We start from the raw sequence: 144,179 nt of genomic DNA, 5'->3' as shown, positions 1-144,179 counted from the left end.
TTACGAAGGTAGACTTCCACTAGAAACAAAACATGTTATGCATGATATTGACAAAAAGTATGCCTTGCAACATACGGACCCGTCACAGAGTTGTTTTAAACTGTCCTGAAATGCAGAGTGTGGCATTCTTACAAGAATACATATTTAACTTCCAATTTCGAATGCATGTGACCGTGTATTTATACATCCAAGACAACCAAACGGACGCTCGTCTTTAGAATGGATTTTAAATAGACAAACACAGAAAAAATGAATTCACATATAGAGCGAAAAGCGAGGAATATTTCTATATGATCAACACTTGACAATATGTTGTTAATTTTTTCTATAGATAACAATTATATAATTGTATGGAGCTAGGATATTTCGGATTACATGTCATAGTTTTATTTTACTTTTGATCCTTTTCATTTATAAACATAAGAAGATGTGGTATGAGTGTCAATGAGACAACTATAGGTCAAAGTACGGCCTTCAACACGGAGCCATAGCTCACACCGAACAGCAAGCTATAAAGGGCACGCATAATGACTAAATTAATGTAATATAAAAAAGAAGATGTGGTATGATTGCCAATGAGACAACTGTCCACAAGAGACCAAAATGACACAGACATTAACAACTATAGGTCACCGTACGGCCTTCAACAATGAGCAAAGCCAATACCGCATAGTCAGCTATAAAAGGCCCCGATAAGACAATGTAAAACAATTCAAACGAGAAAGCTAACGGCCTTATTTATATAAAAAATGAACGAAAAACAAATATGTAACACATAAACAAACGACAACCACTGAATTACAGGCTCCTGACTTGGGACAGACACATACATAAATAATAAACATGTTAAATCCATTTAAACAGGAAACCCAACGATCTAATCTATATAAAAAAGAGAAACACTTATGAACCACATCAACAAACGATAACCACTGGACATCAGGTTCCTGACTTGGGGCAGGTGCATGCAAACAAATGCAGCGGGTTTAAACGTTTTAATATATGTGCCAACCTTCACCCAACTTGAAACAATAGTTATCACCGAGGGTTTCACCAGCCCAGTAGTCAGCACTTCTGCGTTGACATGAATTATCATTGATATGGTCATAATTATAAATTAAATGTTAACAAAACTTTGACTTTTTGAAATATTAAGGCTTTTCTGCCTCAGGAATATATTAACCGTAGCTGTATTTTGCAAAACTTTGAGGAATGTGTGGTCCTCAATGCTCTTCAACTTCGTACTTTATTTTGCCTTTTTAACCCCTTTTTTATTCGAGTGTCACTGATTGAGTCTTTTGAAGATGAAACAGTAGAGGGTCGACGACAAAAGTTAGTCCCTTGAAATCTAAGGAGCAAAACAATTTTAAGTGCAAAACAATTTTGAGTACCAACAACTACCAGTAGGGTCATATTGGATTGTAACAATATTATTAAAAGAACATCTTTTTTGAAATAGTGATTGAGAATACGACGATTTAATAACAGGGCTATCTGAAAACGTGTTGGCGGGTAAAAATTTAACCTCAAAGTACTGGACATTACGGCCATTTAAATAGAACATTCACGTTAAATAGACCGTCAAATCCCTTATAATATAAAGGTTGAAAAACAAGATTAAGTGGCCACAACTACTACCTGCGAGGTCAGAAAATAAGGCTGTAACAATATTATTCTTAAAAAATTAATGCCTGGCTTGAGAATTTGAGGCCATAAAACACATATAAACCATAAATGGCAAGTTTGTACTATGCATGGTCAACAATTTGTCTAAAAGATAGAATGAGTAGAATTGCTGAATACTTCAAGTTGATTTGTCTCTTAGTTTCTTGGCATATTTAAAGGAATGAGTCATATATTTGACATATTTTAAGGAATGAGTCATATATTTGACATATTTTAAGAGATGAGCTAGCTATATTTTTGATATATTATTAGGAATGAGTTATATATTTTGTATATTTAAGGAATGAGTTCTATCTTTGGCATATTTTAAGGAACGAATTCTATCTTTGGTATATTTTAAGTATTGAGGTCTATCGTTGGCGCATTTAAAGAAACGAGTTCTATCTTTGGCATATTTTAAGGAACGAGTTCTATATTTGGAACATTTTAAGAATTAGTTCCTTTTGTTGGTCAACCGGAATGTCCAAATCAATAACTGTAAAGTTCATCGAACCTTGTGATGTCTAGTGAAAAATGTCGACTTTATTCCCAGTCTTTCTTTTCTTTTAGATTTCAAAAATTCAGCAAGTAATAATAGTACCAAATGGTGTTACTAACAGTTGGTGAAAGCTAACAATGGGTAAATTAGAGAAAGGATTAGTGTCATGTTTAAACATCTCGATTCTTGTTGGATCCAAACAAAATATATGTCAAACTCAATTATCGGATATCTTAGGTTTTATTTGATCCTAACAAAATAAGTCAAACTCAATTATCGGAAATCTTTGTGATAATTAATAATCTGCGAAAACACAACTATAAACTGTTATTTTTGATAATTGTTTGTAAAGGGACAAACTATGAATTTAATTGTTTGTAAAGGGACAAACTATGAATTTTATAATCAATAGATCTATATGATAATAAGATTAAAACAATATTCAATTAATTTACTAGGACATATTTTATGCACTTTCAAAGATGTACAATTTTCTTACAATCGAATTAAATACTGAAATCTCAGTCGTCAAGAGTCAAATGACAAGAATATTCATTTTTAGTTCGCCAAGTCAGGATATTCATTTTCAAAATTCCACCTTTCCCTAAAAATAAAATTGTCGTCCCAGCAATGAAAAACTAAGAATTCATATACTAGTATTCATTTTAATCTGTTCTACGCAGAGTTTTTTCCGCGGCTTTTTCTTCACTCTTTTGTACACAGTTATTTTCTGCATTTTGCAGATTCCTATAGTAACTTTTTTCAAGTTCTACTATATTTGTTGTATGGAATGATTCACGGTAAGGTGAACATGTCTAGCGGGCAGATGTCATCTGACCTTGACCTCATTTTCATGGTTCAGTGGTCAAAGTTAAGTTTTTAAGTTTTGGTCTTTTTATCTAATATTATATGACAGAGGTCAACTATATTTGGTGTATGGAAATATATTATGATCTAAATGTCAGTCCCGCAGGTTTTATTTGACCATGACCTCAATTGCACGGTTCATTGCACAGTGTTAAGTTGTTGTGTTTTGGTCTATTTTTCTTAAACTATAAGTAGTAGGTCAACTATATTTTTTGTATGGAAGCTTTGTTAGCTGTACATGTCTGCCTGGCATGGTTCATCTGACCTTGACCTCATTTTCATGGTTCATTGGTCTTTGTTTAGCTATTTCGGTCAAAGTACGGCCTTCAACACGAAGCCATAGCTCACACCGGACAGCAAGCTATAAAGGGCACGCATAATGACTACTGTAATATAAAAAAGAAGATGTGGTATAATTGCCAATGAGACAACTGTCCACAAGAGACCAAAATGACACAGACATTAACAACTATAGGTCACCGCACGGCCTTCAACAATGAGCAAAGCCCATACCGCATAGTCAGCTATAAAAGGCCCCGATAAGACAATGTAAAACAATTCAAACGAGAAAACTAACGGCCTTATTTTTATAAAAAAAAAATGAACGAAAAACAAATATGTAACACATAAACAAACGACAACCACTGAATTACAGGCTCCTGACTTGGGACAGGCACATACATAAATAATGTGGCGGGGTTAAACATGTTAAATCCATTTAAACAGGAAAACCTGTACACAGTTATTTTCTGCATTTTGCAGATTCCTATAGTAACCTTTTTTCAAGTTTATTTGGATATATAAGACGACATCCCTGTTTACGCAGCTTTCGTACAACTATAAGATAGATGAAACTTGCCTTGTATTAGACCGACACACGAAGCCGGGGTTTTAATTATATAAAGTTCTAGTTCAATCTGACCTTGAACCGTCCGTCTCTTCGACCTCGGATGCTTGAACATAATAATGGGTTATTGTCATTTCCTGGAATTGGGTTTGTTGTACTGCTGGTGAACTGTAAGTTCCCGAAGGTTTCATAAACTTAATATTCGGTGCTTCGGTACTACATGAGTGTTATTAGACTTGTCTTTAATTTATTTGATATACTAGTACAAAATGTATTCAGATATTATTATGAAGCTAATGTTCCCCCTCATAAAGACAAAGATAGCTACTCGAATGTTAAGGTCCGTTTTGGACAAATGTAAAGCTATTCACGTTTCTAGGTCTTATAATAATGCATCCTTGGCTTTCAAATGTTTGGGTTTGAGCGTTCCTGATGAAGATATATTAAGAACAGCAGTTCAGACGCACGCAATTAATGAAGGGTTGAGTTTCTTGAAGCAGTAAATACTAATTTCAAAGGCTTAGGTTTCACCGGCCAGGATTCGAACCCATAATCTTCCACGCTCGAGACTAACATGTTACCAGAAAATCAGAGTTTCTATAAAACTGAGAGGGTGAAATTGGGAAGTAAAATTTGTCTAAATGAGTGCCACGTTATAAGCGCACCACAGAACCCTAGCAACAACTTGGGTGGGATGTAATTATTTGTCATGTTGCAAAACATAATTTCTAACGTTATCCAACATAACTTCATTTTCTAGTGGCGGTCTCAATTTCCCGTCCAACAGCGAAGACCATACATATTGTATAAACCTATTTTTTCCCTCATTACCAATGCGTGAAATATTTGCCACTGGACATTAATCAAACTATAATCATTCAATCAATCTATAGTTCAGTTCTCATTTTGTAACTACTGAATAATGTTAGGTATTTTTCAAACAAACTAAATTATGATCCATTTCAAAATATTATTACTTTGAATATCCCGTTTCATATAAATACAATTATAACGTAAAGCCAGGAGAACCAGGTTTTTAGTGTAACTATATGTGTGCAGCAACCGATATGTTCTCTCTGAATGTGATAAATGATAACTCAACGGTGACCTATAGTTGTTTAACATTTCTGTGTCATTTGGTCTCTTGTAGAGAGACTGAGTTGTCTCATTGGCAATCATACAGCATCTTCTATTTTATATATCTACATAGACGACTATATCTAATAATAAAATTATTGATAGTTTTTAATAATTTATCATTTATGAAATTCAGTTTGACGCAATGTACCAGAATTTATGGTATTCTGCAGTGTTTAAACAGATATCATTTGATCATGCTCTCCATTGAAAGCACTTTTTAGAATTACATTATACAAATCTTTGTAAGAAATGAATACCTACTAAATTTCTTTAAAAATGCATCTAAATTTGGAAAAAGTAAATAACATCTATACGTTATATGTATACCCAATACCACGTGTTATTAAATGGCAAATAAATATTGTTTTGATCAATTAGCAGGAATTCTGAAATCGATTTTTCCACCTGTAATTAGTCAACCATACCACATATGTGTACCGGGTATCTTTTACATTATCTGACTAGTAGTTATATTCGGTCATGTGTAGCAATAGATTTTATGAAGGAATGATCATAACAAATGTTATATAAGGTAATGTTTTATTTGTTGTATTACTTTTGTTTGTTTATTTTTTTCAAAGTTTGCTGTGAATTCCGATAAAATGTGGGTACACAAACAGGTATCAATTTGTAGGTAGGCAATATGATTATAGTTGTGCTTCGTAACAGAAATCTTCCCACAAGTATTCGTCCCTGTTCAGTATAACAGTGCAATTGTTTTTAAATGTTTAAATGAATTGAAAGCTTTTGGGGCGAATGCCACAGCAGTCTTTGTCAGATTATTTGTATTCTAGTATCACTGTGTTGTCATGTTGTTCTTTCTAAATTAAAGACGAACTACCATACATGTACAGGTATCATGATCAAGAAGCGTTATGGAACTTTGGGGTTCTTACTGCACATTGAGATCAGATATTTTCTGGAAAACTACATTAGTAGTAAGGTTAGATGGAGCCTGTAATTCAGTGGTTTTTGTTTGTTGCTTTGTTAAATATTTGTTTTTCTTGATTTGTTTGTACATAAATAAGGACGTTACTTTTACATTTGTCATTTCGGGACCTTTTATCGCTGACTATGTGGTATGGGCTTTGCTCATTGTTGAAGGCCGTACGGTGACCTATAGTTGTTAATTTCTTCTGTATCATTTAGTTTTTTGTGCGAGTTGTCTCACAAGCAATCATACCACATCTTCTTTTTTATACAGTAGATCAAGATAACATTAAGTTAACTAATCGTAACATTATACACACATCATCTCACATGATGGTGCATGATGAAAATTGTTGATTTTCCTACCCGTGAATGAAATTCCAAGAAATGCTAGAAAAGCCTGATCCTTATAAAGTATTAAATAATGAATCCTTTGTAAGATTACATGTAACATTTGTTCTATCACCATACATGATTTACTTTATTAACTGTTTGCGAGCAAGTAAAATGACGTTTCTGAATAGTTACGACGATACAAAAATTCAAATTATCTAGTTAAAAAAAGACCATCGAATTCGGTAAAATTAAACTTTACATTCAGTTTGCTTAAACGATTTAGTCATAGGAAGTTGTCTCCGGGGTATATTACATGGTTCTACAAAATATTTTACGTAGACCGATATTATCTAAAAATAAAACTTTCTGCACCATAAAGCAATCATCCTTGAGTCACGATATAATTGACATTCAACTGAGTGTGGTGGTTGCTCCTTAATTTAAATTAAAATATAATGGAAGTCAATGTAAGTAATACCCCTTTCCATCACACACTGTAACGATACAACATTGATTATTTTTTTTTAGCTACAAAGTTTATCACATGAAAGTTAGTACTTGACAAATAAAAAAAGACTACAAAAATCAATATAGAATTAAATATATGTGAATTCGGCAGTACGATTGATCAAGGAAATTTAAAGACGGAAATATATAATTTAGGTTTTTTACGTTCGCACATCCTTTGAATTTCCCACCGTTTCAACTTCTCTTGTAAGCTCACCTGGCTATTGCTGTCATTTGGTGTCCGTCGTCGTCGTCAACTTTATCAGAGATCTTCTCTTTTGAAACTATTGTACTAGTTTCAACCAAGCTTGGCAAATGGTTCTTAGGTTATAAAGTTTAAAGTTTATGTGTTTTTTTTTTTTTAATTCTGGTAAGTCAACACAATTAGCCAGTCCACCATGGCTTAAAATTAAATGAATAAAATGTATTTCATCTTGAAATCCATACCAATAATAGATAATCTGAAAGGGACGAACATAATCAAAATGTCGAGAATGACCTACCCCCTCTTTTGACTAAACTTTCTTGTTGCAGTATTATTTGGGTTTTTTTTTTTGCGAGAAAGGGTCGGGTGGGGGTAAAAAACCAGTTTAGCGTTACAGGCTCCTTGGAGCGACTTGGATATCCTTCTCGTTCGAATACCTTTATAGAACTGATCGACCCTCCTATCCAATGCATTTTGTTATGTTTTTAATAACAAGTCAAATCCACAATTGTAATTTAAAGTGATTTCCGAATTTCCTGTCTATTTTCATGATTTGTATTAAATTATCAGAGTTAACACCAAATAGTATTACAATTATTTAAATTATTTCCGCTAATTTAATCCATCTGCTCCATTCTCTAAGTATTTTTTTCTACAAATGCGCACATTTTTTTTATTTTTCAGAAAGTTTAATGGTACATTATATTATCCTGTAGATATCTGTTTTTAGTCGTTTTTATTGGACTATGTAGGGATACCTTGACCGTTTGTACACCCCAAAATATCAATTTTAAAAGAGGTGACACAGCTAATGATTCTATTTAAGTTGATAAATGCTGGGTCATTTGAAAAGAAACAGGTAGTTCGCAGCAGGCAACCGAAGTAACAATAATGTCCTGGTCACATTTTACTTTTATTTTTCAGATTCTATGGCCGAATTGTCCGATTCATCAATTATAGCACTTAGTTCTGTATTGGGAATTTTCGGATTACTTATAACTTGTGGAGTAGCGGTATATTGTCGCAAGTATGTATAGCGTGTGTATTGTCTGTTCAGAAGAATTGATTTATTGAAACATTGAAAATTGTTAAAGTTTCAACACCTTTCTTGTCTCACGTGTTCATTTTCATTGTATTGAAGTAGGTTATATTTGACTCTATTATATTTAAAATCAATAATTCTTAATATTACCAAATTCTTTTTATTTGAAAATAGAAATTTATTGATTTTTTTTTATATGAGATCTGTGAACACAGGTACAATTCAGCATCAAGCTTTTTACCGCAAGTGCTGTTTGCAGTGTTGCATTGTTGGAATTTATTAAAACATCATAACCATAAACTTAATTTGGAAAACGGTGTGCAAATATTTTCTATATATAATTAGTTACATAATGCTCTGATATTTCAGTTAAAATGGGGAACAATTCAAGCAGTAATGGAGAAACTACAAATCGGTAGATTAACTATAATGAATATTTACATGTAGCAATCCTTAGCTAACCTATGCATGTTTGTAATGATATATATATATATATATATATATCTTCTTGTATATTTGTACTAACAGCCACCACTCTATTGCTTTTCCCTTGCCAACTGCATTGCTAACATATAAAGCTTTTCTTAGAAACAAGTATTACTTAACGTCTTCTATATAGTTACATGTAAACATACACTACAAATAATACATAGTTGGTTATGTATACTAAAAATATTACAGTGCTGTCTTGGTAATTGTTTCAAGCACATCATATATCTCTGCATTGTTAAACAATTCTTTAATTTTACATGTCATATCTACGTCTTGCTTTAATTTTTTCGTGTATATATATATATTTATATATTTTTGGTATTATACTTTTTAGTTTATGCTTATATATTTATCTAATACATGTATATTTCCTTTTTGCATAGTGACATAGGATTTTTTTTTCTGTTTTCTTTGAAAATTTAATGATTTCAGTATAAACCACCTTGGTTAACTTCGAGTTCACTAACTTCGAGTTCACTCGCTGTCTTAGTGAGCATATAATACAGACCAATATAAACACGTTTAAACTTAAAGCAAAGTCCTATTGTAACATATTTAGTTCATTAGCAACGCATCTGTTCTTTTTGCGAATTTAACATAATAAAATAGTGAAGTTAAAAAAAACGAAATCCTAATCATTATAATAATAGACAATATACCAAACAAAACAAACTTTATATTTGTTCCATTGACAGGAAGTATGTTTACAGTAAAAGAACATACGTGAACGGGACAAAGTCACCAAGGGCAGTACCATCGGCCTACATTGCTCCTCCAGAGAAACATTACGTCACAAACGGCTACCCAAGTAGTCCAGACAAAGCTAACCTAAACATACCTCAACCAGAAATAGGAATAGAAAGTTCGACACAGCCAGAACAACGAAAAGAAAACGAAATAAAACCAGAACCTGTACATGTGCCTGTAACAGTACAGACTGTACCAAAACCAAATAGCTATGTTAAAAATGCCAAAAATAAGAAAGGCTTTGGTGATCATGTAGTTCAAAGGGAAGCGAGTTACAAGTTACATGATCCTGAATTACTTGTTCAACGTAATAACAGTTACAAAATATTAGATGAAAGTCGTCATACGGGAAGAGCACGAAGTTACATTCAATATGAAGGAGCAAGGCCTGAATATGTCGTTCGGCAAAGAGGATATAAGATGCACGAACCGAGATATCAAGCCAGGCGAGTGGCCCATACATATGGTACATGGAGGCATCAACCAGAAATAGTCAATGCCCGGCCTATTATGGAACTGAACGGTGGACGACCAGTAGCAGAAACGTTAACTACACGAGCAAGACCAGTAAGAATTGTTCAGTCGGTGCCTCCAATGCCAATTCGAACGGTTAGACCTCAAACTGTTGGACGGCCTGTTATCGTACGTCGAACAATCGAAACAGAGAGGCCTTACAATACACCAGTTCATGGATATATTCCTCGACATCGCCTCGGACAATATCGACCAAAAGTTATAGACAGCTACGTAGCACCTAGTAGGATAGGAGAACATGTGTATCCTTTATCAGAACCAGGAGGTTATAGGGACGTAATGATAGAACCCGTGTACCAAACTAGTAAGTATAAATATTTGTGTCTCATTAGTCTTTAGAAAAGATTGTTGTCCTTAGAAAATATTGTTGTCCTTAGAAAAGATTGTGATTGTTGTCCTTAGAAAAGATTGTTGTCCTAAGATTGTTGTCCTTAGAAAAGATTGTTGTCCTTAGAAATGATTGTTGTCCTTAGAAAAGATTGTTGTCCTTAGAAAAGATTGTTGTCCTTAGAAAAGATTGTTGTCCTCAGAAAATATTGTTGTCCTTAGAAAATATTGTTGTCCTTAGAAAACATCGTTGTCCTTAGAAAAGATTGTTGTCCTTAGAAATGATTGTTGTCCTTGCAAAATATTGTTGTCCTTAGAAAAGATTGTTGTCCTCAGAAAAGATTGTTGTCCTTAGAAAACATTGTTGTCCTTAGAAAATATTGTTGTCCTTAGAAAAGATTGTTGTCCTTAGAAAAGATTGTTGTCCTAAGATTGTTGTCCTTAGAAAAGATTGTTGTCCTTAGAAAAGATTGTTGTCCTTAGAAAAGATTGTTGTCCTCAGAAAATATTGTCCTTAGAAAATATTGTTGTCCTTAGAAAACATCGTTGTCCTTAGAAAAGATTGTTGTCCTTAGAAATGATTGTTGTCCTTGCAAAATATTGTTGTCCTTAGAAAATATTGTTGTCCTTAGAAAAGATTATTGTCCTTAGAAAATATTGTTGTCCTTAGGTCCTTAAAAAAGATTGTTGTCTTGTCCTTAGAAAAGATTGTTGTCCTTAGAAAAGATTGTTGTCCTTTGAAAACATTGTTGTCCTTAGAAAAGATTGTTGTCCTTAGAAAATATTGTTGTCTTGTCCTTAGAAAATATTGTTGTCCTTAGGTCCTTAGAAAAGATTGTTGTCTTGTCCTTAGAAAAGATTGTTGTCCTTAGAAAAGATTGTTGTCCTTTGAAAACATTGTTGTCCTTAGAAAAGATTGTTATTTTTAGAAAAGATTGTTGTCCATAGAAAATATTTTTGTCCTTAGAAATGTCCTAAGAAAAGATTGTTGTCCTTAGAAAATATTGTTGTCCTTAGAAAAGATTGTTGTCCTTTGAAAACATTGTTGTCCTAAGAAAAGATTGTTGTCCTTAGAAAATATTCTTGTCCTTAGAAAAGATTGTTGTCCTTAGAAAAGATTGGTGTCCTTCGAAAATAGAAAAGATTGTTGTCCTTAGAAAATAGAAAAGATTGTTGTCCTTAGAAAATAGAAAAGATTGTTGTCCTTAGAAAAGATTGTTGTCCTTAGAAAAGATTGTTGTCTTTAGAATAGATTGTTGTCCTTAGAAAAGATTGTTGTCCTTAGAAAATATTGTTGTCCTTAGAAAACATTGTTGTCCTTAGAAAATATTGTTGTCCTTAGAAAAGATTGTTAAGATTGTTGTCCTTGGAAAAGATTGTTGTCCTTAGAAAAGATTATTGTCCTTAGAAAATATTGCTGTCCTTAGAAAATATTGTTGTCCTTAGAAAATATTGTTGTCATAAGAAAAGATTGATAAGATTGTTGTCCTTAGAAAAGATTGTTGTCTTTAGAAAAGATTGATGTCCTTAGAAAATAGTGATGTCCTTAGAAAAGATTGTTGTCCCTAGAAAAGATTGTTGTCTTTAGAAAAGATTGTTGTCTTTAGAAAAGATTGTTGTCCTTAGAAAATATTGTTGTCCTTAGAAAAGATTATTGTCCTTAGAAATTATTGTTGTCCTTAGAAAAGATTGTTGTCTTTAGAAAAGATTGTCTTTTTTGTAAAAAAAAACATTGATGGTAACACACTAAATGATCAAATGAAGCACAAACAGACCCACTAAATGATCAAATGAAGCACACACAGACCCACTAAATGATCAAATGAAGCACACACAGACCCACTAAATGATCAAATGAAGCACAAACAGACCCACTAAATGATCAAATGAAGCACACACAGACCCACTAAATGATCAAATGAAGCACACACAGACCCACTAAATGATCAAATGAAGCACACACAGACCCACTAAATGATCAAATGAAGCACACACAGACCCACTATTGTTGAGTTTGTAATTATGAGCACACATAGAGAGCACAGGAACTTGTCTCAGAAAATAATGTCCCATATGACTTGGAAGAGAAATTCGAGCCAAGTGCCTGTGATAGAGAGCAAACAAAAACCCTATCATGAATCAAAAGATTGTTGTCCTTAGAAAACATTGTTGTCCTTAGAAAATATTGTTGTCCTTAGAAAAGATTGTTGTCCTTAGAAAAGATTGTTGTCCTAAGATTGTTGTCCTTAGAAAAGATTGTTGTCCTTAGAAAAGATTGTTGTCCTTAGAAAAGATTGTTGTCCTCAGAAAATATTGTCCTTAGAAAATATTGTTGTCCTTAGAAAACATCGTTGTCCTTAGAAAAGATTGTTGTCCTTAGAAATGATTGTTGTCCTTGCAAAATATTGTTGTCCTTAGAAAATATTGTTGTCCTTAGAAAAGATTATTGTCCTTAGAAAATATTGTTGTCCTTAGGTCCTTAAAAAAGATTGTTGTCTTGTCCTTAGAAAAGATTGTTGTCCTTAGAAAAGATTGTTGTCCTTTGAAAACATTGTTGTCCTTAGAAAAGATTGTTGTCCTTAGAAAATATTGTTGTCTTGTCCTTAGAAAATATTGTTGTCCTTAGGTCCTTAGAAAAGATTGTTGTCTTGTCCTTAGAAAAGATTGTTGTCCTTAGAAAAGATTGTTGTCCTTTGAAAACATTGTTGTCCTTAGAAAAGATTGTTATTTTTAGAAAAGATTGTTGTCCATAGAAAATATTTTTGTCCTTAGAAATGTCCTAAGAAAAGATTGTTGTCCTTAGAAAATATTGTTGTCCTTAGAAAAGATTGTTGTCCTTTGAAAACATTGTTGTCCTAAGAAAAGATTGTTGTCCTTAGAAAATATTCTTGTCCTTAGAAAAGATTGTTGTCCTTAGAAAAGATTGGTGTCCTTCGAAAATAGAAAAGATTGTTGTCCTTAGAAAATAGAAAAGATTGTTGTCCTTAGAAAATAGAAAAGATTGTTGTCCTTAGAAAAGATTGTTGTCCTTAGAAAAGATTGTTGTCTTTAGAATAGATTGTTGTCCTTAGAAAAGATTGTTGTCCTTAGAAAATATTGTTGTCCTTAGAAAACATTGTTGTCCTTAGAAAATATTGTTGTCCTTAGAAAAGATTGTTAAGATTGTTGTCCTTGGAAAAGATTGTTGTCCTTAGAAAAGATTATTGTCCTTAGAAAATATTGCTGTCCTTAGAAAATATTGTTGTCCTTAGAAAATATTGTTGTCATAAGAAAAGATTGATAAGATTGTTGTCCTTAGAAAAGATTGTTGTCTTTAGAAAAGATTGATGTCCTTAGAAAATAGTGATGTCCTTAGAAAAGATTGTTGTCCCTAGAAAAGATTGTTGTCTTTAGAAAAGATTGTTGTCTTTAGAAAAGATTGTTGTCCTTAGAAAATATTGTTGTCCTTAGAAAAGATTATTGTCCTTAGAAATTATTGTTGTCCTTAGAAAAGATTGTTGTCTTTAGAAAAGATTGTCTTTTTTGTAAAAAAAAACATTGATGGTAACACACTAAATGATCAAATGAAGCACAAACAGACCCACTAAATGATCAAATGAAGCACACACAGACCCACTAAATGATCAAATGAAGCACACACAGACCCACTAAATGATCAAATGAAGCACAAACAGACCCACTAAATGATCAAATGAAGCACACACAGACCCACTAAATGATCAAATGAAGCACACACAGACCCACTAAATGATCAAATGAAGCACACACAGACCCACTAAATGATCAAATGAAGCACACACAGACCCACTATTGTTGAGTTTGTAATTATGAGCACACATAGAGAGCACAGGAACTTGTCTCAGAAAATAATGTCCCATATGACTTGGAAGAGAAATTCGAGCCAAGTGCCTGTGATAGAGAGCAAACAAAAACCCTATCATGAATCAAAATTAGCAACTTACAAATGAGCCCAAAAGTCAAGTATATAATGAAAGAAAAAGGAGCTTGTCCTTTCAAAAATTAGTCAACTTTTTAAATGAGCAATTGGAAGGCTAATTTATTTTTGGATTTTTATAATTTAATAAAAATAGAAGTGTTATTTGATAATCTAATAAAACTGGAAGTGTTTGTGTCGTTGGACCTCTGTCTAATTGTCGTTTGCCCAACACATTTATTCATTCATAGGTCGCTATACCTCTTCATTTTAAAACAAGTGACATATTTCATTTCAGTTAAAAAGATTCCTCCACCTCCATACCCAGGAAAAGTGTAAGTATTTTTAACATCAGGTAATACTAATAACTTTAATCTACGTTCAAACTTTCACTATTCAAATAATGAGATGTGGTATGATTACCAATGAGACATCTATCCACCCAAGTTCAAATGTAAGCATTTATAGGAACCGTACGGGTCCAACAATGAGAAAATCCTATACCATATATTCGGCTATCGAAGGTCCGACATGAAAAATAAGAAACAATTTAATTGAGAAAACTACGACATGATTTATGACAAAATATGACCAACATGAAATAATAACCACTAAACTACTGCATGGCTCCCGACTTGGGTCCCGTTGTCTATTATTCATTATATATCGTCAAAGAAACTGCTTTGTTCATTTGTTCTTGTAAACTTTTACATTTTCTATGAGCATAGCCCTTCCACCTTACAAATCGATGTTCCGTACTGATTTTCGAGATATCCGATTCTGATTTTTAACTTTGGTATACATTTTATAAAAATTTAAGGATTCACAATCTTACAGGAAATGCTGAAGATATTGATTGTCCTATTCTGCTTGTATTCAATGTTCAAATATTTTAGACTTTTGGTTGCTACTAAAGTGTTTGTTGGTTGTATCAAAAACATTCCAGTTAGTTGCATACCTTTTTCTTCTGCGTTTCTGTACGAGAAGATAAACATTAACAGAAAAATCAAAAACAGATTTTGTGAACACAATCAGACACCGTGATTTATCATTTGGAAAAAAATAGTTCCGTTCCAGGGCTAATTTTAAAAACCATGTATGTGCAAACCATATTATTTAGTTAGATTACTTGAAGGAAATTATCCCAATACACAAACATGCTGTCAACTATCAGAGTAAACATCACGTGGTTTTCTTATATTTGAAAATTACGTTTATGTCTTATGAAATATTTACTAAATCCTCCACTGATGTCAATTAAAAAAAAATTAGTCAAGATGAATATCTAATTTTATTTAACAGGTATGAAAGGGAAAGGGTTCCAGTTGAAAAGGTATTGTATTAATTTATATACGGGTTTTAAGATCTATGATTTGAATGCTATATTTATATTTAAAATACAGTTGCTATTTATTGAAACTCACAGTACTTGCTCGTCAGTACCTTCATATTCAATATAAGACGTTATTGGTTAAAATCCAATGTACTTTATCATCAGGTTGGATTTTTTTATATTAAAAAAGTTTTAAGTACTCAAACAACATTAGTGATTACAAATTGATTCAAAAAATGTAGGCGGGACAAATATTTCATTTTTTTAATTTTCACTGATGGGTTTAAAAGTACACACTAATTTTTTTTATTTAAAGAAAACAGGTACTTTCCGGCAACAAGACATCATTGAAAGAAGGTACAACAGCACCTATAGCTTTACATTTAAAATTGGGTTATATTTATAGCATATGGCCCGTCACATTATTTTTTATTTAAAACCATTTAAACATACAAATGCACAATCATCGTTCAGTTTAAAGTTTTAATGCTCAATGATTCTAATGTTTATAATTCTTGAGAGGTCCAGTTATATATGAAAATCTTTTTTGTTCAAAATTTCGATAAGAAAATAGGCATTATATCAAAATAGTGACTATATGCATGTACAGAATAAAAGCGGTTTTAAGTTGTTTCCTTTTTTAAAGGTTAAATAAAAAAATTGTGACGTGTAACTGGCTATTTCGATGACTTTTTGAAATGTAGTTTTGCCATGACAAGCATTTGTTGGATATCCAAATAACTTTTACTTAATTGAAAAATCTTTCCTTAGCCAATAGGTGACTTTAATGTGAGATTTACCACAATTTCACCTAACAATTTATTTTAGATGCTGATATTTTTCTTTGTCTCTTTAGCATTCTAGATAGTGATTAGAATTGACATATTGCGAGAAAATAGATAAACACATATATGGCTTCAGTTGGAAGTTGTCAAACTTAATTGATATATGTCTTTTCAGATTGCAGTAGAGAAAATTGCAAAAAGACAATCTGGAAGTGTACAGAACTTTATTTTAAAACCGCACGTCCCTCAAACTGATGACGAAAAACTAAAAGGCATACCTTCGACACAATATTTCGATGACGGAAAGACAATCATGATTATCGATTATTTGATGGACCCTTTCACCACTAAAGTTAACAAAATACCACAGTCAACACCACGTGATCTACATCACAATGGTGATATAATGAATGGACATACATCTGGTGGGGATCTGAATGGATCTGATGGGGACCTGAATGTACATAACTCTGATGGGGACCTGAACGGACATAACTCTGACAAGGATCTAAATGGACATTACTCTGAGGAAGAAAGTGAAGATCTCAACGATTCCCATAATAGACAGAGATCTGCTGAATTTGGAGATGTTCTTTTCCTTCCATGATCGATATTCAAGATTAAAAGTCTCATAAGTATTTGCATATAAGATGTTAACAAAAAATATTAGCATATAAGATGTTTACATAAGCTTAAATAATTATCATAGCAGTATGATATTATCAAAGTAAAAATACATTAGTTCGCACCAAGATGTGTGTTTAATAATACCAATATACTTATAGCAGATGTAAAAAAAATAATTGTATTGACAAAGTAACAAATGAAACACTCCAGATATACTGGTTCGTCTGGTCTTGAGGTTCCACTGGGCAGGCAAGAATTTGAAAAAGACCCATATTCAATGAACAAGCGTTTCCTTATTTTTCGTTTACAAAAATGTTCATATCGTTTACAAAAATTATATCGTTTACACAAATGTTCATATTTCTGTTCATTCAGTTTTGTGTATCAAAATGTTCACAACGAAATTAAAAACTATAACCCTGACTAGTCCTATCATTATCTGAGTTGCTGCTTCGTGCAAACCTATGTATTCTGTATGACTTTATAAAATTGCAAGCTTAATTTCTAACCATGTACTTTTAAATGATTTTGACTTAGTTTAGGAATTTAAAACAAAGTGCTGAAAAAAGATTTAACTCTTTTGGCCGTTATAACTATATACATGTTTTGGTCATGTTCAGTTGATTATATATAACAGGGTAAATCGTGCTTGAATTCTTTCAGTGAAAGAAGTTTATCAAATGTAAAATATCATCACATCAGTCAATCAATCTAACATTAAATGTAAGAACCCCGGCGACATAATGAAAGCCTTGGTTTCATTTATCATTTTTGACTCTTGTATTATATTTTCGTCAATATATATATAGATCATATTCTATTGTTTTAACTAACACTATATATTCAAAGTGTCTGATTATAATAGATGATAAAATATTATATAATATGTACTGTAATAAAGATCACATCAACTGTATGATTTCATAATTTTTCCTTTAAAATGCATCAATTATTTCAACACATTTAACCAAAGGATTGACATTTTTAGACTGAATCTGTTTTACATTATATAAATGATTACATGTTCATAATAATTCAGTATGTGTCAGGTCTTGCGACTCAAGTCAGTCTGATAGGCTGAGGGACGTCACGTTTTACTCAATACTTAATCCAGCGACTCATTCAGTAACTGGTGTTGTATAATACAGAAAGTAATACAGAAAGTATAACCAATGTTTGTATTATGCCTCTCGACTCCGTGAGTGAAAGTATGATAACTTCGAGGAAAATTCAAAACTAAAAGTCCCTAATCAAATGACAAAATCAAATGCTCAAACGCATTAAAGGAATGGACAACTACAGTCATATTCCTGGCTTGGTACATGCAATTTCTAAACATGTTGAAAATGGTAAATTAAACCTTATTTCATAGCTAGCTAAACCTCTCACTTGCGTGACAGCTGCACACAATTTCATTATATGACAACAATGTGTGAACAAAACAAACATACGTACTAGGTAAAAATGTCAAAAATAGGGGTACAGTAGTCACTTGGAAAGATTGTTACCAAAGTTCGGTCTTATGCACCACGACTCGATGTCAGGGGCATGCAATGTAACGGGTCTTTTTTTTTGTCCAGTGATTCCGTTAGTGACAGGTGCAGAAAGTGTTACCAATGTTTGTTGTTATGCCCCTCGTTACTGCCAATGAATGGGACAGAAAATGTAATCCATGTTCGTTAATATGCCCTCAAATTTCGAAAGGGACGGGGGTAGAAGTTAACAAAGATTGACATTATGCACCGCGCTACAGACGGTGACAGGGACGGAAAGTGCTACCTATGTTCGTTATTATACCTAGCCCACTCAGTCAGTGACAGGGGCATGAAATGTTGCCCATGTTCTTTTATTGTCCAGTGATTTGGTCAGTGACAGTGGCAGAAAGTGTTTCCAATGATTGTTTTGTCTCGTCGTCTGATACAAATCAGAATTAAGAAACTGAATGGGTCTATCAATGCCCATGCTACGTCAATCTATATGTTCTTTAAAGACCCTAGTGTTGCAAAACACTTATCCTACCTTCATGAAAAATGGGTCTATCAATGCCCATGCTACGTCAATCTATATATTCTTTAAAGACCCTAGTGTTGCAAAACACTTATCCTACCTTCATGAAAGATATGTTGTTGTCCCCGCAGATAAAGCCCCAAACAACATCGTTTCTGTGTGTAAAACTCATTACACTAACTGCTTCATAAACGAATTAGGTATTGACAATTCACTTGGAAACCCAACATATACCATAACGACACTTACCAAAGAGGAAATCCTGGATAATCATAGGTCTGTTCTATGTTCCTTTGGAATTTCAACCAAAGATGATGAACTGGATCTTCCATTACTGTATTGGATACCTAAACTGCATAAGTGTCCTTACAAACAACGGTATATTGCTTGGTCTTCCAAGTGCTCCACGAAACCTCTTTCTAAATTATTAACATCTATTTTGTCAGCAATCAAAGACGGGCTTCAAAGTTAATGAAACTGCCTATTCTAGAGGTGGCTTGAATCAGATGTGGATACTTAAAAATTCCAAAGATCTTTTAGAGTACATACAATCTAACTCTCTTCCATCTTGTAATAGTATTAAAACATTTGACTTTTCTACACTTTATACAAGTATTCCACATTCCAAACTAAAAGACAAACTGAAAGAGTTGGTATTGCTTTGTTTCATAAAAAAGAAGTATCTTGTCTTAGGAAGGGATAAATCCTACTTTGTAAAGGATCACTCTTATTCAAACAAAAAATTAACTGAAACTGACATTATCAAGATGCTTGATTTCTTTATTGACAACATATTTGTTACGTTCGAAGGACGTGTTTTTCAACAGACCATCGGCATTCCAATGGGAACGAATTGAGCCCCTCTTCTTGCCGGCTTGTTTCTTTATTATCATGAGACTGACTTCATACAGGAACTTTTTAGGAAGAAAGATCAGAAGTTAGCAATATCCTTTAACTATACTTTCCGCTATATAGATGATGTTCTTTCACTAAATAATTCAAACTTTGACTATGTCGAACGTATCTATCCCATTGAACTAGAGATCAAGGATACAACAGATACAGTTAAGTCGGCCTCATATCTTGACTTACATCTAGAAATTGACAATGAGGGTCGATTGAAAACAAAACTTTACGACAAAAGAGATGATTTCAGCTTTCCAATCGTGAACTTTCCATTTCTAAGTAGCAACATTCCAGCAGCACCTGCATACGGTGTATATATCTCCCAATTGGTACGACATTCCCGTGATTGCATTTCCTATCAGGATTTTCTTGATAGACGGTTGCTATTAAATCAAGAGTTCCAAATGGTGAAGTTGAAATCATCTCTTCGTAAATTTTACGGACGCCATCACGAGTTGATTGAACGTTATGGAATAACCGTTTCACAAATGATATCGGATATGTTCCTTACGTCGTAACTACAATCCCCTTCCCTTTCATAAATGTGACCTACCGAATTAGTCTATTTACCGGATTTGTTATCTCATAAGCAACACGACGGGTGCCACATGTGGGCAAGATCTGCTTACCCTTCCGGAGCACCTGAGATCACCCCTAGTTTTGGTGGGGTTCGTGTTGTTTGATCTTTAGTTTTCTATGTTGTGTCGTGTGAACTATTGTTTGTCTGTTTGTCCTTTTCGTTTTTAGCCATGGCGTTGTCAGTTTATTTTCGATTTATGAGTTTGACTGTCCCTCTGGTATCTTTCGTCCCTCTTTAAAAGAAAACGAAACATAGGATGCTAATCCGTTGAAGTCAACTTTTTATACTAGTATACACCTTTATATCCCAGAAGATACAAAGAAGACCTGGTGCTTCACATCCTCTGTACTGATGCCTTTTATTACGAAAATTCCGTCTGTCATATGAATCATATGTCCGTTGTACTCATATAAAACTTGTTCGGAAGTCATCTATCAAATAATCACCTAGTTTATATGGATCGTTTTAAACTACGGGTGCACTTTATGCCATTTTACTATCCTATTTATTTGGGATTTACCACATTGTTAAATTCTAACTATTGTTCATTTATATGTTTACTCGTAAAATGTCTAGAAAGGGAAATAAAATCACTGAAATGTATCATGTTAAAGCAATATAACAACAATTAACCGATCATTTGAATTTCATACCAGCGTTGAATGTATCATTAACTGTCACTTCGATAGGGCATGAAAACTGAAAACATTGTCGTAATACTTTTTTTTAATTTTATACAAAACAAAAAAATATACGTGGAATACTACTAATGACAGAAAAATGTTGTTTGACATATCTCCTTTTGTTTATATTGAAAACAAACAGGCATATCAAATCATTTTATTTGCTAAACAATATCACGGGACCATATTGGTGCATGTTAGAATGTCCTGTTGCATTCACCTTCACTCTTAATTGACTAGGATTGTCAGTTTTCCTACCGAGCGTTGGTGATTCTATCCGGGCACTTCGGCTTCTTCCACCACTGACAGCCACCAAATATCACAATATAGTTTAAAGTGGCTTTACTCACCAATCAATCAATCTTTGGATGATACTTCAAGGTACAACATGCTTTCATCAGGAGATGTTGTTTCCTTTATCGTTGATATATTCTTTTTTTGTTAACCGAAAATCCCTTCGAGTGCCTTTCACATTGCACGAAGTTGTCAATTTCATTAACACCTGTTAGCATATTTTGATTCATCCAGTTAGCTAAAAAGGTTATGATCCTTAAAATCATCCAATGATCTTTTGAGATCACCAGCAACCACACGTTGATTCATTTTTTTACACAATGGGTTCGGAAAGGGATACATTTCCATAGAATTAGAGAAACAGCATTACATAGCATAACGTGTATTAATGATGATTCCTCTTCATCTACCATACCTCTGTTGTTTTGTTCTAAGCCATGACTTCGGCTATTCATTGGTGGGGATATTTATCCCACAGTGACATTCTTTCTTAACTGTTTTTTTTTTGTGGAACGATTGCAATAATTCTACTTTTTTTGTTATCTGAAGATGATGTGTTCTAAAAACTTGCATGGTACGGATGTTAAAAAATCATGGCAGTGGCTCACTGGCTTGCTTCTGACTCCTTTTGAATGATCAAGCGATGTTAACCATTTACCAGTCTTTTAGAATTGTTTCAAGCTTTTAACTTACAATGTTTCATAGGCGGATCCAGTCGGTGAGAGGTTCCTGGGCCAAAATTTGGTTGATTATATAGGGAATCGCTGAAGCATGACTGGAGCCCCCCTTAAGTCAGTAAACAGCCCCCCCCCCTATAAAAAGTTCTGGATCCGCCACTGTGTTTGATCAACTACACATTCAAAGTTATGGAGCAATTTCATTGGTGTTTTCCTTCGATATCTTGAATGATACTTGATATCGGACATTTGCTTTTTTAATGTCACGTGTGGTTAACGATTTTTAGTAGTTTCCCAACATTTTCTTCACTTATTTTGATGCTGTTTATGGCTGTTGCAATTGAGTTCTTGTGATCTTGTATAGTGTCTATATCATTTCGACCATTTCTTTCTATCTTGACCTTTGTAAACATTTTTTTTATAAATACCATCGTGCATATGACAATGTAAGGGGCAATTATTGTGTGAACAAGACAGATAATTTCATAATGAGACTGAAATTAAAATCTACTGAATAGGTTAAATGAATTGAATTAACATCGAATAATTGTACGTGTCCACAATAATTTTTACAACTGATAAAATCCAAATGTGAATATTTCTTTAAAAGGAAAAAAATCAACAGTTTTTGATACAATTCAGTATTACTTGAAGTTATGGGACATGTATATTATCTGTTGGCATTCATAAACGAAGAACAGTTCTCAACTTTTCTGCAACTTTTTTTTCGAAACGAACAGAACTGAAGGATGTCGTTTATAAAGTTTCAAAAATTCTATTGCGATTTTTAAACTTGGTTTGTACAGAATATAATAAATCTTTCTTATTGACATTCTGTCACTGATCTTTTTGAACCCAACATTACCTTACAAAAGACGATAATTGATGTTATCACAATAAGGATCTTTTGCAAATGGTGTTAAAATCTTAGTTTTACACTTGGGTGGTTTGTCATCCGTTTGCGTGTTGTTCACTCCGTCTGAATAAAAATATGAGGTTGAGGTTTTTAGATTTTAGTTGGATAAGTCCAAACTGTAATTTTATATACCATAAACAAAAAGAAACAATGAATACGCAAACATGTAAAGTAATTGTTTTCATAATCTGAGAGGTAAAAAGAAATAATTTGAAGTAAGCCCTTTACTCTAGAATCATGGATAGAATAATTTAAGCTCTTATATATATCCTGTGAATTAGAAACAAAATGTTGTAGTGATTTATCTGTCAATTATCAATATAAACACAGGAAGATATGTGAAAACAACATTTTACTGTCAGTCGAAGTATTGCCAGATTATAACATCTAAAGTTTACCTTAGGTGGATTTATCTATTATTCTCACGTCTTTTTAAATTATTAAGCTCTGCCTCTGTTTTTTTTATACATCCTTGGCTATCAAGTATTCGGCTTTGAGCGTTCTTGAAGTAAATTAGGAAAACGCTTGGGACGCATTCAATTCATTGTGTTTTTATTTTTTAGCTCACCTGGCCTAAAAGGCCATGTGAGCTTTTCTCATCACTTGGCGTCCGTCGTCGTCGTCGTCGTCGTCTGTCGTCGTTAACAATTTTTCAAACATCTTCTCCTCTGAAACTACTGAATGGATTTGAATGAAACTTAACATGATTGTTCCTTAGTATATCCTGCACAAAATGTGCGCTTCGATTTTTGATCCGTCAAAAAACATGGCCGCCGTTACTTAAAATAGAACATAGGGGTCAAATGCAGTTTTTGGCTTATATCTCAAAAACGAAAGCATTTAGAGCAAATCTGACATGGAGTAAAAATGTTCATTAGGTCAAGATCTATCAGCCCTGAAATTTTCAGATGAATCAAACAAACCATTGTTGGGTTGCTGCCACTTAATTGGTAATTTTAAGGAAATTTTGCAGTTTTTGGTCATTATCTTGAATATTATTATAGATAAAGATAAACTGTAAACAGCAAAAAAGATCAGCAAAGTAAAATCTACAAATAAGGTAATATGACCAAAATTGTCAATTGACCCCTTAAGGGGTTTTTGTTCTTTAATGACAATTTTTCACAATTTGTTCATCATATTTGCTAACTTTAAAAAATCTTCTCCTCTGAAACTACTGAATGGATTTGGTTAAAACTTAGCATGATTGTTCCTTAGATTATCCTGCACAAAGTGTGTGCTTTGATTTTTGATCCGTCAAAAAACATGGCCACCGTTACTTAAAATAGAACATAGGGGTCAAATGCAGTTTTTGGCTTATATCTCAAAAACGAAAGCATTTAGAGCAAATCTGACATGGAGTAAAAATGTTCATTAGGTCAAGATCTATCAGCCCTGAAATTTTCAGATGAATCAAACAAACCATTGTTGGGTTGCTGCCACTTAATTGGTAATTTTAAGGAAATTTTGCAGTTTTTGGTCATTATCTTGAATATTATTATAGATAAAGATAAACTGTAAACAGCAAAAAAGATCAGCAAAGTAAAATCTACAAATAAGGTAATATGACCAAAATTGTCAATTGACCCCTTAAGGGGTTTTTGTTCTTTAATGACAATTTTTCACAATTTGTTCATCATATTTGCTAACTTTAAAAAATCTTCTCCTCTGAAACTACTGAATGGATTTGGTTAAAACTTAGCATGATTGTTCCTTAGATCATCCTGCACAAAGTGTGTGCTTTGATTTTTGATCCGTCAAAAAACATGGCCACCGTTACTTAAAATAGAACATAGGGGTCAAATGCAGTTTTTGGCTTATATCTCAAAAACGAAAGCATTTAGAGCAAATCTGACATGGAGTAAAAAAGTTCATTAGGTCAAGATCTATCAGCCCTGAAATTTTCAGATGAATCAAACAAACCATTGTTGGGTTGCTGCCACTTAATTGGTAATTTTAAGGAAATTTTGCAGTTTTTGGTCATTATCTTGAATATTATTATAGATAAAGATAAACTGTAAACAGCAAAAAAGATCAGCAAAGTAAAATCTACAAATAAGGTAATATGACCAAAATTGTCAATTGACCCCTTAAGGGGTTTTTGTTCTTTAATGACAATTTTTCACAATTTGTTCATCATATTTGCTAACTTTAAAAAATCTTCTCCTCTGAAACTACTGAATGGATTTGGTTAAAACTTAGCATGATTGTTCCTTAGATTATCCTGCACAAAGTGTGTGCTTTGATTTTTGATCCGTCAAAAAACATGGCCACCGTTACTTAAAATAGAACATAGGGGTCAAATGCAGTTTTTGGCTTATATCTCAAAAACGAAAGCATTTAGAGCAAATCTGACATGGAGTAAAAATGTTCATTAGGTCAAGATCTATCAGCCCTGAAATTTTCAGATGAATCAAACAAACCATTGTTGGGTTGCTGCCACTTAATTGGTAATTTTAAGGAAATTTTGCAGTTTTTGGTCATTATCTTGAATATTATTATAGATAAAGATAAACTGTAAACAGCAAAAAAGATCAGCAAAGTAAAATCTACAAATAAGGTAATATGACCAAAATTGTCAATTGACCCCTTAAGGGGTTTTTGTTCTTTAATGACAATTTTTCACAATTTGTTCATCATATTTGCTAACTTTAAAAAATCTTCTCCTCTGAAACTACTGAATGGATTTGGTTAAAACTTAGCATGATTGTTCCTTAGATTATCCTGCACAAAGTGTGTGCTTTGATTTTTGATCCGTCAAAAAACATGGCCACCGTTACTTAAAATAGAACATAGGGGTCAAATGCAGTTTTTGGCTTATATCTCAAAAACGAAAGCATTTAGAGCAAATCTGACATGGAGTAAAAAAGTTCATTAGGTCAAGATCTATCAGCCCTGAAATTTTCAGATGAATCAAACAAACCATTGTTGGGTTGCTGCCACTTAATTGGTAATTTTAAGGAAATTTTGCAGTTTTTGGTCATTATCTTGAATATTATTATAGATAAAGATAAACTGTAAACAGCAAAAAAGATCAGCAAAGTAATATACAAATAAGTTAATATGACCAAAATTGTCAATTGACCCCTTAAGGGGTTATTGTCCTTTAATGACAATTTTTCACAATTTGTTCATCATATTTGCTAACTTTAAAAAATCTTCTACCCTGAAACTACTGAATGGATTTAGTTAAAACTTAGCATGGTTGTTCCTTAGATTATCCTGCACAAAGTGTGTGCTTTGATTTTTGATCCGTCAAAAAACATGGCCGCCGTTACTTAAAATAGAACATAGGGGTCAAATGCAGTTTTTGGCTTATATCTCAAAAACGAAAGCATTAAGAGCAAATCTGACATGGAGTAAAACTGTTCATTAGGTCAATATCTATCAGCCCTGAAATTTTCAGATGAATCAAACATCCAATTGTTGGGTTGCTGCCACTTAATTGGTAATTTTAAGGAAATTTTGCAGTTTTTGGTCATTATCTTGAATATTATTATAGATAAAGATAAACTGTAAACAGCAAATATGATCAGCAAAGTAAGATCTACAAATAAGTCAATTTGACCAAAATTGTCAATTGACCTCTTTAGGAGTTATTGCCCTTTAAAGACTTTTTTCACAATTTGTTCATCATGTTGACTTTAAAAAATCTTCTCTTATGAAACTGCTGTATCAATTTCAGCCAAACTTAGGCTAAATGAGTTTCAGAGTTTCAGAGTATCTAGTATAAATTTTATATTTCATTTCCTTGTATGTCAAGAAACATAGCTCCTATGGCTAAAATAGAACATAGGAGAAAATGATTTTTTTTGCTTTTGAAGAAAATAGGACGATTCAAAGAACATTTAAATAAATTGAAAAGCCAAAATAATCATTGATGAGAGATTAAACCAAAAAAATTCAGGTGAGCGATTCAGGCTCTTGAGAGCCTCTTGTTTGTTTTTATTAACATGCTCTAGTCTATCCTCAACCAAACTAAGATATCATACTATGATACTGTAGACCAATTACTACGGAGCCCCGCTAGGGACATGCAAAGGAAAAAAAAAACATATATTGTGCGCACAACTTAAATATATATATATTTCAGTGGATTTGACTTACTCTACACTTTTGACATTATCAAAATGCTTGATTTCTTGACTGACAACATATTTGTTACGTTTGGAGGACGTGTTTATCAACAAACTGTCGGAATTCCAATGAGAACCAATTGTGCCCCTCTTTTTGACGACGTGTTTCTTTATTATTATGAGGCTGACTTCATACAGGAACTTCTTAGGAAGAAAGATAAGAAGTTTTCAATGTCCTTTAACTTTACGTTCCGCTATATAGATGATGTTCTCTCACTAAATAATACAAAATTTGGTGAAAACAAAACTTTTCTACAAAAGAGATGATTTCAGCTTCCAATTGTAAACTTTTCATTTCTATGTAGCAACATTCCAGCAGCGCCTGCATACCAAGTATATGTCTCCCAATTGATACGATATTCCCGTGCTTGTATTTCTTATCATGATTTCCTTGATAGTGGATTGCTGCTCACAACTTGAAGCTTTCAAACCAAGAGTTTCAAATGGTGAAGTTGAAATCATCCCTTCGTAAATTTTACGGACGCCATCACGAGTTGGTTGACCGTTATGGAATAACCGTTTCACAGATGATATCGGATATGTCCCTTCTGTCGTAACTTCAATACCCTTCCCTTTTCATGAATGTGACCTACCGACTAAGACTATTAGTTTTCTATGTTGTGTCTTATGCACTATTGCTTGTCTGTTTGTCTTTTTATTTTTAGCCATAACGTTGTCAGTTTTTTTTTTTTCGATCTATGAGTTTGACTGTCCCTCTGGTATCTTTCGTCCCTCATTACAATGTTGTCTTTAAAGAAACCACATAATTCATTTAAGTTGATGACACTAAAACCTCATCATAAACTATAACCAAAACATTTACCAGAAACAGAGACAGACGGATGGACGGACGTAAAGTCTTTTAGATATAATGACCATTTCTATCGGCAACGGAGCATAATAAAATAAAAGTCGTGAACTGAGTAATATGTCAGTTTTGTGTCGATCAACATAAACAAAATCTTGAGATTTTCAGACATAAAGTATAATGTATAAGTGCAAATAGTAGTTTTATATTTGTTACAAGAAAATAGATAAAACCACAAAGTCTGCATAAGTTCGTTAGTGTCCTTGTTCTATTGCCAAGTCTGTTTCAAACCGTTCCAATAAACTGTGATATAAAGTGGAGGCTTCCAACGCATCTGTTGGAGTCGATAAAAATACAGTGATGAAGTTTTGCTAGAGTATTTCGATGTAATATAGCCCCATTTCAAAAGGAAACCTTCTGCATTTCTCCATTCTGACACTTTAAAAAGGAGACATTGAAGCCCCGTACCTTGTGTAAGGTCAAAGAATTTAACGCATACTATATTATTTTGTGCGCACAATATATTTAATTTGTGCGCACAATATATTTAATTTGTGCGCACAATATATTTAATTTGTGCGCACAATATGTTTAAAATTTGCGCATAATTTATTTAAGTTATGCGCACAATAAATTTAAGTTGTGCGCAAAATATATTTAAGTTGAGCGCACAATATATTTTTTGTGCACACAATATATATTTTTATTGCATGTCCTTAGCGGGGCTCCGTAAATTACAACTCATACTGGGTCAATGAAAGAAATACCCAATGCATTTAGGCGTAGACATAAAAAATGCTCACAAACACTTAGTAACGATAGACTTTGTTATTGGGAAGGGGGAAAATAGAGATCAATGGAATGTTTAGGTCTGTGCAGCAACAAAAGAGGGGATACATATACCAGAGGGACAGTCACTCGTCATGATAAAATTGCTTCTTATCCATCTTACTTCTTTTGTTAGTACACATTCTCAGCGTATTTCATTTACAATTACCTATTGATTTTTTGTCATAGCATGAACATAGACATATGACATAGGGTTACATGTATGATCACAGATAACAATTACCAAACTGTTCTAAATTGGTCAAAATCTACCAAAATTTGAAATAATTGCACGAGAAAGTGCGTTTCATTCTAATAAAATTTAGGCATCACTCTGATTAATAATTCTATAAATGCTAACCACCCATCTACCCCTCTGGTGAAATTTTCTATTCATCCTTTGTTATCTAGTCATTTCTATGTTGTGATGTCGTAATGTTGTTTCAAAAAAGGGAGAAGGTTTGGTACCATTAAAATGTATAATCCCTCTGCAAATGAATACACCTGTCCTAAGTCAGAAATCTGATGTACATTTTTTGTCGTTTGTTTATGTAGTTCATACGTGTTTCTCGTTTTTATATAGATAAGATCGTTGGTTTTCCCGTTTGAATGGTTTTGCACTAGAAATTTTTGGGGCCCTTTAGCTTGCTGTTCGATGTGAGCCAAGGCTCCGTGTTGAAGGCCTTACCTTGACCTATAATGGTTTACTTTTATAAAGTGTTACTTGGCTGGAGAGTTGTCTCATTGGCACTCACACCACATCTTCCTATATCTATTTACCTTTCTGTTCTAATTCTTATTTCACCCATATGCCATTCATCTACCTCTTTGATCAAAATTTCTGTTTTTACTAATGCCATTCATTTGCCTTTGTGATCAAAATTTCTATTCCCCTAATGCCATTCATCTACATCTGTTATCAAAATTTCTATTTACTGTTAAGCCATTCATCTACCTCTGTGATAAAAATTTCTATTCATCATTATGCCATTCGTCTATCTCTGTGATCAAAATGTATATTAACCTTATGCCATTTATTTGCCTCTGTGATCAAAATTTCTATTTACTGTTAGGCCATTCATCTACCTCTGTGATCGAAATTTCTATTCACTGTTAGGACATTCATTTACCTCTGTTATCAAAATTTATATTTACTGTTAGGCCATTCATCTACCTCTTGTTATCAAAATTTCTATTCACTGTTAGGACATTCATTTACCTCTGTTATCAAAACTTATATTTACTGTTAGGCCATTCATCTACCTCTGTGATCAAAATGTCTATTCACTGTTAGGCCATTCATCTACCTCTGTGATCAAAATTTCTATTCATCATTATGCCATTCGTCTATCTCTGTGATCAAAATTTATTTTAACCTTATGCCATTCATTTGCCTCTGTGATCAAAATTTCTATTCACTGATGCCACTGCAGGTGGACGTTTAGTCCCCGAGGGTATCACCAGCCCAGTAGTCAACACTTCGGTGTTGACATGAATATCAATAATGTGGTCATTGGTATGAATTTCCTGTTTACAAAACTTTGAATTTTTCGAAAAACTAAGGATTTTCTTATCCCAGGCATAGATTACCTTAGCCGTATTTGACACAACTTTTTGGAATTTTGAATCCTCAATGCTCTTAAACTTTATACTTGTTTGGCTTTATAAATATTTTCATATGAGCGTCACTGGTGGGTCTTATGTAGACGAAACGAGCGTCTGGCGTACTGAATTATAATCCTGGTACCTTTGATTACTATTTACACCACTGGTTCGATGCACTATTTACACCACTGGTTCGATGCCACTGCTGGTGGACGTTTCGTCCCCGATGGTATAACCAGCCCAGTAGTCAACACTTCGGTGTTGACATGAATATCAACAATGTGGCCATTTGTATGAATTTCCTGATTACAAAACTTTGAATTTTTCGAAGAACTAAGGATTTTCTTATTCCAGGCATAGATTACCTTAGCCGTATTTGGCACAACTTTTTGGAATTTTGGATCCTCAATGCTCTTGAACTTTACTTGTTTGGTTTTATGAATATTTTGATATGAGCGTCACTGATAATTCTTATGTAGACGAAACGCGTGTCTGGCGTACAAAATTATAATCATGGTACTTTTGATAACTAATTAGGTCATTCATCTACCTCTGTGATAAAAATTTCTATTCACTGTTAGGCCATTCATCTACCTCTGTGATCAAAATTTCTATTCACTGTTAGGCCATTCATCTACCTCTGTGATCAAAATTTCTATTCACTGTTATGCCATTCATCTACCTCTGTGATAAAAATTTCTATTCACTGTTAGGCCATTCATCTACCTCTGTGATCAAAATTTCTATTCACTGTTAGGCCATTCATCTACGTCTCAAAATTTCTATTTACTGTAAGGCCATTCATCTACCTCTGTTATCAAAATTTCTATTTACTATCAAAATTTCTATTTACTGTTAGGCCATTCATCTACCTCTGTGATCAAGATTTCTATTCACTGTTAGGCCATTCATCTACCTCTGTGATCAAAATTTCTATTTACTGTTAGGCCATTCGTCTACATCTGTTATCAAAATTTCTATTTACTATCAAAATTTCTATTTACTGTTAGGCCATTCATCTACCTCTGTTATCAAAATTTCTATTTACTATCAAAATTTCTATTTACTGTTAGGCCATTCATCTACCTCTGTGATCAAAATTTCTATGTACTGTTAAGCCATTAAAGGGAAACTTCGCAAAAAAATCAAAAATTGATATTATGTCCATTCTGTATAAAAATGCTCAAATTTATAGATATTAAAGTTTTATTCCGCTAAATAAGAGATCACCATCGATTTTAAATTTTGAGTATCAGTTCTCTACTCTCCGCCATCTTGTCACCTTCTCCGATGAAAAATCCCGATATGTCAATAAACCACAAAGGAACAAAACTACAGTAAACGATGTAGTCGTAATTGCGTGTCGATATCTTGTCAATCGTACGGTTGTTTTATCTGACTGACTAACTTGATACGGAAAATGGTCTTATATTTTTAAATAACCATATAGTCTGTTATTTTTAAACTGATAATATTGTAATTAGTTAAAAAGTCAAAGTTCAAATCATAAAATGATAAATAAGTGTTCCGTGGAAATTGTTTTCGAAAATCTAATTCGTTCATAATTCTTTCAAGTAATAAACTTTATTTAAATAAATTCGGATCTTCCCTTATCTGATCACCAGCATGGCTAAAGGTATTACTCCCAAAGGTATTGGAAGGGGTGTAATAATACTTTATTCTAAAAGCAAGTACAGCTTATAGGATATAAGGATGTAAGGTGACACGTCCAGGTATTCAATCGATTTCCTGTCCGGCGGGCTTGCAAGTTCATGCATCGTTTCACTTCTGTAGGTATTGATCAGTGTACACGACCGTTACTTATAACTTTCCATTTTGAACTATCAGGTGCATGTATAATATACATTTTTGTCTTGCGTGTCCGAAAGTGATATAATATACTAGTCATTACTGAACTCATACGCTTGTTTATAAATAACATTTCTGGTGTAAAGAATATTATTTATAAAAAAAAAATAATACAAAAAAAAATAATTGAAGAAATACAAATCTATTTACATATTTTTCCAAGGGTTAATTTGGGAAAATGTAATATATACTCGTTGTCAATAGTTTAGGACAGATTGGAACATACCAGAATTATTGATCTAAAAAAATGTGCGCACTTGTCGACGATTCGTGTATACATACGCCTGGTAGAAAGTTACGGAACTATAGTCAGTAGCGCAATTTAAAATATGTATACATGTATACATTGAACATAAGAAAGAAACATACATTTTGTGTAAATTGTGGTAAAAGTTTTGTAAATAGACTAGTCCATGTATGCCAACAGTATGTAATCAACGAATTCGATAGACTATTGTATACCAAAAGAAGAAGAAGAAAAAAAAGAAACAATTTGATTTAAATACAGGTCAATTTATAACTTGCTTTGGTTCATCGAAGTTAAGAACATAGTAAACTCACAGATTTATATATCAATTAAATTGTTCTCGAATAAAGGACGAAATTCGTCATCATCACAATTGTTCCAACATTCATGCATTCATGTAAAATATATGCAACTGGACGTACACTAATAATCCCCAAGGGATGTGAATATTTTCTAGGAAAACTATTGAGTATCAATTTCGGGATTTATTTTCTTTCTTGATATTCAATGACAGCAATTTAAAGAATAAACTGCTTGTCGGATATTTGTCCGCTTTAGGGGTATTCTTGCAAGTTGAACAGACTTATAATAACATTCAAAAATAGGGAAAGATAACATTGAATTCGTTGTCTTTTAATTTTAAACATCGTTGATCAAATAGTTATTTAAGTATATATATACGTTGGGAGACGACGATTATTATAGTTGTCTCAGATTTTAATAAGGACGTTCCCCATTATGAATAAATTTGGTTGACGTTTATCACACTTGAAAGAATATCTATTCGTATTTTTTCGATTCCATTACAAAAATATTTTTTTCTTTATTCGTACATATTATATTCCGCTTCGGTAGAGTTATCTTCAGATAGTTTCATATATTAATTAATACATGGCTTTCAAAAGTCTAAATGTAAGTGTTCTCGTACATTTTTTCGCCTAATAAAGACAAATAAAAATGATTTAGTAAAGCTATTTCTAATTTCTAAGTCCCCCTTTTTTATGAGACATAAATCAAGGACAAGACTTGTATATCATTTCATTCTGACATATGAATTAAGTTTCCCGTCTTTAACCGAAAATTGTGTATTTCTTAGTAAATTAACTTATTTGAATTCAAATAAATAATAGCACCAAATATAATTAAATTATTCCACGGCGACCAATTTTTATTTGTCACCAACTTGAATATGTATTTTTAATGTGTGTATTAAATGCTACCACTGATCCGAATAGACAATCACACCTGGCAAGGTGTGCCCTAGAGGCGTGGTTAAATACCGAAGTGCAAATAACAATTTACCTTTCAACAAGCCATCTACGAGTATTGCCACAGAACCGTGAATACACACATCGTATAAACTTAGCCATAGCAGAGATAGTAAAAGGTCAATAATAGTACACCAACATATTGTCTTTACAGATTATTGTACTTTAATTTGTTCACCTTATCAGTCCGAAAATGCATTTATTAAAAATAAATTTATAACTTTTTGTGTTGTCTACAAAAATAATTCGAATATATACGTTTAACATAGATAATTTATCTCACGAATGAGTACAATTGAACGTCTGTGCGTTTTATCTTCTTATTATCGGATGGTTATTAGATAAAGCATAAGTCATCGGCGCGCTTACGATTACGTTAAAATATGATTAAAAACCAAGACTTTTAATGATTGTATTTTAAATCCCGGCATGCAAAAATCAGGAGAAAACGTCACGACCTACAGGAAGTAGTTGATATTTTTTCATTAATTATTGAATTTCTCCTTTATTACTGCACATATAGCGATAAAACTTTGTGAATATATATATTATGTCATAATGAACATATTTAAACCATAAGTAAAAAATCGTGAATTTTCCCTTTAATCTACCTCTGTGATCAAAATTTCTATTTACCTTCATGTCATTTATTAGCCTCTCTGATCGAAATTTCTATTCAACCGAAAGCCATGCATCTTCCTTCCTCTCTGATCAAATTCTCTATTCATTCTAATGCCATTCATTTGCTAGTGTTACTGCGATCAAAATGTATATTCATCATTATGTCATTCATCTATCTTTCTGATCGAAATTTCTATTCTCACTTATGTCATTCATCTACCTCTTTGATAGAAATTTCTATTCACCTTTATGCCATTCATCTACATATGTGATCCAAATTTATATTCATCCCTGTGACTTTTATCTACATCTGTGATCAAAATTTCTATTCAACCATATGCCATTCATCTACCTCTCCGATCGTAATTTCTACTTATGTTGGTGTCATTCGTCTACTTCTCTTATTGAAGTTTCTAATTGTCTTTACGGAGCTACCATGTGATTTTTAGGGGGGGGGGGGGGGGGCTAGGGTGAAACATTTTGTCCTGCCTTTTTTAAGTTGTAATCTCTGTCCTGCCCTTTTATTAATTTATCCTGATTATTTTTACATAAATTGTCATCCTGAATTTTTTGGCAAAGTTGCTCACCCTGCCTTTTCTTTACATAAAACTCCTGTCCTGTCTTTTTTTAAAAGTTCATCCTTGTCGCCCCCTCCCCTTAAAAATCAAATGGTAGTCCCCTTATGTGATTCATTTATTTATGTGATAAAACATTCTTTTCATCCTTGTGCCATTCATCCACCTTTTTGATAAATATTTTTTATTCATCATTATGCCATTCATCTTGACTTTTTAGTCATCATTCGTATCACCAAGATATTTTTTTAATTTATAAAGATGAACACTTCTACATATCTAATACAAATGTCAATATAATTGACCTTCTAAGTAAAGTTTATTATGAACAGACCAGAAGTGTTTAAACTAAATGTCTTAACAATAGTAACTATTGATATAAAATTAAAAAAAGAGAGACTGTAAACTTATTGGTCGATTTTCAAACTTTTCATGAAAATGGTCACAATTGAATTTAGTAACCCAACAACTAGCGTGCCTGTTTTCTGTTTTCTCATTAAAAAGAAAATCGACCATTGAAAGTGAAAAGTTGAACAACTAGTTTGTCTGTTAGCTAGATGTTTTAGACCCAATATACGTTTCAATATTACTAACCTTCTTTTGCCGTCTATTATGGGTTAAAACTGAGTAATAATTATTCAAATAGTAAATAGACCGGAAATCCCTTCACAGAACAATCTTTGAAAATAAGTGTAGACAAAATATCAAGAGCTGCCCTCTAGGTAAAAGTTTAAATGTTTAAGTCAAAGCAACTTTGACAGGGTTTATCTGTCGTATTTTGCACAACTTTTGGGAATTTTGGGTCATCAATGCTCTTCAAATTGTACTTATTTGGCTTTTTACCTATTTTGATCTGAGCGTCACTGATGAGTGTTATGTAGACGAAACACGCGTCTAGCGTATTGAATTATAAGCCTGGTGTCCTTGATAACTATTTATCTGACTTATTTTTTTTATGATTTTATCTGTCAACTCTTCAAAGTTTCAAGACCGTTATATAAAAACTGCCAACGTTAATCAGTTAAAATCCTTTAATCGTGTGCATCTTCGTTTTTTAATTATAGTCATCTGTTTAGAGAAGGAACATCTATATCCATGGAAAATGTTTAAGTAATTAAAAATTATTTCCTAAACTGATTTAAATAAACCGTCATCACAGATACCGGGATTGACATTTTATATTTACGCCAGACGCGCGTTTCGTCTAAAAAAAACTCATCAGTGACGCTCGAATCGTAAAATGTTAAAAAGACCAAATAAAGTACGAAGTTGAAATGCGTTGTAGACCAAAAATTCCTAAATGCTTTTGCCAAATACAGCTAAAGTAAACTGTGCAGGATATATAAGAGCTTAAAAGAGGGACGAAATATACCAAAGGGAGAGTCAAACTCATAAATCTAAAACAAACTGACAACGCCATGGCTAAAAATGAAAAAGACAAACAAAAAACAGCACACATGACACAACATAGAAAACTAAAGAATAAACAACACGAACCCCCCCCCCCCCCCAAAAAAAAAACTAGGGGTGATCTCGGGTGCTCCGGAAGGGTAAGCAGATCCTGCTCCACACGTGGCACCCGTCTTGTTGCTTATGTGATAACAAATCCGGTAAATAGTTTAATTCGGTAGGTCACATTCATGAAAGGGAAGGGGATGTAGTTACGACGTAAGGAACATATCCGATATCATTTGTGAAACGGTTATTCCATCACGGCCAACCAACTCGTGTTCGTTAACAGTTAATTTATAATAATAAACATATCAATGATAACACAGAATTACTGACTACTGGGCTGGTGATATCCTTGAGGAATTAAAATCTACCAGCAGTGGCATCGACCTAGTCATCATAAATACTAGGATTGGAATTTTATATTTACGACAGACGCGCGTTTCGTCCACAAACGCCTCATGCCGTTTATCTACACTCTGTGATCCAAATTTCTATTCACCCGTATGCCATTCATCTACCTCTGTGATAGAAATTTCGATTCATCATTATGCTATTCATCTTCTATTCTGATCGAAATGATTATTCCCCTTTATGCCATTCAACTACACTCTCTGATAGAATTTTATATCCATCCTCATGCCATTTATCAATCTCTGTGATTTAAAGTTTCTATTCGCCCTTATGCCATTTACGAACCTGTTTGATCGAATTTTCTATACATTCTTATGTCATTCATATACCTTTTTTATGTGGTTGTAAATACTAGTACACTCATCATAGATACCAGGATCGAAATTTTATATTTACGCCAGACGCGCGTTTGGTCTACAACAGACTCATCAGTGACTCGAGAATCATAAAATGTTAAAAAGGCCAAATGAAGTACGAAGTTGAAGATCATTGAGGACCGAAAATCCTAAAAGTTTTGCCATATACAGCCAAGGTAATCTATTCCTGAGGTAGAAAAGCCTTCGTATTTCAAAAATTCTAAGTTGTGTTAACAGTTAATTTATAATTATGAACATCACAATGATAACTCAAGTCAACACAGAAGTACTAACTACTGGGCTGGTGATACTCTCGGAGAATTAAAACTCCACCAGCAGTGGCATCGACCCAGTTGTTGTAAATAAACTCATCATAACTACCAGGATTTGAATTTTATATTTACGCCAGATGCGCGTTTCGTCCACAAAAGACTCATCAGTGACGCTCGAATCATAAAAATGTTTTAAAAAAAGGCCACATAAAGTACGAAGCTGAAGAGCATTAAGGACCATGCGATGCATCCTTTGAGCAGAACTTAATAATAAATGTTGTTATATGGTTTGGTCGATGGTATTCAGGGGCGGATTTAGCGGGGAATCGGTTGGTTATTTAGGAATTCACTATAAATTGACTGGAGCGGGCCAAATCTTATGCAGACAGTACCTCCCCATTATGAACATTTCTGGAGCCACCACTGGACTATTAATAAAATAAAAACGGTGGAATGACAGTTTTATTCTGTGTTTTACATTCAAATTCCAATGGTTGACGTTCTGTTTCATATAAAGTTTTGGGGAAATCAAACAACTACTAGTAGTTAACAAACACACTACTTGTTTTAACATCCAATTCCAATAAACTGACAACGCCATGGCTAAAAATGAAAAGGACAAACAGACAAACGATAGTACACATGACACAACATAGAAAACTAAAGAATAAACATCACTATTAACTAGTATCTGAGATATGGATTTGACCACCAAAACTTAATCTTGCTCACTGATCCATGAAATGAGGTCGAGGTCAAGTGAAAACTGTCTGACGGGCATGAGGATCTTGCAAGGTACGCACATACCAAATATAGTTATCTTATTACATTTAATAAGATAATAAGAGAGAATTCAACATTACAAAAAATCTGAACTTTTTTTCAAGTAGTCACTGAACCATGAAAATGAGGTCAAGGAAATGTGACTGACGGAAACTTCGTAAAATGAGGTATTTATATACAAAGTATGAAGCATCCAGGTCTTCCACCATCTAAAATGTAAAGCGTTTTAAGAATTTAGCTAGCCATAACCATGGGAAGTTGATATTGACCATTGAACCATGAAAATGAGGTCAAGGTCAAATAAACACTACCGGGCAGTTGTGAACACTTAACAATCATTTCATACACCAAATATAGTTGACCAATTGCATATAGTATCTGAAAAACTGACGAAACCATCAATGATATAACTTTATCTCTGAACTATCAAAATCACATGAAGTTCATAAGAAACCATTTAGACAGACATTTACATCTTACATAATTCCATACACCAAATTTAGTTGTATTTTTGCTTATAGTATCTGGTTAACTAACAAAACCATGATTTTTTTTATTATAGAACACTGAACCTTGCAAATAAATTTGAGGTCAGAAGAAAACTGGTAGACAGACATAAACACTGTACAATCATTCCTTATATATCAGATATAGTGGCCCGAATGCTTATGGTGTCTGAGAAATACATCCATCATATAATAAAATTATAATTGTCCAATGTACCATGAAAAGAACTAGGGGTCAGATGAAAACTGCCAGAAAGATATACAGTGCGCCAAAAGTTAAGCACCATCTATTTTTATTGCACCGATTTGTTTTCCAATTTAAAAAATCAATTATTCCTGGAATAAAAGAAAACATTAGTGTAGCAATTTTGATAACATATACCATAAACAATCCACAAATATAATTTTGGTCCCTTATGAAGGTTCTATGCATTTATGTTTTGCTTTCATAGAAATAGTGTAAATTACACAAATCAGAAACGGAATTTAAGTTTCAATGTGATTTATTTATTTTAGAACAATTAATCACCCTATATCATTGAAATTTTTTACATATATTCTTTGGTATGTTTGGCAAATTTAATATCAATATTTGAGTCAATAGCATGTGTAACAACGTCTCTTCCGATATAGTTCAATAACACGACAGCTCATACTCGGAACAAGCCTTCAAAACTTTAGTTAAGGATATCTCTTCCATTTATCAACAATTGCCACTTTTAAATCGACAAAATTTTGTGAAGGTGGATTTCTGCGATTGAGATTTCTGCCAATGGCATCCCAGACATGTTTGATAGGGTTTATGTATGGAGACATGGAAGGCCAAAAGATAGAATAAATAGCAATTTGCTCTTTGGACTGTATTACAATCCTTGCCCTGTGTGGTCTATCATTTTCGTCCATGTACAAGGGTCTTGACCATGTTGTTTCAAGTGGGGGATTATCAAAATGAGGGACTACAATGTTTATAGGCACCAAATCTCTGTATCTCTGTCCGGTTATGTTACCCTGCAGAATATGCAAACACAGCTTACAACGGTATAAGAAGCAACCCCGTATTGTATACACCACCAGCACCGAATGCAGTCATTAGGCAAATGTTAATTTGGTTAGAGGCCGTTTTATTTCCTGGCGAAAATCGTATTATAGCATCTACTGGTCGTAACAGAAACAGAATCATCTGACGAATGAGTACTTTGCCAGCTTCTCGTGTTCAAGCATCGATAGTCATTTTCCCATTGAAACTTGGCTGAACAGTACCTGCCTGTTAGGGCAGGTCTCTTGACAACACGACTTGCTCTTCGGTTGATTCTATGAAGTTGACGGACCAATGTTTGAACACTAACAAGACCACCTGAAGAAACAGTGTAGTTGTAAGCGCGCAGATGCCCTTTAATAAAAAGTTTCTTGACTGGTTTATCGGAGTTCAATCTTTTTGGTCGTAATGAATTTGCTTAGTGTATGTTAAAGGCAATTTATAACACCAAAAATAAATATTTTATTCGGAATAGTTAAAAAATATTGATTGTTATATTTCGGTGGTGCTTAACTTTTGGCAGACTGTATATATGATATACATGTTACAACCATACTAAACATAAAAAACAAGCTGACCTATTTCTTATAGTACCAGAGTAACAGATCCTTCAAAACAAGAATTTGTCGACAGTACATGGATGCCCCACTTGTACTATCATTTTGTATGTTCATTAGACCGTTAAATTTTGGTCAAATCTGTTATTTGTTATAAATTACAAAGATTATATCATAAGGAAAATGTGTACTAAATGTCAAGTTGATTGGACTTCAACTTCATCAAAAAACTATCTTGACCAAAAAAAAAATTAAACCTGAAGGGGGCACTATCATTTGCTATGTTCCATACACCGTGAAATTTGGGTCAAAACTCTAATTTGGCATTAAAATAAGAAAGAAATTAAGTTTCAAGTTGATTGGATTTTATTTCGCCATAAACTACCTTGACCAAAATTTAAACCTAAGCAGGACAGAAAGACGGATGAACCGACTGACAAATGGATGTATGAACGGGTGCAAAGTCCAGGATCATAATGCCCCTAGGTGGGACATAAAAACTAAACATTGATCACAAACCATGAAAATGTGGCCATGATCATGTGAAAATGAGGCCATAGTCATGTACCTGTCCCAAGTAAGGAGCCTGAAATTCAGTGGTTGTCGTTTGTTGATGCGTTACATATTTGTTTTTAGTTAATTTTTTTGGTACATAAATAAGGTTGTTAGTATTCTCATTTTAATTGTTTTACATAAGTGATTTCGGGGCCTTTTATAGCAGACTATGCAATATGTGCTTTGCTCATTGTTGAAGGCCTTGCCGTGACCTATAGTTGTTAATTTCTGTGTCATTTGGTCTCTTGTGAACAGTTGTCTCATTGGCAATCATACCACATCTTCTTTTTTTTTTTATATATCAGATGAAACCCGACAGTAAACCTTGCAATCATTCCATGCACAAAATAAAGTTGACCTATTGCTATCTGAGATACAGACTTCGATGCTTTTTATTAACCTAGGGATCACTACAACAAATTACTGAGGCAGTAAAATCATACTGATGAAGGATATCTGTTGTCAGAAATATTTATAGATAATTACATTGAATAATTTCTTTTTTTTAATATTTGTGTTGTTTTGTACACTTTTTAGGAGTTTATATAATTTATTTATTGTGTACATGTATCTTTACTAGTATCGATCAGACACCCTTATTAGAAAGACCAATGACATATATCTAGAAAGACAAAAACTAATTTATCATCTTTTATTTCTTTTTCCTCTTTTTGGTTGACTATTGTTTTTGCTTCCTTTGCTTCCTTTACCTCCTTTGCCTCCTTTTTTGTCTGTTTTCTGTCTTTTTGAACTGGAATATAAAATTATATATTTATGATGCAAATAAAATTAAAATTCATACACAAATAAATATCTCATTTATATATTTTAATCTATATTTTGAATATTTTTGTATTGACTTCTATACAATTTGAGTTAAATGAAAAGAGGATACGAAGTCTCCTTCTATAAAAAAATAATGGAAAGTGTTTCATTTCATTATCATTGTTCATGGCCAAATAATAGAAAGCTTGTATATCTTTTACAGGCTAGCTCAAAGAATTTATCTATAAAATGTGTAAATTTCTTATGAGGCATGAAAGTTAAGATAACAAATTATTATTGCACAACAGTTGATGTGCTGTGCTTGTTATATATAACCTTCATTGTGTTGTTTTCTGCATGTTTACTGTTATAATTGTCATTATATATTATGTTCTTTTGCTATAGCATTATGTTTGCTTCTGCAATAATATATTTATTCATTCATTCAGTATAAATTAAATAAATAACATGTCTGGCATTTTAATTTTCTCATATACTGGTAGAAAAATATTCAATCGTTATTTTTTTATTCATCTTAATATTCCCAACAATTTTTTATTCATTATTTTTACCAATTTTTCACAACGTGTTTAGAGTGGGGTGCTCATTTTCGCCATATCTTTCCATGTTTTCTACAGTTTATGTTCAAGTCTATATCTTTTTGAAGTATACTGATATTTCTATATGAAGATAACTTCAAATGCAAAACATTCCTAAGCTTGAAAACATGTTTGTTTGAAAATAATCATCTGTAAAGTTAGATTAAAAGGTGTTTGAAATTTCCTGAAGTTTTGTCAATGGGGGACACATATTCGCCGTTTTTACACATCTATTAAAAACCAAATTACTGCAGCTTTATATAATATTTATCAAATAAATTTCATTATAGATGAACAGCAGACATTTCAAAGGTGTAAAAAAAGAAAAGAAATTTAGGCCAATCAGTCAAAAAAATGCTAAGAAAAAAATCTATGAAAATCCTGTTTTTCATTCAGGAAATTGACCGAAAATCGTTGTCCATTTTTCGATCTTTTGCAGTAAGTGCCGTAATTTTGATTAAGTTTTAAAAATAATCATATTTGTTATAAAATTATAATTTATTGGCATATTTCTTCCATTTCAGCCATCCTTTGAAGTGTTTTCACCTCAAAATCATAAAACGGCGAAATTGTGTCCCCCGGCGAATATGAGCCCACCACTCTACATGAAATTTTAAAGAACATAGTGTAAAATATAACTTTTTTTAAAACACTATTCACACAGATTGTTAAATGACTTGAAAGTATCTTCACATATTTTGTCACAGAAGTGTGAGTTTACTATAAAACTACAAGGTGATTAAACTGCCAAGGCATCTGTTTAGTTTTTATCAAGCATCTCTGCTTATTTACACCCCTACATTGAATATATTGTTTACTTTGTCAGAAAAGAACAATTAAAATTTTGATATGGAATAAATCTTTCTGGTTAGACTTTTACCCTAGACAATTGCCATTTCATTAAACACTGAATATTTTGGCAAGATGAAGAAAATATATAATGTGTTTACCTTGATCTGTTTTCTTCCTTTTCATGTGCATTTACAGCTTGAGTAACATCTAATATTGGTGTTTTATTCAGAACACTATTTAATATATCTAACTGCTTTGTATTTTCTTTCTTCACATCTCCATAGTTGGGTTCAAACTGAAATACAAATTCATATTCTATTATTATATTGCATTATCTTGTGTAGATATTTAAAGTGATATTTTTTAGCACTTAAGATTTGCTTTGGACAAAGCATAAGCAACTCTGTAGATTCTTTTATTTTCATGGATACTAATTTTCATGGATAGAGAAACAATTGCATTTCAAGTGGATATTAAATATCCATGGTAATGGAATACAAGCATATATAGAATTTATACTTTAATGAAGAATTAAATTCATGGTTTATCTGTGCTTACAAAATCTTCATTAGTTAATATCCAACGAATAATAATGAACCCACAGTAATTTTTTCGAGCACTTTTCTGTGACCTTGCAGCCACAACTTTTTTTAAATTCTGCCATGTCAACAGTACAATCTATATTACAATAATCTTCTTACCTTTCTCTTCTTTCCAGTAAATTTTGAAGGTTTTTCTTTAGGTAATGTTTCTGTAAACTTTCCTATAGAAGCTGTAGATTTCTTTGCTATTGCTAATGCTTTACCAAGATGATCTTTAGAAGGAGCAATTGTTGGTGTTAATCCAACCCCAGGAACTGAAATTTAAAAAAAAATGTTGACACAGAGATACCGCTTGCCCTTGAAGTAATTATGATATACTGTGGATTCATTTATTTTCATGGTTATCAAGTTTCATGGTTTTGCCAATCTCTGTATACAATGCCTATAGAAAATATGATATTCGTTGAACATTTGAACATTTGAAATCATGGTTTACCTGTACCCAGGAAACCACGAAAATTGGTATCTAACGAATAATAATGAATCCACAGTATAACACAATAAAAATGCCGAAATATAAGTATAAATACTTTAACATGTAAACTATGCAAAACTATCGAATTAAAATAATAAATTGCTTCGCCGAGCACAACTGGATACAACCGCAGAGGTCCAACCATGAACAATTGGGACAAAAATGGACACAATATTCGTGCTTGATACAGGTCTGAATTTGGATTGTAATTAAATATTTGACACATAATAGGTTTCTGACACAGAATAACTGTAGTCAAAGAACTTAGAATTGGTTATATGATTTGAATTTATATATTTTTTGCTTTTGAGCAATTCACTATGCTGTTGCGAATTGAACACCCCCTCCCCCCAAAAAAAAGTTAACCTCCCCTTTTTTGCTTTGTTCAACACACTATGCTGTTGCGAATTGACCTCCCACAAAAAACAAATCCCTAAAGGAAAAATGTTTACCCCCCTTTTTTGCTTTTTATGCTGTTGCCTATTACATTATTTACAAGTAGTGTAAGGGTGGTAAATTTAAACATTCACAACAGTGTATTTTAAATGTATTTCAATTTGAATTACCTCCCTTACACTGCTTTTAAATTGTCTTAATTGTCCATTAATCAGAATCAAAGAACTGAAAGCTCTGAAGAAAAATGACGCCACTGTCTCTAATAATGGGATAGTTTTTATGCAAGTCTTGATTTTCACATACCGTAATTTGCTTAACAATGCAACATGTCTCGTAAGCATATAATTGATATTCGTATATGTGTGTGTGTGAAGTGAAGGTGCCAACTGGCTGGTTTTTTTTTTAAGACAAATGAATAGGTCAAGACTACCTGAATTGTACAAATAAATCCTGTGGAAAGGCTTCTATATTTCTCACTGGTACATAGGCTGAATCCGGGTCCATTCGCGCCCATTCACGTTTGCGCCAACTCATGTTCGCCCCCTTTCACTTTCACACCCTACATGTTCGCAACTAATCTTAATTGGTTTTGTGTTTAATAACTCTGTAAACAAGTGTTTTCTTATAAGTATAATTGTTGTCATTGTCTCAAAATAAAGTGAGACAGCATTTTTTTTTTTGTGTTGAATAAATCTTAATCATGTTTTGGATAGCGTATTGTTAAAGATAATAATAATCCATTCTAAATAAAGTGGTATTTTGTCAATGTTTTATTTAGCGTTGAATAACTCTTAATCATGTTTTGGTTAGTGTATTGCTATACTTTGTTTCATTGACCTCTTTCATAATGAAGTGAGATTCTGACTATTTTTTTTTCTGTGTGTTGAATAAATTTTATCATGTTTTGGTTATAATAGTGGATTGCTATATTTTGGTTCCTATATTTTATTGTTTCGTTGTTTCAGATCAAAGGGCTTAAAAACAATTATCTTTTGTGTTTTTCCTTTAAAATCTTCAATGTTTTACTCATACCAAGCTATAAATACATTCAGTATTTACACCAAAGCAATTTAAAACAACAATCATGATTTTCCAATTATTCAACTTGAATTTGAATTAAAATTGGGCGCGAATGAGTAGAGTGCGAACGAACCTTGGGTGTGAACGTGCGAGGTGCGAAAGTGTATTGGGCGCAAACAGACCTGATACCACATAGTCTGAACCCCCTTCTCCCACAAAATATGAAGTAAATTAAAAACAAATTGTTCAGAGAACAATTGAAGTCTTTCCACTAGAAAAGATCTATTTTTATATTGAAATATGAAAAATCAGTTTAAAATGTTAGTTCCTATGGCTTTATGACGTCCTATTAACCTATGACCTTGACCTCAATTTCAAGGTCACAAACCATGGACCTTGAATCAAAATATCCAAGGTCTTTAATATGTTTGGTTAATGAGTACTACCACTTGACGTGTAATTTTTAAATGTAAGATGGACAAAAACTCCCTTTTATTGTATGCGCAGGCTTTCAACCAAAATATACAAGTAAGGACATGTCGCAACTAATAATTTATGAAAAATTATTTGTCAAAATGTCATACAGTATTTGAAAAGAAGTGAAAATAAGCCAAAATCAAAATTTATAATATGACCTTGACCTTTGACATTGACCTCATTTTCATTTTTAGTACCAATGACCTCATGAAGACCTTAGGTCTCTATCAGTTATGGTTTACCAGTTGAAAATGCATATCGCTTGAATCAAATGAAAAAGGGGGAATAACTCTCATATGGAGTCCACATAGAGCTATGGTTCAAACGAATATTCTTATCCTAAATATGTAACGAGCAATTTGGTAAAATAAAATCTTTTACGGTTACGAAGGAGAGGTGGCCACAAGAAAAACAGTGTTTGGGGAGATAACTCTTACAACATAATGTATTTTGTTATAATTACATTTGATATATGTTTCATTATAATACTTTATTCTGATTGGCTAACTGCACATCACATGTTATTCCTCAAGCAATTGCATCACTCAATAAAACTTTTCATTCATGATAACATGTGGTCCCACAATAAAGTGCACAGATGAATTGAATAAAAAAGTTGTAAAATTCGTGTTTTCATGATCCTACCAAAAAAAAGTAATTATAAGTATTGAATGTTTCTTTTTGTAACCTCATAGGGTTGCAAAAGCGTTGACCTTGTGCACATTTTTAGAATGAAGCGCTTACGCTTACGCGCTTCATACAAAAAGTACTTCGGTCAACGCTTTTACACCTCAATGAATTTACAAAAAAAAAGCATTCAAAACCTAACGGGAGGGATTGTACCTGATATTCATATGATGAAGACATAATCTTTCAATCAGTTTAATTGAGGTCTGGAGCTGGCATGTCAGTTAACTGCTAGTAGTCTGTAGTTATTTATGTATTATTGTCATTTTATTTATTTTCTTTTGTTACATCTTTTGACATCAGACTCGGACTTCTCTTGAACTGAATTTTAATGTGCGTATTGTTATTCTTTTACTTTTCTACATTGGCTAGAGGTATAGGGGGAGGGTTGAGATCTCATAAACATGTTTAACCCCGCCGCAATTTTGCGCCTGTCCCAAGTCAGGAGCCTCTGGCCTTTGTTAGTCTTGTATGATTTTAAATTTTAGTTTCTTGTGTATAATTCGGAGTTTAGTATGACGTCCATTATCACTGTACTATTATGCATATTTTAGGGGCCAGCTGAAGGACACCTACGGGTGCGGGAATTCTCGCTACATTGAAGACCCATTGGTTGCCTTCGGCTGTTGTTTGCTCTATGGTCGGGTGGTTGTCGCTTTGACATATTCACCATTTCCTTTCTCAATTTTAATACTTAAATGCAGTTGTAAATTTTTAAAGCAAAAAGAGTTAATACTAACTTTCACTTTTTTTGGATGTTCATGTACATTTTGTATGTATTTATTTTTCTCAACTACATGAATTTTTTGGTGTATTTTTAATGATATATATGAGTAGTCCAAATAATTATTACATCTGGCAAGGCTTTTTAAATTTTATTCTGGGACACCTTCCTATGACCACAAGGCTATGTTAATTTTTTTCTGGGACGCCTTCTTAGGAAGCCTTCCTACGAACGTCTTAGGAAGGCGTCCCAGAAAAAAATAAAATAACCTTGTCAGACGTCATTATTATTTGGACTAATACACGAGATATTGGATATTTTTATGCATTATTTAACCAGTTGAGTCTTTTACAGGATTGTTTGTTTAATGCTGTTTAAACATTACTGAAAAAAAAAACCACCTTAAATTTGCTAACTATTTGGCATGAAAGTTTGATTTATTGAAAGGGACTCATAGTTTTCCTTTTAATTTTAATAATTGTCTAATGGTTAAAACAATAGCTTCGTTGTTTACTTTTATACACAACAACATATTCACTTTGGTTTCGTTGTTTACCTAATATTCACTAAGTACTTGGTAACAGTTATTAATTAATTGAATAGAAAATATTATAATAAATATTATTGGAAGCCGAATTGACGTCAAATAGGTGCCGATTTGACTACATGCCAATTTAACCAGGTGCCGACTTGACTTGTACGTTTCAATTCCTCTGCGATCGTTTGCGGTATTTTCTTGAGAAAACCTATTTTCCATCATCAAAGAGAAGAAGAAACTGCTTGAAATGATTCCCGAACGCTTCGTGATTGTTAAAATAAGTTTAATTCACTCAAAAAACAATTTTAAAACTTGCGATGTTTAAACAGGAAGTTTCAAAAGCACGTGTAAAAGAAGAAATTAACCGGTGAGAGTGGAAATCCGTACATAACATATATCACTATAGTACGACTTTTAAAGCAAAACAGTTTCATCCTTTTGTAAAACAGTCTTAAATATACCTATCACATTAATGTTTGAAGGGTCTTAAGCTTATTCAAACCATATAAGTCGGTATGAAACACCAAAACGGAATGATAATAACCGATTACGTTTTGTAGTTTACAAAATTCTGGACTGGTTCCTGTCAAACTACAACACTTTGTTCGACTGTAGTGGAATACAAACAGAAACCAGTTAGTTTGTAAACTGGTTCCTGGCTGATTACTACACAATGCTCATGCATAATGATAACACAAGCACATTCCAGTTTGTATTGAAATTAGTAAATACGAAACCAAGCGCGGTAGGCAGAGAAATCAGGTCGGCAGTTATGGAACAATGACTGCGTCATTTTCCAAAAACCTAGTTTTTCCCCCTTTTTTGCCCAAAATTTCTAAATGGTTTGAGCCATAACCCCCCAAAAGTTGATCATATGCATCCTTTTGTAGTAAGGAAACTTGTGGTATAATTTTAATAGATCCATACACTTAAACACAAGTTATTGTCTGGAAACTACAAAAATGCTTATTTACCATATACAATTTACTATCATAAATAATTGATTGTCTTTAAAATGATCTTACATAAACTTTCACATGTCAACAAGCAAAAGTTTCAGAGTAAATACAAAATGGCTGAATTGATTAGGATTGTTAGTTGTCCTGCCAAAGGTCAGTGGTTTATGTCAGGCATTCTGTCTTCTTCACCAATAAAAACTGACTGCCCCTGAATGGTACTATAGTGTTGAAATTGGCATTAACCCCCAATCAATCAATCAAGTTTGTTGTAAATTAGCCCAAGTGATTCAGAGGAGAAGATTTATGTAAGCGTTAAGATCTGTCAACATGGTTTTTTTTAAGAAGATCTTTTATTTTATAATTTTATTAATTCTTTTATAAGGTTTCACCTAAACATATCCTTATACACTTAATTCAAAATCAATAGCACAAATATATCAGCTGCTTTTTAGATGTCATTGAAGAAATATGATCCCTTTCTTTCAGGGAATTAAATTTATTCTTTTGAAATAAGATACCTGTTAATCAACATCAAGTAGAAGTAAAATAAAAATAGTTTGTAATAATATGTATGCAGTTATGCACCTAAATTATGCCCTACACTGGATCATGACATTGTGTGATTATATATAATTAAGGAATGATCTAAGTCTTTTATGAAAATTATGTCATTCTGACATTGGACACATTTGACGTAAAATTTAACAGTAATAAAGTTTGGTTCAATTAAGACATCTTTCACTTTTTCATATTGAATACGTGTTATAATTGAAGTTCATATAGAATTCAGTAAACCAGTAAAATATCAATTATAAGAAAAATAAACCCACAAGAAATTTACTCTGTATGCATTACCTTTTGTCTTTTGTGCCCTGGCAATATTTCTCAGTCTTTGTAATTCATTCTTAGATGTCCTTTCATTTTTCTTTTTCTTCCTTTTCTCAAACTGGTCTTCAAATGGATCTGAAAAATTCAGAATAATTGTTATTAAGTAACAGTTTTATTTGAATATAGTCTGAGCAATGTATAAATATGATTGACAAGCTGATCTAAAGTGGTGGCTTGTTAATATGTTGCTGTGATCAAAATATCTTTCTGCTTTAGCTTTTAAGGTGAAGCTCATATGACATATGTCAGATGATTATGGATATTATAGCCTGAACCATATTTACAGCCAAAAGACCTCATCCTGAAAAAAACTTTACCTTATCATAGGAACATCAAAAACATGGTCAAGGTTAGGTTACAATTATTGGAGACTCCAGACTACATATTAGTTATCCTACAGATGACGAGTTGATACGATATTGAGGTTGTAAGCAAATTAAAAAGACTGTTGTTATTTGCAAAGTTCTACATTAGAGTTACCTCTCTCACATTTCAGATTTCAGACAAAAATGCAATGTTTTTCTTCTTAACCTAAACTACTGTTATGCTGAAGTTGTTATATTGAAATATATGTATAAAATGGGAGAAAAAACATACTATGATACCATGGTCATTAGGATAAGAAATGAATGAAACAAAAAAATTACAGATTTTTTTTTTATTTTAACTTGCCTGCATTTTGAGGAACCTCTATCAACCAATCTTTAGTATCATCATTGGCACGTTTATATCCCCATCTAGGTTTATATTCCTGTAAAAGATAAAAACAAATGTACATTAGATAGCTAATTATTAAAATGCATAACTGTTATGGATTCAGTATAGGTCACATGCTATTCTGCATTGAATTTTGAACAAAACGAAGTTTGGTGTGAAACAGCTTCATCAGAAGTTTGAAAGGGTATCATCTTCAGATTATATCAGAAATTAAAGATAAATTTATATAATCTATTCTTTCTTGACATTTTCATTTTAGTATACGACTGAGCAGATACTGCTTGGTACAAAATGTCCACTAAAGATCAACCAATCACTATATTTTCTATGGTTCAGATTATAATACAAAAAAAAAAAAATCTGTGTGTGTGCGTGTAGATCTACAGCTACATTAATGAAGGTACAGTCAATTGTTATATACTAAGTTTCTAACCTCTAAATCAAGGATCCGGAAATTTTTTCACCTAATTTCGGTCATTTTTGGATAACTTAAAAGTTGGTGCCCTTTTTCAAACAAAGATTGTGTGTATGCTCATACAGTCATACTCGTAGCATCAACGAACTTGTTTAACTGTTGCATCGCATTTACTTCAGAAATTTCCCTACCATTTTCCTTAAAATCGATCTTGAGCAATAAAAGGAAGGCAACAGTTTAAAAATGAAATGATTTTAATGACTCAAAACAATAAATTTCTCAAACTTTGCTTACATTTCTTTCCATTTTGAAGAGAAAATTATAACAGGAGGTTTAACGACAATAGTAAAACGACCAATTCCGGACTCATTTCCGGGATTAGTTTTGTTTATCAAATTCACAGGAAATCGTCGGCTTTTTAACTGTTTTACCTTTAATAGTGTTTGAATATTAATTATAATAGTTGGACTTGTTTAATTTAGCATGAAATCATTTTGAATTTACGATTTAGTGTCTAATTTTCGGAAGAGCATTTCAAGCATGCGTATTAGTAAACAAAGCATGTGTGTTTGTACTGAGACTACTATAACACATAGATTGGTCACTACCGATTTATCGTGTAGTGTGAGTCTCCACTTTTATAGCTACGTTAATGTAACGTAGTTTCGTGTTATAGTAGTCTCAGGTTTGTAGTGAAACAATATTTTGTTCTACGTAAATTAATTTAATTTTAATTTAATTTTAAATCAGAATTGACAATTGTTTTAGCTGAGAAAAGTAATTAAATAATGCAGACAGTTGTTATGAACTTTTAATTTCTTTAAAATATTAGTTCTGAGCTTGTGATCAATAGAAAATTTAATTAAAAACACAGGTAAAGAGATTAGCGATCATTAGCCAAAATTCCCCGAGGCATTACTATAGTTATTAGGAGGGCCCTCAGGATTATAACACTTTACTGGAGTGGCAGTTTTATAACAGGAAAAGGATAACAAACAAAAAATAAGTTCAAAATGGCGATTTAGACAATGTTAGAAACTCGATCTCAACGAAATGACATTAAATGACCGAAATTGTTTCTGTAAAAAAATAAAATTTGTTCTAAATCCCAATTACTCATTTAGGACAAATACTTTCAGTTTAGGTCAAGACTGGCATATATGACCGTTTCCGGACCCTTGCTCTAAATTATATAAATGTTCTTTGCAAACATGAAGCTCAAAAGCAAAGGGTACAAAATGTGCCATGTTGTAATGTAATATTTGAGAAAGATCAAAACTGAATATTAAAGCGGAAATGAACACTCCAGCAGACATATAGCAGGGTACTCAAATCAAATCAATCCTTCATCAAGGCATTTGATTGTTAGTAAATATAGTAGATTGGAATTATTTCTATTGAAAGGTTATAATTTATATTAATTTAACTGCATACTTAATTCATTGACTTATTTAATTAAAACACAAACTTATATAGAAGAACATGTCAGACCACAGAAAGTGATAACATGTGAACACAACACTATTCAGTATTGAGTATGATACAATGTGAACACAACACTATTCAGTATTGAGTACAGTAAAAACAAAATTTGTATATACTATTAGTCATTGAACAAAAAAATATAATACACTTACTTTCGACTGTTCATCAAACACCATTCTTCCTTTTTTCTTTTTATTTATTCCTTTCATTCTGGCATACTCTTCCCATTTTGTTGCTTTTCTTTTTTTTGGTATCTAAAATATGGAAATAATGATAACAGATTGTTTTTATGTGATTTTCTAAATTTTATTTAATCTTTTTCTTCAACAAATCTTACAACATATCTATGCAAGCTTCTGTTATCATTTAGGTTTATCAACATGTTTGCAAGTGTTCTAATTGCATATGTGATCCAACTCCGGTAAATGGTTAATTAAGGCAATATTGTTCATCCAACAATCTCGAGAAGTAATTCAACGTATTGTCTAGATGGACCCAGTAAGAGGTTTGTATGTAAATACAACTGGTATAACCTGACCATATTTTTGCCAGTACCAACTCAGGATATTGTTTGTTGGTGTTGTTATTTGTATATATTTATCAAGCTTTAATGGCAAAGAAATGTAAATGACTTCATTCATACAACCAAACAACTATTATTATATTTTGTACTATTTCATATTCTCAACAACAACAAAATTCCAATATTGTTAAGACAAATGCCATTATTTTTATATACTGACTTCATCAGCCACCCTAGCAAAATATCTCGATAACCATGCTGATAAAGTTAGTATCAGTAACAAAAACGCAATTATTCTTTTTAAGTATTACAAAATTTATTCAGGTAAACAAAAAATCATACTTACTGGTTTTTCTCTAGGGATAAGTGTTTTAACATCAGGTAACTGAAAAGAAAAACAATCTTTTCAAAACAAATAAATTTTTGGGGATCTCTTTTCAAGCATTGATTACTATGTTTGTGCAAGTAGAAAAATCCCTAACTTTAAAAAAATCTCATCTTAGCAGAATTTGTTATTTATAAAAAAAATTATCAACAGTAATGTAAACTTTCATTATGTTGGAAAGCTGAGATGGAATTGTCTCCCTTAGTATACATGTATTCAATTACTTCAATAATAAAATTGAGAAAGGAAATGGGGAATGTGTCAAAGCGACAACAACCCAACCATAGAGCAGACAACAGCCGAAGGCCACCAATGGGTCTTCAATGTAGCGAGAGAAACTCCCCCACCCAGAGGCGTCCTTCAGCTAGCCCCTTAAAAAATAAGTTTACCAGTACAGTGATAATGGATGTCATACTAAACTTCCGAATTATACACAAGAAACTAAAATTAAAAATCATACAAGACTAACAAAGGCCAGAGGCTCCTATCAATACCAATGCCCTCATTTTTTTTATCAACTTTTTAAAAATTTATTTCTCCCCAATTAAAATCTGGAGTCCCCAAATAGTAAAGAAATAACAAAAGGACTTTAGAGCTACAGTTCCGCAGCTAGACTGTGATGTGATTATCAATAATGGTATCATACAATTCTTTATCTTGAGGGGAAATTACAGGAACAAATTAAATGTCAAAATGTAATTTGTACAAAAAATTAATTGCATATGAATAAACTGATATGTTATACATATTTTTTGGGAGTCTCTGTCTCATTCAACACCTACTTTAATTCATATCTACTATAGTCTACTATATTACCTCTGCAACTACAACTTCGTCTTCTCTGTGAGTTGGCAACTGTAAAATAAAATAAGTTATTATCATATCCATGTTTGTAAATACTACTATCAATACAAGTTTTTTGTTTTCATGTCAGTGTGGATAACACAAAATCAACTATATATTTTGAACTTTTTCATTATGATTTTTTAAAATAATGTATTCTAAATCATATATGTTTGTCATGCCTGTGTTAAAGATACAAGAATTTTACTATTTTTGCAACTTTATAGTCATGAAATCAATGGCTCTTATTATACTTCTACCTTTGTTGTCATATTTGACAATACTTCATGAAATCTCCTCATCACTTAGATAAAAACAAAATAATTTTAAAACATAAGCAGGCAAGTTACATGTACTAAATATAAACAAACAGTCAATTTTTTTTTTTTATCAACAAGCATTCTGTGAGTATTGCATGGTTATACATAGTCCCTTACCAGTTAAAAATAATTAATTCATTGTAATGGAACAAAATTCTAATTTGATCTATAACTTGTCATGGCGTACACTACATAAAATAACAAACAAACCTACCACTAAATTCTTCAAACAATTTACTAAAGAAAAGGACGAAGTCGAAGGGGACTAATAATTGTAAACATTTACTTATAATCCAATATCCATGAATGCTAACATATTCCAACGAACCTGCCATATTTTGTTGATAAGTAATTGTGTGTTGTCTCTACTCAAATCTTTTAAATAGTCTTCTCTGTTCTTTCTACAAAATAAATAAACAATGCAGGTAAGTGATTAGTAATACAAAAGCTTTTCTGCGATATATGGCAAATAAAGAAAAAATTCATGGAGCCAACAGGTTAATGATCATGAATTAAACTTTTTTTTACAAACATGGCACATATTCACAAGAGTGCACATGCTGAAATGTCTCGCCTTCTTTACTTATCATTGATATTGTGTTGATAGTCCTAAATATAAAGCTTTCTTACAACTGTCATATAAACTCAACATCAACCAAGAAAACTAAACATTGATCAATGAACCATGAAAATGAGGTCAAGGTCAGATTAACCATACCAGGCAGACATAAAGAGCTAACAATTGTTCCATATAACGAATATAGTTGACCTATTGCTTATAGATTAAGAAAAACAGACCAAAACATAAAAACTTAATGCTGAGCAATGAATCGTGAAAAGGAGGTCAAGGTCAAATAAAACTTGTGCCACTGACATATAGATCATAAAATATTTCCATACATCAAATATAGTTGACCTATTGCTTATAGAATAAAAAAAAAAGACCAAAACTCAAAAAGTTAACTTTGACCACTGGTCCATGAAATGAGGTGGAGGTCAAGTGAAAACTGTCTGACGGGCATGAGGACCTTGCATGGCCATTTATGGAATATAGTGCAACCCTCCAGGGTAATAATACAATGTATGCCGAGATAGAGCAGATACAAATATGTGAGGATAAATTGTTGTACCGACCTTGCATAATAAAAGGAAATCAGATTGTCATATACAAAACAGACTGATTTACCATGATCAATGTTATAATTGAAGAGATATATTCTATACAAATTAAATGCATACTCTTATAACTAACTGTAAGGCCACAATTAAAAAAACATTTTGGTTTGCCCAAACCCTACCCAAAAGTTGAGACATTGGGTAGGTAGAAAGGAAAGTATATTATTTTTTCGGCAAAGAGAAATTGAAGTGTCAGATGTTGTCAAGTCTTCATCCCTATCTTATTAAAAAAATGTTCACATGAGGACATTTAATTGAAGATTTGGAATAGGCAGCTATTTTCTGTGTAGATAGGGTTAGGGCATACAAACATATTCAGTTTTATGGGCTTATATAGGTGGTAAAATGACAAGGACACATATATATCATTTAGAAAGTTTTATCTATTGTTTCAGTTCAAAAATATAATACAGAATTTAAGAATTGTTTATAATGCTAGACAAATTTAAATACCGACCTCAAGCATTGTCAAGGTTAGGTAAATTAGGATTATATTTTTTTTTACAAAGGAACAGCTTCTACACCTCAATTTAAAATAAGAAAACATAAAATTAGAAAATAATATATTTCAATAAATGAACTAAGTTTCCAGGGTGTATATCCAGTTATCAGGACTGGCACAAAAAGCATTCTTGCTTATTTAAATAAACAAATCAATCTGTGCGTGTCCTTACAGGTGATAAGTATATGATGATTTATTTATCCATGGTTGAATTATCAGATAGCAAATACATATTATTCAAAACTGACCATGTATGACATACCCCAGAATTGTATATTTCCTATTCTCTATTATCAAAAATAATAGGATATTTAATCAAACTTTAAAGTCTAAATAAAATGTAATATATCATCTTAATGCAAGCTTAAATGCGTAATTTAAGAAGCATGTGTTATTGTATTTTTTAGGTAATGAGTTTACCAATTTAAATCTCTTATCGCCATTAGACATACATGTAGTGTGTTTAAAAATAATCATTGGTCAGTGACATAATAGGTGTTTTTCAACTTTACCAGTTGTAGTTGACCTATTTATTCTTTTTATTCTTATTTGAACTATATATATGTACTATATTGTTGTAAATTAAAGCATCCATAGTCAAAGATAACGGAACTTGTTGGAATATAGTGAAATTATTGTGATATATTGGAATAATTCAATGTTTAAGAGATGGTAAGATAAAATTTAAATAGACTTAAGCTTTCATTCGTTTATTTAAATGCTTTTTGTAACTTGCCGGCAGAGCTGATGATATACACATTTTATGACGTCAGCAAATTGTTTGTTTTTTGGGTCAATGCACTTCAGAAATTTAGGGGAAAAAAATACTTCTCTCTGGCAGGCAAACAAGTCAGAGGCACAAAATGGAGACCTCAGGGAGAATTGAGGGATCAAATAAATTCTTTTTTTGTAAATTGAATTTCCCACTATCTATACCTTTTTGTTATTTCAATGAGCTTTTTACATGATAACTGTTAATGTGTTACTTCATTACAATGCCTTGTGGTCTGGTTGAGTTGAAGGAATTGAACAAAGTCTTTGCATGAGAGAAATCTATTCCTAAATTTGAAATGATTTTAAAATTTTAAAACTGAAAATTTCATTTAAACAATATCTGTATATACATGTACATGGCATGATTTCAGTACAGGTACTAGGATAATCATAATGATACCCTTATGGACTAATAGTCCACCAGCAGATGTACTCATGTAGTGATACAGTGTTAGTAATAACATTATCACACTAATTTAACTGCATCAGATGCGCATTTCAACAATTAATGTATCTTCAGTGATGTATGAGATGTCAAATTGACAGCAAACTGGGTTTTCTGTATTTTGAAAGTTGCTTTCAGACATTTCTGACTGCCATAAGCTATGCAAATCTATCAAAGACCTTAACTTCTGAATAGCAAAAGTAATAAATTGCTCAGCCAAGCCTAGATGGATATGACTGCAGAGGTCAAACCCTGAAAAGTTGGGGCAAAAATGGACACAATATTCCAGATTGATACAGGTCTGAATTTGGATTGAAATAAAATTTTTGACACATAATAGGTTTCTGATGCAGAATAACTGTAGTCAAAGAACTTAGAATTTGAATTCATATTAAATTTTTTGCTTTTGTGCAACTTGTCGGGAATTTAGCGCGAATATATACATGTTAACGTTGCTACTTGACTTATGTAATTATGACGTTACTTATATAGCAATGGCTAGACGTTAGAATAAACACGATCTATACACAACGCATTTTATCTACTTTACACAACATTTATGGTGCCGTGACTGTCGGAAACAATGGAATCGAAGTTAAAAGCAGTACGTAGAGGACACAGAGGGCAAGTTACAAAGTTATTCAAGAAATTCGATGAGATTGAAAAGAATTCGGACTTAGACAAAGACGATGTGAAACTAATTTCGGATGCAGTTGAACAGAAACAGAAGACTATCGTGGATTTGAATGAAAAGATACTGGATTTAACGTCGGAGGAGGATGTAGAAGAGGAAATTCAAGAGTCTGATGAGTATATGTTTAATTTAGAGTCCAAACTTCGGAAAATTAGAAAAATATATTCTGATTCTATTTCTCAAAATGTCGCATCAACGTCTCTAGATCCAAATGCAAATAGTTTTATGCCATCTTACCCCACAAATTCATCGCTTACCAATGCCAATGTTATACGCAGCAATGAAACTGAAATTAATGTACAGCCAACCAATTTTGATAACTTTCGCTCCATGCAAAATACCCATCGTGACTTGCAGTCAACAAATAATTTGTACAATCAAGGCTTTTCTTCGGTGTCAAATAGCAGTCAAAACCACAGATTACCTAAACTAGATTTACCGCACTTTGATGGGGAAATTTTACAATGGCAAACATTTTGGGATTCCTATGAATCAACTATTCATTTCAACAGTACTTTGACCGAGATACAGAAATTTAGTTACTTGAAGGCCCAACTCCATGGCCATGCCGCCCAAACTATTGAAGGTTTCGCACTGACAAATGCCAATTACACCACTGCCGTTAATTTGCTCAAAGAGCGTTTTGGATCGCCTCAAAAGATTATTCATGCCTACATGAAAGCTTTAATGGATCTTCCTTCACCGTCAAATGATTTAAACAGCCTAAGGAGGTACGGAGACCACCTAGAAACGTACGTAAGAGGTCTTGAATGTTTGGGTCAAACACAAGAAATGTATGGCGCGCTATTAGTACCTATAATTATTAGTAAACTACCAGTAGAAACGAGAAAAAGTATTGCCCGTGAATATGATAGTGATCATATAACTCTTAACAACCTCAGAAAAGCCATCACGAAAGAAGCGAGAATTCTTGAAGCAGGACAATTTACCGACCGCGACAGTTTACATACTACCGCAACATTTCTGACCGAAGCTCGTAATAAAACTCAGCGAAATTTCAATACAAACAACTTACGTTTCAATGATAAAAAACGTCCATGCATCTACTGCACTGGTATACATTTTCCGGGAGATTGCACGATAATTTCTGACGTGAATGAAAGACTGAACATCGTAAAGCAAAAGAAAAAATGTTTCAACTGTCTAGGAAACCACGGTGTTTCAGAGTGTAAATCGCAGAACCGATGTAAGAAATGCAACAAGAAACATCACACCAGTATTTGCGGGGAACAAGCTACAGATGGAAAAGGACAGGACAGCAAGGAGAAATCAACCGTTGTAAGCTTGGTAAAAACAGAAGAACCAGAAACTGCTGTAATGTATACCTCACAATACACAAGTGTTTTATTGAAAACCGCTATCGCACCAATATCATACGGGAAACAGATCACAGAAGCTAGTATTTTATTTGACGAAGGTGCCCAACGTTCATTCATCACTCAGAGCATAGCAGACAAATTACAGATAAGACCAAGCGGAAGGGACACAATTGAACTGTCAGCTTTTGGAGACAAGGAGAAGAATATACGCCATTTGGATACAGCAACCGTTCAACTACATACTGACAAAGGTGATATTTTAAGCATTAATGCATTGATTGTTCCAGATATTGCAGTTCCACTTCAAAACCAGACGAAATACTCTACACGCAATTTGCCATACTTGAAAGATTTAAAGCTCGCACATCCGACAAATAACGCTGATAGCTTTGAAATTTCACTCTTGATAGGAGCCGATTACTATTGGGATATAGTTCAAGATCACGTGATAAGAGGGAATGGACCTACAGCCGTAGCATCAAAAATTGGTTACTTGTTATCTGGACCGGTAATAAGAAACGGAGAGAAATCCTTAACTTCATCAGTTCTTTTGAATGTTACTTCACATCATGCAGAGGAAAGCGACATCGAGAAATTCTGGAATCTAGAATCGTTAGGAATATGTTTACCACAACAGGACGACGAGGAGAGTTTTGTAAAGACTTATCAACAAGACTGTATCAAATTTGAAAACGAACGTTATTCTGCCAAGTTGCCATGGAAACTGGATCATCCGGACTTACCTTCCAACATCATGATCGCTAAAGCAAGGACCGAGAGCACAATTAGAAGACTAAGTCGTGAACCACATTTACTTAGAAAATATTCAGAAATTATTGAAGACCAAATGAAGAGAGGGTTCATAGAGAAGGTAAACGATGAAAACGACAATGGTAAAAGCACTCACTATATACCACACCATGCCGTAAAAAAGGATTCAACAACAACACCAATTCGTATAGTGTACGACTGTAGCTGTAAAAAATCGCCAGATCACGCAAGTTTGAATGACTGCCTAATGTCAACCCCGCCAGATTTGAACGACTTGACAAAAATATTAATGGGATTTAGAACCAAGAAGTACGCAATAAGCACGGACATTGAAAAGGCTTTCCTACATATTGGATTAGATGAGAAAGATCGAGATTTTACACGCTTTTTTTTGGTTGAGCGACACAGATAATCCCAGCAGTACTCTTACAACATATCGATTTAAATCTATTTTGTTTGGTGCAACTAGTTCACCGTTCATCCTTAATGCAACACTACTTAAACACTTGGATGCATGCAACACAAATATATCAGCAATGATGAAGAATGACCTTTACGTGGATAATATTTTGTCCAGTTTGGAAAAGGAAGATGACGCCGCAAAGTATTTTGTACAAGCCAGATCATTGATGTCGGAGGCTGGATTCAACCTTCGTTCATGGAGTTCAAATTGCTCAAAACTTACAGATTTAGCCAAACAACATGACGTATGCGAAAAAGAAACTTTTGTCAAAATACTTGGACTGAAATGGGATACAGTTAAAGATACGATCACTTTTCAAAAAGTCGACTTATTTGATATTGAACTACCAAATATTACGAAACGTGAAATTCTTAAACAGTCGTCACGTATTTACGATCCGCTAGGATTACTTAGCCCTGTATCCGTACGAGCAAAGATTTTAATGCAGACATTATGGGAACAGAAGTACGAATGGGATGAGCCACTACCATTAGAAATACAGACAACATGGAAAAATTTAGCCAAAGATTTGGAGAAAACGACTTATACAGAATTGAAAAGACCGTATTTTCCCAATTTACCAGATCAGAAAACCCAACTTCACGTTTTTGTAGACGCTAGTACAACTGCATACGGAGCAACTGTTTACATATGTAACCATCATGAGTCATCATTAGTTATTGCAAAGAATAGAGTAGCACCGCTTAAGCAATTGACATTACCACAGCTGGAATTAATGGCCGCATTGATTGGAGCACGACTAGCCGATCACGTAAAATCAGTTCTACACATAGAAGACATAACTTTTTGGTCAGACAGTCAGATAGTGCTACAGTGGTTATCAACTTCAAAGCAATTGAAAAGGTTCATACGAAATAGAGTAACGGAAATACGCAAATTGACCAATACACAAGAATGGAGATATTGCCCAACGAAAGATAATCCAGCTGACCTTCTTACTAGAGGACTCAGCGCGTCACAGTTTGAAAAGAACACACTATGGTTCAACGGACCCGAATGGATCACTGATGCATCAAAATGGCCGTCATGGAAGCCAAATGACACAACAGTACTACTAACCAGTACAGATATAGAAGACTCAAGTACAGCGGACAATGAAATAGATAATCAACAAGGAATACACCAAATTGTGCAAATTACTAGATATAGCACATTATCAAAATTACTACGAATAACAGCTTATCTATTACGATTTATACGAAATTGCCGTTCGCCAATATTACAGAGAAATAAGGAAAAATACGTTACAAGAGAGGAATTACAGGATGCAACACAATGTTGGATACTAAATTGCCAAAGAACTTCATATAAGGACGAAATGTTACACTTGAAATTAAAGGATACTAAACCTACTGTTTTAGTTAGACAACTTAGATTGTACCTGAATGACAAAGACGCAATTTGCTGTGGAGGGAGAATTCATAACGCACCTGTTTGTGAAAATACGAAATTTCCTTATTTGTTACCCAGAAGTCATCATTTTACGAAATTAGTTGTTCTTGATATACACAAGTACATGAAACACTCAGGAGTTTTATCAACAGTGACTCAGATACGACAAACTTACTGGATACCCCGAATTCGCCAATACGTAAGAGGAATTTTGCGAAATTGCGTAATTTGTCGAAAAATCAATAGTAAACCATATACAGCACCCGATCCTCCGCCACTGCCAAAAGTTCGATTACTTGAAGCACCGCCTTTTACAATTACCGGCGTAGACTTTACCGGAGCGCTGTACATTAGAGATACACATGATACTGAACACAAGGTTTTTATATGCCTATTTACTTGTGCTTCAACGAGAGCCGTACACCTGGAAGTTGTACCGGACTTATCAGAAAAATCATTTTTACAAGCCTTTAGAAGATTCGCTAGTCGTAAATCTAGACCACACACCATGATATCGGATAACGCCTCGACATATTTAGCCGCCTCGGAAACATTAAAGAAATTAACCCAATCACCATCGCTAAACGATACGTTGTCAACATATGGAACAACTTGGAGATTCATACCAAAAAGAGCGCCCTGGTATGGTGGATGGTGGGAACGCTTTATAGGAATTACAAAAACTTGTTTGAAGAAAACATTAGGCAGATCTTACGTTACCATGGATACACTTCAAACAATTCTGACAGAAATAGAAGCGATCATTAATGATAGACCATTGACCTACGTATCACCGGATATTGAGGACGAGGAGCCGTTAACTCCGTCACACTTGCTGTACGGAAGAAGAATAACTTTAACGCCGTATCCACAACCGAATATTGAATACATTGCCGTGAATAGTGGAAAACAAGAACTGCATAAACATTTGAATAAAGTCGAGTTTAATGGAGCATTTTTGGAACCGGTGGAAATCCGAGTACATAACGACTCTTAGAGAGTTTCATCGCCAAACAGGAAACAACTTACAAACTATACAAGTTGGAGATGTAGTGCAAGTCCAAGATGATAAATTACCGAAAAACCGATGGAACATTGCCGTTGTTGATGAATTGATCACCGGAAACGATGGTTTTACACGAGCAGCTATAATACGAACTAGTGCAGGACGTACTTCGCGTCCTATAGTAAAACTGTACCCGCTCGAAATCCGAACAAACATTAACAACTTAGATGACAACAATGATGATTCTTCAACAGAGAGATTGACAAGAGTTCTACCAAAACGAAAGGCATCTGTCCGAGCTCGAGAGAACATCAAGAAATGGACTACCCAAAAGTGATAGACTTCGTTAAAAGTGAAAGACTTCGTTAAAAGTGAATTTAATAAGTGAATTATTTGAATTTGTTTTAGAAAGACATTTTAATTATTTAATTTTCAGAAATATCTATTCGATTGACATTTAAAGTAATTAATAATTTCATATTTTAACTTTTGCCGGCCCCGAGAATGTCGGGAATTTAGCGCGAATATATACATGTTAACGTTGCTACTTGACTTATGTAATTATGACGTTACTTATATAGCAATGGCTAGACGTTAGAATAAACACGATCTATACACAACTCACTATATATATATGCAGTAGCAAATTGACCCCCCCCCCCCAAATTTAAAATAAAATTAGACAGAAATTTTTATTAATTTCTGAAATCTTGAGAAGAAAAAAATTGTCCACCCCAAAAAAATTCTTTTACTCAAGATACATCTTCGCTAGCCAAGGGTTAAGATCCATTCCCCTCCTCTCCACCCTTGGCAGATTGAGCCAACATTTGTAAATAACAATGTTGTGCCATCTATCGATTGATTAAAGTCTGATTAAATGCCCATACAAATACATTATTATTGACTAATGGTACCACTTAAACACTCTTCAGTGTGGAGGTGAAAACATGGTAGAGTCTAGAGTCTACAAACTTGGTGAAGCAGGAAACAAAAATATACGTTGAAATTCCAACATTAGTGCACAGGAATGAAAGGGTTATGATCCAATCTCAATGACCTTTTTTATGATGGCGGCCCGTTAATATATCATCCACCACTGTCAAAAGATCCCTGTCTTTGTTCAATTATCTTCACCATTGTCAAATAATATCCCTCACAGGGGTGTGGAAATGCTATGCCCGACTCGCCCGACTCGTACATTTGAACAACCGGACAAGTAATTATTTTTGTCTTGGTTGCCCGTGGACAAGTAAAAAAATATACAAGACAAAGTTCAAATCCAACAAAAACATAAAATTAATTTCAAAACGTATAAAGATGTTTAATTTATGTAAAAGAAACCAATGTTCAGCAAGTAAAAACATAATGTTCATGATGATAAATATAACATGATACAGAAAATAGATCGATTACCAAAATAAATAAAAATAAGTATGCGAACCCGAGTTGCGTATTATTGCATCAATGGCTTTGTCCATTGACCCGGGATCGTCGATTAGGTTTTATCCTTCATTTACAGGAAGTGTCATTTCTTTAAAGGAGTAGGTTCAGTAAGACCCCTTTTTGGCCCCAAAATATAGCAGTTTTACAAAATTGTTAAAATGTAAACCTTTAGTTATTTATTGGACAGTAGAATGCTTCTGCTACATAAATATGAGCTGTTTTTGACAATACAATGCACATATATCCGGTCCTAGCACCATTAAGTCATGCTAAATTACTGAAATCCTCATAATTCTGGCATTTTAGTTAAATTTCAGACGGTTTTCGGGTAAAACGAAAGTGGCCGCATTCGTGTTCATCCTTAATATTGCAATGTAAGTTGTATTTTATGATAATACATAACATATATAAAGGTTGAGGATGAACACGGATGCGGCCAATTTCATTTTTACCAAAAACCATCTGAAAAGTGACATTTTTCGGCATATTAGGTAGATTTTTCATATTTGAGCTTGAATCGGATCGTTTTTAATGACTAAATCTGTTAAAATCTTTCACATAAACTAATTAATTCAAATAAAATAGACACTTAAGTGTTTAAAAAGTGGTCAAAATCTTTCGTCAGATGAACATGAAATTTGAGGCCAAATTCGGTCCTTACCGGACCTACTCCTTTTGTATCGAGATTCAGATTGATTTATAAATACTTAATAAAAAGGTGGGCAAGCAAGACAAAAAGAGTTATAAGTCGAGTAGAAAACCTTAAATGTAAATGGAGGACACAGATTATTTTAAAAAAAAATGGAAGCGAGAATTTCAGACATCGTGGATATCAGATTGCCCCTGGCTATGGAAATTTGGGGAAAAAATTAAGTTTTTGTCTTATTTATAGATGAAAGATCAACATTATTTGTTGTCAAAGTGGTAAAAGAAGGGACGCTTTAATTGCCCATCAAGACAATAATAAATAATCAAGAAAAAAACAAGTGTGTCAGTTGAGAGAAACACTACAAAATTAATAGTTTATCTATTATTTAGTTTACATTTCTTCAATCACTGTCCTCAAATTTAGTATATGTACCTACTGGCTACAATTTTTATTCAAAAACTGCTGTAATATTGTCCTTTACATGTCATTTCATTGGTTGGTTTGCTGTTAGGTTTCAGGCTGTCCTATTGATGTTAACCCATTTCCTACTTTCCTAATTTTTTACACATGCATATAAACAAATAGATTTCATTTGTTTGTGATGCACAACAGTGCTAGTCTAAGTTAGAATCATATATTAGCTAACAAGAAATACTTCAATATTTATTGGGATCATCAGGGCAAGTAAATTTTTTTACGGACAAGTAAAATTTTAGGTTTCACTTGCCCTGGGACAAGTGCTCACAACAAATATTTCCACACCCCTGCCTCATTGTCAAAATTAGTTTTTGTTTTTCTACCCACTGCCATTTTTGTTAGCAATTATGAATAATTAATCTGTAGGCGTATTGTATTATAATCCAAAGGGTACTCCTGATTACATTTTCCAAGCCCTGAGGGATATCAACTAAAGATCACTTATTACTTGTACAGGTAGATCGACACACCTGAGTGACATGAGAACTCTTGATGAAGATAGACAAGATATTACCTCTACCTACACACTCAATATAATTGGCTTTAAAACTTTTTTTAAATTATTTAAGGTTCATCAAAATACAGACAAACTGATGCATCTAAGAAAGTTTTCAGGCATGGCAGGGCCTAGATATATAAAAGTTACATTGTTTACAGGTGTCTATCGTCAATATATTGTCCATTTAAATCAATACTACTCACAACATCGATTATATGAGGGGAGTTTCTCAAACTTTTTACCAACTTAGTTTATTTTTGCACCTGCTGCAGGAATGAAAAAAGAATGAAGAGCAAAATCCAGAAAAGTTTATAATTTTCTGAACCATAAAAATGCATTTAAAATTTAATTATCTAGGTCCAGCCATGACTTAGGTGCACAGGTGTGTCTATACTCAGAGTAAAATTTGTGGTGTAAATACAGCCATTTTAGCCAAAAGGTTATGATGAACCTTAATTCTTGGCTAATTGGTGATTACGCCAGGTGTTGAAGATTAGTTTCAAGTATTGGTGACATCAATGCATGTGGCAGAAGACTTAAGGTAGATCATAGGTAGTGTTCCAGCTAGGATTTTAAAAGGGCAGGGTTCCAATCCTGAAAAAGGGCATTTAACAAGTGATATGATATCATAATATGAAAAGGGCATGTTTTAATAAAGATATTAATCAAACATTGTGTTTATTTGTTGAAATCACTGGTTATACAAGAACGACATCATAAGCCCATATAGAACTTCTACTGTGAAATCTGTCTAAATATGAGAAAATAAAGGGTGGCAGGTAGGTGAAACTTACATAAATGAAGAGATAAATGAAAAATGAACAGATTGATTGATGCCCGTTTTATATAATTCCAAGGCCACCAGTCTGCACCAGAAGCGACGAAGTAGCGCATCTATTTGGGTAACACAATGACCGAATAACACATGTAATGACCGAATAACACTTAAAATTTTAATATAAGAACATATTGGTGACTTTTAAACATTGATTATTTAATGATAATATATTATCGATGTATTTTATAACTTTAAAATGATTTACAGACAGCAGATAAGTGCATAAAGATAATTTTTAATTTCGTGTGTACATCGATCATGGCGGCCATTGTGATTTCCGTGGTCACCATATTGGATGTACACACTAAATTTTAAAAGTTTTTTGAGAACTTTTCTGCTTTCTATAAATCATTTTTAAGTAACAAAATACATCGATAATGTACTAATATTTAATAATCAATGTTTAAAAGTCACAAATATGTTGCTAATATTAAAATTTCAAGTGTTATTCGGTCATTACAAGTGTTATTCGGATATTAACAGTGTTATTCAGTCATTCGAGGTACCGCATCTATTTTGGGTGGGCAAATATCCACTTTTTGATATGAGACGAGCTCTGACGTCCCACGGCCCCAGCTTGTCTGCCAAAACAGCCGTTATATGTCAGAGTAATCTCGGACTAATATGCGGTTTGCAATCGGTGATGAAATTTAGATTTACCGTCTAATTAATATTAGTTCATGCATTTTGTTAAGTTATTTTAATGTTATGTTGCATATTTAAGTTGTTTTGTTGTTTGTTTTTATGTTCTGTGGTATTCTGTGGTGTTCTGTCGTAAAAAGACACTCCGACTTTTGACCATAGAATATAAACATGATACAAGAACAAGTTAGTCTGTTCATGCATGTAAGTGTTAGTGTTACTGAGTTACTTTTGAAAATTATGGAGGTCCTCTTACTTTTGTAATTTAAAATCAATAGGATTTGTGTCACACACAAGGAGATTTCCTTCATCTATAATGACATCAATCTCTTTTTCAACTTCTATAGTTTTAAACTTTGATTCCTTTTCAGCTGCTTCTCTCAAAACTTTTTCCACGAGGTCTGCCATCTTCTGTTTACATCCAACGATAAATAATAGACTAACACTGATTAGTCAATTGAAAAAGTTTAAACCAATCAAAACAGTTTTTACAAAATATTTCTCCCGGAAGTATATTGCAGAATCAATTTCCTACACAACATTGACGGACTGCAATCATGAACCCTACATAAATTAGTTATATTTTATCCCTAAATGCTTAGGCATTAGTACTATCAAAATGTTTAAGCCAGAGAATCTTCGCAAGAATTTTATGAGAGCGAAACAACTCGCTGATCAAAATTTAGGAAGGTGAGTTAGATTATAAATAAAATGACAATTATTTATTTTTACCATTCTTAACACTGAAATTATAGCCTAGATCTATCTGTATCTGTAATGTGCCATGCTATAAAATAAAGAATAAGCGAAGATCAGTATTTAAAACAGACATGTTCCCATGTGAGCTTTAGAAAAAATTAGGCGAATTATTTGGCAAATTGAATTCTTATAATTCACAATTAGCACTGCTGTCATTAGGGAATTGTGATAAAGTACCTTCAAAACAACCATTATTTCTAGTGTATCCTGAAAAATGACGATCATGAAGATGCTTGATGAACTCTATAAGGGTAGGGATACAGGCAATCCCCCTGGTAAATGACGTCATAAAGGTGCTTATGATTATCGAACATTTCCGGATAAGGGCATACATTTAACTTGAAAATTGTCTATTGATAATCATATGGTGCAGGCGTTATCAGTTAGGTCTAATAAAACTATATATGTGGATCCAGTTACCCTAGCTAACTGTGTAAACCTCTTTAAATAAAGAATTATTATTATTATTATAATTAGTTTAAACCCAGACCCTAGAACTTATTTCATTTCTAAAAAATAAAGTTTCAAACAATCAAATTTTGAGAAATGTGAATTGAAATAATAGACCACAGTTCAATGCATTTCTGTCAAATTTTTGGTTTTAGTAAACATCATTCATGCGTTTAGGGGCTTCTTCACTTCTGTTCCAATGTTGAGCGAGTGGTTGGACAACTACAAAGCTACCCGGTATATTGCACGAATTATTCTGCAAATTGAACTCTCATAATTGTCTTTCAGCACTGCTGTCCTTAGTGAATAGTGATTATATATATATCCTGCACAATGAAGATCACTAAGATACTTGATGTATGTTTATAGTGCAGAGATACAGGTTGTCCCCTTTATCTGGTAAATGACGTCATAAAAGCGCGCATAATTGACAAGTTTTTCACGGTGACAGACATACTCAAAAGTGGTCTTTTAAATTCACTGACACAGACTGTGATCTGAATTTTTATCAGAAGTATTCACAATGGCTAAAATGTAACATATCTGTTTATATTTATACAACCAAACCAATGGAAAATTACGAAATGTATAATATATGAATTGGTGAATTATAGCATATTGTTGTCTGTCTGTCTGTTACAACATGTCGGACATTAACTCAAAAACGCTTCAACCAATTTGAATAAAACTTTGGTGAATTGTTTATATATATTGACGTAATCTCCCTTTTTTTTTTTTTTTTATAAATTTTAGATTTTACGCTTCCGAGTTGTGGGGTTTATTCATCCAAAAAGGGGGATTTTTCAGTTTACAGGGTTTTATTAATTAAAAAAGGGGGGATTTTCCAGATAATAACTAAAAAATGCTTTGCAGCAGTTCTCATGAAACTTTGATAGTTAATATATATCTGTTGACGTAAGCTCCCTTTTGGTTTTTATAGATTTTACATTTTACATTTCCGAGTTATTGGGTTTTATTAATTGTAACCAGAAACATAGGGGCATACAGCCCTAGGCTTCCCTCCATCCATCATGTGGGTGTGTCAGTTTTGTGAGTGCTCTCATGTACAAATTTTTTGAAATTCATTTCAAAGGGTATTAGGAACAATGTCTTGAAGTTCAAAATACAATCAAAGTGTACATGTAGAAATGACCATGCAGATTTTTTTTTAGTTTCAAGCTTTTGTGTGCTTCAACAAAATGTGTTGCTGTCAAGAATTTAACAACCTTATAAAATTTCAGAAATGCGTTCAATTAGGGATGACATCAAAAGATCAATGAAGGATAAAAAACATAATTCAAATAGTTTGGGGGTGGGGTCAAAATTGCTGCAAGTTTTGTTTAATTGACATTGATTTTACATATATATATCCTTATTGTTTAATCAATTTTTACAAATTAAGTTAAGAGAAGGGTAGGGGGAGGGGGGTCAGTGAAAAAACTATATGAATTTAAAAGTGTTTTATCCTACATTGAACTTTTGATGTGGTACCTTACAATATTTTATTTTATTCATTCACACTGCATAGTCTAGCAGTCAAATATCATTTACTATAATTACTCAACTGCAGTAAAGCTAATTTAGCTGCTAAAGGCCAATAGAAAACTCATCAGAAATTACTATACCATATATACACATGTAGCTAGGACTCTGAAAAGATTATAGTGAAATCTAATTGAACTTCAAAACCAGATTTTAGTGTGTTTTGTTTTACTCTCAGTAATTAACTCAAACCTAATATTGTTTATAAAAATTAAAGTGATGACAGTCCTGAGTTAAAAATACAGGTATTAAATTTAATAAAAATTATGTTTACAAATTAAAAGTTGACTCACCCCACAAAACACAAACCATTTTCATAAGATTAAAGTTTTCGCCTTATTTTTATGAATAATTATGTTTTTTGTCCAATACTCTATCTGTCAATGTGCATATGATGTGGTATTGAATGAGTATATGTACATATGTGCTCATGGTAGATCAGATGTCTTATCCTGAGCATTCCTTTGGCTCAATGTCATGTCGCAAAAATACTTTTTTTGGTCTAAAAATATTTCAGTCAAGTTTCATTAAAAAAAAATAAGAACATCAAATACTTAAAGTAAATATAAGTATTACACTATTATAAAAATTAAGTGTCAATAAATGTATATTGTATTAAAAATTTTCGGAAAAAATAGTTTACAATCAATGGCAGATAATTATATTGAATTTATATAACAGTTTGTTTTTTTTGCCTGATTTTTCAAGAAAATGAATTTTAGGTTAAGATATTATTAAATGTAATGCATACCAGGACTGACTCTTAAAATTCTTGAAATCTTTTGCATATATATACATCATAACTTGAATACATCTTTGAAATAAAGAAAAATTATGAAATTTCTCGCATACAATTCAGCATGTTTATGAGTGTAGACAGATTTTCATGAGTCCTGGAGAACCCAGAATTAAGAGCTAGAAATCAATGATTATGAAGATCAATCAACTGGCCTTAAATATATACTGCTAAATGTTTGTTTGATATACAGATAAATTTTCAATCTTCTAAAGTGAATTTGCATTTATATGTGAATTAATGACTGAAGGGAAGTGTAAAAAAGGGGTGTATATTAAAAGATAGGTCACTACAATGTATGACCTGTACATTTGTATATTAAGCTTCATTGAAATATTCTAGATTTTGCATACATTTTGAGTTTATTTTTTAGATACATTTGTACATGTACATTGTACAGTAGTAAGAAACCTATGGTGATATAGTACAACTGTATGTACTATCATGGTCAAACATGAATTGAAGTTATGTTCAGTTTTTTGTTTACATATTAATTACGTTTCCATTATATTAGATTTAGATGGAGTAGACAGATGTCTATTTTTCATAAACATTTGTTTTTATTGTAACACACCAGTATCTTGTCAAGATCTGATAAAAACTACTGTATTTTATTAGTAACAAATCTATAATTAGATAAACAGAATGATTCAGAATACAGATTCATTATCAGATTTCCTGTTTTCATTCTTATGATTTTATGAAATTTGATTTATTTCAGGACTTTCTATTGTTTCATAAATGGTGTATGTTGCATTTCTCCTTAAGTCTACACTTCCCTTAATGGTACAATGTATTTCCTTAATGTTCATGAGCATGTGACTCAATCAAAAGGTTGAAGAAATTAATGTTAGAGAGGATTTACCAGTAATATATTGATAAAGAACACTATGTTCTTAATTACTACACCAAAATTGAATAGATAAACATAACAAAAAATAATCTTATTTATTGAGTCCTAGATTATTTATCCAAATATCCATCCCAAATACTGTAATTTAAAAGCTACAAAGCTGAAGTTTGGTTAACTATATAGCATGCATTGTAGTTATAGTGATGTACATCTAAGAGTTGTGGATAAATATGATTAACTAATAGCTAAATATTATTTGTGAAATTTTTAGATAAAATTAGGGAAATATTTCTTATACAAAATTAATCATTTATCAAAAAGAAAATATAGGTTATCAACAAAATCAATAAGAATATTGTGTTTCTCATCATTCATTTTAGTTTTTTCTAATAACAGTTACTTTATAAAAAATATATTCACAGGAAAAAGAACAATTAAAATTTCCCATGATAGATTTTATCATAGTGAGATGAAGTACTTCCAAAGTAGAGAGAGTACTTAAATGATGAGATATATACACAAGGACTGTAATTGACTGGTTCCTTCCATATTATGTAAATAATCACACGCCCATAATTTGTCTTATCAGGAAATCTTGTTAAATGTAAGCATAGATATGATGTGTGCACTGAGAGTGCACTCACAAAAACAATCTAACAGCTAGATAATAAACAACGATCAAAATTTATAGTTTAATTTTTTGGTTTCTATAGACTTGAAGATATTTTCACTTGATGGTAGACATAGTGGGAGGCAATGTTTACAAGTTTTATGTGAACTTTTGTACCCTTTTTTAAATTCACATTTAATGTGGATAGTATTTTAAACATATAATATATTCAATGGATTGTACTTTAAAGTTTAGTTAAATTTATTGCTATTTATTTCTTGAAATGATTGCTTGTTTATTTTGCTCAGCTGGCTCATTGAGCCAGGAAGACATCATTTTGCACCTGGTAATATCATTTATCCCTTAATTTTACACATTTTCTTTTTTAATTGAAATTATGGGCTTACATTTTGTGCTTGAACCCAACATGAAATTGGTCTAAAAGAAAATTTTTTTTGTTTATTGTTTCTGTGGTGATAAAGTTTTTTGTTGCTGTTTTTATGCCCCATTTATGGATAAAATGTTTTTTGGTCTGTACTGTGGATCAATTTGTCTGTCTGTCTGTCCTGCTTCAGATTAAAGTTTTTGGTCAAGGTAGTTTTTGAAATCAACTTGAAACTTAGTACACATGATCCCCATGATATGATTAAACCTTTAACTTTAATGCCAAATTAGACTTTTGACCCCAATTTCACGTTCCACTGAATATAGAAAATGATAGTTTGAGTAGGGCATCTGTGTACTATGGACACATTCTTGTTTACACTTGCATTAATGTGCTGGACTCCTGGTCCTTGTATCTGTTTTCAAGTGTAATATGAAATGACATACATGTACATGCACTTCAATTTGATTTCACATGACTTAGTTTCATAATTACACCACATGCATTTGTTTTTATAAATAAAAAAAAATAATTGACTTTATGAGTTAAAGTTGTAAGAATTATTATGACTCAATGGTATAATCTAGAAAATTTAATGTTAGTAATTCTGTACCTTGGCAATATCCTGTTTAAATTATTTCTTATTAGATAAATGTAACATGGTACAAGGTTATTATATTGACCTTGCAAACTTTTGACAAGATGAAAACTAGATGTCAATTTATCTTGTCTGAGTCATATAACTTATCTCTACACAAATTACTGCTATTATTGGGCATCACTGAAATTAATTGTTCAGTATGGCAGTTAATATTGCATATCCCCATGATTGGCTCTTATGGAATGAAAACCATTTTACTATATAATCAGGATAAAGGTATATATACATTGTACTTTCCTTCTATATTAAAAGAAACAAGGAAAATATTTTGATTTGTTGTTGTTTCCTGTACTTGAATGGAATTTTCAACAGTTCCTCAAAAAAATAATCTTGAAATGTTCAACAAGTTTTTATATGACCGCAATAATTGAAAAAATTTTGGTCGTATATTGGTATGACGTTGGCGTCATCATCGTCGTCGTCGTTGTCCGAAGACATTTGGTTTTCACACTATAACTTTAGTATAAGTATATAGAAATCTATGAAATTTAAACACAAGGTTTATGACCATAAAAGGGAAGGTTGGGATTGATTTTTATGCAGTTAAGCTGCATTATGCGAGCACCCTAGATTTATGGTCTACCCAATAAATGCTGAAATACTTGCCATTGTTATTATCTAGTTGGCTACTATGTTATATGTAACTAATTGAACACTTTTTTAATACTTTTAATTCTGGATTACAAAAAATATGACCAGAAAAACCTTAAATGATCGTCGAATCACCCAAAAGTTTTGAAGTTGCACATAGGAAGTAGTGCTCATTAGGAATCCTTATGTAGTTTATTATCGCCTGTGCTTTTGGCTAAGATGTCAAAGAACAATTGCATGAAATATTTAATCGCCAAAAATCTTTAAGGACAAGTAGTTTAGATTTCCCACATGGCAAAAGTCGTAGGAATATTGTTTGTCGGCAATACGTAGTACTACGTCAGTAGTCTATTATATAATAAGTTCAACTGTTCATGCTGTTGGCGGCAATTTCAAATTTGAAGACGAAATTTTCGTATCTTTCAATTTGGAGGCAGGGTTCAAATTAGCGGTGGTCTGATGTCCGCGACCTTCCACTTTCGATTTGGTTACAAGCCACGCCCGACGGTCCTTCCACTCTGAGACAACTATAACACAGTTATAGTAGTCTCAGTTCCACTTGAAAGAAAATAAAAAATAACTTTGCAAACCTTTTCGCCAAAGTCTCCAAATAAACGATCTCAAAACTTATTTTAATCATTATTATTCATGACAGCGATGTCCATTTTGATCAACCACTAGCTTAATTCAGAAAATCGCCGACAAAAAATCTGTTAATTCGAGTAAAATCGTAACTGACTGACAAAAACAACATTGTAAACACAATGACAATGGCTGCCGTGAAGAAGACAATTACAATATCGCATCCGATTCCGGCAGCGGATAAGGGTAATTACGGGTTTTAACTACAAAAAAAAATAAATCAATGCAGGTGACAAAATACATCTATGCATGGTAAATGAATATAAGCACTAGAATTGAAAACCAAAAGATATATGTTAATGAAAGAAAAAGCAGAAAATATTTTAAACAGAAACTCAAAATTACTTTTTGACAAATTTTAATGTCAAAATCCTATACAATTTGACAGCTGGGAACAGTATATTTAACAATATATATGTTCCTGGTCACAGTATAAATTTTCTTTATCAGTGATAAATGTTGATAATGAATGTAAGATGCTTTTAAAGTGTAAACATATTACTGCAATTTTGAAGGGGTATTTTTTTCTTAATTTTGAAGGGTCAGTTATATCAGAAATATAGGGGGAGTCCCTGGAGTTGCCCCATCCCCTCCCGTTTGAGAACTTGGAAATGGTCGAGTTCCCTGCCCCAAAAACCATACATACTCATGTATGGGACAATATAACTAATCAAATGAAATATAAGGGGAGTCCATTGGGTCACCAATCCCCTCCTGTTTTGGAACTTACGAAATGGTCAAGATCCTGCCACCCCTAAACACAATATATATTCAAGTATGGGACAATATAATAAATAAGATGAAATATAGTGGGAGTTCCTGGAGTCACCCCACACTCTCTTGTTTGAGAACTTGGAAACGGTCGAGATCCCAACTCCTAAACCAGATATATTCAAGTATGGGACAATATATTAAATCAAATAAAATATAGGGGGAGTCCCGGCTGTGGTCACTGTACACCCTCCTGTTTGAGAACTTGGAAACTGTACAGACCCCCTCCCCTTAACCATATATATTCATGTTTGTGACAATATAAAAAATAAAATGAAATATAGGGTGTGTCCCTTGGGTTACCCCACCCCTCCTGTTTGAGAATTTGAAAACCATTGAGATCACCACCCCTTAACAATATATATATTCATGTCATGATGGGACAATATAAGAATTCAAATAAAATATAGGGGAGTCCCTTGGGTCACTGTACACCCTCCTGTTTGAGAACTTGGAAACGATCGATATCCCCACCCCTAAACAATATATATTCATGTATGGGTCAATATAACTAATTAAATGAAATATAGGGGGAGTCCCTGGGGTCACTCTACCCCCTCCTGTTTGAGAACTTGGAAACCGATGAGATCCCAAACCCTAAACCATATATATTCATGTATGGGACAATATAACAAATCAAAATGAAATATAGGGGAAGTCCCTGGGGTCACCCTACCCCTTCCTGTTTTAGAACTTGAAAAACCTCGAGATCCCCACCCCTAAACCATATATATTCATGTACATTTGTATGGGACAATATAACAAATCATTTACATTTACTATGGGCAGGTCAGTCAGACCTCACCTTTGATTCTTGTAGTAGTGAACATTTGTCTGATTTGTATCTCATAACTTTTGTACTGTAAAACACAAACTCAGTTTTCTTTACAGGGAAACCAGTCCATTCATACTATTACATGTTCGTACTAAATCAACACGTATTACTAACAGTCAACTAAAACCAACGTTAACTACCAACTAGAACAACTGCAATCATTGCGAACTTGTACCACTGCAGACTCACCATAAAATATAAACATTGATATATGCATTGCTTTTGAAACCTTGATAACATATAAATTATTTGCCTTAATAATTAATTCACATAAATGTACAATATATGAATGTTTAATGTTGAAGCAACATTGCCACAGTTTTCATAATTACGTTTGCCTAAGTTTTTGGTTAACTGCCTTCAGCGCTTACAGCGCTTTGATTGGAGTTTTGGTCCCAACAGTTTAGGAATTAGGGGCCAAAAAGGGCCCAAATTAGCATTTTTCTTGGTTTTCACACAATACATGTAACTTTAGTATAAGTAAATAGAAATCTATGAAATTTTAACATAAGGTTTATGACCACAAAAGGAAGGTTGGGATTGATTTTGGGAGTTTTGGTCCCAACAGTTTAGGAATTAAGGACCAAAAATAGGTCCCAAATAAGTATTTTTCTTGGTTTTTGCACAATAACTTTAGAATAAGTAAATAGAAGTCTTTGAAATTTTTGATTATTGGCCCAGTTTTCAAGTTGGTCCAAATTGGGGTCAAAATTAAACTTTGTTTAATATCAACAAAAATTGTATATAAGGGGTTCTTCAATATGCTGAATCTAACCATGTATTTAGATTTTTAATATTTGTGCCCGGTTATCAAATTGGTCCACATTGAGGTCTAAAGGGTCTAAAATTGAACATTATTTGATTTCATCAAAAATTGAATTCTTGGGGTTCTATGATATGCTGAATCTAACCATGTATTTAGATTTTGGATATTGGACCATAAATTTTTAAGTTTAAGTTCTTAGACCACATTCATTCTGTGTCAGAAACCTATGTTGTGTCAACTTTTTAATTACAATCCAAATTCAGAGCTGTATCAAGCTTAAATGTTGTGTCCATACTTGCCCCAACTGTTCAGGGTTCGACCTCTGCGGTCGTATAAAGCTGCTCCGTGTGGAGCATCTGGTTAAACAAATGTGTTGGGAGTAAAATAGCAACATAATACAATCATATAGAAAATATAGAATTTTGTTATGTTACTAGTCAAAGACTGGGTTAATCAAGCTGTAAATTTTATGGATACATGTACTATTAACATATGCTCTCAATGAAAGCAATATACATGTACAACTCTTATTACAACTTTCAAGTTGTTAGTTTTTTATTCGCAATCATATGTAAACCTGAAACCCTTAGGAAAAGTCCTTCATTTACTATGGAGTGCTACACACTAAATACATGGAATAGATTTTGTCTTTCATTAAGGTCTGAGTAAAGTATATTTGAATTAATTTGAAGAAAAAAAACGTCCACTTAGAATTTAGAAAAATAGTGACATTATATCTAGTTGTTTAAGATACTTTTGGTATATTTCAGATTTTAAAATAACATATATTATAAGGTCTAGATCTCTAATTAAACATGCAGATTTTGAGAGGGGAATGCCATGCATGTTTAAACATTTCATCTAAACGGAGAACAGATATCAATTCACTTATTTTATAAAGCCCAGAATGAGAGATATCTTCTCATATTTTATTAACCAGTCTTTTTCAATGGAATAATCTGCAGTGGCGGATCCAAGGGGGGGTGGTATGGGGGTTGGAACCCCCCCTTTTTTTTGACGATCAATGCATTTGAATGGGGACATGTAGTTGGAACCCCCCCTTTGTCCAGGGTTAGGAACCCCCCTTTTAAAATTGCTGGATCTGCCCCTGATCTGGTTATCAAAATGTTGAAGTATGACAGGAGGGGGAGGGATGGTGGCTGCCAACAGTTTCCATGCAATAATTTATAAACCATTCAACCAATGTGTTTCAAATTTTTTAAAGTTGTAACTAAAGACAAATAGAGGTCAATATCAATGTTAATAATTTTAACTTTTACTGTTTAGGAGTTATGGTCTCTGATTGATTTGGAAATGGCACTATATGATGTTTCTATGTTATACATGTTACATGTATATATATGAATCATGCAACCAAAATCCCCAATTAAGCAAATTTTAATTTGTTGTTACTGAAATTGTGGTCAAGTTTGATTTTAATGATTTACGTGTTTGCGCTTCATGGGTTATGGTGCTCTTTAGATTGAAAATGGCGCTTAAGGGGGTTTGCGGGTCTAAATCATTTATATAGGATTTCTCTATATTTTTCTATAAATGAACTTTATTTTATAGTTATTAGAAAAATAAAATAAAAAAATGGGGTCACCGTTTATTTGCGCTCACAATCTGCCTTTCTGTTGAACTAATAGGAGAAATAAAGGTAATATCGAAATAAAAAAAGAAATTTATTACAGAAATCACTCAAATTTTACAATAATTTAGTTTAAGTACAGCATATATCAAAATTATATTGAAAAATATAGGTCACCGATGAGTTAAAAGAGATATTTTAATGTTACACCAAAAAATGGCATTTTTCCACCAAAGGGAGATAATTTGGAACTTTTTCAATGATGTTTACATTTTAAAAATCATCTGGGGCCAACACGAATTTATTGTTTTGAATGTTTTTTGTACCATATATGATAAAGTAAAAACTAAAAAAGGTAATAAATAAGATTTGTAATGAAGAACAAATGTTTAATTTTTTTCTGAAATTTTTATACCCTCGAGCCTCCTTAATGTTGTTTCCAAGTTATAAATTATGAACCATTTGTTCAATGCTTTTCAAATTTTAATATATTGTTACCATGGTTACTGATGGTGAAATGGGGGTCAAGTTTGTTATTGACTATTTTTTCTTTAACCCATTCATGATATACATTGTACATGACAGTCATGTATTGGGAAAAAGACCCAGAATGTGACAGATCAAACAAGTCTGAAAGCACCATACATATGAATACTTAAGTTTCATTTCATTTGTCTGGCCATTCTTTAAGTTCAACAATAGTTACCTTTGAAATACTGTATATACTCTTTACAAACTAAATGGTATCTTTTTTTGCTCTGCTAAATTGGGACATTTGATATGAGTTTTATTTTGACAGTTTTTGTAGTTATTGAAAATGACCAGTATTTGTTAGCAAGATTGTTATTTCATTGATAAAATTTATCTATGATGAATTGTCAGATGTATGATTCTACATAAATTAAATCCAGAAATATTTCTTCATTTTAGGACAGAAAAAACAGAGGTTCTTTCAGAGGATTTACAGTCAGTTGAGAAAAGAGTGGATCAAGTTAAAGATGTCAGTACAAGAACTACAAAGAAAATTGAAGCATGGGTCAAAACTTCCTCTTCCGAATATGAGAAACGATTGGTATGATATTATATCTTGATTGCTTATTTAGTAAACAGGGATTAGAATTACCTCCATGGACTAAGTAAAATAATCTGACAAAGATAGGTTTTTAAACGAGCTGAATCATATTTCTACCATTAGTTAAAGAAATTTTATATTTTTATTTTGTTCAATGCTGTGGACATTTAAAATAAGTCAAAGATACTTCTATTCTTCAATTATCAATCTCTTATTATCAGTCACTGTGTATGGATATATTTCTTCCTAGAAATACTTTTACATCTCACCTGCAACAAAAATAGATGAATCCAGACTTAGATGTAATGTTGTCAATATTATTAATAATTGTAAGAGTGTGTGATTAGGTGACACATATCTCTGTATTATTTTTCATACATCTAAAACCTGATATGAAATATAATTCAGTGATAATCATGATATATGCAAAAAATCTGCAGCAGATAGGACAATTATTTTATGCATATTTATTTCATATAATCAGATATGGATGATGACTTATTTGTTAGAAGCATTTGCTTTGGCAACGATGACATATACACAATACACGAAAAACAAAACAGAAGAGATTTTTTATGTCACTTTGCTTTGTCTCATTGGCAATCATACCACATCTTCTTTTTTATATTATAACCTTAAAACACAATTAAAGTTCGAATTTGGGTGGCGTCACTTTTACAGTTCTCTAGTTATGTCCTTTTATAACTTTATATGCATGCAAGGGCATCATATGTGTCCCAGGCCAAAATTAAAAATATGTTTGTTTCCCCTCCCCCACCCAGGTCAAAAATAAGCCCCTGGGTCAAAAAATTATTTGCAACAAAAAAAATTGAAATTATTTTTATTCCCCCCCAAAAATGTGTTTCCGTTTTTGAAAAGTGCTTGAAGGCAAAAGGATTGATAATCTAAATGAATACACTCAAATTGAGCACAAATAACTGGTTAAGTGGCATCGACTGGACATATCAAACCATTCATGTGACCATGCTACATTACATGTATGTATGACATCCAGTTAAACAAAAAAATTAACCTGCCTTCCTGGTCTGTTTACAAAGGGTAACCTGGGGAGGGGAAACAGAAATTCTTTTAAATGTGGCCCCATGGACATATCTCCATTTATTTTTTTAAATATATTGCTATATGGAATATAAATAGTATCGGTTTTCCCTTGAGAATGCTGAAAACTTCTTTAAAAGATAAATTCCTTCCTTTAAATTGTATTATCTTTCAAGTCTCTGATAAAGGGAAAGATAGTTTGTAATAGTAACCTTTCCTTTCTTTAACCTTTTCAGGAAAATATGCTTTGTACATGTATGCATGTGCTTTAAATTTTTCTATGAATTTTATTATATACAGAGCACATATATATATATATAGAGATCTATAAGAATCTACCAACCAGTAAACTTAATAAGTATTATTTAAGGAATGACTGTTATGTTTTTTCTGCCTATGAAGAAATAACATAAAAAATGTGGTGCACACTAAATAACCCGCGTAGCAAAGTGTGCACCACATTTTTTATGTTATTTCGAATAGGCAGATAAAATATTCAATTTTAAATTAATTCTAAATTCCATTGTAAACTGGAGTAAATCATGAAAAAACATTGATGCCGTCACGGTCACATGACTAAATTATGTCTATGGGCTGATAAACTAAATAACGTTGGCCAATCAGAAGACGTGTTACATCCAAAATTAAATTATTACTGTATTGGATGAAATAGATTTATTACACATTTAACATGTATGTCCACTGTCAAGATGGTTGAGATAAATGTTGTATTTTGTATTTTTTAGAAAAAGATGCCAGAAACCAGCTTAGCCATCAGTATGATAGAAAGTGCTGGTGTACTTGGTAATGAGACATTAATGGGGTAAGATTCTACACTGGCTGGATTAATCTGTAAAATAATTCTAGAATTATTTCATATATATTTGTTGAATATAGAACATTGTTTGTGGCTTGTGCTTTCAACCTTTATCCCATTCTATTGGTCTTGAGCATAGCTGAGGAAGTAAATTCCAGAAAGATGCAGAACTTTGGGTGTGAGTAAAGGGAATACCAACATGACAAATAATGGTAAAAATTCTTGCCTAAGGCATGAATGGTAATTTTTGGTGCATGATGATAAATGTACACTTTCTTTAAGACGAAAAATTTTGACTGATTTTGACAAATCATGTAAATTTAAAATAAAAAAACTGGTAACGATAATTATTTTAGACCTCTGACAAATCATGTTAAAGATATTTGACAGATCACGGTAAAATTTCAACCAATTTGATGTTAATGGTAACTGAAAATGACCATTTGACATCGATGGTAAAGGGTATTCCTACCCTCTAGGCTGGTACTATTTCTGTTCAACTGTCAGTCCTCAAGGATAGAGAATTAATAAATGCATGGTTATAACAATAATTGTAATTGTTAAAAACAAGAGATACTACTCCTCAGTCTTCACTCAAGATTGTTTGGTTGTTCTTAATTGACCTTTCAAGTTTTGATGCTAAATAAATGACTATTGGTTTTGGTCTCGAAATTTAAATCCTTTTTTAGCTCACCTGACCTGAAAGGTCAAGTGAGCTTTTCTCATCACTTGGCGTCCGTCTTCCGTCGTCCGTCGTCCGTAAACTTTTACAAAATTCTTCTCCTCTGAAACTACTGGGCCAAATTCTACCAAACTTGGCCACAATCATCCTTGGGATATCTAGTTTAAAAAATGTGTGGCGTGACCCGTCAAACCAACCAAGATGGCCACCATGGCTAAAAATAGAACATAGGGGTAAAATGCAGTTTTTGGCTTATAACTCAAAAACCAAAGCATTTAGAGCAAATCTGACATAGGGTAAAATTGTTTATCAGGTGAAGATCTATCTGCCCTGAAATTTTCAGACGAATCGGATAACCTGTTGTTGGGTTGCTGCCCCTGAAATGGTTATTTTAAGGAAATTTTGCAGTTTTTGGTTATTATCTTGAATACTATTATAGATAGAGATAAACTGTAAACAGCAATAATGTTCAGCAGAGTAAGACCTACAAATAATTCAACATGACCAAAATTGCCAGTCGACCCCTTAAGGAGTTATTGCCCTTTATAGTCAATTTTTAACAACTTTTCATCATTTTTTGTAACTTTTCTAAAAATCTTCTTCTCTAAAACTACTTTGCCAAATTTAATCAAACTTGGCGACAATTATCATTGTGGTTTATAGTTTAAAAAATGTGTCCGATGACCCAGCCTACCAAACAAAATGGCCGACATGGCTAAAATTAGAACATAGTGGTAAAATGCAGTTTTTGCTTTATATCTTTGAAACCAAGACATTTAGGGCAAATCTTTCAAGATTTTAATGTCCATCAGAATAAGATATATCCCCTCACACATTTTCAGTTGAATCGGACAACCTGTTGTTGGGTTGCTGCCCTTAAATTGGTTATTTTAAGAAAATTTTTCGTCGTATATTGCTATCACGTTGGCAATAGCAAATCAATACCAACGTGATAGCAATATACGACGAAATTTTGCGGTCGTATAAAAACTGCAAAATTTTCTTAAAATAACCAATTTAAGGGCAGCAACCCAACAACAGGTTGTCCGATTCAACTGAAAATGTGTGAGGGGATATATCTTATTCTGATGGACATTAAAATCTTGAAAGATTTGCCCTAAATGTCTTGGTCGTCGTCGTCGTCGTCCTGCGTCCGAATACTTTTAGTTTTCGCACTCTAACTTTAGTAAAAGTGAATGGAAATCTATGAAATTTTAACACAAGGTTTATGACCACAAAAGGAGGGTTGGTATTGATTTTGGGAGTTTTGGTCCCAACATTTTAGGAATTAGGGGCCAAAAAGGGCCCAAATAAGCATTTTCTTGGTTTTCGCACTATAACTTTAGTTTAAGTTAATAGAAATCTATGAAATTTTGACACAAGGTTTATGACCACAAAAGAACGGTTGGGATTGATTTTGGGAGTTTTGGTTTCAACAGTTTAGGAATTAGGGGCCAAAAAAGGGCCCAAATAAGCATTATTCTTGGTTTTCGCACAATAACTTTAGTTTAAGTAAATAGAAATCAATGAAATTTAAACACAATGTTAATGACTACAAAAGGAAGGTTGGTATTGATTTTGGGAGTTTAGGTCCCAACAGTTTAGGAATTAGGGGCCAAAAAGGGACCCAAATAAGCATTTTTCTTGGTTTTCGCACCATAACGTTAGTATAAGTAAATAGAAATCTATGAAATTTAAACACAAGGTTTATGACCATAAAAGGAAGGTTGGTATTGATTTTGGGAGTTTTGGTCACAACAGAATAAGGGGCCCAAAGGGTCCAAAATTAAACTTTGTTTGATTTCATCAAAATTGAATAATTGGGGTTCTTTGATATGCCGAATCTAACTGTCATGACTGTGTATGTAGATTCTTAACCTTTGGTCCCGTTTTCAAATTGGTCTACATTAAGGTCCAAAGGGTCCAAAATTAAACTTAGTTTGATTTTGACAAAAAATGAATCAGTTAGGTTCTTTGATATGCTGAATCTAAAAATGTACTTAGATTCTTGATTATTGGCCCAGTTTTCAAGTTGGTCCAAATCGGGGTCCAAAATTAAACTTTGTTTGATTTCATCAAAAATTGAATAAATGGGGTTCTTTGATATACCAAATCTAACTGTGTATGTAGATTCTTCATTTTTGGTCCTGTTTTCAAATTGGTCTACACTAAAGTCCAAAGGGTCCAAAATTAAACTTAGTCTGATTTTAACAAAAATTGAAATCTTGGGGTTCTTTGATATGCTGAATCCAAAAATGTACTTAGATTTTTTATTATGGGCCCAGTTTTCAAGTTGGTCCAAATCAGGATCCAAAATTATTATATTAAGTATTGTGCAATAGCAAGTCTTTTCAATTGCACAGTATTGCGCAATGGCAAGAAATATCTAATTGCACAATATTGTGAAATAGCAAATTTTTTTTTAATTAGAGTTATCTTTCTTTGTCCAGAATAGTAAGCAAGAAATATCTAATTGCAAAATATTGTGCTATAGCAAGATTTTTTTTAATTGGAGTTATCTTTCTTTGTCCAGAATCAACTTAAATCTTTGTTATATACAATATACAATGTATATTCACTTTTTACTACCAACTGATAAATTAAAATAATCTTTACCATTCAGTGATAACAAGCAGTTTTTTTACATCTTAATATTTTATGATGTATTTAAAGTGCAGTTATTGTTGCAAACTCCATTAGAAATTTTAATTATGTCACCCGATCGACAATGTCGGGTGACATATTGCTTTTCCTCTGTTTCTTTTTCTGTATTATTATTATTATTATTATACTTCCACCTAATTTGTCCGGCATGTTTTTTGGAGTGAAACGGAACCAATCTTAATGATAGTTCACTATAAGGTGGTACAAAAAATTTCGGGGTGCAGGTGGGTCTAAGACCATAAAAAATGGCTGCCGTTTCCATGGAAACAGAATAATTGTGAAAAATTCCAGTTTTTGGTTTTGGTGAATAATTTGGAGATTCTTAAACTCAGAATCATCATATTTTGATACAATGTAGGTGCCAGCCATATACTGGTTTTGGATGATTTTGGCATTCATTGGAACTACTACGTTGCCATGGAAACTGCACCAAAAATTTCAAAAATATCAAAATGCTCCAAATTTTTTGAAACTTCATGGTAAGGATGAGCAACATTGGTAGATGTGGAATTTGGCGTTGGATTTTCCAAAATGTCTGCCGTTACCATGGAAACAGAGCATAAGTGTCAAAATGCTCTAAAAACTTCAGGGTTTGGTGAATAATTTTGATATGCTTGAACTTGAAATCAACAAATTTTTACACAATATAGTTATCCACTATATACAGGTTTTGATGGATTTTGACAATCATTGGAACTACTCTGTTACCATGGATACAGGATCAAATATCTCAAAAATTTCAAAATGCTCCAAAATTGATGAAACTTAATATGATAGTTGACTGGCAAGTCTGGAGGAGACTTTTGATTTTGGAATTTCCAAAATAGCCACCGTTGCCATGGAAACTGCAAAAAAGTCAAAATTTCTCAAAATGCTTTGAACTTAATGAAACTTGATATTATTGTTAACTGGCAAGTACAGATGACACTTTTGACTTTGAAATTTTCAAAATGGCTGCCGTTGCCATGGAAACAGCAGAAATGTGAATTCTTTTAAAATGCTCTGAATGTACTGAAAATTTACAGAAAGATGTATTGCCATGAATATATGTGCATTCACTGTTAAACCATTTTGAAATGGCTGCCGGTTAGTGGCAATAGGGGAAGGGTGACATCTGCTATTGCTTGCAATGGCAATTCTAGTTGAGATTAGTTTTGGAATAAGGGAAAGGGGAATGTGATTAAAAAAATTGGGTTCAATTTTTATACGACCGCAAAATTTGAAAAATTTTTCGTCGTATATTGCTATCACGTTGGCGTCGTCGTCGTCGTCGTCGTCCTGCGTCCGAATACTTTTAGTTTTCGCACTCTAACTTTAGTAAAAGTGAATGGAAATCTATGAAATTTTAACACAAGGTTTATGACCACAAAAGGAAGATTGGTATTGATTTTGGGAGTTTTGGTCCCAACATTTTAGGAATTAGGGGCCAAAAAGGGCCCAAATAAGCATTTTCTTGGTTTTCGCACTATAACTTTAGTTTAAGTTAATAGAAATCTATGAAATTTTGACACAAGGTTTATGACCACAAAAGAACGGTTGGGATTGATTTTGGGAGTTTTGGTTTCAACAGCTTAGGAATTAGGGGCCAAAAAAGGGCCCAAATTAGCATTATTCTTGGTTTTCGCACAATAACTTTAGTTTAAGTAAATAGAAATCAATGAAATTTAAACACAATGTTAATGACTACAAAAGGAAGGTTGGTATTGATTTTGGGAGTTTAGGTCCCAACAGTTTAGGAATTAGGGGCCAAAAAGGGACCCAAATAAGCATTTTTCTTGGTTTTCGCACCATAACGTTAGTATAAGTAAATAGAAATCTATGAAATTTAAACACAAGGTTTATGACCATAAAAGGAAGGTTGGTATTGATTTTGGGAGTTTTGGTCACAACAGAATAAGGGGCCCAAAGGGTCCAAAATTAAACTTTGTTTGATTTCATCCAAATTGAATAATTGGGGTTCTTTGATATGCCGAATCTAACTGTCATGACTGTGTATGTAGATTCTTAACTTTTGGTCCCGTTTTCAAATTGGTCTACATTAAGGTCCAAAGGGTCCAAAATTAAACTAAGTTTGATTTTGACAAAAAATGAATCAGTTAGGTTCTTTGATATGCTGAATCTAAAAATGTACTTAGATTTTTAATTATTGGCCTAGTTTTCAAGTTGGTCCAAATGGGGGTCCAAAATTAAACTTTGTTTGATTTCATCAAAAATTGAATAAATGGGTTCTTTGATATGCCAAATCTAACTGTGTATGTAGATTCTTAATTTTTGGTCCAGTTTTCAAATTGGTCTACATTAAGGTCCAAAGGGTCCAAAATTAAACTAAGTTTGATTTTGACAAAAATTAAATTCTTGGGCTTATTTGATATGCTTTATCTAAATATGTACTTTGATTTTTGATTATGGGCCCAGTTTTCAAGTTGGTCCAAATCAGGATTCCATATCAAGTATTGTGCAATAGCAAGAAATTTTCAATTGCACAGTATTGCACAATAGCAAGAAATATCTAATTGCACAATATTGTGCAATAGCAGTTAATTTTCAATTGGAGTTATCTTTCTTTGTATAGAATAGTAGTTGATAATATATGTTGGAAATTTGCCAGACATGACTATGATGTCATTTTATATTTTCATTTGCCAATAACTTTATGTAAATAACTCCATTGGAAATTTGCCAATATAAAATGTTGCTGATGAAGCTTTTTTTCCTTATCTTATCTAAAATGTTTTTAGATAATGTATGTTGGACATTTGCCAGACATGACTATGATGTCATTTTCTATTTTTATTTGCCAATAACTTTATGTAAATAACTTCATTGGAAATTTGCCAATATAAAATGTTGCTGATGAAGTTTTTTTTATTGTTTTATACAATAAACAATGTATATTCACTTTTACTACCAACCAATCTTTACCATTCAGTGATAACAAGCACTTTATTTTACATTTTAATATTTTATGATGTATTTAAAAGAGTAGTTATTGTTGCAAACTCCATTAGAAATTTGAATTGATATCAGTTTTGGAAAAAGGGAAACGGGGATGTGAAAAAAAGGAGGGGGGGTTTAATTTTTGTCATTTCAGATTTCATAAATAAAAAGAAAATTTCTTCAAACATTTTTTTGAGAGGATTAATATTCAACAGCATAGTGAATTGCTCAAAGGCAAAAAAAACTTTTAAGTTCATTAAACCACATTCATTCTGTGTCAGAAACCTATGCTGTGTCAACTATTTAATTTTAGATTTAAAAAGTTTGAAGAAGAAATTTTTAATTGATTTGTAAAATCTTGACATTTGTTTTGTGTAAAAAAAAACCATGTAATGTCAAAAATTTGATCACAATCCAAATTCAGAGCTGTATCATGCTTGAATGTTTTGTCCATACTTGCCCCAACTGTTCAGGGTTCGACCTCTGCGGTCGTATAAAGCTGCGCCCTGCGGAGCACCTGGTTCTCATTTGAAATTTCATAAATAAAAAAGAAAATTTCTTCTAACATTTTTTTGAGAGGATTAATATTCAACAGCATAGTGAATTGCTCTAAGAGAAAACAAAAATTTTAAGTTCATTAGAACACATTCATTCTGTGTCAGAAACCTATGCTGTGTCAACTATTTAATCACAATCCAAATTTAGAGCTGAATCCAGCTTGAATGTTGTGTCCATACTTGCCCCAACTGTTCAGGGTTCAACCTCTGCGGTCGTATAAAGCTACGCCCTGCGGAGCATCTGGTTGGTTATTATCTTGAATACTATTATAGATAGAGATAAACTGTAAACAGCAATAATGTTCAGCAAAGTAAGATCTACAAATAAGTCAGCATGATCAAAATTGTTAGAGGAGACCCCCTAAGGAGTTATTGCCCTTTAGAGTCAATATTAAACAACTTTTCCTCATTTTTGTAACTTGTATAAAAATCTTTTCTAAAACTACTTGGCCAAATTTAACCAAACTTGGCCACAATCATAATACTAGGGTATCTATTTTTAAAAAGAGTGTCTAATGACCCCGCCTACCAACAAAGATGGCCGACATCAGTAAACACATTAACAGGTGAGCGACACAGGCTCTTGAGAGCCTCTAGTTTTTTTTTTAGGAAAAGCACCTGTTATCTGAAATGTGTTTCCATAGTTAAGTTATTGTAGACCTCTGAAGTAGAAGCATGTCTCTACTAATTGTTAATAATTATTTTTGTAGGAATTTATATCAGATGTGTGGAGAATGTCAAAGTAACTTGGCTAGTCACCTGTTAAACCATGATATATCAGTAGAGAAAGCAGTATTACAGCCAATGCAAGAAATTTTAGATGTAAGATAATAACGACATCCTTTTAAATTATTATTAAAGAAAACCATATTGATTTTCATAAAGTTCATTTACAAAAGTAAAGTCCCCTTATACAAAAAACAATTCAGCATAATACAAATAATAAATGTAACAGTAGTATACTGCTGTTCATTTGTCATAATTTGATTAAGTGAAAACAAATCTGTGTTACAAAATTAAACTGAAGGACACAAATCAGCTATAAAAGGAAAATAAAGGAACCACAGAAAAACTTGTCTGCAACAAAAACAAATGCCAACATAAATAGAAATAGACTATTTGAAAACAACTGCCATATTCAGGTGTTGCCATTGGTAAAGGACATTTGAAGAAAATTTAAAAATGGTCGGTTAATACTGGTTTTACTGTTTATATGGCAATGTTAAAAATACCGCTAAAATGACAACATTATGTGACAGGAATAATAGTGAAACAATGCCAGTAAATCTTCAAGATGACATAATTCATAGAGTGGATAACTCTGGTATGCAAGTTTTTTACAAAAAAGACATAAAATGTGAAGATTACAACATGTTTTGTGACCTAGTGCATCACAATTCAGCATATTGTTATAAATGATTCAGATGTTTGAAAGAGTTTTGATATACATTAATTGTTTATGTGAGCTCTATATATATTCATCATTAGTACTGATTCTGGTTTGTTTTTCAGGTTGAAATTCCTGCAATTAACAAATTCAAAAAGAATTTAACAAAAACAACATTGGACATGGATTCACTGAAAACCAGGTAAGAATATTTGATACAAAATGACTTGATTTTAAATATCCTATTATGTTATATCTGGTATAGAACTTTTTTCTTTTATTTCCTTGTTAACGAATGGACATTTACATAGAAATATAAAGCATTTAAGTTTGGTTTAGATCTTCGAGTATGATAGATAAACCTTTAATAGTATTTAATATTGACATTAAGTAGCATTTAAGATAGAAATTTCTTGAGATGAACAATATATATACTTTGATCTGACTAAGGAACACAAAAATGATTTAAGCGGCATTCATAATTGACAGGAACGCATTGACTCAAAAAGAGCAAAGGATCCAGTCTATTAAGTACCGATCTGACTAAGAAATAAAAAAAAAGATTGATGTGACATCCATAATTGACAGCAACCAATTGACACAAAAGGAGCAAAGGATCCAGACTATGAAGTACAATAGGTTTATCTTATTTGTGCAATAAATCTGGTACCCTCTTTTAATCATCAATGACAGGAGTTCAGTAACTAAATATATAAAAATTGGTCCTTATGAAAAGTTATATTTGTAAAAAACTGTGATTTTACAGATGGCATCAAGCAGTGAAACAAACACAAGTCAGTGGAACCAATATGCAGCAAGCAGCCAATAAAGCAGATACAATGAAGGAACATTATGAAGATTCATGTGCCAGAATGGAACAAGCAAGGGTAATAATATATTATGACAAATGTATATAATGTTTTTCATATTTTCCAATTTCTAAAGTAATTTATTTTTTTTACCTTTACATCAGTAACCTTTGACATAGCAGAAATGATCTAGTATATTTTTAATTAAACTTTAGAACTGCCATGTCCCTTTATAAGTCCCCTACCGACAAAGTCAAGGGGACTTTAGATTTGTACTCCATCTGTCTGTCTGTCCATACGTCAGTCTGGCTTAACAGTTTTCCACACTTTTTTATACGACCGCAAATTTTGAAAAAATTTTCGTCGTATATTGCTATCACGTTGGCGTCGTCGTCGTCGTCGTCGTCCGGCGTCCGAATACTTTTAGTTTTCGCACTCTAACTTTAGTAAAAGTGAATGGAAATCTATGAAATTTTAACACAAGGTTTATGACCACAAAAGGAAGGTTGGTATTGATTTTGGGAGTTTTGGTCCCAACATTTTAGGAATTAGGGGCCAAAAAGGGCCCAAATAAGCATTTTCTTGGTTTTCGCACTATAACTTTAGTTTAAGTTAATAGAAATCTATGAAATTTTGACACAAGGTTTATGACCACAAAAGAACGGTTGGGATTGATTTTGGGAGTTTTGGTCTCAACAGTTTAGGAATGAGGGGCCAAAAAAGGGCCCAAATAAGCATTATTCTTGGTTTTCGCACAATAACATTAGTTTAAGTAAATAGAAATCAATGAAATTTAAACACAATGTTAATGACTACAAAAGGAAGGTTGGTATTGATTTTGGGAGTTTAGGAATTAGGGGCCAAAAAGGGACCCAAATAAGCATTTTTCTTGGTTTTCGCACCATAACGTTAGTATAAGTAAATAGAAATCTATGAAATTTAAACACAAGGTTTATGACCATAAAAGAAAGGTTGGGTTTGATTTTGGGAGTTTTGGTCCCAACATAATAAGGGGCCCAAAGGGTCCAAAATTAAACTTTTGTTTGATTTCATCAAAATTGAATAATTGGGGTTCTTTGATATGCTGAATCTAACTGTCATGACTGTGTATGTAGATTCTTAACTTTTGGTCCCGTTTTCAAATTGGTCTACATTAAGGTCCAAAGGGTCCAAAATTAAACTTAGTTTGATTTTGACAAAAAATGAATCAGTTAGGTTCTTTGATATGCTGAATCTAAAAATGTACTTAGATTCTTGATTATTGGCCCAGTTTTCAAGTTGGTCCAAATGGGGGTCCAAAATTAAACTTTGTTTGATTTCATCAAAAATTGAATAAATGGGGTTCTTTGATATACCAAATCTAACTGTGTATGTAGATTCTTCATTTTTGGTCCTGTTTTCAAATTGGTCTACACTAAAGTCCAAAGGGTCCAAAATTAAACTTAGTCTGATTTTAACAAAAATTGAAATCTTGAAGTTCTTTGATATGCTGAATCCAAAAATGTACTTAGATTTTTTATTATGGGCCCAGTTTTCAAGTTGGTCCAAATCAGGATCTAAAATTATTATATTAAGTATTGTGCAATAGCAAGTCTTTTTAATTGCACAGTATTGCGCAATGGCAAGAAATATCTAATTGCACAATATTGTGAAATATCAAATTTTTTTTTAATTAGAGTTATCTTTCTTTGTCCAGAATAGTAAGCAAGAAATATCTAATTGCAAAATATTGTGCAATAGCAAGATTTTTTTTTAATTGGAGTTATCTTTCTTTGTCCAGAATCAACTTAAATCTTTGTTATATACAATATACAATGTATATTCACTTTTTACTACCAACTGATAAATTAAAATAATCTTTACCATTCAGTGATAACAAGCAGTTTTTTTACATCTTAATATTTTATGATGTATTTAAATGAGTAGTTATTGTTGCAAACTCCATTAGAAATTTTAATTGAGATTAGTTTTGGAATAAGGGAAAGGGGGATGTGATTAAAAAAATTGGGTTCAATTTTTCTCATTTGAAATTTCATAAATAAAAAAGAAAATTTCTTCAAACATTTTTTTGAGAGGATTAATATTCAACAGCATAGTGAATTGCTCTAAGAGAAACAAAAATTTTAAGTTCATTAGAACACATTCATTCTGTGTCAGAAACCTATGCTGTGTCAACTATTTAATCACAATCCAAATTTAGAGCTGAATCCAGCTTGAATGTTGTGTCCATACTTGCCCTAACCGTTCAGGGTTCAACCTCTGCGGTCGTATAAAGCTACGCCCTGCGGAGCATCTGGTTCATTATGCTTGAAGATATTGATTTAATATTTGGTGTATTGATTTATCATGACAAATTACAGGTCAAGTTCAATCAGTGTTCCCGTCTGATGATTTTGTACAGAGTTATGGTCCTTTGACATAGAAAATTCACTCAAATAATCTGTTTTCTACACTTGTTTTTGTCATTCTTGAAAGATGTTTATTTGACAATTTGAGTTATTTATAGTCCTTGGACTTAGAAAATTCACTTAAATAATCATTTTTGTCAAGCCTTCAACTTCAGTCGAAAAAGTGAAACATAGCGATCCTACATTCTGTCGGCGGCGTCGGCGGTGGTGTCCAAAAATATTCACTCTGTGGTTAAGGTTTTTGAAAAATTTAATAACTTTTTTTTAAAACTATACTGGATTTCTACCAAACTTGGACAGAAGCTTGTTTTTTATGATCATAAAATAGTATCCAGAAGTAAATTTTGTAAAAAAAATATATCCATTTTTTCCATATTTTACTTTTAAATGGACTTAGATTTTCTGCCAGGAGACAACACATTGACTCTGTGGTTAAAGTTTTTAAAATTTTAATAACTTTCTTAAATACTATTTTTAATTTGTACCAAATTTTGACAGAAGCTTGTTTATGATCAAAAGCTAGTATTTAGAATGAAATTTTGTTAAAATTTTGTACCTTTGTATCTGTATTTTACTTATAAATGGACTTAGTTTTTCTTCCAGTTAACATTACATACAGTCTGCAGTAAGAGTTTTTAAAACATTTATTAGATTCATAGACTATCCTGGATTTTTACCAAACTTGGACAGAAGCTTCTTACAATCAAAAGATAGTATCAAGAGGAACATTTTTATTGATTTTTTTCCTCATTTTTGTTGAGCCTGCGATTTACAGCAAAAGTAGGCGAGACACTGGGTCCAGCGGAACCCTTATGAATTTTTCAACACTTTTTTTCCTCATGCTCGAAGATTTTGACTTGATATTTGTTATATAGTTTACACAAGGACAAGTTATAGATCAAGATAGAATTTTGTTCCAATAAAATGAATTTCTAACCGGGAGGGGACTATGTATTGCCATGCAATACTTACAGAATGCTTGTTCATTTAAGATTGAAGTCAACATTTTTTTGTCAGTAAAGAACATTTTGTCAATCAAATCAAGTTGTATTAGTCAGACTAGTTAATAATCTGATTACATGTATTACAATAATTCTCAACATTGTTTTTTATCTTACTTCCAGGATCAATTAACAACAGAAATGTACAATTTTATAGCCAGAGAACCTGAACATAGTCAAAAATTATTAAGTGTAAGTAAACTGTAAAATCATAAATTTTTGGCGAAGTTTTTAGTAATGGGAAATAAAATTGAGAATGGAAATGGGGAATGTATCAAAGAGACAACAACCCGACCATAGAACAGACAACAGCAGAAGGTCACCAACAGATCTTAAATGCAGCGAGAAATTCCCTCACCTGGAGGCGTTCTTCAGCTGGCCCCTAAACAATTATATATACTAGTTCAGTGATAATGAACGCCATACTAAACTCCAAATTGTACACAAGAAACTAAAATTAAAAATAATACAAGACTAACAAAGGCAAGAGTCTCCTGACTTGGGACAGGCGCAAAAATGCGGCGGGGTTTATAAACATGTTTATGAGAAAGTTGTGACCAGATAGCTTTCGCAATATTAAAACTACAATTTTAAATTTTGAAGACCTGATATGTATGCTGTATTTCTGAAAACACAGTAATTAAAATCACACTTATGTTTATTGTTCAACAATCAAAGTAACAAATGCTTCCAAACTTTTCTGATCTTTTTGTGTTTGCTTTCTACAATTGGGAAGTTTTACTCTCTCAGTTGCTGAGTGGATTAGTAATCCATCTCCTTTTATAGATAGGCAGATCAAACAAGATATTACTTACCGGTATGTTCTTTAGAAATCTTTGGGGATACCTTCCATATCAAATCAGATATAGTACAAAGATGGCTTTAATCATTATTATGAATAATTATTTATTCAGATACCGTACAGTGGGTTATTTTAGTGGGGTGTAAATGTTCACTTATTTTCACGGATAGAACAAAATCGCCAAAATAAATTCCGCCAATTTAAAGGTGTTCATGCAATGGTATTGATAAAATTTTGAATCCACCAAAATTATAATCGCCACAATATTTCGTATACCTTATTCAATGAATATCGCAAAATTTTACACCAGCGAAAAATAACCGGCTACACGGTAGTTTGGACCTTTGATTTTCTTCACACTACATCAACACAAAAGTAGAGTAAACATGTGTAAAAATATTGATTGACTGGGAAACCATCACCTTGATAACATGATAAGGAATAAAATCATTAAACACTTATAATAATGTTTCGATGGAACTTAATTCTCATAATCACAAGAAGAAGAAGATCAAACTTATGAGTAGTAAAAGTATATCAAACTGAGGTTGATTTTCATAACCTTGACCACTGTGTACAAACTAAATATTCTTACTAATGAAATTGAGAAAGGAAATGGGGAATGTGTCAAAGCGACAACAACCTGACCATAGAGCAGACAACAGCCGAAGGCCACCAATGGGTCTTCAATGTAGCAAGAATTCCCGCACCTGTAGGTGTCCTTCAGCTGGCACCAAAAATATGTATACTAGTACAGTGATAATGGACGTCATACTAAACTCTGAATTATACACAAGAAACTAAAATTAAGTATACATAGTGACTTATTGAGAGTCAAGGTTAGAGGACAAAGACTAACTAAAAGAAACTAACCTGTAAAATCCTCATGATGAAGGTCATTTTGTGTTTATATTGTCACTTTTGTTAGTTCTGTATCTGTTAAAGCTACTATGTGTGATATGATTATATATGCTAATGTACTTTCAGTTATTAGAAATACAACAGGCTTACCACAAAAAAGCCTTAGACGAACTAGACAAAACAATACCCAAAATGAGGGATACATTAGGTATGTTAAAATTACAGTAGAACCTTGATGTCCTGAACTTTGATGTCCCATTTGTCTATGTTACATTTCTTAGTCAATTTGAAAATTACAAACATACACGAACCCAAATATTTTTAGCTTAAAGGAAAAGAAGCTTTTGAAAACTTAAAGACTAAACATTAATAAAGGTTCAAATTGAATGTTTTTATTAGTGTATGCAAGCGAGTTAAGAAATTACTAATAGTTATGTCAATCAATTTGAACAACAGAAAGAGTTCATATTTATTGGGAACCATTTTCACTTGGCTAAAACCTTTGATGATTGACTATTAGCAAAACATAGCATTTGTTGCCTACATTTTAACAGATGACAACTGAATGAATTAAAAGACCCAAGTGAACCACATCAATTAAAAATTAAAGAATAATGTGAAGTAAAGTTAAAGTGAATAAGAAAAATTTGTTTGTCATCATGTGTAGTTGACATAACTATACCAACATTTTTTGATTGGACAATTTTAAACTACAATATGTGACTACTTTTTTGGCTATCATACATCAATGACCTCTTTAAACAGAACTCTTGGAACTGTTTGACTGAAACCTCTTCTTCATTTTAGAATTGTTTGACATTATGTGTAGATGACCATATTGTACTCTTATTTTGATTACACCATTTTTACTTTTTCCTTAAAATGACAACGGTTACAACAACAAACACAAAAGTTCAAAATACACTGTTATGATTTATGCTCCCGCTGCACAACACTTTACTGTAAGTTCAATGCTTGTTATACATATACTTCATTTTCACAGAGGGGCCTCAGCCTTTTAATTGACTAGTATTGCAGTTTTCCTATCAAAGGTCACATTTTTCTCCTGGTACTCAGGTTTTACCAATTAAAATTGGCTGCCACGAAATAGTCCAAAAGCAAAGCTTAAAAGTGGTGTTCAAACAAACAAAAAAAAATCAAATCATTTTCACAGTGACGTGGGACATATCTCTATGGCATAGCAATCTTGTTGAATATTGTTATTATATTGATATGGTTTTCTTTTCTTGAATAGAATGTAACCCTCATAAACCAGTTTATGGTCTTCCATTAGAGGAGCACTTACGTGTGACAGGAAGAGATGTAGCACTTGTGATAGAGGCCTGCATCGTTACAATCATTGAAGGGGGCGGAATGGAGGAAGAGGTTAGTTTGTAGATATAAGGGTTTTATATTCGACAACAATTAATGGCCGTATTTATTTTATTTGAAAGTTAAGGTATGGTTAAAATTTAAATTATATTGTATTTGAAGGATAGACGGCTATTAAACGTCCACTGGCAAATTTAATTTAAATGCAGGATGAGAACATTTTAGTGCTATATGAGTATGAACCTTACCTTGTACTAACTGTTGTGCTGAGCTGGATTTTAGATATGATAGTTTCCAAGGTAACAGTCCACAGGAAGACCTGTCAACTTAACTGGACACATATTCTGACAGAGCAGACTTGTGTTTGCTCTTCCTAACAGCTGCATGCTTAATTAAGCTTGTGGAGATTCAGCAAATTTTCCATTCTGATATGATCCAGCTAGGACTTGAACCCACAACCTTCCTCTAATTGGAATTAGTAAGGCAAATATCAGAGACACAATTAATATAATATAAATACATATATACCAAACATACTAATGTCTTGTGAGCATCTGTAGGATGTTATTTGAGCAGTAGTTTAAACTTGCTAATTCATATGATTAAATTGAATTCAATAAGGCCAAATCATTATTCTTATCTGGTATCAGGTTTAGATTCTTGTCCTTATTCCACATAAATATGGAAAAAAATTGAGAGAAAAAAATATTGCTAATATTTTGTAAATATTGCTAATATTTTGTAAGTGGTAACTGAAATTGTTTGGTATTTTGAAGATATATTGTACAGCCTTAAATGAAATGGAAAAATTTAAATGGAAAAAAAAAGAAAGTGTAGAATGACATTGCTTTTATGTGACTACAAAGATCATAAATTAATTTCAGGGATTATTTAGAATAGCAGGGATGGCTTCAAGAGTGAAAAAGTTGAAGGTAAGGGAGGCAACTAAATTGTTTGATCTTGATCCAGGGAAATCATATTCTAATTTAAAGTCAATCTCCATAGATATAGAAAATATATATGGAAAATTAAGTATATAAAGCAATCTTACACATACATCTTTATGAAAAAGTTAAAAAAAAAATTTTAAAAAATGTTGGAGCAATTGCCCCAGGGCAGATGGCATATTTGCAACAGCAGGCCATTAGAACACTGTTCTTTTATTCTCTCTAATTCAGTAGGCATTTAAAATATGTCTTAAATATTGTTGATTTATACTGATCTTAATACTTATCTTACCTCCTATACATTTCTAGGAATATGATTGGTTAAAAGCGTCCGCGTGCAAACCGTGTATATTTGATATTAGGTTAGTAGGGAGGCGGGGCTTATCTCATACACGGTTAGTAGTGGAGTTACGTCCCTTTATATTCCATATTAGGCAAGAAGGGGGCGGGGCTTATTTCATACACGGTTAGTAATGGTGTTGTGTCCCTTTATAAAAACCAAACGGTACTGAGAAAAAACTAAAAAGTTCCACCAGACGAAGAAATTGATGATTAAGATTGAAATAAATTCATAAAACACATTTAAACCATACAAGTCGTTATTGTTGGCATCTGTTTTTGTAGGATCAATGAAAGTATTTTCTTAATGCTAACAGTATTGCCGCGGAATGCTCATTTTGAGAATCACTAGTCTTAATTTCACACGTTAAGATAGTCGGTAAGATAAATTCGTTACATAGTGTGCTAGTGACGTATTACGGTATATATGGGGTCAGTAAATTCCATATGGGGATTCGAGCTTCGCTCTCACCCCATATGGAATTTACTGACCCCATATATACCGTATTAGGTCACTAGCACACTATGTAACTAATAATGTTACCTTATTTATTGTAGACATCATTTGATGCTGGTGTAGTGGATATGGATGAATATGCTCTTGATATACATAGTGTAGCAGGTAAATTGTTTCATATGTTTAATATCTATAAAAGTAGAGGATGAGGTTGTAGCTAAGTAATACCATCTCCTGTAATAATTGGAATAGTTTTTAAGTTTTAGAAATAATATTAAGTATTCCCCATTACTACAAGCTTACCTACCCAAAAAAATTTCATCTTTCCACATTAAAGCCAGGATGAGATTACAAAATTTAATTAGTAATTATGTTACTTGTTCATTGTTCTATTGAATAAAAAAAGATGGACTGTTTAAGATAATTATATATTTGACTTTTGAAAACGTTCAGATTTTGTTGATTAATTGTACAAAGCAGTGGAACTATGGAAGTGTTTAGATGTGTTATGGTGATATGTTTTATTCTTTTAATATATTAGAATTATTTTGAATATGATATAGTTATGGTTGATCTTGGTATTAATTATTGTATATTTTTTCCAGGTGCATTGAAGCAATATCTTAGAGAACTACCCGAACCATTATTGACTTACTATTTATACCAAGATTTTATCAATGTTTTATCACTGTAAGTAGTTATGTTACTTGTTCATTGTGCTATTGAATGATGGACTGTTTAGGATAATTATAAAATTAAGAATGGAAATGCAGAATATATCAAAGAGACAACAATGGACGAAAGAGCAGATAAGTGCTGAAAGACATCCAATGGGTCTGCAATGCAGCGAGAAAGTCCTGCTCTTGGAGATGACACATAAATAAAAATGTGTACTAGTTCAGTAAAAATAGACGTCATACTAAACTCCAAAACATATAAATAAACTAAAATTAAAAAAACATACAAGACTAACCAATGCCAAAGGCTCCTGACTTGGATCTCTATCTTCTGTCTTCTCCCAAACAAAACAAAATAAACTTAAATCATCACATGACCAAAGTCACAAATAAAGAACTAGTAGAAAACTGTGTTACAACATTGTAATTGATATTATCAAACCATTTAACCATTTTAAAAAACTGCATAAACACTGAATGTTGAAAGTGTAGAGGATATGTTACAGATCCTAAAGCATATTAAACTTATCTAATTTTGATTGTAGGCCACAAAACCAGAGGCTTCAGGCTCTTTGGAAAGTAGTACATGACTTACCAGAACCCAACTATAACAATTTTAGGTAAGTTTTAAAGATAAGTTCAGTCTAAATCTTGACCTTGTCGCCATGAGAAAGAGACTACAATTAATGCAGGTACAATTCATTTGTTTTCTGTATACGCCCCCTCCCCCCCCCCCCCCCACCGGCCCCCTCCCCCATAGAACATAATTTCACATGGCCTGTCTTTCTTCTGATGTTTAATGACTGTAAAATCCATCAATAACTTTCTGAACAGTATATGATTGAAGTAATGATGATAAAGAAATTATTGCACCTACCTTTATGCCACTAATGTTCAAAGTAGAAAAAGATGTAATTTTAGCTACTAGCAACTGAATGCATATCAAAGTGCACACGGTCGAGTCAAATTAAAGACTTTAAAATTCATATTTGTCTCTTCTCCGCTAGGCACTGTTATTCCTTTAAGCAAAATCTGTCTGACTTTGACTTTGAATTTGAAGTATTATTACAGCCAAGCACGTTGGTTTAACAAATGAAGTTTGAGAAGACGTTAAACAGTAATCATCATCATAAGTAATGTACAACTTAATATGTTTTTTGCATTTGATCACCCAGTGGTGATTTTCATATGTTTTGTCCTTAATTTCTATTATAAAAGCATAAGAGATCAAAAACAAGATTACATGTACTAATTTTTGTTCTTTCAGATACTTAGTAAAATTTCTAGCAAAATTAAGTGAAAAGTCCGACATAAACAAGATGACACCTAGTAACATAGCTATAGTAATTGGTCCTAATCTGTTGTGGTTGGAAGGTGATGCAGGGTAGGTATAGTTATATAGCTATAGTAATTGGTCCTAATCTGTTGTGGTTGGAAGGTGATGCAGGGTAGGTATAGTTATATAGCTATAGTAATTGGTCCTAATCTGTTGTGGTTGGAAGGTGATGCAGGGTAGGTATAGTTATATAGCTATAGTAATTGGTCCTAATCTGTTGTGGTTGGAAGGCGATGCAGGGTAGGTATAGTTTAATAGTTTCTGTAATTGGTCCAAATCTGCTATAGTTGAAGGCAGTTCATTGACAATTCACCTTAGACCAAACATGCATCAAAAAATGTCTAGGGAAGACACTGTGCCATACCAATTCCAACCAGATGTTTACTCTCATAATCTGAATCCAAAACTAACCAGTGAATACAAACAAGAAGTCTGAACAAAGAATTTGTGGTTTCCTTGGTTGTGTAAAATTTAGATAAAATTTCAAATTCAGATTTTCTCAGAAATATTCCTTGTGATGATCAATATTCTTAATTGTAAAAAAATGTTTTATCATTCTTTCTTGCTTTTTAATTTAACTATCAATAATTGAGAAATCCATTGACTGCATTGCATTGCCCTAATTTCAACAATGTTCTAAAATAATAATTTGGTCTTTATCTTTTTCAGAGCCAGTATGGCCAGTAGTGGATCTGTTAGTAATCTTTTAGAAATGATAGTTTCAAATGCAGACTGGTTTTTCCCTGAAGGTTAGTAGATTAGAAGCATTTCATAATATCATTGCTTAAACAAGCTAGTTTTGTGCATAGCAATCAAGTACATATGCATAATAGTCCTTTATAGAGAAGGAAGTTTTTGTTATTCATCAAACCTCCATTTTAAATATGTATAGTGAAATATGTACCTTAAGTGGCATTTCATGTTTCAGTAAAAAGAAGGAATCTTTATACTTTTGCTAACAATAATACTTAATTTATACAGTGCAATATATTAGTCAGTAAGGATACATTGTTATAATATTAAGTTGTATTTTTTACAGTAACAGTGTTAAATATTTTATAATTTCTTTTATTTTCAGCAGGAAAATTCTTTAATTTCTACCTCTGTCCCCCTACTCCTACCTCTAAAGTTCCTCATGTTTTCTCATGAATTTCAGAAATATTACATATTTATGGCTGTATATAATATATTCATCAAATGATTTTGGAAACCAGTATACATTTATATGCTCTGAATGAAACTGTTCTAAAATTAGATGTGCTGCAATCTCATAATTTATAATCCTTCATATTTAGGTCTTTCCACCTTTCTGTGGAAAGACCTATTGAATTTGTTCTGATTATTATTTTATTTTTTTTCTTTCGCCTAATTTTTTTCTTGCGTAATATTGACGTTTCAAAAGATGTCGCTTAGATATTTGGAATATGATATCGTAAAGTGTATGCGCTTTTAAAACTTTGTAACCAAATACTTTATGTTGTAAGAGTTATCTCCCAAAACACTGTTTTTCTTGTGGCCACTACTCCTTCGCAACCGTAAAAGATTACAACAAATTTATTCTACCAAATTGCTCGTTACATCTTCAGGATTAGGAGTTTAGCTTTGACCAAAGCTATCCGGAGACTCCATATGAGAGTTATTCCCCCTTATGTATTTCATATAAGTGATTTGCATTTCTAACTGGTAAACCATAAGTGATAGAGACCTAGGGTCTTTTGATTTGAGATCCTTGGTCCAAAAAAAATTAAATAAGGTCAAGGTCAAAGGTCAAGGTCATATTCTAAATTTTTATTTTGGCTTATTTTTACTACCTTATAACATATCAACATCTTATTTTCACTAAATTGTTAGTTGCCACATGCCGTTACTTATAAATTTTGGTTAAAAGGGTGCGTAAACAATAAATAGGAGTTTTCGCCCATCTTATATTTAGAATTATGCGTGAAGTGATATAACTCATTTACCATACATAATAAAGACCTAGGGTCTTATGATTTAAAATCCTTGATTTAAGACCTTGAAATTGAGGTCAAGGTCATAGGTAATTTGCACGTTCTAGATTTTGACCTTTGCTTTAAATTCATATTTATACATCATAAAGGCATAGGAAATAACATTTAATACTGATTTTTAATATTTTGATAACAAAATAGATATTGACTGGTTGAAAGACCTTCAATTGTTCTCTGAACAATTGGTTTTTAATATATCTTGAAATGCTTCCACACGTTAGAGATAAGGAATATTTATCTTATTTTTCATACCAATTTTGTATCACTTACAATGAATTTTGAGAGGGGAAGATATAGGATTCTTACATTCTGGCATCAACAAGAATAGGGGAACGCTCTGGTTATTTGTTTTATATTATTGGTACTTAAGATCTATAGAGAATTTAATGAGAATTAAACCAAAAAAAAAATATCAACCGATGAAATCTGATGTAAAATTTAGTACACATTATTTTCCATTTTAAAACACCATTAAAAACAAATGTGTCTTTGTATACTGTCATGTCTCTGTCCAAACATCCTCCAGAAACTCAAGCTTGCTTTCTATGAATTTATCAAACAATTTATGCAAGCTTTCATTTAAGAGTTATTACACTTTAAGTGATAAAAATTTGACAGTTTGGAGAACATCCAATGCTTAATCAGATTATCTACACAATGAATGGTTTCATAAAGAGCCCCCTTTTTTATTGCTGTACCATAGTCTATTTTTGAAAACTTTTATAATTACTATTACAACTTTTTATACGACCGCAAATTTTGAAAAAATTTTCGTCGTATATTGCTATCACGTTGGCGTCGTCGTCGTCGTCCGGCGTCCGAATACTTTTAGTTTTCGCACTCTAACTTTAGTAAAAGTGAATGGAAATCTATGAAATTTTAACACAAGGTTTATGACCACAAAAGGAAGGTTGGTATTGATTTTGGGAGTTTTGGTCCCAACATTTTAGGAATTAGGGGCCAAAAAGGGCCCAAATAAGCATTTTCTTGGTTTTCGCACTATAACTTTAGTTTAAGTTAATAGAAATCTATGAAATTTTGACACAAGGTTTATGACCACAAAAGAACGGTTGGGATTGATTTTGGGAGTTTTGGTCTCAACAGTTTAGGAATTAGGGGCCAAAAAAGGGCCCAAATAAGCATTATTCTTGGTTTTCGCACAATAACATTAGTTTAAGTAAATAGAAATCAATGAAATTTAAACACAATGTTAATGACTACAAAAGGAAGGTTGGTATTGATTTTGGGAGTTTAGGTCCCAACAGTTTAGGAATTAGGGGCCAAAAAGGGACCCAAATAAGCATTTTTCTTGGTTTTCGCACCATAACGTTAGTATAAGTAAATAGAAATCTATGAAATTTAAACACAAGGTTTATGACCATAAAAGAAAGGTTGGGTTTGATTTTGGAAGTTTTGGTCCCAACATAATAAGGGGCCCAAAGGGTCCAAAATTAAACTTTTGTTTGATTTCATCAAAATTGAATAATTGGGGTTCTTTGATATGCTGAATTTAACTGTCATGACTGTGTATGTAGATTCTTAACTTTTGGTCCCGTTTTCAAATTGGTCTACATTAAGGTCCAAAGGGTCCAAAATTAAACTTAGTTTGATTTTGACAAAAAATGAATCAGTTAGGTTCTTTGATATGCTGAATCTAAAAATGTACTTAGATTCTTGATTATTGGCCCAGTTTTCAAGTTGGTCTAAATCGGGGTCCAAAATTAAACTTTGTTTGATTTCATCAAAAATTGAATAAATGGGGTTCTTTGATATACCAAATCTAACTGTGTATGTAGATTCTTCATTTTTGGTCCTGTTTTCAAATTGGTCTACACTAAAGTCCAAAGGGTCCAAAATTAAACTTAGTCTGATTTTAACAAAAATTGAAATCTTGAAGTTCTTTGATATGCTGAATCCAAAAATGTACTTAGATTTTTTATTATGGGCCCAGTTTTCAAGTTGGTCCAAATCAGGATCTAAAATTATTATATTAAGTATTGTGCAATAGCAAGTCTTTTCAATTGCACAGTATTGCGCAATGGCAAGAAATATCTAATTGCACAATATTGTGAAATATCAAATTTTTTTTTAATTAGAGTTATCTTTCTTTGTCCAGAATAGTAAGCAAGAAATATCTAATTGCAAAATATTGTGCAATAGCAAGATTTTTTTTTAATTGGAGTTATCTTTCTTTGTCCAGAATCAACTTAAATCTTTGTTATATACAATATACAATGTATATTCACTTTTTACTACCAACTGATAAATTAAAATAATCTTTACCATTCAGTGATAACAAGCAGTTTTTTTACATCTTAATATTTTATGATGTATTTAAATGAATAGTTATTGTTGCAAACTCCATTAGAAATTTTAATTGAGATTAGTTTTGGAATAAGGGAAAGGGGGATGTGATTAAAAAAATTGGGTTCAATTTTTCTCATTTGAAATTTCATAAATAAAAAAGAAAATTTCTTCAAACATTTTTTTGAGAGGATTAATATTCAACAGCATAGTGAATTGCTCTAAGAGAAACAAAAATTTTAAGTTCATTAGAACACATTCATTCTGTGTCAGAAACCTATGCTGTGTCAACTATTTAATCACAATCCAAATTTAGAGCTGAATCCAGCTTGAATGTTGTGTCCATACTTGCCCTAACCGTTCAGGGTTCAACCTCTGCGGTCGTATAAAGCTACGCCCTGCGGAGCATCTGGTTCATTCTATTATCAGTTTGATTTAAACAGATACATTGAATACAGGTCTACATATAAATTTTAACTCTTTTAACAGTACATCTAGTTTAATATATTGAATATGCCAGTTGGTTTTATGTATACATATTGCTTCATATAAACTGATTATAACTGAAGGACACTAGTATACATATAACTTTGTCTATCATTATTGAATGATTTTATAGCTTTAACAATATATTTTAAATGTGTCTTCTGTACATATATATACTTTGGGATGTTTTTGTCAACTTTTACACAGATATAGACTTTCACCAAGTTAACAAAGGCACTGCACCCCCTCGAATATCTAGCAGCTCGAGTGACAATGTGACAACAGTTTCAACAGCAGTTGTTGCACCAATGCAAGCATCAAATACTCTGTCTTCTATAGCAAGAGCATGTGAATTAGTTACCCCTGCTGTAACTTTACCTATCACATCTCATTCTGATGATAGCATGTCAAATGTAGAAGAAACTGATGTATTTTCTGATAAGGTATCACCATCGTATCAGTCGTCAGCGTACAGTGCTGGAAAGGCATCACATAGCTCGGACAAGAGCCCAGGTGATCTTGTTAAATCCTATAACTCACCACGTTGCAGTGTTATTAGTCACCATAGTAATTCTATATCATCTAACACTAACGCTGAATGTAGCACTGATAACTCTTCTAAGTATACTCGCTCAAGTTCTGTTCCACCTGTTGCTAAGAGTGTTCATTCTGATGTCTACAGTACTATGTTTGCTTTACACTCGCTGGGTGACGGAAATGTTTCAAACTATATGACTAAAGTACGTGGAATATTGGATGTCAAACATCAGCAACAGAAAGGGCCATCAGCTTCAAGCGGGCAAATTCATAAAGTTGGGAGAAGTGACAGGGTATCAACGGCAAATAAAAGATGTTCCTTACAGCCAGGTCAGATCAAATGAAAATGTCTTAGAACATCATTTATTTAGCATGTGTTTTATTCTGGACTTTTCTGTTAGATAGTTTGAACCTTTTTCTACACATATATCATTATCATTTTAGACTTCATGGATATGAGTATGAATTTTTTGAAGATTGGTATTTTAAGTTGAGTTGCTTTTGTTTGAGGTCAATTTAAAACTGCAGATTATTTATATTTTCAAAATAGATTATGTTTGTGGTACATTTATACATTTTTTGTCTGGTTTGCAGCATAGAATCATAAGGAAAACAATCACATAGAAAAAGAAACAGCTTACTTTTAAAATTAAGAAACTTTTTCATTTTATTTCATGGATTGATTTGCATGGAAAATGTTTGAAAGGTGTATTTTTGTCTAGGCTTGATGAAAAAAGGACAAACAGCAATGGCAGTGCTTCAATGTTTTGTGATAAGGTCAATTAAAGGAGTACAACAATTTGGTATGCAGTTGTATAATCAGTGGCACATCTCATATCAATGAGGATTATTTGACCCTGACCCTTGTCTATTGACTTTGAATATTTTGCCAAGTTTACTTGTAAAAGGTCATTATAAGGCCAGCTTAAGGAGAACCTCTAGTGGTAGGCTAATGATATTTGGTATGTAGTTATATAAGCATTGGCATTTCTCATTTCCATGGGGATTATCTGATCTTGCCTTTTCATTCATTGCCAATTTACTGTAAAACTTTTGCATAGTTTGCATTTTAAAAGTTTGTGTTTAAAGTCAGTTTAAAGAGATCAAGTACTGTTTGATCGATAATTTTTTATATGCTCTTGTATTGATATTTGAACATACCATTTCCCTTGAATTTATATGGCCCCACTCCCTCATCATGGTTCATTGACTTTGAAACTGTAACAATTTACATATTAAAATTTGTGTTTAGGTCAGTTTATAGGGAACCGCTTATAATAATTCTATAGTTTATGCTAAGCATGTACATTGAGATGTATTGTCATTTCTCATTTCCACAGAGGTTATTAAGCCACACACCTTCAGTTATGGTTCATTGACTTGAAATGTTTTGCATAGTTGACATGTTTTAAAAAGGCCATTTTAACAATTCAACCTTTGCATTATATCATCAAAATTACTAAACATGAGACATATCTCCTTGTCAACAGTTTATTGATGTTGATACAAATGATGTAATTTTTCTCTTGACTTCAATTATACTCATATATCATGTTCATCGAAATCATTTTTTTCACATCATGCATGCTAGGTGATAAATGATTAATTGACTGTCAATCATTTTTAGTAGAACTTTGAATGAAGAAAAAGGTTCAAATTGTGAAAATCTGAAGTTTGCCAAAAAGATATATGTATATATTCTTTAATGATTTGGGTGGATTTTTTTTGCCTGATACCCTTATGCTTGCTCCAATTTTCAGATTTGTTTGATGTTAGCCAAGAAGACTGTCACATGATAGCATGACAATGTCATATTTTATTTTCATTGCTGTGTATTTTTTAGCATACATCATATATAATTTTCCTCAATATTGATCTCAGTGTGCTTTTAACTGTTTTAATTTGTAACATAATGTAATACAAATGTTGATTTAAAATTTTATGCACAATATATAACTACTTTTTAGCTTTCTATTGGGTGTGAGCCAAGGCTCCGTGTTGAAGGCCGTACTTTGATCTATAATGGTTTAACTTTTACAAATATTGACTTTGATGGAGAGTTGTCTCATTGGCACTCAAACCACATCTTCTTATATCTATATACATTAAAGTTTTCTCATAACTGGTTCTATCAATGAAATATTCAACTATTTTTTTACAATATTCAAGATTATCACTAATTTCACCACTAGGGACCAACTTGACCTTGTTGTAAGGTTATTTTATGAGATTTTTGTCCCCCTCCATAACATGTTGTTGGGGACATGGAATTACCAGGTGTTGATCAGGTCTTGTTAGGGCTCTCACAGGTACAATTCTTGCTAGATTTTTATAAAACTTACACTATAAAGTAAATATCAGCAATATCTCACACAAGTTCTTAATGGTGGATGAATGACTTTTATCAAAAGAGTTATGGCCCTTGGAAATATTAAACTTATGGAAAATGGCCTTGTTAGCGCTATCAAAAAAAGTGTTTCATTAAGTAATTGTCCTTGTACTTTGAAAAGATCAAATATGTGTAACCATGGGGACATTGGAATTCTGTTCTTTTATTGTCTCATGTTCACATACCAAATTTCCTTACTTTCCATTTGTACTTTTGAAATTAACTCTTATTTTAACACTTCTGTTGAAACAGAGATTTTAGTGCATACTTTTGTGTATAGACTTTGAAATCAACATATTGTACATGTATATAAACTGTGTGTATTCTTTTCATTAGATAGAACTCAATTATTAACCTTAAAAATTTAGGAACTTTTTTTCAAAAAAATTAAACCAAGATCAAACTTTAATTACCAAAATGAATATTAGTTCAGACTAAAGCTCAAGTTCACTTGTAAAACTAAAGGGATTCTTAAAGTAAAAAAAGGTACCAGTTGATTTATAGTTGAGTTATATTTGCAATGACACTTTCGTATATTTATGAATTATGCTTTAAACTTAACAAATGTTGTTTAGGATTGTTTATAACATATATAATTCTAAATAAACATACTGTGTTGTTCTTTTAACATTCTCCTGTCAGCATCCATCAAAGTAGATATTTTACCATAATTCACAGACATTTACATATTTCAATAAACATGCTGTTTTCATTATATCATTGTTTTTCTTCAATTTTTTAAACTGAACAATTCAAACTTTTTGTCATTCATTTTGTTAAAAGAGGTGAAAGATACGAGAGAAATATTTAAACTCATCAGTCAAGAACAACTGACAATGCCATGGCAAAAATGAAAATTGAATAAAAGAAATATAAACATGTAAAAAACACAAAATGAAAAACTAAAGACTGGGAAACGGAAACCCAACCAAAAAAAAGTGATTACAGGTGCTCTGAAAAGGTTAGTAGATCCTGCTCCAGTTGTGTTGTTCATGTTAGTACAAAATCTTTGATAAATCTAGTTCTGTGCATCACATTCAAGGAGAAAAGAACAGAATTGGGGTTACAACAATTGGAATATATCTGTTGTCATCTGTGAAACATATATTTCGTATTGGTCAACCAACTTATGATGGCAGCTGAATAATTTTTGGAAGGATGATTTCAACCTCACCTCTTGGAACTCATGGTTTAATAGCTTCAATGGAAGCAGCAACCCTCTTTCAAGGAAATCATGACAGAAAATGCAAGCTCTGTAATCTTACGTCAACTGGGAGTCAATATGTTCATGGATAAAAAAAAACAATAAAAAAAATAAAATCAGACAGGCTTTAAAGTACAGCCACTGTTTCCAAGTACACAAGGCAGCACTTCATTCAGGTGTAAAATTTATTTAATAGTTATTTTCTTTGTAGTGCATTAATTAGCTTTTTAGCTTTTTGAAAGTTTGTTGATTGTTATATCACATTTTAAGTACTGTGACATTTTTGAGAGTTTTAATATTTATTATTTCTAAGTGATAATTGAAAATAAATAAAACCTACGAAACAGAGAAAACTCCTTGAAAATTAAAGCTCTTTACAGTACTTTGGATATGATAAATTACCAATTTACCATTTCAGAATCTTAAGGACTATTGGTAATCTCATTGCTTGTTCCCCAAATGAAACTAATGTCATGTCATTGCATGGTCAAATTTAAATGTTATGAACATTTTCAGCCAAAGACAAAGTTTGGTGTAAGCTTTTGAAAATATTAGATTCTGAAATTGTGAATAATGAACATATTTTGTTTTTGTTTCATTAGATTTGTTATATATATATTATATATTGTTTCTGCTTTTAAGCATATTTATATTTTAACAGTGCAATGTTTTTCTTATTTATTATATATATAGTAGTACATGATCATTATGTTACATTGATTGCATGTAATTTTTTTATATGCTTAAATATTTGTCCAGTAGGTCCAAAGATTTTCTAAAAAATTGACAATTGATATATTCTATTAAAAGATGAAATTTACTATGTCTGCATCTTTGAAAAATTGCTAATTATCAGGCTTCATTATAAAGATAAACTATTTTTGTCTGATGATTTTATTGAAATATTTTTGCATCAACATTTTATTTTCAATCTATTGACATTAATGTTGAAAGTTACTTAAAGGCACTAAAGTGGGTGTGGTTCTTATAATTGTTTTTATCTACACTGAATTATACACTATTTGTTAAAAACACATAATTATGATAAATAATTTGGTCAATAGTTAGATAGTTATATACTAAACAATTTTTGAAATATTCTTTCAGTACAGCTATAATATACATTACATGCAAGTTAGAAATCGCTTCCATATGTAACCAATACATAGTTGGGATACTTATTATAAATCAATTTATGCTGGTATTTGATATAACCGTAACTATTCCATCAGTCAGGAAAAAAAATGCACCCTTACACATATATTTCATGTGCCAGAGTTCTTGTATTTAAAAATAAGAAATCTTTTTATTTGCCTAAAGTTACCTGTTACATAATTCTAATTTAATCTTACAGCTTAGCAGGTTTTTATATTGAAAATAATTTTTGTATTTAACATTTTCCAAGAAGTACGACTTGTTACAATATTAAGGCTTTTCCCATCTCAATTAATAAATTTCTTAATGTGATTTATGCTTTATTTACAGAAGTTGAATTTGGAACCATGGCATCTTTTTGTTCATCAAATACTTCAAGGCTGTCAGATAATTATGATATGCTAGATCAAGAAGAAGCACTTGGTGGTGCACCGCCTCCACAGGAGGAAGATACATCAAAACCCAGACCTAATAGTCAACCAATACAAAAATCTGAATCAGCTTCCAATCTCCATGCACCCTTAGCAGAAGTGTAAGTCATTTAGACATAAAACGTATATCATTCATACATATATATGTTCTATAATCTCTATAGCAGGTGGGTGCAATTGTCTGATCAATACAACTGAAGTTACCCATGGAAAAATATATGAAATGACTCAATTTGAAATGATTTAGTTTGAAACAGAAAGTTGTCTTACAATTATATCTTCCCGAATGTATAAGGCTTCTTCACAAGGGAAAGCACAGGAATGTCTCAATTTCTTTTTCTGCAGTTCTATATTAAAACATAATGTAAGTTGTTTTTCTAAAAGACATTATGTTTACAATAATTACATCATAAACCTCTACTGTGTTAATAAGTTTTCTTGCAACTTGTCAGATAAAATGAAATTAAATTATGAACTGTTTAAGTATTGAAAGCAATATTGATTAATAAAAAAAAAAAATTCTGGTGATTTGACTCATACTTACCCAAGTTCAGTCTGAGCAAATTTGTTTGAACCTCTGACATGTTTGTATCACAATGTTAAGATTCAACAACACATAGGTGTCACTTCTGCTAATTGATGATCTGCAACTCATTGAAAATAGCTTGACAGATTCTTGTACAGGACATGAAGTTGTGCACGTTCTATTTCAATTGTTGATCTGAGTGATTTCTGGGGATTTTCATGTCAACTTTCCTGTACAAAATATAGACTTAATTTCTTATGCTTATATCATATATAAAAAAAAAGATATGGTATGATTACTAATGAGACAACCCTTCACAAGAGACCACATGACACAGAAATTAAGTCATTTTGTTTATCACCACGCCTTGAAAATGCTTGTTAGAATTCAACCAAATGCACACAGATTGATTTTTTTGGATCCATATGTCAAAGTTCAAGGTCCATGTTTAAAAACAGATATAAAAAAAAATGAAAAAATGGTTTCCAGATGGAAGCTTAAGATTCCATTGCTTGATTGGGATGGAACTTAAACAGATGGAAGATAAAGAGAGGGCTAAACAGCCTACTGATTTTGGTCATCAAGTCAAAGGTCAATGTCACTGTTACTAATACTTGAATTGCTTTTAACTGGTTTTGGAATGGTATTCAACAATGAACACATTTATCTGGCTGCGTTTTATCACTAACATAACAAATAATGTGGTCTGTATTTTATTTCAGAGAACCAACTTCACCTAGATCACATCGTAAACACAAGTTAAAACCAGCACCACCACCTCCACCCGAGAGACCATATTCAATCGCTGTGACAGCTAGTTACTCCAAAGCCAATAATCCGACTCAGTTTCAAACATGGCCACGTCAGGCTGTATCAGAATCAAACGATGAAAAATCAAGTGCAACAAAAAATAGATCTTCACCAGATAAACCTCCTGTAGCTGAAAAGCCAGGGCATCCTCCAAATAGAGCTTCCACTATATCATATGGTGATAGGCCTGTAGCGCCACCACCTGACCGACCTAGTAAACCGCCACCAGCAGCACCAAGTCATCAAAGATCAGCGTCAACAGGAAGTGCCAATAATGCTGGATTATCAGTCACAATGGAACAAAATGGCCAAGGTAGTTTAACAAATATTTCACCAGACTTTGTAGAAGGTGCTGGGCACAAACATAGCCAAACTAACCGCTTAAGCCAACATGGTAGTGCAAGACCACGACCGACACCACCACCACCACCACCCCCGTCAACCAATAAAAATACAGAGAACACTCATTTATAGAACAAACTAACATTTAGGAACTTAAATAAATTGGTTGTTTTTATTATACAGTATAATTTATCATAAATGTACAGATTTTTAAGAAATATTTTTGAGTGCAATCAAAATTTGTTCTATTAAATCTACTTTTACTATGTAGATTGCATTTTTTTTTTTTACTTAATTGTATAGTAATGTGCATTTTGGTGTGATAGGTTTCTTGTGTCATGTCATATATAATACAAGCTTATTGCTTTTTGTGCTTTAAATGCTTGTAAATAAATTCAGGAAAATTCATAATATTTATACATGGACACTTTACACATTATTTTTATTTAAAAAAAACATTAAAATACCTTTTTTCTGATTGATTGATTGATTGAATGCTGATTGCTTCACATCACATCTTTTATTGCTGTGTTTGCTAAGTTTAAGTCGTTTTGACTTTTTGTCATGGAACTTCTTTTATCAACACTATTTTTTACATCAGGAATTAAAGGGTCTGTATGTTATTTGCATTGCAAAGATATTTTGAATTAGCCACAAGTTAGGCAGTGACCAACACCTAATTTTGGATCTCACAAAATAATTGTGTTGGAGGAAAATACGCTGATGTTGCACTACCTTGTAATTAACATTATATTTCCACTGGCATGCTTCCAAATTCTGTTCACCTGAACATGTTTTCATATCAATTTTTGGGGATTTTCATTTTTTCCTTCGCTTCTGATAAAAATATATTTTCTTGACTGCTTGCTTTAAACCTGTATAATAAACAGCTTCATATTATTCAAGGCTTATTATATGTATTTCATTCACATTTAGGAAAAATTTCCTTATTTTTGGATCTATTCAATACCCTCTTTTGTAAAGATCTGTAAAATGCTGTTTCAAATAATTAGAAGATTAATATTGCCAAAAAAAGGAATAAAAAGTTATTTCTTAACAAAATCAAAGACAAAGTAGAGTAACTGTTAAAATTTTAATTATTATGCTGCAAGAACACTAATTAGCTATACTATGGCATGATACCAGAAATACTGTGATGTTGAAATAGGATATAGGGTTACGACAAAATTATTGTCCACTGTGAAATACTGTATTGCACAAGTTTGAAAGTGCAATGAATATTGTACAAAAAAATAGTCACCCGTATTTGTGCAATACACCTATTAATGTATGGCAAAACTTACAAAAGGTCCAGCTAATAATAATGTCACCATTTTGAAATGATAAATACCATAGATTATTGCTATTTTAAGAAATTTTCCTTTGATCTTACTGACGAATAATATCCTTTATCAGCACAGTAGAATGATATGATTTTATTGCTAGGGCACACTTGCCGTTGTCAATAAAATTAAAAACGTCGTCATATTAGAAATAGCAATACACAGATTATCATTGGTCATCTTAATTTGATTTCTTTTCTCACTTACTCCCTCCAGAATCGAGCGAGAAAATCAATCTCATTGAGATGACCAACGATAATCTATAAATATTGCATGCTAACTTTGGGTCAATTTTTACAGAGAATATAACATTGCTAAACAAGTATATATTTAGCAGGTCTAATTTATGTATTCCCAGTGATATAGTAGTGTGCATGTGTAGAAATGTAGATGTCAAGTTTTATAACATTAAACATTAATGTATTTAACCCTTTAATCAGAAGTTTAGCAATGTACAAAGAATGATAACTCTTGTTAGGAGTATTAGAGTCAAAATATGCCATTTATTGTATAGATCTTACTATTTTACCAGCAAGTGCTACAAACAGCTACAATTGTATCTGATAGAAATCCAAACCCATGTACTTTTACTTTATTTCTCATGATTTGTTTGAAGTTAAGTTATTGCTAATTTAATTGTAGATAAATAATATATAGTGAACTTAAAGGATGATTATTAGTTAATTTATGAACAATCTTAGTAGGTAGTTATGTATAATAAACTTGTGCAATGCATGAATGATGAAAATTTTGAATGTTTATATCATGGATAATCAAAATCTGAATGAATGGCAAACCTAATTTAACAAATTAATCTGATAGAGGTTTAAAAGTGGGGATACACATATATATTAATTTCAATACATTTTTCTCTTAAACTTTTCAAATTTACGTTGTTGTTATGAATATAAACATAGCTATTTTCAGTAATTGTCATTAGTATTATAACCTTTAATATTGCTCCCTCAAGTACAAGGGACCTAAGTATGATAATTCTGTTCTAAAACTGCATGTTCAATGGGTTTGAAAAAGAAAATATTGAATGACGATAAAATAAGATATAGAAATTTAGGCTGAATTGAAAAAAATATGTACTTTTGAAAGTGCTAAGAAAATAGCATAATAGGTATTGAATTTTTTTTTTTTTTTTTAGATTAAAACATTTAGTGTCTGTCGACTTTACCTTTGATATTCACTTGACCTTTGACTTTACCTTTGATATTCACTTGACCTTTGACTTTACCTTTGATATTCATTTGACTTTGTTCTAAAATCTAAATTATCAATCTCATTCTGGCATAGGAGCAATTTAAGGTAAAACTAACAATGATCTAGTAGAACAACCTCAAAAATCAGTAAGCAAATGGACTGTTTATGCTTTAAGTTTAAAGGTATGATGAAATGAAAGAAAAAGTCTGCTTTTATAAATCGAAAATAAAATTGAAAAAAGCTGTAAACAAGTCGGGTAAAACGATAGCAGAAAAATATGTCCAACCTTAAAACTTTGATTTTATTTGATATTTAATGATTGCTTGATGATCATTTGTGTTAATGAATTATTGTAGCCATAAAATTATGCCGCTTGCAATGCTAGTTTTGAACAACCATTTCTTTTAAATTGTAGATTCTGGATCATAGTCCGTTTTTGCTTATCAATGTGTTTGTATTCCCACTGTAAATTAAAAAAAATGTCAAATTAAGTGTCACTAGTGCTTTTATAAGTCATTAAATTATGTTATTGTTGTATATATTATAGCATTCCTTCAAGTCTTTCATTTATCAATTTCTTACAATTGTCATATTTACTTTTGTCATTTTGCATTAATTATGGCTTAGTGCTCATACATTTTATAATATCCTTTTTATGTACCACATTAGTGAACCTTTTACTTTCATTTTCTCTTTGAAACATGTTGAAGGGCGTGAAAATTTGTATGTTCAGGAACATAAAACCAGTGACACAAGTAATTAGTAAAATGTGTTTGTACAGTTTTTAGGACTTGTAACAAACGATCATTAATTAAACACTGATGCTAAAAAGGTTAATTTTTGGAAACTAAACTTTTTATAACAATATATCCTTACTCATCCTCTCCCAGCTTACTAAAGAAACTAGGATGTATCTCCCTGCTTACAGACTTAAGTGCTTCTTGGTCAAGGTGTCCATTTTAAAATAGGGTTTTCTGAACAGTTTTTGTTTCTTTGAGCCTTGCTTAATTCATCACAACGTTCTAGTTGAATCTCTTAAAGTTTTGTGTGTATCACAGGTTTCAATTTGGTTAATAGTCATGATTTATATCGAATACATTTGATTTCATTACACCTGCCTGTCTTATACAAAATGTTCATTACTGCGAAACAAAGATGAAGTTCAAATTTGGGTGGCATCAATTTCATCACTCTCAAGTTATGTTCTTTTATCAATTGAAGAAAGGCTGAATTTGCCCTTACTACACTCTTAACATTTCCCTTTTCTCCACCAAATGTTATGAAACATATACAAAATGCTTATTACCACCAAACACAAATTGAGATCAAGTTTGTCTTTTACTATGCTGAATTGGCAGTATATTTACACATAGGGCTTCTGTCATTTTGAAGTTACAAGATCTCATTTGAGTCAAAACAAAGCCCCTCAAATTGTTACTTTTATCTTATTTTGGTGATAACATAGTAACATTTTAAAAATCTAAATGAACAACCATACAGAGTGACATATAAATATAGGAAATAAACTCATCATATATACCAGGATTAAAATTTTGTACACTGGAGGTGTGTTTCATCTGAAATATCCTAGGTTGTGAACTACAGATAATGTTGTAGACTTAAAATCTCAGATAATCGCATAGATTTCTTTAATTGTGATTTAATAATTTATAAACAGGGGCAGTATATTGAGCTTGATATTTTTAAATGACAATTTAAAAGTGATGTATTTAAAGGTTTATGTACAGTATTAAAACTATTCGTTTTACTGTCAATCATTTTCATTAGCCTAAAAATGCGGTACAAAGGTTTTCACCAGATATTTTTTCAGTAAAATAAAGTGGAAAACAGTTATGATTCCTTTTTGTGTCACTACTGCAATACTCTTTTGTTAGTAAAACAATGTCCCTAAATTTAGTTTCTTTGAACTATAGTTTACTCTTTAACTCGAGTCATTTGTCACCTGAAACAATATTGTGTTTAATTATTGGAACTATTTTATAGATTTTACCTTTTCTTGGTAATTTTGCCAACATTGAATACTTTTCAAACACCAGATCATTGCAGTTTCAGTAAAAAATGTAAAAAACAAGAATATTCAAATTTATTGTATTACTTTGCCCAAAGGGAAATAAATCTCACAGATTTTAAACTGCAAAAAGAGAACCATAACCATTGAAACAGTTCTAGTGTATATTCAGTACTGCCATGTTTTAAAGAGATCTGAAATTTAGTTTTTCTTTTTATTGATGAGCAAGTTTGTTTGTTTTTGATATAACTGTTAAAAAAAAATTCAGAAATGCCACCATTTGAGTTTTTGAATTGCAGAAAGTAATGCTGATGTCAGCATTAAAACTATAAAAACTCCAGAGTAATTTTAAAGTTGTTATAATTATTGATACATTCAATATACATATAGCTTTTAGAACAGGGTAAATATCCATGCTCTATTGAATTCTTCTACAATTTGTAATTCACAACTACATTGTATATTTTATCAGACAATGTGTTACTATTGTTGAATTATTCTACAATTTGTCATAAACTTCTTCAATGTATATTTTATTTTACAATGTGGTACTTCTACATTGTATATTTTATTTGACAATGTGGTACATATATTATTTAAATTTTAATGATGGAGAATAAACATGCTTGCGTCAGCTGTGATATAAGTTTATGCTGACCATTAAACAAGCACCAGTAGGCTGTTGATTATCTTTTAATTTATGTCATAGATATATAATGTGAAGCAGATTATATTATGTTATAATATACTGTAGGAATAAAGAATGTTTTTGTATACTTCAGTATTTTTTCAGAATATTCAATAAACTGAAAAGTCCACATTTACTTTTCCCACATGGACTACAGTGTTCTCCCCAGGATTTTTGGATAGCGCTGTGGTAAGCGCGTGATTTTCGACAATTCTCAGTAACTTTGTCGCGGCGCGCGGTTGGTTTGTAATTGATTTGTTATGTGTTTTTCTTATATAATGCTATTGATGTTTTCTCTTGTAATGATGTCCTCATCATGCTCATGGAAGTTACCCCTTTGTTTGCTAATGTTATTGTCTGGATATAGACATGATAGAAGAAAAGTCTTTTTGTCTCCATTGTAAATACATATAATCCTCATATCATCTGTCTATAAAACCCAAGGAGAAGTCTTTTCCATGGTGGGTCTATACCAGACTGCCTAGATGTGAAGATTTCTTATCACTAACAGGTGATGTTGCAGAACATGTAGGACCAACAATAAAGTCATTGTCAGCTTCTGTGAGAAAGTTTTCAATGACAAGATTGGTATTTTTTACATTTACTTTTATTAACATTTCTAGCAAAGTACAACTTTTCAATAAAAATGAGTATAGTATTTCAAAGGAAGAAATGAAATTGCCCTTTTAATAATATTCAAATCTTATCAAAGACTTGCTTAAAAAAAAGGCTAAAATATACCAATTATGAATATGAAAGAAATCCTTTAAAAATATTTTAAAGAGATTTTTTTATTTCAAAGGTGAATTACCAATCAAATACATTATGTATGCCAATTGAAACAACTTCCACCTTTAAGGGGGTATGGGTATCTTCCTCCATCTTGGATTGTAAAAAACAGAGAATCAAAGGTCCAGATTTTCCATCAAGTTAGCAAAATTTGATGCAGGAATGCAGATGTTTAATGTACATTTTCATTTAAAAGTACCAATTTATAAGAATATAACTTCTAAATATTAGTATTTTTGCAAATGTTCATTATTTTTGGTTGTTTTTATTTTTTTTTTTAAATTGGCATTTTAAGGGGAGGTAACTCTAAAAAAGTGCATTTTCTGAAGGATTCTGTATGGAATTTTCCTATTTTGTATTTTAGCCGGAAAAAACGTACGGTGACCCTATCTTTTCTTTTGATATTATCAAAGCAGTGTCTGAAAGCTATCTTTTCCTGAAGTATTTAACAATTCTATCATTTTGTTTATTTTCTAATCACAAAATGGTGTTTTTTCCTGTATAATCCATACGAAATGTGTCATTTTGTCCCGTCCTGTAGCTTGAGAAAATGCGCAGTGACCTATCATTTTTATTATTTTTTTCAACATGTATCAATAGATACAACGTTTTGGCAAAGTATGAACAAATTCTATCATTTTTATTTTAGACTCCCATACCACCTTAAAGGTTTTGTTTGATAATTTTATAAACATTTGAATACATGCCACCAGATAAGTTTGTCAAGATTTGACAATACTTCTTTTAGGTCTTTCCCTCCCAAATTATCTCCCTTACTGGCTGACATAACTTCCTGTTTACACCTGTGTCTTTTTTTAGCATTAAATACTATTCCTTATCCAAGCCATCCTCTGTTTACATTAAATTTAAAGCAATATTTAATTAAGATATATTGATGATTGGTTGACAAATATCGAGATTTTATATATATTTATACAAAATTTTCGTTTTGTTTTATTCCCTTATCCATTTGAAAAAGAGCCATGTATGGTCAAGTAATCGTAAAATACGGGCTTATAATGAATCCCTTGATAACAGGGGTGCTTCTTTCAAGCAATACAGGTTCGACAGTTCGGTTGTAAACGCAAAAAAAGTAATGATATAAGGGAGCTACCATTTGATTTTTATGGGGGGGCTAGGATGAAAAATTTTGTCCTGCTTTTTTTTTTAGTTGTAATCAATGTCCTGCCTTTTTATTTTTTACTCTATTCGGTCCTGCCTTTTTTTTTACTAGTTTATCCTGACTTTTTTTACCCAAATTGTCATCCTGCCTTTTTTTTTTTTGCCAAGATGCTCATCCTGCCTTTTTTTTTACTCAAAACTCCTGTCCTGCCTATTTTTTTCAAATTTCATCCTAGCCCCCCCATAAAAATCAAATGGTTGCTCCCTAATCGTAGATGGTTCAAAAAATGGTCGAGACAACGTTGTCAGAGAAGGGGGTAAAACTTCCCTTATATAATTTAGAAATGAACTTTTCAGCACCCGAGACATGTATTATATGTCTCTGTTAGCACTGTCCATTCCTTTCATACGTTTCGGCATCTTTATAAAGCGAAAAAATGTAGCAGTGTTCTGTTAAGGTTCATGTGGACCCTATGGCTAAAATGGTGGTATTTTCACCTCAAAATTTTCTCTGAGTACAGGCAAACCTGTGCATCTGGAAAAGTTTTAAGGCATGGCATGCCCTAGATAAATGAATTTTAAATATGTTTTATGTTTTAGAAAAATAAAAACTTACCAGGATTTTGCGGTGCACTTTTTTTCATTCCTCCAGAAGGTGCCACTACTAGCTTATTTTCATTTGACTATAACTATAGTATTTTCTTACTTTGGAAAATTAAAAGTAAAAAATATTTTTAGATTTCATCAGCTAGTAAAACTGTATAGACACATTTATAGTGTATCTGTAGCAACAACATGGGTAACTTCTGTTTTCTACGCAGAAAATGCAAGTGTGAACTTTGCCATTTCTACTTACATTATTTTGAAGCGTCACATTTTTTCATCACCGTGTTTCATTGTACAGCGGATATAGGTACTAACCAAGCAGGCATGAGCTATTTTTGACCTTACACGGTAACGAAAATCTTTGTTTTACTTTATCAATATTAAATGTACATTTCTCATCATTTGAAATTCCTGCTCTCAAATAATTTTCGCATCGATTTTTTCCTATTTATAAAACAACTTTGATATTGGAATAAGAACAATTAACTTGTTCATGCGCAAATAGTTGTGAATGTCAACACCAACTTTCAATTTCGTTACAGTTGTAGAGACATTTACATGTTTTACCTGACAGAAAGCTAATACAGGGCAGAAGTAATAGTTACAAATCATAAACCTACCTGTTATAACTCATTCCTTAAAACTTTTTGGGTAATAAACGAGTATGAAAATAAAGTCTTTGTGTACGGTGTACAGCAATTTAACTATGCACCGTACGGAAGGATTTATGTGGTCAGCTAAGCACTGTACACAACACTCTTTTCGGAATAAAATATCCAAAAATAACATATGTATGAAAGATTTCAATGCCAATTATTGAAACCGCTATACTTATTACACACACACCGTGGCCTTCTATCAGAAAAGAGTTGCAATGAATGCAGAATTATGTCGGTTGAGACAAGCACCAAATTCTTTGACAAGTATTTGCACATGTTTATAATTATCGTTCTTGTTTTGGGAAAATAATGAGACATCTCTTATCATCAACCTACGACCAAATCATTTCTTAAAACAACAATTATATTTAGATTGAAGTACACATTGATATTTTGTGAACAATACAAAGATTTTCTATATCCGCTGTACGATGATACACGGTGTTCATTGGAAGACACACATTTTATATAGGAATATGAATTTATAATTTATAAGGAAAAAAACAATAACTTTTTAATAACATTGTAAAATAGATTCTATATGTATCAGGCTTTTTGAAAGGGAAGTAATCCTTACACATAGAGTGGAAGGGATCTGTTTTGTGTATTTAATGTTCAAGCATTTACTGTCTTTTAAAGTACTGTATACAAATTTTTGACCATAGGTTTAGTGCAAGTTTTATAAGAATCATTAAATCATATGACTTTTTAAACTTTCTTCTTTTTTACTCTCTCAAATTGGTTTAGTTTTACACATGCCTAGAAACTGTAAGGAGATGTTGTCATTCTTTCTTCTTTATTGAAAAAAAAGTGACATCCTGCATTTCTTACAGGAAGTGCTAGATTAAGAGTTAGAATTATAGAATCATTTGTCTTTAAAATATCTTTTACTTAAGTATATATGTATATGTATAGAAGTAGATATTGGTAAACGGTCAAAGGGACAGCAACCAAACATAACAAACAAGACATATATACATCAGTATACAGCCTTCAATGGTAGACAAAGGACTATACAATATGCCAAGCTCTAAATTTCCTATATAAATTTATCAAAAGATATCAAAGGTCTGCCATCAACACTGAATTCCTATATAAATTTATCAAAAGATATCAAAGATTTGCCATTAACACTGAATTCCTGAAATGCAAAAAAAACATTTCAGATATTTAAAAAAAAATAAATCAGGTGACAGGATATGATGGGGTAGAGAGGTGTGAAGTAATTTTTGTATAGCTCATTTGACCTAAAAGGCACTTTGTGTGTACCTGTTGTCTGTAAGCTTTTCTTTAAAAGTCTTCTTCTCTATATCTGCTCAATTGATTGAAACCAGAGTTGGAATGGAAACAGGGAATGTGTCAGGGGACAACAACCCAGCCAAAGTGCAAAAAACAGCCTGAGGTAACTAATGGGTTTTCAACACAGCAAGAAAATCCTGCACCCATAGGCAGGCTTCAGCTGGCCCATTAACAAACATGTGTACAAGTTCAGTGAAAAAAGAGGTCACACAAAACTCTGAAACATAAAATAAACCAAATTGAAAAAAACATACAAGTAACTCAATGATGTGTGTCATTTTGAACATGAAAATTTTCACTCTGTTTACTGGATAAGTTATCACTACAACTTGTTCCTAAAAAAAAAAACATTTTGGATGATCAGGATCAAAAATGTGAGTATGACTTGTGCTTTGTAATGTTTAAAATAATAATGCAAAAACAATCTTTCAAATGATTTTTTTCTCCATTTTTAAAAAATAGACACCAGATTTTTTTTCTTAATTTCTTACAGCTTTATTTATTGATAACTTTCATCAAAAATAAAACATGCTGATGGACAAGAAGATTTAAATATTAATGTGTTTTTTCCAGACAATGATAAATGGTCAAGAAGATCCTGGTTTAAAAAAAAGACGATAACAAAAATTTATGTATAAGGTGATTGTGTGTGATACAGAAATAACAAAAATTATGTATAATCAGACAAACAAAGAAGTATATATAGATTGATGATTTGTGTATCAACGTATATATTTGTTCCTTACAACCATATTTTCTATGAAAACTTTGTTACTAACAATGTTATAATATCTGTACTTTTTAAACGACTATTACATTCTACTCATTTTATCAAGAAAAACCACTAATATTTCTTTAAGTGAAAGTGATATTCCAGAATATTTCTTCCATATTTAGGAACTTCTGTTCATGACAAGTATTCATGCCAAAAAAAATTTGTTCTATATCAAGCTTATGAGCCATCTGATGTAGGCAAAGGCAAAAAACTCTTTATACAAAGCTTTACTGTATGCTTTAATGGGAACAAGACCTGGATGCTTCATTCCTCATATATATGCAAATAATTTATGTTACAAAGTCTGGCATATGTCCATTGTCCTTGACCTTGTTTTATGGTTCAGCAACTAAGCATAGTATAGTTTTTTTATCATATTAAAAATACTGTAAATTCAGAAATTATTGCGATGTTTTTTTAAATATTTAAAAAAATGCGATAGGACTATAATCGCAATAATTTAAACTCGCATTTAGATATATTTTATATGAATTAAACAGGAGTTTTCTCTATATCGCAAAAATTAAAATCGCATTTTAGGGAGCTACCATTTGAAATGGTAGCTCCCTTAGTCTAAAATGACAAAATCACAATAAAAAATGTTCACAATAATTTCTGAATTTACAGTACCAGTAATAAGATAATTATGTTTGGTAAATGTAATCCTTGTAAGGTCTACAGGTCTGTCAGACAATGTTCATCTGACCTCTACCTCATTTTCAAGGTTAAGTCTTTGTATTCATGTCTATATCTTAGATAATATAAGCAATTAGTCAACTTAATCTGTTGAATGAAATTATTGTAAGATGTACAATGTCAAATTGGCAGGTTTTATCTTACAATACTAATTTTCATGGGTCCATTTGTCAATGTAGCACTAGACTGTAATTACTGTGGTTGTCGGCTTAAATCCTTCATGTAGCAAGTGTGCTCCATGCTAATCTTAATTGGATAGGATTGTCAGTTTTCCTACAGAAGGTTGGTGATTCTATCTAGGCACTCTGGCTTCCTCCACCAATACAAAGTAACATCTACAAACAGAACAATAGTGTTTACAGTCAGTGGCATTTAACATCAATCAATCAGATACTATAAGCAATAAGTTAAATGTATTTAGTGTATGGCAAGATTTTTGTATGGTGTATATGTTTACTGGCAGGGTTTATATAAAACTTTACCTTGAGCATTTTAATGGTTCACAAGCCAATATTAGGTTGTCGCAGTTTTGTCAGTTAATCAGATACTAGAACTATAGTGCCACTTTAGTTGATATAATGAATGATTGTAAGATGCAGTTGTCTGCCATGTTTCATATAAGCTTGACCTCATTTTTTATGGTTCATTGGTCAATGTTAAGTTTTCAGGGTTTATAAGTTTATAAGATACTACAAGAAATTGGCCATTTCTAGTTGGTGGATGGAATGATTTTAAAGGTGGGCATGTCTGTCTGGCAATGTTCATATTTCCTTGACCTCTTATTCATATGTACATTGGTTTATGTTAATTATTCATAATGATGTTCGTTTTTCATACCGTAACGCTATTTATAAGCAAATTAAGCAATACATAGTCAACTGGATTTGTCGCATGGAAATATTATATGATGTGCATGTTTTCTGGCAGTATTCATCTGACCTTGACCTCACTTTTAAGGTTCATTGGTTCACTGTTCAGTTTCGTAACTAATTGTGTGTCTTAGATACAATAAGAAATATGCTAACTATATTTGGTGTAGTGTGTGAATTTAAGGTATACTTGTCTGTCGGAAAGGAGGTTCTCTTGACATTGACCTCGCCTGGATCATTGATAATGTAAAGTTTAAGTGATTCTTATATTTATGTAAACCTTCATATCACAGACTCAATCATGATAAATAAAAAAAAACAGCCAAGACATTTCAGCGTGTGCAATCTATAGTTACCGTTTGTTTTAATGCTATGCTGTTAGACCAATGTCCGAGGTTAGAAGATATTTTAGAGCTTGCTTAAATGTTTTACCCTGCCATATATGGTGTGTGTCTGTCACAAATGAAGTACCAGTGTATTTTCCAATTATAAAGGGCATATGTCCTCTACGCTCCCTTTGAATCCGTCACCGGTCCGGCTGTAATACCTCTTAGTTTTCATACTAAGTTAGAACTGCGAGCAGTATATCAATGGTGCCAATATATATGTTCCTGGTTAGAACAACCAGGCAGGTGTGTTGTCCATGTCTTTTGTGTGAAGTGTATCAAGTATAACCATCTTGCCTATAGTTAAATGATGTTTGGCAGAACTACAATCAAACTGCAGTAATGTACGAAAAGCATTGACAGTATATAATGTCATTTATATTTCTAATCAATGTATACATATAGGTCCATTTTATATTCCTTAAACAGAATTATACTTTATATTCCTTATACAGAATTATACTTATTTTCCTTAAACAGAATTCGTACTCTAATTATTAGTAAAATGATTCAAAGATATAAAATGCTTATGTTTTAAATCTTACGCTATTTTCGGCTTACTTTCAATGTTTCTTCATGAAACAACATATACACTCAATTAGAAATGTTGAAACTATAGTATAGATGATCTGGTGTGATGACATACTGGTTTACGTGCATTTCAAAGGAAAATTATAGTTTTAAAAATGACAAAAAAATGTCATGATACAAAAATTATCAAATTAAGTAGAATCATTCACTCAATGTACAGGTTTCTTTACAGCCGGGAATTGGTTTGTATTACTTGAATGAAAGCGTTTAAAAGCAACACTATTTTTACATTTATGTTGAATATATTGATTTTTCTCAAATTACCAAGGCTAACTTTAATATATTAAAAAATACATGTTCCTGTAAAGCTCACTTAATCATAATGACATTGTAGAAATAAGAAAGCGATATAATTGTGACAATAAAAAAAAACTTAAGTTAAAGAAAGACAGACCATAGTCAAAAGAGGAACAAAATGTCCTTAAAACACTATAAAATAAACTGAAACTTAAAATTGAGAAACACAATTACCATGGAAAATCTTGTGTAAACTCGGGTACTACAGTGGGTACCATGCATTTCCTGCTCACTAAAGTTACTACTTTCACTAAAATAATAATTTTCCACTTCAGTCTCTTCCCTTAGTCTCTGATGGATATTTGTCTGATTGGAAATCATACCACATCTTATTTGTACTACAATCAGTTAGTTGTATCCATTGCCAACCTTATTTTCCATGGTTTTTACAGCCGATTGCATTGAGTGTGTAGGTAAAGGCAATATCTTTTGTTAGCTTGCTTGCTAGTTGAACCGTAAAGTCATTATTAGGGAAGGTATACTACCCTACTTTCGAAGTAGCCTAGTCCTACAGACAGGTAGATTGGTAATCTGTCGGACTAGTCTTCTCTTAAGTCTTAAGGTAAGGTTTTTATGCCCCACCTACGATAGTAGAGGGGCATTATGTTTTCTGGTCTGTGGCTCCGTTCGTCCATCCGTCCGTCCGTCTGTGCTTCCGTTCGTCCGTCCGTTCAGGTTAAAGTTTTTGGTCAAGGTAGTTTTCGATGAAGCTGAAGTCCAATCAACTTGAAACTTAGTACACTTGTTGCTTATGATATGATCTTTTTAATTTTAAAGCCAAATTAGACTTTTGACCCCAATTTCACGGTCAACTGAACATAGAAAATGAAAGTGGGAGTTTCAGGTTAAAGTTTTTGGTCTAGGTAGTTTTTGATGAAGCTGAAGTCCAATCAACTTGAAACTTAGTACATTTGTTGCTTCTGATATGATCTTTCTAATTTTAAAGCCAAATTAGACTTTTGACCCCAATTTCACGGTCCACTGAACATAGAAAATGAAAGTGGGAGTTTCAGGTTAAAGTTTTTGGTCAAGGTAGTTTTTGATGAAGCTGAAGTCCAATCAACTTGAAACTTAGTAAACTTGTTGCTTATGATATGATCTTTCTAATTTTAAGCCAAATTAGACTTTTGACCCCAATTTCACCGTCCACTGAACATAGAAAATGAAAGTGGGAGTTTCAGGTTAAAGTTTTTGGTCAAGGTAGTTTTTGATGAAGCTGAAGTCCAATCAACTTGAAACTTAGTAAGCTTGTTGCTTATGATATGATCTTTTTAATTTTAAGCCAAATTAGACTTTTGACCCCAATTTAACGGTCCACTAAACATAGAAAATTAAAGTGGGAGTTTCAGGTTAAAGTTTTTGGTCAAGGTAGTTTTTGATAAAAGTGAAGTCCAATCAACTTGAAACTTAGTACAAATGTTCCCTATAGTATAATCTTTATAATTTTAATGCCAAATTAGATTATTACCCAATTTCACGGTCCATGGAACATGGTAAACGATAGTGCAAGTGGGGCATCCGTATACTTTGGACACATTCTCGTTTTACCTAACCTAATAATGACTTTACGGATAATGTTGCAAGCAAGCTAACCAAAGATATTACCTTTACCTACACACTCAATGCAATCGGCTGTAAATCAATGTAAAACAGATTGATACCTTAAGCTTATAGGATGGTAAGGTAACATGCATTGTTTGAAGAACATGTGTAAAAGTTTCGAAACAAAGTACCCAAATATTACATATTCTCTGCATGTGTTGTACCCATAAGAGATAAAATGAAGGCTCTACATGTGTTGCACCCTTAAGAAGGCACCACATGTATTGCACCCACAAGAAGGCTCCATGAGGGGGAGGACAGGGGGGTACCCTTCTCCCTTCTCCTTTCTCCCATTAGAATAAAACATCTCCTTTTGAGATATTTTTTCTTGAAATATTAGATCATTTTTTAAAAGGAGTAATATTTTATACTTTCTCCTTTCTCCAACTTTTTCTCCTTTCTCCCAGCCTTCCTCTCCTTTCTCCTTTCTCCCACCCCCTTTCTCATTTCTCCTACCCCCTTTCTCCCTGTCTTCCTTACCCCTGTCCTCCCCCTCCTCCATGTGTGTTGCACCCATAAGAAGGCCCTACATGTATTGCACCCATAGGAAGGCTATACATGTGTTGCACCCAGGAGGAGGCTTTTTATTGAATATCAAAACTTTGATCAAGGATGTATTCACTTCTTTGGTATGGCATATTATAATGTAGGTTATGGTAAAATGTTTGGAGTAAACAATTTCATATGTAACGTGATATTGTGCCAATAATTAAATGATCTGTGATATTAAATGATCATGTCAAAAAGTGTTGTCTAAATATCATTATCTGACAAACAAGGTGTTTTCTTTCAATTCCATTAGAATAGAGATAAAAGTATTGTACTTGAATTTTTGCGACAACAGTTTTGAAAATATCCATTTAATTGCTCAGCTAATGTGTCTCTAGTTATCTCTGTCTTTGTGAACATCGACCATCAAATCACCATAATGATGTCTGCAAGGTTTCAAACACAATTTCTGTTACCCCCAAAAAACCCTACGATTCTATGCATTTTTATTTAAATCATCCTATACATTTTGTATTATTTTTCAGATGAAAACAAGACTGAAACAATATCAAGCTGACTATAACTGGAAACTGCATATACAACATTCTCGCGAATTAGCATGTATTATCTTCATTGTCTGCTGTTACTACAATATATCACCTGAATATTTCATATACTGTAAATCCAGAAGAAAAAAATTACAGTATTAGAATGTGCATAATATTTTCCAAGTTAGAGGACAACTTTCGTTAAATTGAACAGAAAAGGTATATTGAACAACAAAATTGGACCAGTAGCTACAGGATTGCGAGATAACATCTTGAGCAATATTTGGTAGTATTTTTATCCCACAAATATATGACTCACATCACATCTTCTTATATATGGAGTTCACATTTAGATACAGTTTAGAATAATCAATTTGAAACATCTTCTACCTTTATTCAAACTTTCATGTAATATATAAAAACTTTGAGTTAGACATAAACTTCTCCATAATCAAGATAGTCATTAATTTGTATTTTAATGACAAATTGATGGAAATGAGGGAAATGGACTTATGTTTGATAGTCAAGTAAAACTTTAAAGACAGTGGTCAAAAGGTTCTGTGGAAACACTGATGACATTTTCATTGTACATACATATTTGCTTGATGCAGCATTATTAAAGATATTTATTAGCTTAGCTGAAAAGGGGTTCGTTTGAGCTGTTTAGACTTCATTTATAAACATAAGATGTGGTATGATTGCCAATCAGACGTACATAGTCCATCATTAAAATTTAGTATGCAAGTTAAACTGTTTACTTGTGTTTCTGAAATTGATTCACAGAATGGATTGGAAAAGATGATGAAAATTACATCCTTGCTAAAACACTAAAACACATGGATTTTTACGAAGATATCTACTCCCAAGCAAACTTATTTTTCACATACATGATTACAAAAAAAATTACACAAATAACTTCTTTTGCTGTGAAATAAAAACAAAATGGAATAGGGTAAAATTAACATAGAGATAGTGTTTTCAATTCTCAAAATATCTTAAAGTAAATGTAGAATCCTCCATTTCTCAATACTAATATTTTATACATGTACTCATCACTTAACTTAGCTAAATTGTGGATGTAAATTGTTAGGTCTCTGGAAACTCTTCCAACCTGTAGTGTTAAATTTATTATACATGTACTTTTTTTGTTATGTAAAATCAAATAAATTTCAAAGTCCATTAACAATTCCTCAAGAAAATGCAATTAAATAAAGTCTTTTTTCTCTCTTGCTTGACATGCTTCCTGTTCATTGCAATCATATGAAATGTAGCTACTGTTAATTCATAGTAATTTGGCTTGTATTGTCAATTTTAGAAATATGTTGTGCTTTACTGAAACCTTGCACTAATAAATCTGTTGGTACAGCCCCAATATACCTTATATTGTGGTAATCATGTTTGTATATAAAAGGCCCAAATATTTTTCCTTATTGTTCTCATCTATGCAATGGATTGTAATGCTCTAAAACTACTAAGGGAAGAGTGAAAGAGTACTGAAATGGAATGTAATAAGTGTGGTTTTAAAAATCAATCACATCTTTTGGACCTTAACATTTTTTTGTATTCAGCCGCTCAGGTTACAGAGGAAGCCCGCAATAGAAAACATCTTAATGATGAAACTCTGAATGCCCAAAAGGGCTGCCACACCAGAAAATCTATACCGACTCAAAATCCCAAAACTGTATGTGACTTACATAGTCCAATTACAAAAAATGTAGCATGATTAGATTAGAATTGTGTGCTGAAAGCGACTGAAACTAATACAGATTTGATCTTTCCCATTAATTATGCTTGTATTTATAGTGCTATGCTAGTGTATATATATATATATTGTTCTGTGATATTGTTTGTATCTATTGATAATCACTAAAATGACTTGGTTCTCCAAAATAAAGCATATATACCTTTTTAATTATTATTGATTATGTAGGATTTGTGAAGAGTATATTGGGTGAATGTTTATGAGATATAATTTCCACAAAACCAAGATCATGCAATGTATGATGCTCTCTACTACATGAATATAGATCTTTGTGAAGGAACTAATATACACATAAGGAGATGTGGTATGATTGTCAATGAGATAACTATCCACTAGTTCCTGAGGATGTGTGTGGAAGCTATAAAACCTGGTTTAATCCACCATTTTCTACATAAGGAAATGCCTGTATAAAGTCAGAAATATGACAGTTGTTATCCATTGATTTGATGTTTGAGATTTTGATTTTGCTATTTAATAAGGGACTTGGGATCCCGCTAACATGTTTAACCCCTCCACATTATGTATGTATGTGCCTGTTCCAAGTCAGGAGCCTGTAATTTAGTGGTTGTCCTTTTTTGTAAGTGTTACATATTTGTTTTTCGTTCATTTTTTGTACATAAATAAGGCCATTAGTCTTCTTGTTTGAATTGTTTTACATTGTCATTTCGGGGCCTTTTATAGCTGAGTATGCGGTATGGGCTTTGCTCATTGTTGAAGGCCGTAAGGTGACCTATAGTTGTTAATTTCTGTGTCATTTTGGTCTCATTGGCAATCATACCACATCTTCTTTTTTATATTTACAATTTTCTTTGGAGTTTGGTAATTTTGTTAATTTACCTAATGCTACTGAAAACAGAAAAAAGGCTCACATTAAACAACCAGGAGAACTTTTATGGCAGACTAAGTAGGATTTTTTTTCACCATCTTATTGGATGAAATAACACAGAACCATCTTACGGAAGAATAAATACAAAAACGTTGGCTCATTTTACAAAATTGTCTTTACTTAACAACTTTTCCATAGATTTCTTATAAAATTCAAACACTTGTTTACTGGATTTTTTACACAATGATGTACAATCTTTGAACTGTTGGGATGAGTAGCTTCCCTTGGTATTCACTGTTACAATACTGAAATCTTTATTGTCAAATACAAATGTTAATAAAGCTTTTCCATCTTTTTCCTGTTTGCTATTTGGATCAAGAATTATCTCCCCTTCATTGTCAATAAGACATGTAACTGCTGCTACAAGAAATTTCAAACTAACTCCTGCATCCAATAGAGCAAGACAAGCTGAATTTATACAGCATGCCAAATAAGAACCAGAATTTTGCATTTCTTGGATAATAATATTTATACCAGACCTTGGATGTGCTGTTGTAAGAATCATTGTCTCACATGTGTTACGAATTATCCTTTCAAACATTTTTTCTGCACAACCTGGAAGTCCTACTTTTGATTTGTAAACAACTTCTACAGTAGCTTTATCAAGAATCTCTTTGTTAATTCGAACCTCTGTAGGTCCATAAACAGCAGTGGTTACACATGTTTCTCCCTGCATTAAACATGCATCTCCATCACAGCGTGTTAATTGTCCAAGTTCACACATCATTTCACACATAACTTTGTCAACTTGATTATCATCTGTCTTCATCTTTTAAAGCTGAAAAATAATAATTTTACTAAATAAAAGTCAAAATGTTCAGTTACAAATACAAATGTATGTTCCTAATGTTGTAACTACAATAATGTCCCCTTTTCCAGAATGTGACCTATGATTAGACTTATAACAGCAATTGTACTTAAATGAGCAACATGACCGGTGCCACATGTGGAGCAGGATCTGCTTACCCTTCCAGAGAACCTGAGAATGACTGAAATCACTGACAGCTTTTGGTGCCAAAGGTGGAGTTCAGTCTTTAGTTTCTATGTTGTGTTTTGTGTACTATTGTTTGGTTTTTTTCTTTTTTTGTCAGTTTATTTTCGCCAAATGAGTTTGAATGTTCCTTTGGTATCTTTCGCCTCTCTTTAAGAAAATCTGAGATGTGTATCATATACATGCATAACATGTGTTCTTAAAATTATACACATCGATGATGAACAAAGGTCCCCAGAAGACTTATATAAGTATCATTCGGACCAAAATCCAGTTTACAAGAGACATTCATTAAACCACCTGAACTATGAATGTTTTAAATTTATATATCCCCATTTGCAGGTTAGGAACATAACCCCAAATGAGGAATATCCCTTAAATAAGGAACTGTCCCTGAAACAAGGGGGGATTTTGCTGGTATAAAAAAGTTTCTGAAATTGATTATACATGAGTATTGTTGCCAATCCTACTCCGTTTAGAGGGTTATTTTCGCGAGTTGTAAATTTTCGCTTATTTTTGCCGTTGAACGATATTGCCAAAATAAATTCCGCCAAATTAAAAGTGTTCATGTAAAGGTATTGATAAAAGTTTTTAATCCGCCAAAATGTTTCCCATTATTTTTTCAGTTAAAATCGCAAATTTTTACACCTGCGAAAATAGCCTGTTATACGGTATATAAGTATTGTGGTCACCAAGTTCAGTTGATCTATATTTGTTAACACTTGAAAAAGGGATATGGTCCTTCAAATATATTTTTTTGATTTTGCAAGACCTAAGAGGTGGGTCTCATTGGGATCTAACCGTTACACAGGATTGGCCAATTTTTTATAAAGCATCAAACATAATAGTCAAATATTTAAGGGTGAAAACAAAAAACAAAGTCAGCGGAACACAGGAAATAACAATGCGCTATTATGGAAATGAGAAGCAGGATACAGGATTCTCACTTTACAATAAGCGGGATCCGGGATCAGACCCCAATCCCCCCAAAATGAGACCCCTTAAGAGATACAGTTCGACAGCTAGTTTACAACCTGATAACTCCTGACTGACAAGACCCTGAAGAGGGCATCAAAGAAATTAAAATCAGTCTTCTTAGACGTCTTAATCATATATGGTCTAGCTTGAGACATAAAAAAATGATTATTTAATGACAGGATATTTTTTTATAAGTATAACTGACTTTGTGACAATCATTCATTTATTTGGCAGATACAGAAACAAAACATACTATAGTATCATACTATACTCTCATAAGAACCCAGAAGTTATATCTGAGAAACTGGGTAAGGAACTTGCATCTTGTAGCAGATGGCTGATTGATAATAAATTATCACTTCATTTGGGGAGAACAGAAACTATTCTGTTTGGGTCAAAACGTAAATTATCTAAAATCCGTAACTTTGATGTTACTTGTAATAATCACAAAATTTCCTCGCAAATTTGTGTGAAATATTTAGGCCTTAACATAGATAACTCTCTTTCTGGAGAATTTTTTTTAAATAATGTTATTCAAAAGATAAATTCAAGATTGAAGTTCCTATACAGACAGGCAAATGTTTATCAGTACAATCAAGAAAGACTTTAGTTACAGCTTTAATTCAATGTCATTTTGACTACGCCTGTTCTGCATGGTATGCTGGTGTCAGCAAAAAATATAAAGATGAGTTACAAGTACTACAAAACAAATGTGTTAGATTTATAAAAAACACTGGATATAGATCAAAAGTTGACCATAATGTATTGAATAGTATTGGTTATGTTAACTTTGAAAATTGTGTTAAACAATTGAGATTAAACCATGTACATAATATTCATTACCACCATTGTCCTGATTATATGTATTCAAATTTTACAAATGTGAGACATTTACATCATCATTTCACACGAAATAGCGAATATAACTTCTGGGTTCCTCCAGTTAAGAGTCAACAAAAAGACACATTTTATTTTAATGGCATACAAGATTGGAATATGTTGCCAATTATTGATAAAAAAAAATAAAGAAAATAAAGGAATTCAAAAGTAGCGTCAAAGAGCACTTGACCAAAAGTTATAGTGTGGCTTCATCAGACTCCTTTTAGTCGAGCCTTCGACTATAGTTGAAAAAGCGAGACTAAGCAATCCTACATTCCATCGTCGGAGTCCACAAATATTCACTCTGTGGTTAAAGTTTTTAAAATTTTAATAACTTTCTAAAACTATCCTGGATTTCTACCAAACTTGGACAGAAGCTTGTTTATGATCATAAGATAGTATCCAGAAGTAAATTTTGTAAAAATAAAATTCAATTTTTTCCGTATTTTACTTTTAAATGGACTTAGATTTTCTGCCAGGAAACAACACATTCACTCTGTGGTTAAACTTTTTAAAATTTAAATAACTTTCTTATACTATTTTGGATTTGTACCAAACTTGGACAGAAGCTTGTGAATGATCAAAAGCTAGTATCCAGAAGTAAATTTTGTAAAAATAAAATTCCATTTTTTCCGTATTTTACTTTTAAATGGACTTAGTTTTTCTGCCAGGAAATATTACATTCACTCCGTGTTTAAAGTTTTTAAAATTTTAATAACTTTCTTAAACTATCCTGGGTTAGTACAAAACTTGGACAGAAGCTTGTTTATGATCAGAAGATAGTATCTAGAAGTAAATTTTGTAAAAATAAAATTCCATTTTTTCCTTATTTTACTTTTAAATGGACTTAGATTTTCTGCCAGGAAACAACACATTCACTCTGTGGTTAAACTTTTTAAAATTTAAATAACTTTCTTATACTATTTTGGATTTGTACCAAACTTGGACAGAAGCTTGTGAATGATCAAAAGCTAGTATCCAGAAGTAAATTTTGTAAAAATAAAATTCCATTTTTTCCGTATTTTACTTTTAAATGGACTTAGTTTTTCTGCCAGGAAATATTACATTCACTCCGTGTTTAAAGTTTTTAAAATTTTAATAACTTTCTTAAACTATCCTGGGTTAGTACAAAACTTGGACAGAAGCTTGTTTATGATCAGAAGATAGTATCTAGAAGTAAATTTTGTAAAAATAAAATTCCATTTTTTCCGTATTTTACTTTTAAATGGACTTAGATTTTCTGCCAGGAAACAACACATTCACTCTGTGGTTAAACTTTTTAAAATTTAAATAACTTTCTTATACTATTTTGGATTTGTACCAAACTTGGACAGAAGCTTGTGAATGATCAAAAGCTAGTATCCAGAAGTAAATTTTGTAAAAATAAAATTCCATTTTTTCCGTATTTTACTTTTAAATGGACTTAGTTTTTCTGCCAGGAAATATTACATTCACTCCGTGTTTAAAGTTTTTAAAGTTTTAATAACTTTCTTAAACTATCCTGGGTTAGTACAAAACTTGGACAGAAGCTTGTTTATGATCAGAAGATAGTATCTAGAAGTAAATTTTGTAAAAATAAAATTCCATTTTTTCTGTATTTTACTTTTAAATGGACTTAGATTTTCTGCCAGGAAACAACACATTCACTCTGTGGTTAAACTTTTTAAAATTTAAATAACTTTCTTATACTATTTTGGATTTGTACCAAACTTGGACAGAAGCTTGTGAATGATCAAAAGCTAGTATCTAGAAGGATTTTGTAAAAATAAAATTCCATTTTTTTCGTATTTTACTTTTAAATGGACTTAGATTTTCTGCCAGGAAACAACACATTCACTCTGTAGTTAGAATTTTAAAATTTAACTTTCTTATACTATTTTGGATTTGTACCAAACTTGGACAGAAGCTTGTTTATGATCAAAAGCTAGTATCTAGAAGGAAATTTAGTTTTCTTCCAGTTGACATTACATTTAGTCTGAAGTTAAAAGTTTTTAAACAGTATTAGATTCATAAACTATCCTGGATTTTTACCAAACTTAAACAGAAGCTTCTTACAATTTAAAGATAATATCAACAGGAATATTTTATTGATTTATTTACTCATTTTTGTTGAGCCTGCGATTAACAGAAAGAGTAGGCGAGAATTTTTTTTATATTATTAATCATATTTTTATACAAGTTATTTTTATGTCATATTATTATTAATTTGTGTGTTATCGTTTTTTGTATGTCGAAACTATAAGCCGTTTACATGAAGGGACCACGTTGCAAACAAGCTTTAGAGCTTTCATGGGTTATCCTAGTCCAAATAATTATGACGTCTGGCAAGGCTATTTTAATTTTTTTTCTGGGACGAGAAAGTCATAGGAAGGCGTCATATATGTGTTAGTATTGTCTTTATGTATCGTACATATATGTATTGTGTATTGTAATTATAGATATGCTTGATATTTTATTGAATAAAATATTATTATATTATTATTATTCATTAAACATCATACATGCAAAACACGTGTTTACTTTTATAATTTCACACGAATCCCTGTGTCCTTTTTTAATAAGCTTTAGTGATGATGGATAATAGTTTTGAAAGAATATATATAAAATGGTTACATTCAAGCCTCATTAATAAGGTAACTGGTAGAATATGCAATCAAACTGCGAACTGTTCAAACACTTTGTTGGAAATAAAGGGAGGTAAATCTAAGATGTAAAAGAAAAAGGATAGAAAAAGAAAAGGAGTGCCGAATGATAACCGATTTACTCAAAACAAAATCCTCGTAAAACACAGTTCTCTAACATTTCTTTTTTTTTTAATTAAAAAAAGGCACATCAGATCAAAAATCAACATTTGATCAGATTTAAATGGTTTGAACAGTTTTTCAATTCGTAAATGATTTTCTGCGTAATCTGTCGATAAAATTAATAACACGGTGGAGTTGTCATTTTATGTTAAAATGTGCAACATAGCCTAAAAAAGCCAATGATATAAATCTATATGTTCACTATAAAGTAAAGTAAAGTAAAGTAATCTTTATTTAAAGTCGGTTTGCATATATATACATAATAACAGAGAACATGAGCTCTTAAGAGCTCTTTAACCGACTGATATTAATAAACAAAACATAGGGGGGACCGGGGTTGAATGAGACACTTTTTATGTTCTTGTCTATACATACAAATCAATTATACGCAGCTTTCTCACTAGACCTAGCAAACTAGACAAACATCTCGTGTACATTTTAAAAAGGATTTGAATCCACTAAAGCTATTTCTTAAGTCACATCTGACGATTTAATGGGGGTTGTCGCATGTCACAACCTACCCCGTGTGCGGGGTACGTAAAATCTTCAAAAACGCTTCTATGGCATAACCATTTCTATCTCGATGCAATTTGAAAAAGACTTCACGAAAACTTTCTAAATATTCCATAATTTTTTCTCTAAAGGAAGATTTACAGTCACTGTCTCATTCAACCTGTGTCACATTCAACCCCAGTCTCCCCTACATGTAATAACATCAGATACACATACAACACAAACATACAGACATCACATATATATATTAATACATAGATAGCACATGCAGAATAAAAGCTAAGCAAGATAGATTAAAACAAATGTCTAATATCAGCACATATACAGTAGCACATAGTGTGTGGTTATATTTAAATAAAAATGTTGAATGCGTCTATTATTTTTGAAGATATCATGATTTATTGACAGTGCTGAGACACATACATGTATTACGTAAGGTCAAAGTATATACATAAACGAAATTTAAATTTTAAACATCAGTTTACTTTTTTAAATAAAAATTGAAAGTAGTTAATTTGTATAGGTCTTTATAGTCTTCCATAATAATTATTGTTCACTTACACATAGACAAAATCCTTCCATTTCAATGTATTGTGGATCAATAGTATAGTATTTAGAAGATAAAAGTTTCATGCTTAAATATTTACCAATTACGATTTTCATACTATAATGTACAATTCTGGCCACGCGTCAAGAGTGGGAAAAATATAATTTGACCACATAACATAATATACTTTGCAAATGTTTGGTGTATAAATAATAGTAATTAAGAGCGTTAAGATGGCTTGTTTCTTGTGTCTCTTGTGTGTGTGTGGTGATGGTTGTGGTGGAGAAAAAAAGGGGGGTTCCATGCGGATTTCATGTTATACTTTTTCGTATTTGGAAGAATGGAAGAAGAAGACCACAAGGTTAAGACGTTTGAACAAGTTTGCTTTAAGTAATTATGAGCATTCTTTAAAGACTTCAAAGGCGATTCTACGACAGTTTCCACTTCCCCTATTAAAACGGTCAAATGTAATCATTGAGCTGTACATCATGATCACATGCATAAATGAAATTCATGGAATAGGCTGGATCTATTGGTATACATTACTGCAGTAGAGATGGAATGTTGTTAACTTGAGAAAAAAAATCGAATAGTGTATAAAGCGTAAAATGGAGATATTAATAATTTTTAAAATGGAAATTACACTCCATCCAGAAAAGGATACATATTAACCTCAGTATTCATAAAATAAGAATTTTTCGACCTTCCGTTGCGGTCATGGATCAGGTTCGGCCTTATAGTCGTCTCGACCATGTACCATTTTGGCCATATGACTGATGAAAAAAAATTCGTTTCGGCCATTTCGGTTATACCCTTTATAACTTTGAATATAGTTTTTTTGACACTTTTATAGGAATGAAGATTTAAGAAATATTTACTTACCTAGTTTCTCATTCAAAACATCGATAGCCATAATGTCCCGAAACGACCAAGACCGAAGTTGGGTTTACCGAAACGCAGGACCTTTAGCCGAAATGGCTTATAGCCGAAACGTCTCGGAACTTTCTCGGCTTTAGTAGTTTCGACCATGTACCATTTCGGACATGGTAGAAACTACTAAAGCCGAGACGTTTCGGCTAAAAGCCACTTCTCACATGTACCATTTCGGACATGTGAGAAAGTCCATTCGACCGTGTACCATTTCGGACATGTGAGAAAAAGACGTTTCCTCCATTTCGTCCATACATTTATTTTTGTATAGGCCTACCCTTTATGAAAATAATGAGATATTATTAATTTGCCGTACTGATGTGCCGGAATTTTCTTTATTAAGTATAATATATAAAGAAATATTTACTTAGTCTACCTCTTAATTATTCAAAACATTGATAGACATAATGTACCGAAACAACCAAGGTCTTTAATAGTCTTTGTCAACTTGACACTATGATCTCTCTGTATTTAGATCACTATGGTAATTTAATCACGTTCGCTAATGTATAAAAATCATCAAGTTAGTACGAAGTTGGGTATGACCGAAACGACCAAGGACGAAGGTGGGTATGACCGAAACGACCTTTGGCCAAGCAGGTTTAATATAGCCGAAACGTCTCGAAAGCTCGATTAACACTGGAATATTTTTCGTAATATTTGAACAATATTTTCCTTTTTTTCAAAATCCGTGAATTTTAGGTTTTCCATTAATTTCAAAAAATATGTACAAATTGATATTTTTTTGTCTAAAAGTTATAGTGAGACAGTAAGGCAGCAACCATTTGATTTTCGGGGGGGGGGGGGGGGGGGGCTATATGGATTTTTTTTGGAAAAAAAATTGTTTTTGATTCTGAGAAAAAAAATTGTTTGTTTCCCCCTCAGCTGCCACTATATGTAATGCTAAAATTGAAAGAAGAAAATTGTCTTCGACTTGTCCCGAAAAAAACCCATTGTTTTTCGCCGCAGGCGAAAAAAAAAGTTTGTCCAGAAAAAAAATCCATAGCCCTCCCCCAGAAAATCAAATGGTTGCTGCCTAAATGATTCAATAAAGTAGTCTCAGCTATATGTATAATGTATTTATATACCGACTCTAAATAAAATTTACTTACTATAACCAAAGAGTGAGGTTCTGGTTACCTAATGGAACATAGAATCAACAAATGAATGACGTAATTTACGCGCATTAATACAGACACTCATGCGTTCTTTTTGAGTCCATTGAACAACGGACGTACAGTGAGGAAGAAGACCTCCAAACAAGAAATTACATTAAGAACTAATTTGAAGAACAAAACACAAACTATGTCATACAGAGGAAGAGACCACAATTCTGGACGATCAGACCGTAAAGGGTAATTATTAATATTTCTTGCTTTCAGTAATTCAGTTCTAAAAAATGACGATTGTTCAGACATTATGAGAAGTAGTTCCTTGCATAAATTTTTGAACGCATTAAAACATTTGTCTACAAAAGAATGAGTTCCCCTAGGTATATTAAATTAGTTTTTATATATTTTAAGGACGAACATAATCACACTGTCTAAGATTGTTCAACATTCTTTTCGCAATTTAAAAAAATTAATGATCACGACAGGTGTGCATGATCACTATAACCGGACGTTCAAACCTCCATTGACATTGTAAGTTTAGTTATATTTAATAATTAAAAAAAATCTTGTGTGAAGTCTTTTGTCACAAGTTAGGTGCCAAATACACTGGACTGCATGGTAGTTATATAACTTGTTGAAACTTTTCTCAAAGAATACATGTCCCTGAAATTTGGAATATTTAGGCCATAAAAAAGAATAGATTTGTTTGCCCTACCTACCCAGAAAAAACTGCCTACTCAAATTCTGTTATTGTCCTGATTAGAAGAAGGTTTTTTTAATCAGATAGGCATGAAGACTAATAAACATCCGATACAATGTACTTCAATTTCTTAAAAAAAAAAAAAAATACCTACCTACCCACTGTCTCAACCTTGTAGGGTTTGGGCAAACCAAAATATTTTTAATTGTGGCCTTATCAACTTCTATTTCCTGTAATGGCTTTATTATTAAAAATTAGAAAACCACCTTTTGTAGTTGTCCCTTTTATGATAAATTTTCCCCCCTTTTTAAATGAAAAAGGGGAAACTTCATCATGTAAGGGATAACTACAAAAGGTGGTCTTCATTTAAAATGGGGGATAAAGTTTCTTTCAACATTGGAGTAAAAATTTAATTTTGGCAGCCTTCACGCTTAACTTTCGAGTCCACAAGCCAGACGCTTTTTATACGACCCCAAAAAGTTTTTGGGATTGTACATGTATATTGGTATGATGTCGTCGTCCGAAGACACATTGGTTTCCGGATAATAACTATAGTTTAAGTGAAAAGATCTTTATGAAATTTTTTCAGAATGTTCAATACCACAAAATGAAGGTTGGGATTGATTTTGGGGATGATGGTCCCAACTGATTAGGATTAAGGGGCCCAAAACAAGCATTTTTCTAGTTTCAGGATAATAACTTGTGTAGAAGTATTTCAATTGCTCTAAAATCATACCGCAATGTTTAAAACCACAAGTAGAAGGTTTGGATTCATTTTAGGGGTCATGGAGCCAAAGTTTTGGAATTAAGGGCCAAGAAGGGGTCAAAACAAACTTTTTTCTAGTTTCAAGACAATAACTTATGTGTAATTGTATGGATCTCTCTGAAATCGTACCACAATGTACCATATAACAAAGGGGAGGCTGGGATTAAGTTTTGGGTTAATTGTCCAAAATATGTAGGAATTAGGGGCCAAAAAGAAGCATGATTCTAGTTTCCTAACAATCATGACAATAACTTGTGTTTAAGTGTATGGATCTCTCTGAAATTGTACTACAAGGTTTAATACTGCAATGGAAAGCATGGGATTGAGTTTAAGGGTTATTGCTCCAAGGGGGGTTCAAAAAGTTGGAGGGATTTTTTGTTTACCATTTTTTGAAGGGCTTCCTTTTTTTATAGAAGTTTCAAGAAGAAATCTTCAATTGCACAGTATTGTGCAATAGATTTGTTAGATCTTTGACCACATTAATTTTGTGACAAAAACCTATATTATGTCAAAAATTTGATCACAATCAAAATTCAGACAGAATCAAGCCTGAATATTGTGACCAAATTTGTCCCAACTATTCAGTGTTCAACCACTGGGGTCGTATAAAGCTGCGCCCTCCGGAGCACCTGGTTTTAAATTTGAGTTGGATTCTTTGGGCTTGTAGACATAATTTTACAAGCTAAAGCTGAAGGACTTGAGTTTAAGCATGAAGACTGTATATTAGTATGGCCATATTTAATAGAATTAAAAAAGTATGGTTGTGTTTACACCACAAAAGTTTCAAACATGTTCACATGTATAAGTTGTAAGGAATGATAAATTTATTTAACTTAAAATAATTGAAAATTTTATACAGTTTCTGTTTTGTTTGTTTAGATTAATGCAAATATAATAAATTTTATTTAGATATGGAGACTATGGTGGAAGTGACCTCCCAAAAGCATTTGGATCAACCAGTCATAACTTTAGAGATGGTGGTAGTGGTGGACGAGGTGGAGGCGGCTATGGTGGTAGAGGCAGAGGAGGAAGAGGTGGTGGGGGAGGAGGATTTGGTGGACGTGGCGGAAGTTTTGGTGGAGGACAGAGAAATAAAAATGATCAGCCAGGAGCAAACTTACATAAACCTAAATGGGACATGGGCCGCCTTATGACCTTTGAGAAAAATTTCTACAAAGAACATCCAAATGTTGCAGCACGACAACAGGTATTTCCTTAATTAACATAATTTTACCAATTGTAGGTATCAATTTAAATATTTGAAAATGAAAATTCACTGCAAATTCCAACCCCTAACTGAAACAACAAATCAAAAATAATATAGAAAACTCATTTTTAACCTGATTTTTGTGACAAAAATGTCGGTTATTGATTTTGGGAAGTCGGGCGGGCGGCAATTAAATGTTGTCCGTGCATTAACTCATGAAACGTTCAAGCAAAGCTTTTAAAATTTTAATATGTTGATACTGACAACTAAATAAAGGTCAAGTTCAATAATGGCGATTTTGACTTTTACCCTTCAGGAGTTATGGTTTTTGAAAGATTGAAAAATGGAGTTTCCAGTCGTGTCCGTGCATTTACACATGAACTGTTCTACCTAAGCTTTCCAAATTTTAATATGTTGTTACTGATGACAAAATTGAGGTCAAGTTCAATAATGGTGATTTTGACTTTTACCGTTCAGGAGTTAAAATGTATGGTTCTTGAAAGATTGAAAAATGGAGTTTCCAGTCGTGTCCGTGCATTTACGCATGAACTGTTTTACCAAAGCTTCCCAAATTTTAATATGTTGTTACTGATGACAAAATAGAGGTCAAGTTCAATAATGACGATTTTTGACTTTTACCGTTCAGGAGTTGTGGTTCTTGAAAGATTGAGAAATGGCGTTTCCAGTTGTGTCTGTGCATTTTCTCATGAACCATTCAACCAAAGCTTTTGAAATTTTTATATGTTGTTACTGATGGCAAATTAGAGGTCAAGTTCAATAATGACGATTTTGACTTTTACCGTTCAGGAGTTGTGGTTCTTGAAAGATTGTGAAATGGCGTTTCCATTCACGTTGTTGCATTTACTCATGAACTATTCAATCTAAGCTTTTCAAATTTTAAGATGTTGATACTGATGACAAAATGGAGGTCAAATTTGATATTGAAGATTTTCACTTTCACCATTCATCAGTAATGGTTCTAGTGATATCGCCAGGACACAAATA

At 32.3% G+C, this 144,179-nt stretch overlaps 5 protein-coding genes across 22 annotated transcripts in view; 3 read left to right on the top strand and 2 right to left on the bottom strand.

Annotated features, from left to right (window-relative positions):
* LOC139487722 (uncharacterized) overlaps nucleotides 1–17,729 on the top strand; it is a 20,071-nt gene extending 2,342 nt beyond the window's left edge. The window contains exons 1-7 of one of the 6 annotated variants that reach the window (XM_071272757.1): nucleotides 2,287–2,305; nucleotides 7,921–8,023; nucleotides 9,226–10,115; nucleotides 14,371–14,407; nucleotides 15,375–15,405; nucleotides 15,722–15,762; nucleotides 16,366–17,729. In XM_071272757.1, the coding sequence (XP_071128858.1) occupies nucleotides 2,302–2,305; nucleotides 7,921–8,023; nucleotides 9,226–10,115; nucleotides 14,371–14,407; nucleotides 15,375–15,405; nucleotides 15,722–15,762; nucleotides 16,366–16,375 (1,116 nt within the window). In that variant the 5' untranslated portion in view covers nucleotides 2,287–2,301 and the 3' untranslated portion in view covers nucleotides 16,376–17,729. Of the gene's footprint in view, nucleotides 1–2,286; nucleotides 2,306–5,363; nucleotides 5,551–7,920; nucleotides 8,024–8,407; nucleotides 8,454–9,225; nucleotides 10,116–14,370; nucleotides 14,408–15,374; nucleotides 15,406–15,721; nucleotides 15,763–16,365 lie in introns of those variants that run through there. The other 5 variants (XM_071272755.1, XM_071272756.1, XM_071272752.1 and 2 more) reach the window with 5 other exon arrangements.
* Nucleotides 17,730–41,405: 23,676 nt separating this feature from the next.
* Nucleotides 41,406–67,957, bottom strand: LOC139489597 (ribosome biogenesis regulatory protein homolog). The gene is made up of 10 exons (XM_071276193.1): nucleotides 67,767–67,957; nucleotides 54,707–54,779; nucleotides 54,032–54,070; nucleotides 53,177–53,215; nucleotides 52,460–52,561; nucleotides 50,363–50,441; nucleotides 49,658–49,765; nucleotides 43,626–43,780; nucleotides 43,083–43,219; nucleotides 41,406–41,519 (listed from the first exon to the last, which is right to left on the bottom strand). Exons 1-10 carry the CDS (start codon nucleotides 67,916–67,918, stop codon nucleotides 41,414–41,416), a joined length of 990 nt encoding a protein of 329 aa, XP_071132294.1. The 5' UTR covers nucleotides 67,919–67,957; the 3' UTR covers nucleotides 41,406–41,413.
* On the top strand, nucleotides 56,451–131,007 carry LOC139489595 (rho GTPase-activating protein 44-like). 11 transcript variants are annotated; one of them, XM_071276188.1, is made up of 20 exons: nucleotides 68,008–68,200; nucleotides 79,693–79,834; nucleotides 81,640–81,716; nucleotides 89,261–89,372; nucleotides 90,063–90,139; nucleotides 90,704–90,824; nucleotides 94,279–94,347; nucleotides 95,945–96,026; nucleotides 97,074–97,204; nucleotides 98,035–98,082; nucleotides 98,995–99,058; nucleotides 99,499–99,583; nucleotides 100,116–100,190; nucleotides 100,838–100,954; nucleotides 101,576–101,655; nucleotides 105,916–106,221; nucleotides 111,324–111,525; nucleotides 112,673–113,073; nucleotides 123,420–123,485; nucleotides 129,097–131,007. In XM_071276188.1, exons 1-19 carry the CDS (start codon nucleotides 68,130–68,132, stop codon nucleotides 123,482–123,484), a joined length of 2,325 nt encoding a protein of 774 aa, XP_071132289.1. In that variant the 5' UTR covers nucleotides 68,008–68,129; the 3' UTR covers nucleotide 123,485; nucleotides 129,097–131,007. The 11 variants fall into 11 exon arrangements, with proteins under 11 accessions (XP_071132293.1, XP_071132283.1, XP_071132288.1 ...); XM_071276183.1 differs by having other exon boundaries at nucleotides 105,916–106,575; nucleotides 129,097–129,231; XM_071276192.1 differs by lacking the exons at nucleotides 68,008–68,200; nucleotides 123,420–123,485 and adding an exon at nucleotides 56,451–56,728.
* Nucleotides 131,008–131,740: 733 nt separating this feature from the next.
* LOC139489594 (exosome complex component RRP46-like) lies at nucleotides 131,741–137,316 on the bottom strand. Of its 2 annotated transcripts, none has more exons than XM_071276179.1 (2): nucleotides 137,209–137,316; nucleotides 131,741–132,525 (listed from the first exon to the last, which is right to left on the bottom strand). In XM_071276179.1, exon 2 carries the CDS (start codon nucleotides 132,514–132,516, stop codon nucleotides 131,845–131,847), a length of 672 nt encoding a protein of 223 aa, XP_071132280.1. In that variant the 5' UTR covers nucleotides 132,517–132,525; nucleotides 137,209–137,316; the 3' UTR covers nucleotides 131,741–131,844. The 2 variants fall into 2 exon arrangements, with proteins under 2 accessions (XP_071132280.1, XP_071132281.1); XM_071276180.1 differs by having other exon boundaries at nucleotides 137,116–137,284.
* Nucleotides 137,317–140,560: 3,244 nt separating this feature from the next.
* LOC139489593 (probable ATP-dependent RNA helicase DDX5) overlaps nucleotides 140,561–144,179 on the top strand; it is an 18,969-nt gene continuing 15,350 nt past the window's right edge. Inside the window, exons 1-2 of one of the 2 annotated variants that reach the window (XM_071276177.1) lie at nucleotides 140,561–140,744; nucleotides 142,877–143,174. In XM_071276177.1, the coding sequence (XP_071132278.1) occupies nucleotides 140,695–140,744; nucleotides 142,877–143,174 (348 nt within the window). In that variant the 5' untranslated portion in view covers nucleotides 140,561–140,694. The remainder of the gene's footprint in view (nucleotides 140,745–142,876; nucleotides 143,175–144,179) is intronic. The other variant, XM_071276178.1, reaches the window with a different exon arrangement.

The sequence above is a fragment of the Mytilus edulis genome, chromosome 9, assembly GCF_963676685.1.
Source record: "Mytilus edulis chromosome 9, xbMytEdul2.2, whole genome shotgun sequence".
In the NCBI taxonomy this organism is placed as follows: Eukaryota; Metazoa; Mollusca; class Bivalvia; order Mytilida; family Mytilidae; genus Mytilus; species Mytilus edulis.
The sequence above is the reverse complement of the archived record's forward strand: the minus strand, read 5'-3'. Positions and strand labels throughout refer to the sequence as shown.

Coding starts and splice junctions, on each gene's coding strand:
- LOC139489594 (XM_071276179.1), bottom strand. CDS start 132,516: ATGAAGACAGATGATAATCAAGTTGACAAAGTTATGTGTGAAATGATG.
- LOC139489597 (XM_071276193.1), bottom strand. CDS start 67,918: ATGGCAGACCTCGTGGAAAAAGTTTTGAGAGAAGCAGCTGAAAAGGAA. Junction 54,071..54,706: donor TTATCAACAAAATATGGCAG/GTTCGTTGGAAT, acceptor TTTATTTTACAG/TTGCCAACTCACAGAGAAGA. Junction 43,220..43,625: donor TTACTGGAAAGAAGAGAAAG/GTAAGAAGATTA, acceptor TTTGTATTTCAG/TTTGAACCCAACTATGGAGA.
- LOC139489595 (XM_071276181.1), top strand. CDS start 68,130: ATGTTTAAGCCAGAGAATCTTCGCAAGAATTTTATGAGAGCGAAACAA. Junction 106,576..111,323: donor AAGATGTTCCTTACAGCCAG/GTCAGATCAAAT, acceptor CTTTATTTACAG/AAGTTGAATTTGGAACCATG. Junction 111,526..112,672: donor CATGCACCCTTAGCAGAAGT/GTAAGTCATTTA, acceptor ATTTTATTTCAG/AGAACCAACTTCACCTAGAT.